Raw genomic sequence first — 144179 nt, 5'->3', positions numbered from 1 at the left:
ATAGAGGTGATGTCTCATGATCGTGAAGAGCACAGTTTTTGATTCAGGCTACCTAGGTTCAAACCCAAGCCCTTTCTTCTTCCAGTGGCACAACTTAAACTAGTTGTTTAGCCTGTTGAGGCCTCATTTTTCACATCTGTCAAATGGAAATGGTAGTAACAAATTGTGAATGTTGATGTCCATGTAGTTGGAACAAGTATTATGGACTTGAGAGCCCAAACTTCGAGGTTGACCAGGCCATTATTTTGGTTATTCAGACATGTCTCTGATGAAACATGGATATCAACAAAACATTAGATACGAGAGGCAGATTATATTTTAAGTGACTTTTTAGCGGTAAATTTTTAATATAGTAATTTATTCACTGGAGTATGTACTTAAACTGGAAAAATTAATATATTGAATTAGTTTGCAAGGGTTGCTATAACAAAAATACAAAAGACTGTGTGGTTTAAACCACAGAAATCTATGTCCTCACAGTCCTGGGGACCAGAAGTCAAGATCAAGGTGCCGGCAGGCTTGGTTTCTCTTCAGGCCTCTCTCTTTGGCTTGTAGATGGTCATCTTCTCTCTGTGTCCTCATGTCATTTCCTTCTGAGTGTATCTGTGTCTTAATCTCCTCTTCTTATAAGGACACCAGTCATACTGGATTAAGACCTATGGTAAAGATCTCATTTTGTCTTAATCACCTCTTTAAAAGCCTTATCTCCCCAGTCACATTCTGAGGTACTGGGGATAAGGGCCTCAACATATAAATTTTGGGGATGGGTAGGGTCACAATTCAGCCCACAGCATGTACCTACCTGAGGTCTTAACTGATGAAAAAAGATGAGTAGAGTTTTAAATTTGTCTTCTCTGCTCTTTCCCATGAGGTAATCTAAAATAACCTGGGGAACCTAGGTGGTTTTTAAAGCAGTTACTTTTGTGAGATTTCATCATTACCTCTCAAAGTGGAGGGAAATGAAACTCAAGCTGGCTTATTTGGTTTCTCTGACACCAACTTTGCTCACCCTTCTTGGGGGAGGGTAATTTTGAAACTACAGACTAGAAAGGCTTTTGGATTGTGTGAGTCATCCTCTCTCTGTGACCCCTCCCTTGCTTTGTGATCAGGAGGTGGCCGTAAAATTACTGCTCTGGGCAAAGACCAAATTTCCATTCTAATATCACTCCTAACACCACTATTGCTCTGATGCATAATGCATGATTGTGTGAAGCTTAAAATCAATCCACTTAATATTTTCCCTTTTGTAGGTAGAGTTTAGTTCCTTTAAGGATTAAGGATCAGGTTCATGGTCATGAGTGGGGACCCAAGGTGGGGGGAGTAGGAGGGTAGAGGGAGTCACAAGGAGTTTGCCTCTAACATGAATATGGGCTCAAGTGCCCTCTTGTGTCTGCTTTGGCTTACTTTGCAGAGGAAGAGCCCAAGTTGCATGGAATCCCATTGCCATCTAATTTCTTTCTCTCTTGATTTTCAAGCAGGTGTTAATCCCTATTAGATAACCAGGTGATAGAAAACCCATTTTCAGTAGGGTTCAGATGTCTCCATGATTCTTTGAAACCTTGAACCCCCACTGTTTGAATTGTGTCACAGCTCAGTCATCCCGGAAAGCTATTCTGAGGTCATGGTTACTGTACGGTTTATGCAAGGAGGAACTCTGGCCATCATCTGCTCCAAGTAGCAAAAACAGGTACTGTCAGAAATGAGAACAGAAATCCACCAAGTACTGGAGAAGCATTTCCTCCTGAGAAGTTCATCATTTTGTGAAGCCCAAGTGCAACTGAGTGATAAAGGAAAGAGCATCTCCCACTGGAGCCTGACAATATTTACAGAATGGAGTTAGGTTGCTCTCCTGACAGTTGAAGATGTCTGTCGACGATGCCACGCGTTGTTTTGCTGAGTGGGTATTTAGGGTTGGCTGTGGGAGGAAATGAAAACATGACAACTGGCAAGGGGGAAGGAAATCTACAGAAATTTGCCTTTTCTGTATATTTCTAAAGTCTTTATGTCAGTCTAGTGTTTTGAAACAACTTCCAGTCTACCTACAAGTATTTACATGAGTTCTTTCCTCTGTTTCTCATGTGAAGACCTAATTTAGCTTCACCCACCTGGCCAAGTTCTTTGTTTTCATTATTTGTCAGTAAGTGTTTTTGTTGAGCATTTCCTCATCTTCCTACCTCTTCTGGGTCCCTTCCACTCTGCCCACCTGCCTTTCCTGTCCCCAGTCTCAAATGGGGAGTGATGCATTTTACTCATGCTTTACACACTTCTCATTAGGGAGGATCCTTACCTTTGACAATATGGTTGACTTGTGGAATTCTCAAAGATGGTTTCAGTGGTTTGGGGACATCACCTGGTTTGATCCCCCACCCCCTCCCAATGCACACATGCAGATATCATCTACCCAGCAGTATCTTATACCTCTATTCTGTATGGAAACCTTGAGTGGAAAGGTCAATGCCCTGGGCTGATCACTTGTCAACTACAACAAGAGTCAGAAGTCCTTGCTATTGTAGTCACACCTTCTGTCTGTTGACTTGGGGTGGACACTGGGAATTCCTGCAAGGCCCTTATATAATTTTTGGAACAGGCCAGTGTGGAAGGAAGAGCTCTCACCACCAGAAGGAAAATTTAGTCCCTAGCCCTGCCCTGCTTCTGCCATGTTCTCACTGATTGTGTGGCCTCAGGTGGGTCATTTAACCTCTCTGGACTTAGTTTCCTCATCTATAAAAGAAGGACCCTGGCCTGATGGGGGAAACTGGCTCTAACATCCTTTCCAGCTATGGCTGCTCTGTGGTAAGACGTCCTTGGACAATCATTGTTTTGGTGCCATTGAGCTTTGCCTTTCATGAATTCTTTCTGCTCATTCTTTTTCTCAGACTCAAAAGTCTTAGAGGGTGACTCATCTCCTCAAGTTGGTCTAGCCAAAGAGTGACTCTCCTTTGCTGCTAATCTTCTGAAGAATAACTCATTCCAGGGACAACGGACCTCATCCCTGAGTGCACCAGTCAGCTTGCTGCTGGCTGTCTTCATGAGGCCTGGGCCCCACCACCAAGCCAAGCTTGCCAAGGATTGGGGCATAGCTCCCACAGCTATGCTTGAGGTCTGCTTCCCAGCCCCGTCTGTCTTTCCTGGATTAGGCAGCAGCATTCTAGGAACAAATGCCCTCTGCTCAGTCTGCTTTCCTGCTATCCAACTCATTTTCTGAATCACGGTTCTTTCTTCCCTGCCAGTGCTGGCAAGACTGAATTTGTCAGGCCTTGCAAGTCCCCATGGGCCTGTCCAGGTGGTCAGGACTTTGGTTGCTCTTGACTTCTTCCCCAGATATTTTTAAATGCTTTTAATTGATTTGAAAAACGTGCTAACTTTGAGTTTTAAAGTATTTGTAAGTGAACCCCATGGCCACTGGCTTAGCAGTGGAGTTGTTGAATGGCCCATAAATAAACAACTTAAAAGGAAGAGGTGGGACCATGAAGGCAGTGGCAGAACTGGAAGCTTAAAGAAGCAGTTTCTCCCTCTTAGCCCTGACTGTGTGTGTCAGTTCCACAGACTCCAAGAGTGGAGAACAAATTAACTTGCTATGAATTCCAAGAAATGGGTTGCAGTGGGGCAGATATAAACCTATGCTTCCCTGACTGCTTCAAGGCTGATCTATATAATGGGCACTCCCAGGATTGTGGAATTGTTAATTATGACTCTCTAGGTTAATGACGGTTTACCTTGTAGCAACCCAGCTCTTCTAAGATGGTACAACGATTGTTCTTTTATCCTGGGTACCTCTGATTACAGAAAACATAGACCTTGAAACAATCCTAGCTAATCTCTGGCTTATGTGTAGATTAAAATCCAAACCCCTTAAGCGATGAGATGCCCTTAGAGACGGAATGCGTATCCCAACGCAGTTGTGTTACTGCTTTGTGGTATCAGGTGTATTGGTCAGCTTAGCTGCAGTAACACACAATCTCCAAATCTCAGGGGCTCATGCCAACAAGTTTTCACTTCCCACTTGCATTATATGGTGGTAACTGTGAATCAGTTGCTGCAATTCTACTCCAAGTGTCTCCTCGTTTCAGGGGTCCGCAAAAGAGCAGCACTTAGCTGAGACATGTTGTTTTTTGCGGCAGAGGGATAACAGAGAATTGGCTAAAAAATGTGATCCGTCTAAGTGCTTCCTTGGAACAGGGCCACTGTCACCTCTGCCCACATTTCATTTGCTCAGACAAGTCATATGGCCAAACCTGATAAGTGTGGCAGAGCAGTAAACTCCACCCGTAGAAAGGCACTACAAGCAACCTGGAAATGGGCTGGGATGTGCAGTCACCTTAGGGAAGAGAGCCAATATTGGGAACAATAACATAATCTATCATTTTGGGCTGACATGCCAGACATGTAACTTCGTGAGAAAGGCAAGGCTCTCGGCAGAAGCCTCAGACCCATAAATTCCATCTTTCCTATCCCTGAGTGCTGACATGTGAAGGAGACAGGGAAGATCTCTTTGGTTTTCACACCTGGGAAGCCCTCTACCAATGTTCCTTTTATGAGATGAAGTCTGGTTTTGATCTAAGTCCCTTGAGGTTCACTGATTCCTACCTTAGACTGTATCTCCCTTCCTGTGAGTTGCTTCCATTTTTTGGCCGTCACCTTTTGATTTCATTTGGTGGCTTTGGTGTTAATAGAATTTCATTTTGCTCTTCTTCTGGCTGACTCTGAAATAGTGCTTTTGCAGCTATAACATCACTGCGATCTGAAGCCAGGCCAGAAGATGCAGGAATCAGCATGGGCAGAGACCAGGGTGTCTTAACTCCAAGACGGGTTCAAGAAGTAGAAGATGACAGAAGAGTGAGACATAGAAACAAATGCATCAGTTTCTCTATTTTTAACTGATGATTGCTTGATTGGGTAAGTATTAAAATACTAAGGGAAAGTATAAAGAAAAATGAAAAACAATTTTCATATCCCTGCATACAAAATTTGAAAAACAATAGCTACCTCTTACTGACCTTTTCCTGCACACCAGACCCTGTGCCAAGGTCTCTGCAGACACGAGAAGTGGGACCATGCTCTCCATACTGGAGACGTGGAGCTGAGGCTCAGAGAAAGTTACTGCTTGCCCAACGCCCCACAGTTGGCCAGTGGTGGTGAAACTCATATGAGGACAATGGTTATCTGATTGTGTAGCTCATGATTGAAAAAGAAGATATTGCTAAGTGAAATGGTTCTACTTAATGCACCAGAGAGATTGACTTAGCACAAAATTCCCTTTCTTAAGAATCAGTGAGTTGCCTTGCAGACCCTTGTTGGGTTGGCATTTTTACACTCAAGTTGCCTGGGGTTTGTGCCCATGCCTCCCCAGTAGCCCTGCCACCATCTACACAGTGTTTTGTTTCAAAATGAACACAGCTCTTTTAGTTTGTAATTTTTTTCTGGTGCCCTTGCCCATATATATCTCACACCCTTCATCAACCTAAGCTTTTCCAGAACGTATGGCAGGCAGGTGGAGTTTCCATCTCTAACTGCAGAATGGTGGTTATGGATAGCATTGAAACCTCCTGCTTGATTGGTCTGTCTCATCTTGATGGCCAACATTTTCCATTTTCTCAGTTTCTCTATGAATCATCACTTCCCTTAGAGTTTTCCTTCCACCTTACCAATCAAAGAGATAGTATCTTAGAATTAGAGCTATACAAAATAAATATATTGACAACGACACACTTACCATGTGGAAATTTTTCTCTAGAAAGAATTATGCTAACATACTTTACATAATTTTGATGTATTTGTTCTTCGCTGTTTATATCCTCTTTTTAAAAAGATACACTGTGCATTAGCAGTTGGCAAGATCTATTGAAAAGAAAGGACAATTTATTTTAAGTGCTGTAATTATGTCAATTATATCATGAAATCATGAATTGTGGCTCTCTGTCAAATGTGCTGTATCTCCGCAGACGTGCAGAAGACGATGCATTCCCAAGCTAACTCACTGAGGTGTCTTTGTTAGGCTGACGTGTTTGATATAATTCCCAGATAATTTACATGGTCAGAGATATTCTCATTATGCAACCCATACTTGAGCAAGAGGCACTGGGGATTTTGCTCAACCGCTAAACGTTCAGATGAGTTGATTGCTTAGGTAGCCAAATCAAGTTAATTCTCTATCTATGTATGGCATCACTTATTTAAAAATATGTATTGAATGCTTTCTATGTGCCAGACAGGTTTACAAGTGTTGGGGACTCCCAGGGAATGAAACTGATGTGTTCCCCTGCTCTTAGGGAGATTCACACTCCAGCATTAGGTATTAAAACGACACATTCTGAAAAATGTGGTTGGTAATTTTTAAGGGTTAAATAGTTCAAAAGTGTTTGATGGTAGATTCATATATCAAGCCTGTCTTAAAATAAATTTTAGGCACTTGTCTAAGCCAGCTTACATTATTCATTTACTGCATTTCTTGACAAATAACTTCTTGCTTTTGTCTTTCAGTCTCCATTCTGTAATGTATTTACAAAGTCAGGAAACACAGGATAAACTTCAATTAAAACAATGTGTTAGCTACATTTTCAGATAATAGACTCAAAATGCTTTCATGTGAGGTGGATTTGCCATTTAAAGCAATGGACCTAATTGCTAACCTGAGGGCTGGGGGGCGGGGAAAGACTCTTATAAGACACTACTGACTGTCCAAAAATTCTGGAAGTGCAGGAAACAGTATAATTATTATACTTTTTAAAAGGCCTGAAGGTTGAAGAAATACAGACTATTTTTTTTTTTTTTAATTTTTTTTTTTCAACATTTTTTATTTATTTTTGGGACAGAGAGAGACAGAGCATGAACGGGGGAGGGGCAGAGAGAGAGGGAGACACAGAATCGGAAACAGGCTCCAGGCTCCAAGCCATCAGCCCAGAGCCTGACGCGGGGCTCGAACTCACGGACCGCGAGATCGTGACCTGGCTGAAGTCGGATGCTTAACCGACTGCGCCACCCAGGCGCCCCAATACAGACTATTTTTGACATATATATGATCCATGGATGAAAATGAGTTTATCTTGTTTCTTGACTTTGTGGGACACCTTGCATTTTACTTTTATGCTCAAAGCAATAAGGAAGTAGTCCTTGATCCTCCATACATATCCCTCGTTTGACCTCCTTTTTATTCTTTCTCCATTGTGAAACAGCCGAAGATTGGGTGCTATTAGCAGAAAAGTGGAATTGATGCAGATTCTCTTCTAGAACCCTGTGAACTTAACTTGACTGAGGCGATGAAGGTCTGGTTTAATGGAAAGAGACAGGAAGTCTACCCTCGGGTTCTACAGTAGTCGCAAAGGGTTTTCTGATATGGGCCAAACTCCTCCTCTTCATGTGTCTATAAAATGAGAAGTTGGGAGGTAGATATTTTTTAAGTCCCTTCTTGTTGTAACATGAGATGGTTCCACTCCATGTGTCGTGAACTTGAGAAGGTAGAAGGGTACCATTTCTTTCCATTTTTATGATGTCTCTGCCCGTAATTACCATCTCTTTAAGGGTTTGGATTCATCATTAATGGCAACACTTCTTTCATGCTTTATTAATAAAAAAAAAGCTAGATAGTCAACTGACTCTTCTTTTAATCAATTATACATTGTATGAAAGAGTGAGAAATGCACACATTGTGGGGAGAACAAGAGCAGTATCCTGTTACTTTTCAGTTGGATTTTGTCACTTGTTGTTTTTGAATATTTTAAGTACTAAGTAAAAAGTAATTTTAGCCTTTCTAACAGGTGTCAGGTGAAATCTCATTGTAGTTTTGATTTGTATTTCCCTGATGATGAGTGATGTTGAGTGTCTTTTCATGTGTCTGTTGGCCATCTGGATGCCTTCTTCGGAAAAGTGTCTATTCATGTCTTCTCACCATTTTTTAACTGGATTATCTCGGGGGGTTTTGAGTTTTATAAGTTCTTTATATATTTTGGATTCTAACCTTTTATCAGATGCCATTTGAAAATATTGTCTCCCCTTCTGAAAGTTGACATTTTGTTTTGTTGATAGTTTTCCTTCACTTTCTAGAAGGTTTTTTTGTTTGTTTTGTTTCTATCTTGAAGAATCCTAATAGTTCATTTTTGCTGTTGTTTCCCTTGCCTCAGGAGACATGTCTCATAAGATGTTGCTATGGCTGAGGTCAAAGAGGTTTCTGTCTGTGTTCTCCTCTGGGAGTTTGATGATTTCCTGTCTCACATGTAGGTCTTTCATCATTTTGAATTTATGTTTGTGTATGGTGTAAGAAAGTGGTCAAGGATGTGGAGTAAGAGGAATGCTTTTCACTGTTGGTGGGAATGCAAACTGGTGCAGGCACTCTGGAAAACAGTATGGAAGTTCCTCAAAAAGTTAGAAATAGAACCACTCTGTGGTCCAGCAATTGTACGGCTCAGTATTTACCCAACAACAGTGATTGAAAGGGATACATGCACCCCAATGTTTATAGCAGCACTATCAACAATAACCAAATTATGGAAAGAGCCCAAATGTCCCAACAACCAATGAATGGATAAAGCAGATGTGGTATATGTGTGCAATGAGATATTATTCAGCCATCAAAAGGAATGCAATCTTGCCATTTGCAATGACATGGATGGAGCTTGAATGTATTATATGCCAAGTGAAATAAGTCAGTCAGAGAAAGGACAAATATAAGATTTCACTCATATGTGGAATTTAAGAAACAAAAGAGTTGAACATGGGGGCAAAAAAGAGAGAGAGGCAAACCATAAAACAGACTTTTAACTATAGAGAACAAACTAAGGGTTGTTGGGGTGGTGGGTGGGGATGGGTTAAGTGGATGATGGGGATCAAGGAGGGCGGTTGTTGTGATGAGCCCTGGGTGTTGTATGTGAGTGATGAATCACTACATTCTTAACCTGAAACTAATAGTACCCTTTATGTCAACTAACTGGAATTTAAATAAAAAGTTGAGGGGAAAAAACTAAGCATTTTCAGGAACCGTGGTTTCCAGAACCTACAAACACATTGAGTTCTTATATCTTCATGTTTGAAAAATATAAATCAAATAAATCAATTTTGTTGAAGATGGTGAGGTAAAGATTAGGAAGAGGAGGCCTAGGATATTTCACATATTTTGACACATTGTTCCTCATGAGCCTTCGTGTGGGTATCTTGTAAATCAAAATAAGACAAATTCGTAGCCCCCCAAAGAAGTCCATGGCCAGTCTGCACACAAACCAGAACATATGGCAAAAGGTGCTGTTCTGATGCATTCCTCTATCCAAGAGGAGGGCTGAAATGTTGTTTTCAGAGTCAAATGGTTAAAATAGTGATGGTTTATTTATTGTCCCCTACTGTGGCTGGGAAATACACAACAGATTAAACGTCAGGCAACTGAGTTTCTGTTTCTGATCTGCCGACTACCAGGGTAGGTTGGTGTCTCCATGTGATCATCTTGGCAAATGTCTCCTCAGGTCTTTACTGGAGAGACAGGAAACAATGATGACAGAGCCGGGCAAGCCCAGACCCCACACGAGTCTCCTCTGTAATTTTGGATAGTTCTGGAAACTGGACCATCGGCTCTAATTACCTATGTCGGGAAACCTATGCGCACTAGGCCACGTTTCTCAACAGCTTGCCCGAGCCATGCTCCTAAAAACAGCTCAGACCCGCTCCGCAGGAGCATTAATCCTGGCAGCCAAAGAAGGTGAACTCATCTGGGCATAGGCTGTAAACAACAGAAAGATCCACTGTTATATGCATAGACCTGACCCAACAATGTTGTGGCTGTAAATCGTTTCACTTTTGCAACTTGAGAAGCTACATACTTTCACCTTATAGCAGATCTTGGTCAGATAAATTTCAGTGAACTGCTCACTCTCTGCAGATTCAACTGCAAAAACCACAACCACCTCCACCACCATTACAGCAAAATGAATGTGGGTGGTTGAGTGCCATTCCTAAGCTATTTCTCAGAGCCATCGAGCTAACTGGAACAGATGAACCAGGCTTCTTGTGTCATCAGCACCAGCAGTTGAGTCGTTAAGCAGGAGTTGTGTGTGTTTTTTCCACTCTCCATACACAACAAACTGAGATCCGTCATAAAATGATGGCCATTTTATTTTTTTATATAGGGCACAGAGTTGATTAAAAAAATTTTTTTTGATGTTTATTTATTTTTGAGAGACAGAGAGACAGAGCATGAGCAGGGGAGGGGCAGAGAGAGAGGGACACACAGAATCCCAAGCAGGCTCCAGGCTCTGAGCTGTCAGCACAGAGCCCGACCGGGGGCTCAAACTCATGAACCATGAAATCATGACCTGAGCCCACGTTGGACGCTTAACCGACTGAGCCACCCAGGTGTCCTGATGGCCATTTTATAGGAAGAAAGCCAGGGTAAAAATCAATTGCCCGAAGGTACAGCTTAGTGATGGAGCCTTGAATTCTTTACTCTTTTATTCCATTTCATTTTTTACTTGTCATCATTACTCATTTCATTCCATTCCAGTGGCAATCAAATGTAAAAACAAGCGCAAAAAATATATTTCTATAAATTTTTATTTTCAACCTAAGATTTTGAGCTTTTTTGTGGGTATTAATGTACTTAAGTTTTATGATAAGAATATTACTTCTAATGCTTATGTTGTGTTATTACGTCTGAGCAATTGTTACAAAGATTAATAATGTGGTACTTGCAGATGATTCAGAGACATGTTCCGTGAATATGCCTAAAATTTTTTATGTCTACCTAATTAAAATTTTTTATTCATGAGAAATGGCTTAAGGAAGAGAAAGTGTAGCACACATTTTTATTTGATGTCTTTTAATAATTATGAAGGAAAAAAACTGACGAAAAGAATGTGTAGACTATACTCTTTAATATATTTCAGCAAATATTTATAAGAACTGACTGTATGCAGGACACTTTGTTGGCTACAGGGTATCCATCCTTTAGAATGTTTGCTTAGGACAGAAGTAATTATCTTACAGGTTTATTAAAGGGTATTATCTCAACTGAGCTAAAATGTTTAAATAAGCGATCTTGACAGGAGAGATCTTGAAAGGAAACATACAGCCAGGCTGTAAAGCAATCTTCACTTGAGCTTGGACTTGTAAGAATAAGTACACAATGCTGCCCAATGAGAATGATAGGGTGTTATCACCATCTGGGACCTGTTGATGTTTTACAGATGAAGCAATCGCCCTGAACTTCTAAGAGTGAACAGAGTCTGAAACTCAGGTTTTCTTGTTTCTAGCCATTTGCTGGCTGCAGCAAATCCCTGGTTCTCTTCCAAAAGAAAACAAGTTCTTCCACATGGCAGCTTTGCAAAATTTATGCAAAGATAGTAATTTGAGGTTGGCCACTCTCAAGGTTATGCTTCTGCAGAAATATTCTGCAGAATGGGCTTCTGAGAAATACTTTTTCCCATCAAGAAATAACACTGAACACCTCACCAAAGAAGACATATAGATAGCAAGTAGGCACGTGAAAAGATGCTTCAGGTTCGAGGTCGACCAGCAGGCCGAACTTCGGCGCGCATGGCCACAGCAAGTCCTCAGGTTTAGAGGTTGACTGGCACACCAGATCCCTAATAGTTGGCCACCCAAAGCTCCAGGAGTCTGCGTGCCACAAGCGTCCCAAACAACAGTGAATTACTACCACAAATACTACTACACGCTTATTAGAATGGCCAAAATCTGGAACACTGAAAACACCAGATGCTGGCGAGGTTGTGGAAGAAGAACTCTGGTTCTTGCCTGGTGGTAATGCAAAATGGTGTAGTCACTTGGAAGACAGTTTGGTGACTTCTTACAAAAGTAAACATACTCTTACCATACATTCCATCAGTTGTGTTCCTTGGTATTTACCCAAAGGAATCAAAAAATTGTCCATACGAAAACCTTCGCAAAAATGTTTATAGCAGCTTTATTCATAATTGCCAAAATCTGGAAGCAACAAAGATATCCCTTAGGAAGTGAATGGATAAGTAAACTGTGGCCCATCCAGACAATGGAATACTATTCAACATTTTTTTTAATGTTGTTTGTTTATTTATTTAAATTTTATTTTTTATTTTTTAAAATTTACATCCAAATTAGTTAGCATATAGTGAAACAATGATTTCAGGAGTAGATTCCTTAATGCCCCTTACCCATTCAGCCCATCCCCCCTTCCCACAACCCCTCTAGTAACCCCCAATTTGTTCTCCATATTTATGAGTCTCTTCTGTTTTGTCCCCCTCCCTGTTTTTATATTATTTTTGTTTCCCTTCCCTTATGTTCATCTGTTTTGTCTCTTAAAATCCTCATATGAGTGAAGTCATATGATTTTTGTCATTCTCTGACTAATTTCACTTAGGATAATACCCTCCAGTTCTATCCACATAGTTGCAAATGGCAAGATTTCATTCTTTTTGATTGCCAAGTAATACTCCATTGTATATATACCACATTTTCTTTATCCATTCATCCATCGATGGACCTTTGAGCTCTTTCCAGACTTGGGCTATTGTTGATAGTGCTGTTATAAACATGGGGGTGCATGTGTCCCTTCGAAACAGCACACCTGTATCCCGTGGATAAATGCCTAGTAGTGCAATTTCTGGGTCGTAGGGTAGTTCTATTTTTAGTTTTTTGAGGAACCTCCATACTGTTTTCCAGAGTGGCTGCACCAGCATGCATTCCCACTAGTCAACATTTTAAAAAAGTTATGAAGCCATGAAAATATATGGAAGAAACTTAAATGCCTATTACTAAATGAAAGAAGACAACCTGAAAAGCTCTGTACTATATGATTCCAGCTGTATGACATTCTGGAAAACCCAAAACTATGGAGACAATAAAAGAATCAGCAGATGCCAGGGATTGGGGAAGACAAAAAATGGAGCACAGAGGATTTTGAAGACAGTGAAACTATTCTGTATGATGCTCTGATGGTGAATACATGTCATTATATATTTGTCCAACCCCATAATATATACAACACCAAGAGTGAACCCTAATGTGAAAGATGGACTTTGAGTGATGATGTGTCAGTATCATTCATTGGTTATAACATATGTAGCCCTCTGATGGGGGATGTTGATAATGGGGGAGGTTATGCATGAGTTGGGGCAGGGACTATATGGGAAATCTCTGCACCTTCCTTTCAATTTTGCAATGAGCCTTAAAACTGTTCTAAAAAAAAGTCTATTAAAAATAATTAAAAAAAGATATAACACTGAAAATCATAGTCAAATTCATATTTTACATTTAAAAGTTACCTTTTAAATTGGATGTATAAGATGAAAAATGGGAAAGAGTTTTTCGTCTGTCTTAAGAATGTCCACGTGAGGGGCACGTGGGTGGCTCAGTTGGTTAAGCATCTGGCTTTTGATCTCTTGGCTCATGAGTTCAAGCCTCACATCGGGCTCTGCACTGACAGCACAGAGCCTGCTTAGAATTCTCTCTCTTTTGCTCTCTGCCCCTCCCCCACTCATTCTCTCTCTCTCTTTCTCTCTCTCTCTCTCTCTCTCTCTCAGAATACATAAACATTAAAATTTTTTTTAAAAAGAATGTCCACATGAAGATTTCTTATACTTTAAAATCCATACCGTAAAGAAAGTGAGGATATGTAGGCAATGAATTTTGATTTAGCCCCTGGTAGGAATGTGGTTTTACCATTTCAAAATGGAAAAACTTTGGTTTATGCCCAATCTCAATTCCTTTTAACTGTACATTTCTTGAGTTAATTAGAAATAAAAATTATTCAATGATATTTCATGCAGCCATTTCCTCTTTGCTATATAATGATTCTTGTTTACAGAGAGTAAATACTCAGCAGAAAGCATAATGCATATTATTGAATGGTTGCTTTTTGTCCAGTAGAATTTTTGTCTTTTAGTCACATGAACTTCTAATCTGAGTAGTAAGCAAATTTTGTTTGACTTCTCTTGCTTATTTTAACAGACATTAAGATCCCTATTAAACATTTTCTATTTTCATTCTATTCACTATTGGATACGGTAACACTGAGTCTTTATTCACAAGAGGAAGGGTTTATTTCCCCATTTTCTTCCTACTTCCCAAAGTGCTTTTTTTGGATGATTTCATTTCTTCTTCCAAGAAGAAAATTGGCTAACCTTCCCTTAAAAGTTATATTGTACAGCAATGTTCCAATATTTCATTTAGTTACAAATGAGAAACAGAATTTTTACAACATGACTTTCCTTCAGTGTGGTGAGCACGGTGGGTGGGAGTCAGCATCACTAACAAAAATGACAAATGCTCCTTTGTCTTTCTCCTGTTACAGATTCTGGAAATCTAGGGTTCCATCCAAGCTCTTGAAATCATAAAATTTATACCCGTTTCTCCTCTTTTGATAAGAAGGCTATGTGGAGAGATTTTTAGAATAGAATTCCCTCTTCTGTTTGAGCTAGGACTACAATTTTTATGTTTAAAGTCAACATTTCCAGCTTTCAAATTTTTCCTGTAATCTGGTTCTTTGTCCAATGAAGAACAAAACTAAGAAACCAGAACTTGGTTTAGTAAAGCGCTAATAATGTATATGTACATTAAAAAAAATTCAGTGATGACTGAACAATATCCACTTTTCTGTAGTTTTTATGTAATGAGAATGAAGATGTTTTAATATCTTATTATATTTGGGGTTCCCAAATAAACTATTTTCAACTTTAAACATTCAAAAGTCATCCAGAAAATATTTAAATGTCTTCTTTATCATTGGAAGAATTCATCTGAAAATGATTTCTACTTCTTTTAAAAGTTTGGAGCCATCACTTGAGAATATTTCCTTTTTCCATTAAAAAAAGTACCATATTCTGGGACGCTTAAGTGTCTGACTCCTGATTTAGGCTCAGGTCATGATGTCAGGGTTCATGGGATTAAGCCCCATACTGGTCTCCATGCTGACAGAGCAGAGCCTGCATGGGATTCTGCCTCTCCCTCTCTCTCTTTCCCTTCCTGGCTCATGCTCCCTTTCTCTCAAAATAAATAAATAAACATTTAAAAAAATACCAGGGCACCTGGGTGGCTCAGTCGGTTGAGAGTCTGACTTCAGCTCAGGTCATGATCTTGCAGTTTGTGAGTTCAAGCCCCACATCAGACTATGATGACAGCTCAGAGCCTGGAGCCTACTTCGGATTCTGTGTGTGTGTCTCTCTCTCTGCCCCTCCCCCACTCACACTCTATCTCTCTCTCTCTCAAAAATAAATAAACATAAAATTTAAAAAATACCATATTTTCTTTAAAAACATTTAAGAAATATGAAACAGTTAAAATATGCCAATAATTCCACCTATATGCAACGACTGATAACATCTGGTGCTTCCTTTTTTTTTCAGCTTTATCCCCAATATATGCTTTCTAAAATATTTTTAAAGTTTATTTTAGAGAGAGAGACACAGAGAGAGAGAGAGAGCGCAAGTGGAGGTGGGGGGAGGGGCGGAAAAAGAGGGAGACATAGAACTTGAAGCAGGCTCCAGGCTCTGAGCTGTCAACACAGAGCCCAATGCAGGGCTTGAGCTCATGAACTGTGAGTTCATGACCTGAGCCAAAGCCAGACATGTAACCAACTGAGCCACCTGGCTGCCTGTATTATATTTTTATAATCATATCGCATATTAGTTTTTCCATGTCTAAATATTACATCATGTGTATTTTCCATAGTATTATTGTATCTCTGGTAGAGAATATTAAAATAGTTTTTGTCAAAGTAACCTTTTAAATTATTTTTATTTTATTATAAGAGTAATATAAAATGAAAATATAAAGTCTCCTAACTGTTCCTAAAGTTTCTTAACTGGTCTTCCCACGGCCTCCCCTCCCCTTTAGAGATAACCACTTTTAAGAGTCTCAGGTATCCTTCCAGAAATTTTCAGGCATATAAAAGTGTATTCTTACATAATGTAACATTTTCTATATTACATGTTATCTAAGTATGTGTTCACTAGAAAATCATTCATACTTTATTTAACTTAATAAAATGTCTCAGTGGTTTCTTTTGCAGACTGGTCCCTATATAGTTTTCTCATTTTTTTTTTTTTTAAAGCTCGATAACATTCTATTGTATAATGTACAGTAATTTGGTCCATGGTCCTCTAGTGATGAACATTTAAATTTTCTTTTGTTTTTTTTTTAAAGCCTATTTACTTATTTTAGATAGAGAGGAGAGAAATCAGGAGAGGAACAGAGAGAGGGGGGAGAATCCCAAGCAGGCTCCACACTGTCAGTGCAGAGCCTGATGAGGGGCTCGAACTCACAAACTGGGAAATCATGACCTGAGCTAAAACCAAGAGCTGGATGCTTAACCGGCTGAGCCACCCAGGTACTCCTAAATTCTTTCTTTTTGGTGTGTAATTATAAAATATGGACACTAAGGGAGCTGCCTACTCCATGAAGCCTTTGTATGGGTTAGAAAATGACACTCTTCTATGAAGGATGTCTTCTATGAGTCCCTCCAGTGTCACCCTCCATCATTCCCCACCTTGCTCTGTTCCCTGGGAGGCTGATCTGCATACAGATCATATCAATATGCTCTTTTCCTTTTGTGGGGTTTGGCCAATGGGAGCAGCTGCAGGAGATTGGAAGGAGGAAGTAAGGAGAGGTTGGGGTATTTACTCCCTAGGCCCTTCCTGCCTGCTTGCCGAGGGCTGGTTTCCTCTCTTAAACTTTCTCTCTTGAGGTCCTACCTCACTTTTCTGAGAGCTGCTCTCTTTTTTTTGTCTTTCTAGTCCTAGGACACTGCACTATCCTCTCTGGCTTCTCTACACTGTGCTCTACCTTTGTAAGTAGGCAGAGGTCACATTGCCCAAAGTGAATGTGCCATCCATTCCTACTAGGACCCTAACCGATTCACTTTTCTCAACAGATTGAGCCCCAAACCGGGATGTTTGTTTGTTAGAGCAGGTGATTACCACCCCCACCCTCTACTCCCTGCTATTTTGTCAGGGTGCTCAGGGCAGGCACAATGTAGACAATACATGGTAGCCTAGATTGCAATCCAAATGATGGTTGTGTGTGTGTGTGTGTGTGTGTGTGTGTTATCTTTGTGTACTTTCATGAAATCCACAGGATAGATTAGGAACAGTAGAATTGGGTCAAAGGTTATACACACACTTTTTAACTTTGAAAGAATTTGTCAAAAGGTTATCCCAAAGATAGCCTGAATTTACATCCTGTCTGTACTTTTGCCAACTGTAGGTTGTAACACTTTACAATTTTTACCATTTTCTTTTTGGTAAAATGGTATCTCATTTTCTCTCTGACATCACGTTTCTTTAATTACGTTCAGGTGGGTATCTTTTCTATTGGGTTAATATTTTCCTTCCCTACTTAAAAGCACCTATTTTTCATATTAAGGAAATAGCTTCTTGTCATATGTGTAGCAAATATTTATTTAAAAAATTTTTTTTCATTTCATATGGATGTTTAAAAGTTTTTATATAGGCAAATGATACCAGATTTTTTTTTTCATATCTTCTGCATTTTGTGTTAGGTCAAAAAATGCTTTTCTTACTCTAACATATTAATTGTTAAAAAATCTGATGTCTACTTCTATCATTTATTATTCTTTTTACATGTACAATTTCAACCCATCAGGAATTAATTTTTGTATGGAAGAAGTAGGTGTGTGGTCCAGATTTTTTCCCCAGATGGCTGGCTAGTTATTTGAAAATATGATTTGGAAATGATTTGATTTGGCAAAGACATTGTAATCAATAGAGCTCTTTACCACTTACCATTAATATGGAATCCTATCTTTATTATATCTTAATATCCTATATCAAGGCCCCCCTTGATCCTGGTATTCATGCCTTTGTGTGATGCCCTCCTCTTGAGTGTGGGCCAGACCTAGTCATTTGCTGCAAAAGTGATGGGATGTCACGTCAGCAATTAGATTACAAAATCTATGACTTCCATCTTACTGGGGCCCGTTCTTCCTCTCTCTCTCCCTCTCCCTACCTCTCTTTCTCTTTTTCTCACTCTCAGTTGTTTGCTTTGATGGGCTGCCATGTTGTGAGCTGCCTTCTGTAGAGGGGATGTGGCAAGGAAATGAGGGAGATCTCTAGGTTACAGTCTGTGAGGAGTTTAATCCTTCCAACAAGCAAATGCTTGACCTTGGAACCAGGTCCTACCTGGTTGAGACTTGAGAAGACTGGAACCCTAGCTGGTACTTTGTAGCCTTGTGAGACATCCGGAGTCACAAAACCCAGCTAAACCAAACCCAGATTCATCACCCCAAAAAGCTATGAGATGAACTTCCTCTGTTGTTTAAGCCAGTGTTTTGGGAAAATTCGTTATACCACAATAGACAGCTAATATACCAGTCCTGCAAAAAAAAAAAAAAAAAAAAAAGTTCCTGTAGTTTTATGTTTTAATATTTGATTTAAAAAAGTCCTTTCTCATTTTATTTTCTCTGGATTTTATCCTCCCTGGCTATTCTGGTATATTTGATCTTTCAGATGAGCTTAATATAGCTTTGTTAAATACCTCACAAAGTCTTGTTCCATTTTTAATTAACTTTTTTGAAGGTTGACTTGATACATTTATGGTTTTAAGTTGATCTATATAGGAACATTTAGTCAATTAGCCTTTTATGTGTCCTTAGTAGAGCTGGAATATTTTATTCATATTTGTTCTACGTATTTACTATTAAGATGATTCCTAATTCTTTTTTGTTGTTGTTGTTCTGCTATTGTAAGATTTTATTTTCTCTTTTGTTATGATCTGTATGTAGGAAAATTATTCATTTTTATAAATGACATTTTTTTAACTAGCTACTTTATTTAATCCTTTTATGCAATATGTGATCTCCAAATAATGACAATTATGCATCTCCCTTTCCAACATGTAGACTCCTTGTTTATTTTTCTTATTTGATTACATTCGATTTTCCTTCCAGAACAATGGATTCTAGCAGTAGTGACAACACTTTTTTTTTTTTTTTTTGGTAAATTTGAATGGAAAATTGAACTTTCTATAATCAAATTTGATGATGGCTTTTGATACAATTAAATGTAGTAATTGATCTATTTTGCTTTGTATTAAGAATGGATGTTGGATTTTATATCATTTCTGCACTTATTGAAATGTTCACCTGAGTTTTTTCATGTGAATTATTAATACTATGAGTTATACTAACAGATTCTTTAACATTCAACAATGCAGTTAATGACTACAGAATATTCCATTAGGTGAAGGCATTGTAGTTTTCACTTCTATGCAAGCCAGTTTTTGCTTTTGTAACCACCTCTTTAACAAACATCCTCACATATATGATGATTGTTCGTCCTTTGCTAACAATAGTAATGGCTAACACATATGGAAATTCCTCTCTCAGCCTAACATCTTCATATTTATTAGCTCATTTTTTAAAACAATTACAACCACCTTATAAAATAGGCATTATTATTATACCCATTTCACACATGAGGGACCTGAGGCACAGAAAGATTAAATAACCTGGCCAAGTAAGTGATGGAGCCAAGATGCAAACCAGACCCACTAGGCCTAGACACAAACTAGGTAATAAGCACCACTACAGTCAGATACAGAACATTTCAATCACACCAAAAAGTGTCTTCCAGCTTCTGTGCAATCACCCGCTATCCCTCGTGGCCCCAGGGAACCACTGATATTCTCTTATCATGAAAGATAAGTTTTCCTGTCTACAATTTCAGGTAAATAGAATCACATCGTATGCATTTAAAAAAAAAATTTTTTTTAAACATTTATTTATTATTGAAAGACAGAGAGAGACAGAGCATGAGCAGGGGAGGGGCAGAGAGAGAGGGAGACACAGAATCTGACAGAAGCAGGCTCCAGGCTCTGAGCCATCAGCACAGAGCCTGACGCGGGGCTGAAACTCACAAACCGCGAGATCATGACCTGAGCCGAAGTCAGATGCTTAACCGACTGAGCCACCCAGGCGCCCTGTATGCATTTTTTTAAGGTCCAGCTTCTTTTGCTCAGCTTAATGTTTTTCAGAGTCACTCACATTGTTGCATATATTAGTTTGTTCTTTTTGATTATAAATAGCGTCTTATTGTATGGATTCACCATAATTTGTGTATCCATTCACCTCCTTGTGGACATTTAGGGGGTTTCTAGTGTTTGGCTGTTACAAATAAAGCTGCTGTGAGCATTTGTATACATGTATTTTTGTGGACATATGTTTTCATTTCTCTTGGGTAAATGAGGAAGCATAAAATATGTCTTTCCTCCCATGGATACCACACTGCCTTGACTAAATTACAGTAGAAGCTTGGTGTTAATGAGGTATATATCCAAAGTGATTTATTAATTTCAAAATTCACCTGTAAGAATGTATGTTATTCCTGAAATTTTTAAATGATGCTTTCAGACTCTACATTAGTGTTTTCATTTATTGATGGCCTTTCAAATTTAGTTTGAGGTCTTTTTGGTTCTTGGTATGAGTAGCAATTTTTGATTAAAACCTGGATATGTAAAATCTTAACAAAAACTTCACGGTTGCGTATTTACAGTAATTTCCTGTCTACTTCTAGCTTCAGGTAATCACTGGCCCATTTTCTGTCTCTATTGTCTTCCTTAGAAATTTCATACAAATTGAATCATACAATATGTAACTATTTGTGTCTAACTTCTTTTACTTAATATAATATTTTTGAGGGGTGCCTGAGTAGCTCAGGCAGTTAAGTGTCCGACTTGGGCTCAGGTCATGATCTCACAGTTATCGAGTTCGAACCCCGCATTGGGCTGTGTGCTGACAGTTCAGAGTCTGGAGCCTGCTTCAGATTCTGTGTCTCCCTCTCTCTCTGCCCCTCCCCCGTTCACACTGTGTCTCTTTGTCTAACTTCCAAAAAAGAATAAACATTAAAAAAATTAATATAACATTTTTGAGTTTTCTTCAAGTGTTTTCAACATATCAGTAGTTCATTCCTTTTGTTGCTGAGTAGTAGTCCATCATAATAATATACCAAATTTTGTTTATCCATTTGCTACTTGAAGAGCATTTAGGTTATTTCCAGTTTAGAGTTATTAAGAGTAATTCTGCTATGAACATTCACATAGAAGTATTCATTTCTCTTGGGTAAATACTCAGAGTGGACGTGGTAAGCGTATGTTAAGTGTATGTTTAACTTTTTAAGAAACTGCAAGACTGTTTTTCCAAAGTGGCCAAACCATGTTCTAGTCCCAGCAGCTCGTGGAAGGCCATCTTCCCCTCATCCTCCAGAAGTCTTTTAAGCTAGGGGCGGTGGGTTCTATAAGCGATGATTCCATTTCCTTCTCTTCTCTCCCATCGTTGACTCCAACCCACTATGTGCACACACCCCATGGGTATAGTTTGAACTGTCTACTTGATCCCTGACTGGGATTTTGATGTTGAAGAGGAATCTTGTCTGTGGATTGGAGTTCTGCCCATACACTTGGCCAAAGTTGATGGCCTGTTGTCTCTCTGAATCTGTGTTTTCTCATGTTCCCAAGTGCCCCCTTTGTTGCCCTGTGGCACACTGTTTTCCCTTAGCCATACCTGAACATCTCATAATCTCATTTGCAACGTTTGCCTACCTGAAAGAAAGGTTCCTGGTTTGCTTTCTAGATAATATACAGTTACAAAAACTGGCATGGTCTTTAACAGACGGATTAGCTACTATTTTTAAGTATGTGTGAACTCCTCTAAACAAAGTCCAAAGACTTTCTTTATATGTATATGGCGTGCTGTCATGAGTTGCCTATCACTTTTGTAAACTGCTAGTCCTTGAATTAGCAGTTGTGGTTTATTTAAGGATGTGTCTACTACTCACCTGTGGTTGACAGGGAACAGGTGTTCTGCTGCCAGAAAGTCCATCTGCTCCTAGGGTCTGTGGACTGTTTTCAAAGCAGGAGCTGGTATGATTCACAGTCATTATCTCTCTAGGAAAAAGAGGGTAGCAGATTGGAGCTACCAGCTGCAGGGGAGGGCACGCACTTACTTTCCCCATCTATTCTAGGTGTAAAGGACTGTTTCAAGTGTATTTTAGCAAGATGTATTATTTCAGGAAGTTTCCACTGCTCTCTAGGTAGCATCTGCCTTAGGAACCCTGGGCCATATGCTAAAATATGAGGCTTGCGTAAGTTCATTTTGTGATCTTGAGTGAGACGTTTGTTTTCCTAAAGCTCATATTTACAAATTTTTTGAGAAGGAGTAAATTATCCTAGTGCATTACAGTATATTTGGCAGAATTATGTACTAAAGAGATTTATAAAGATATTTATGAATCTAAAATTCTCACCAGATATATATTCCTTCTATTTTAACTTTGAAAAGTTCAAATATTCTTACCTACTCTGTTCAAAATATTCTTACTACATGTTTTAAAAGAAACTGAGTCTTAAGCAGGAGGGCAAGCATGTGACGATGGGTCATCTTTAAGTGATAGATTTCTTTGTCTTGGTCTTCACTTAAGTGCTCAGACTCTTGCATATGGAAAATGGTTGTAAATGTCTTCTTGGGGATTCTCAGTGTGATATGGCATGAATATAGAACTTTTGTGTCGATACCTTCTTCTTCCCCAGCTGCACTATATTAACCATCTCCTGGGTAATCCTAGGGTAAACAAGTTGGGTATCTTGTCTCTTACTGACATTTTGGCCAGAGTCTCTGACTTCCTATCATGCTAGGTATTAGGTCAGACCCAGGTAGGTATTTGAAAATTCTCTGAGACTCTTTTACCATTGAGACTTGAGCTTGTTGTTCACTCTCCTTCAATCTGGGTGAACTTGGGTCTGCTTGAATCATCAAAAAACAAAAACAAAAACAAAAACAAAAACCCAAAAACAACAAAAAAAAACAACCCACAGAAGTAATGCCATATATGATTTCCGAGGTGAGGTCATAAGATAGCAGGTGATACTGATGGTCTGGGAGGTTGAATAAGTTGCCCAATGCTATGTAGTTCATAAGTTGCAAAGTCAGGACTGTGGGCTTTGTGTCTGGTTATGGAATTGATTGCCATTTCTCTCCACCACTGCCTCTGTTCAAGAATAGCAACACTCTTGCATAGGAGTTATCGTTTTTTAAATGCCTTAATAAATTCATAATGAAAATTTTAAAAACTCCTTTTTACTTAAATTGCAATATGGACAAAAAGCAGAGTTCTCGGGATTTTCCAAAGGAACTGACCTTCATAAAATAGTTTCTATCTTGCCATTTTTGTGGGGTCAATTTCTTCTAAATTTCTCTTTAATCCTCACGATGTCCTTATAATGGATGAAAGAAGAAAATATCATTCTTTTCCCCAAGGACTTTAGACCATAGGACTTTAGAACATGATGTAGTAGGAAGTGTGGACACTTTGGACTCAGACCAAGGTTCTAAACCTGACTTTGCACCTAAAGATCTGAGTTTTGGGAATAGGGCCTTAGCTGTAAAATGGAAGTAATATCACCTCTTTTGTGAGATTTGATGATAGTAACAATAAGATGATATATGAAGACCAGCTGTCTTAGACCCTCGTGAGTTGGAGATGTTCAGTAAATGCTGGTGCACAAATTTGGTTGCAAAAATTTCTTTTTGCACATCAACACTGAGACATTCAAACAAGGCTGAGCATGGACCATAGGAAAAGTGTTAAGAGCTAATCCTGTTTTGCGGGGACTTGACTATTCATACATAAAGTGATGTTGTTCAGAGACATTCAGAAACATGGGACACCCTCCCCAACAACATGATTTAGTTGGTATTTATTTATTTCTTATTATTTTAATGTTTATTTATTTTTGACAGAAAGAGAGAGCACTAGCAGGGGAGGGGCAGAGAGAGAGAGGGAGACACAGAATCTGAAGCAGGCTCCAGGCTCTGAGCTGTCAGCACAGAACACAATGCTGTCTTGAACCCACGACTTGTGAGATCATGACCTGAGCCAAAATCAAGAGTCAGAGGCTTAACTACCTGAGCCACCCAGGCGCCCCTGATTTAGTTGGTACTTAAAATAACAATTCCAAAGTTTAAGAGAAAAGGGGCATGAAGAGACATGGGTGGTAGAGGGTGGGATGAACCTAGAACTCATGACTGATGGCAGGAACCCTGCTTTCTGTTGGAATGAGCCAAGGGAAAGTGGAAGAAAATTCGTGTAAAAGGAGGAGTTGGAATTTGGGTGCAGCCTCCTGGCACGTGTTTATCCAGTATTTCCAATTTCTGGAGGCTATGCCTACGTGATTTTGCCTGTTGCATACCTCAAATCAATCATCCCCCTTTTTTTAATTACAGCAAATTGTGCAATAGTTTCTTGTTTGTTTTGGTTAGGATTTCCTTTGCTTTATCGCTGGCAGGAAAAGCATATCCCTTGAGATTTCCTCTGGGACATGATTATTTACAGTAACTACAATTTAATGAAATCTCGAGGATTTCTTCCTGATTTATCCTCTTTTTTGTTCATTCTTAAATATAGTTCCTTTGTTTGTGGCTGTTTTTCTCTTGGGTGCTTTTGAATAATTATTTTTAAAAATATCTGCAGTGTGTGTGTGTGTGTGTGTGTGTGTGTGATGCATTTCTCATCATATATGTAGTATTTGTGCTTCACTTTTTGTGAAATGTTGCTTCATATTATAAAATAATAATCTGCAACTTTTGGCTACTTCAGTCACTGTGAGCCTGGTTCAGACAATTAAAATCTCTTGCCCCAGCAACCAGATTGGCTTCCTGTCTAGTGTCTGGGGCCCTCAATTTCTAGTCTTCTAAAACGCTGAAGCCAGAGCAATCTTTTTCTGATGAGAAAATCTGGTCATATCTGCTTAGTATCTTTCAAGGGCACTGTCAGATCTGGGTAGCACGGTTTGGCCCCTGCCTGTCCCTCCAGCCTCCTCATCTGCTGTTTCCCCCAACACCAATGTCCTGGTTGCACTACTGAGTCAAGAGTTATCTAAAAATCTTTCTGTCTCCAGCTTCTTCTGCCCTCTGCCTGTTACTCTCCCTGCCTTGGGAAGCTCCTCCCCACAACTTCTTTTTGCCTGCTTACTCCCACTAGTGATTGAGGACCCATTTAGACATCCCTTCTCGTGGTGGGAGTGGCAGTGGGGGGCTTCTTCAACGTCCTCGAGACTGGGCTGTCTCCTCCTCTATCGCTCCTGTATGTTGTGTTTGTCATGTTACCATACTCTTGCCAATTAGATGACTGTTCATCAGAGCAGGGACCCTGACTTAAGAGATGGCGCTAGATAAGTATTTGTTTAATGAGTGAGCGAAAGAAGACAGTGTGGCCCAGTGAGTAAGGAACCATTGGCCTGGGCCTGGTTCCTGCCCCCACCCTTAACTACGTGAGTAACCGTTGGCGAATTACTGCCCCTCAGTTTCTAAATCGGGGAAGTGGAGATAATAATGGAAAACATCTATTTAGATTATTATAACGATTAAATGTTAATCGACATGAACAGTTTGAATGGTGACTGCACATGATATTGTTTAATTTCATGTTAACTTTTATAATTATTATTGCCTGAACTTTCATCTGGTTCCTTGGTAGCCAAAGCAGAAGGCATAGCATTTGGTGTGGTCTATTAGCAGTTGTCTAATCAGTTCCTTAAAAATATTCTCAAGAATTGATTTATAAAATGCTGGATTTCGACAATAATGCTGTAAATGATTTTTAGCTGTAACGTATGATGTGGGTATTCTGTATTATAATTTAATATTATAATTTCATTGTGGAGTATATGTCCCATATCTTTGCTTAAGATTTACTATGTACTGGGCAAATAGGTTTTAAGGAATTAGAATCTATTGTAGGCTGAATTTTCAGCAACGGTCTTGGTGACAGAAAGGAAACTATACTAAAGGTCTTTCTCTAGCGCTTCTCAATAAATGGCCTGAGATGATCTCTGAAAATTGTTCACTATTCATTTGACCTAGAAACTCGACAAAATCATGCATATCAAGAGGTTCAAATCTTCGTGTTCACTTTAAGAACACGCATTAAACTGCTCAGGCCATCAGGGGTATGCGTATCAGAAAAACCATTAAGTATCTGGAAGATGTCACTTTGCAGAAGCAACGCGTGTCATTCTGTCGCTATAATGGTGGAGTAGGTATGTATGCCCAGGCCAAACACTGGGGCTGGACACAGGGTCAGAGGCCCAAAAAGAGTGCTGAATTTTTACTGCACATGCTTAAAATGCAGACAGTAACTCTGAACTTAAGGGTTTAGATGTAGATTCTCTGGTCATTGAGAACATCCTGGTGAACAAAACCCCTAAGATGCAGTGTAGAACTTCTAGGGCTCGGGGTTGGATGAATCCACACATGAGCTCTCCCTGCCACCTTGAGATGATGCTTACTGAAAAAGAGAAGATTGTTTCTAAACCAGAAGAGGAAGTTCCACAGAAGAAAAAGACATCCCAGAAGAAACTGAAGAAACAAAAACTTATGGCCAGGGAGTAAATTCTGCATAAAATAAATGCAAAAAAAAGTAAAAATGGAAACAAAAATAAAGGTCTTTCTCGAAAAAATTATATTTGAGATATTGATCAGAAATTGGCTAGAGAAAGGTACAGAAATTTTCAAATAGAAAACACTGATTAAGACTTTGAAGAAAGCTGTCAGGGAGCTCATAAATTGGAAGAAGATCATATTTCATTCAAGTCAACAGTGATGCTGTGGTTAATATTTCTCATTTTCCTGGGTCCAGAAACGAGAGAGAAATCAGAGAGGAGGGAGGGAGAGGAAGGATGGAGAGGAAGAATGGGGGCAGAGGGAAAGAGGGAGAGAAACTTGAAACTTGGAAGAAATATTTTTCATCATAAATCATAAGGTCTGGCTGTAAATCACACTTTTTTTTAAATGTTTATTTATTTTGAGAGAGACAGCGAGCAAGCTGGGGAGGGGCAGAGAGAGAGGGACAGAGAGAATAGCAAGCAGGCTCTGTGCTGTGAGCACAGAACCTGACGCAGGGCTTGATCCATGAACAGTGAGATTATGACCTGCCCGAAATCAAGCATCACTTAACCGACTGAGCCACCCAGGTGCCCCTATGAATCATACGTTCAAAGGACATCAAAGGTAGTTGAAAGTGTTTGTAGGGTCTTTGGCACACAAAGGCGCTGAGAAACCAGAAAATTTCTGGGAAACTTAACCTCCAAATTAGGAGTTTTAGCATGAATTGAAGTTACTTCAACCAGGGGAAAAACCAGGATTTGAGTGAGCAGCAATTCAGAAATGCTAGAGGTTAGTAACTGAGACGACTACACCCAGGTAATAATATAGATGACACCGGATGTTTGAGTGTGACCTTCGTTAAAAGGTACATTTTTGTTATTTTAAGAAAAATGTTCACTAAATAATGTAATGATAAATATGTATGTAATGATATATGTAATGATAAAATACATGTATGATAAATATATGTACGTATATGTATGTAATATATGTAATATAATGTACAATGTAAAAATATATGTAATGTAATGTATGTAATGTAAATATGTAATGTAAAAATTTATGTAATGATAAAATAATACTGTATGATATTTTCTTGGACTTAATTATTTAGGAAACAGCTTTTTGGATAGGGAGGCAGTGTTCAATGTAACACCAGTTATATGAATGAGCAAGTAGGAGATCCTGCCCTTGCTTGAGGCAGTTGGACAGGGGTTAAGTGCCCTTGAGTTGATGGCCCGGGGGGCCTGGTCCTACTGCAAGCCAATGACCTTCAAGAACACTTCCAACCTCCCTAATGCTATAGTTACAATGCTAAGCTTAGGCAATAAACACACTCAATTTTATATAATTGTGACAGATCTCTTCGTATTTAATGGAAGTTTAAAGTGCATGGGGCTATTTAGGTATGGGACTTATTTTAAAATTGTGTGATATGTTACAAGTATTGTGTAGTTTCCCAGAAGGCAGTAAGGTGGACTCTAGACCTTGCCAGGTCCTGGGAGCCTATATAAGCTTTATCTTACTTTATAATTCCATTCTTCTTTCTATCTCCTGCTAAGAAATCAAGAGTCCAAGTCCTACAAGAGGGACTAGGTTGTATTACAGTTAAACGAGGTGATACATAAAGACCACACAGCTTAGTGCTCGGCACATAGAAAATGGTAAATGGACATTATTTGTTCTGTTATCATTAGTGCAAGAGGTATTTGCCTTTGCAATATTGTTAGATGCTTTTCTGGGTTTTTTATAATTATCATCACATCTGTATCTCAGAAAGACCATGAGAATTAGGTGACATCACTTCTAGATGAAGAAACTGGGGGTCTGAAAAGTTTGGGAATGTGTAGGAGAGAGTGGGGGGTGGAGCCAGCACCTAAGCCAGGGTGAGCCCTTTCCGGCACATCTTTTCACTCCTCGCTTGCTGTGCTTCCAAAGGAGGCTGAACAAAGTTAAGTATGAGGGGCCCATTGAAAAATATTCTATCTTCCAGTTTCCAGGTTTTATATCTGGGTAAATTGATTAATAACCAGGAGTTCATACTATATGTACTTAGATGTGTACCTATATGTATGTGTTTATATATATACATCTTTTCCCCACCTGAAGACACGTATGTTTTTATTAAAGCAAATTCCTATATCTTTAAATATATCTTTCCTAGAATTTCATCATAAAATTGGAAATCTGTTCATCAAATATTCCGACCACAAGATTTAACAAACATCATATTCAAACAACAACAAAACTGTAGACAACAACTGCTTAAGAGGCATATTTAACAAATATGGATTTAATAAATTTTGAGTTGAAAGTTCATTGATGTATATCTGAGACATTTTGATTTGAAACAAACCTTAAGAGTCTATAGCTGTTTCAAACCTGGGTGCCCATTAGAATTGCCCGGGGAAGCCGTAAGACAACAATGACCACAACAGCAACAATAACTACCCCACAGGATTCCCTTCCAAGGATTGAGTGTCAACCTGTCAGAGAATTGGGATTGTTTGAGAACTCCCCAGGTTATTCTATTAGGTAGCCATGGCTGAGATTTTGGTCTAAAGAAAAGGCAGAAGCACATAACTGACCTGGACGATAAATACTTGCTGAAATGAATCGAGTACACAGGATTTAAAAAAAAAAAAATCAATGCCCGCATTTGTCCAGCTTCCACTAAAGAATCTTGCTTTGATCTTGTGCCCTCCTGAGAGGTCAACTCCTTTCCTCATAGCTACTTGTCTTAGAAGAGTAGAACCTATTTCCTCATCTCAATCCATCTCAAGTCAGGCATGGTCTCCACCCTCCTGACACTGGTCTTACTAAGACTCAATCAGTAATTCCTCGGATATATACTAATAGGTGATCAATACATAATACATTATATATAATAATGTGATAACATAGTCTAATCAATACATAATACATAAAAACCTTAATATATCAAAGATCTACATGAAGACCCTCCAACAGTGCTGTGTCATAAGCAGTGCTATTTAAGAATTCATATTTAGGAATTGATAAGATTATACAGCTGAATAAAAATTTGGAGATTACCTTGTGCTGTGCCTCTCAAGTTAGTTTTTATTTTTAAATGTTTATTTATTTGTTTTGGGAGAGAGAGAGAGAGAGAGAGGAGAGAGAGAGAGAGAGAGAGAAAGAGAGAGAGAGACCAGGGAAGGGGCAGAGAGAGTGGAAGAGACAGGATCCCAAGCAGGCTCTGCACTGTCAGCACAGAGTCAGATGTGGGGCTGGAACTCACGAACCATGAGATCATGACCTGAGTGAAACCAACAGTTGGATGCATATTAGACTGATCCACCTATGGGCTCCTCAAGTTAGATTTTTTTTAAAGCAACAACATAATCCCTTTAGTTAGGAAGACTATTTGAAATGTCAGTGTGTAATAAAAGAGAGGGTGGGGCTGCCTTGCTTGAGTGATGGTGGTGATGGAGTCAGAACCCTGATTTCTGGATTCTGTGCACCTTTTGGTCTACCCACGCCTCAGGGATAGCCTTGGAGATTACACAGACCCCTTGTTTCTCTGAGAAGCACAGTTTGAAAACCATCCATCTAGCCTTGACCTCTTCCAGATAGAATACAGGACATGCCTGCTGCTTTCAGAAGCTTCTAGGTTTCATAAATAAAAATACCTATCTATGGTAAAACATTATAGCTCATGAGCTCACATTTACATAATATTTATTGCATGCCAGGCACCTTTCTAAGTATGTCACATATAGTAACTTATTTAGTATCCCCCCTTCAACAGTGGTGTAAATGTAGCTATTATTACCCTTATTTAATGGATGAGGACAGAGAAGCAGGAGATGTTACGTCACTTGCCAGTGTCACAGAGCTAAGGAGCGCACTTATGAGCCATGCTCTTAACCATCAATACCTTGCTTGATATATACATGGTGTGTGTCCAGTAATCAACTCTGTACATATACCACGTCTTCATGCAAATACGTTATTTAACCAACAGATCTTTAGAAGCAATAGCTCATCATGTTGTAGACACTGGAGATATAGGAGAGAATGAGACCAAAAATGTCCCTGTCCTCATGGACCTGGTAGAGAGACAGACAATACTCCAAATAAGGAAATAGGATTATTCAGGTAGGTAATGATGATATTAAGAATCTATGACAAAGTTGGGACACCTGGGTGGCTCATTTGGTTAAGCGTCTTGATTTTGGCTCAGGTCATGATCTCAGGGTTCATGAGTTCAAGACCTGCATCAAGGCTCTGCACTGACAGCATGAGGTCTGCTTGGGATTCTCTCTCTCCCTTTCTCTCTGCCCCTCCCTTGCACTCTCTCTCTCAAAAAATAAACATTTTTTTTTAAAAAGGAATATACCACGGGGTAAAGCCAGAGGAGCGGCTGTGGGGAAGTGCATTCTGCTTCAGATAGACTTACTAGAACTTGCTGCTTAAAGGGAGGTCAGCAGCCTAGGAGGGTCCATGTCATTTGAGAGTTGGTTAGGAAGGCAGAACCTCAGCAACTACCCCAAACCTACCCCCTAGTCAGAACCTGCTCTTTAACAAGCTCCCCAGGTGATTTGTGTGCACATCAAAGTTTAAGAAGCACTGAGAATCAGAGTTTCAGTGTTGGAAGTTTCTGTTGCTAGTGGATAGGATTCATTCTTCTCTCTCTCTCTCTCTCTCTCTCTCTCTCTCTCTCTCTCTCTCCCCTCTCTCTCGCTCATACACACACACACACACACACACACACACACACACACACATGCTGAGTAAAATGTATGTAAGTGGAAAATAATGGAGGTTGCATTTTTGAACATCATATTATAATATAAAAACATTCCCACTTTTAATTGCAATATATTATCAGTTTCTCATCATTTAAAAACAGTATTTTCTCATAGGACTAATGATATAATTGGGGGTTATATTGCTGATTCATAAATGATTCATAACTCTGACCAAAACATTGTAAAAGAAAAGATGTAAGTAAAATTTCTATGTCCCCTTTAAAAATAGGCAATTTAATGCTTCAATGCCAATAAAATGAATAGAAATATACTATAAAGTTAATTATGTAAGGAACTTTAATTTGCTGCAAAAATATATATAGTATATAAAAATATAACTTCAATATAAATCTGCTCTAAATTAGTATGGCAGATATAAGCATTATTTAAACAAATATTTAAATTAAATAATTGTCTTTGCATTTTGAAGGGAAGATTCATAATTGTCTGTGTCACATTAATAGACCATCCAATTCTATTTAAGGTTATACAGCCTTTCTCTCCGAGGAAAGTTCCCCATGACAAGTAACATTCAGAATCATCCCAATTACCTTACAGGTTTAAAGAAATTACTGCTCAGAATACTGAGGTATTATTTCAGAAAAGGTTTACAGCATGTTTCTTACTAAAATCATTTAGAAAATGGAACACTATCCAACATTTCCCACTTCCTTCTCTGTTTCCTCAGAGCTCTCCACAGAAAAGCTCAAACGGAAGTCACTGGGCCAAAGAAGTACCAAAGTGCTCAAGTCCTTTGAAAGCCAGCTGAACAGTCATCAGTGAGGGTGACCAACTCGTCCCTGTTTGCCTGGGACTTTCCCTGACTTGGCACTAGGAGTCTTAAATGCCAGGAACTGTCACAGTCCCTGGAAAAACCGGAAGGGTTGATCACTCTAGGTCACTAAAGATGAATTAAAGAAAAAACGAGTTTCAACATAATTATCACAAAATCGTGAGCATAAAAGTGTACTTTCCTTTGCTACTTTTAATGAAAACTCTAGAATATAGTACAAACTGAATATCAAATAGCATCAGATGTTAATTCAATAGCATCAAATGAAAGGAACAGATATTTGGTGAAGAGGAAAATAGAAATTTCCGCATCCTTCTAGCCTTTCTCAATATCATGAGAGAAGGAAACGAAAAGAAAGCAGAAGAATAAACATAACTTTCATTATTCACTAGACCACTGAGCTCCAAAATAGAGGTAAATTAAGAAGATATTAGAGCCTTTATTTTTATTTAACTTTACTGAAACTGAAAAATATAAACTGAGCTTTACTGATATGAAACACACAGATTAATACTAGTGTCTTCAATGGGTCATCACGTTCGAGAATGTGTGCTCCCTGGAGGGAACAAGGGTCAACAGTGGTTCCTATCACCATTGGTCTATTTTTGAGAATCTGGGGACATATTATTAGTTACATGCAACAAGAAGTCGTTTTTGTGTTAATTTAGAAAAATAAGACCTTTGAGTATAGAATGTGTAATACTTTGTATTTGAGATGGAGTGTATTAATCAGCTTTTGTTGTGTAACAAACCACTTCAAACTTAGTGGTTTAAAACGGCAACCTTTATTCTTTCTCATGATTCTGTGGGTAGGCTGAGTGGTTCTTCTGGTCTGAGCTGACTCATACGGGGTTGGATGGTTTAGGATACCTTGGCTTACAAGCTGGCAGGCTGGGGAGTGGGGAACCTCAGCAGGGATACTCCATCTCTGCTCCACATGGTCCCGATCCTCCTGCAGATTGGTCTGGGCTTCTACATCTGGTAATTAGTGAAGAGCAAAGAGCAGAAAAGAGAGGGGAAGCCCAACGCACGACACTTTTTAAGTCTTGGCTTGCATCATCTTGGCTAATCTCCCATTGGCCAGAGCAAGTCACATGGCCAAGCCTAGCTTCAAAGGTTAAAAAAATCCTTTGCCTTTTGATGGGAAATTCTGCAAAATCACACTGCAGGGACAGGCGGAATTTGTCTACTTAGCAAGCAATCACAGGGGTGAAAGTATTAAGTCATGAAGATATTTTGTAATGCGGAGAAATTCCTGGCTTATTTGAACCAACGTAGTTAAAAGATGTATTAAAAGATGGCGTGCATAATACAAACAATACAAATTTGCTCACTCTTCTTGTAAAGATAAATGGCTATTACAGCCATGCTGTGTAGCACATATTTTTGACGAACACACTTAACTTATCCCTTCAAAGTAAATATGACATTTCAACAATAAGAAAGCACCTACTTTTCAAAAGAAACGTGCGGTATGCAAGAAGTCTTTTGCAACAGTTGCTTAAAAATACTTCCAATGTGAAATTATTTTGTTTCAAAAATGGACATTGAGACTGTGCAAGAAAATCTGAGATATACCCACCACTTGTACCTGTACCTCTTAAATTGTTCTTCTTAAAATCCACATATTTATGGATACGCTGAGAGGAACAGATTAACACAACATGGGTATGTTCTGACCAAACTTTGAGATAATAAGTGCTCATTATTGTTTTGAGCTTCTATAGTTTACAGTAATTTGTTGATTACTGTAGTATGTAGTTGATATGTAATACAAAGTTAATTGTTATTGTTCTTTAAAGTCATGCTTCCAGTGGTTATTTTCTTCATACTAAGCACCTTATTATCCACATGGTAATAATAAATTGTCTCAGAATAACCCTTTGCTTCTGTTATGTTTCACTGTTTGTATGATATAAACATTGTTCAAACATCTCAGTATGACAATGAGGTTTGCAGTTTCAGTATGCCAGATAATGGAAATGAAAGGGTTTAGATTACACATCAAACTATAACTCAAGTAGCTTTTCCTTAGGCATAGTAATACTTTTATTTTAAAACAAAATCACAAAATACTTAGAATGGCTACAAACTGTTGAACTCATATTTTCAGTGAGTACTTCTAAAGGTTTTTGTATTTCTCATTTTTTGAATTAAGTTAAAACCTCTAAATTATTCATGGCTATGCCTTACTGGAAGCCTCAGTTTCTAGTTATTTATATAATGAATAATAGCTGTCTTTTTTTTTTTTTTTTGAGCACTTACCATGGTAGACATTGTGCCAAGACCTTTCTATTCATTCCTTCATTTAATTAAAAGAATTAGGGGGTGCCTGGGTGGCTCAGTCGTTTAAGTGTCTGACTTCAGTTCAGTTTATGATCTCACAGTTTGTGGGTTCAAGCCCCATGTCAAGCTCTGTGCCGACAGCTAGGAGCCTGGAGCCTGCTTCGGATTCTGTGTCTTCCTCTCTTTCTGCCCCTCCCCCGCTCATGCTCTCTCTCTCTCTCTCTCTCTCTCTCTCTCTCTTTCAGAAATAAATAAACATTAAAAAAAATAATTTGAAGAGCTAGACCTATAGAAAGGAAGGGAATCACCACCAATAGGTTTTCTTCAGAAACCAGGACCAAAAATAAAAAGAATAAGAGAGAAAGAAATATAAAATGGCATTATTTAAGTCTTCCTTCTTTTTGGTGGTTCTTTGAAGAACATTCATACTGCTTCATTAAAATATTTCTTTTTATTTCATATTTCATTTTTCTTATTGAAACACTTAAGATATTTTGTCGTTTAGCAGCAAGCCCATTAAATTTAAAACATATTTCACCTTAATAAGGAATTTGTAGTTTAAGTTTGAAAAATTATCTTTATAGTGTTAACATTTTCAAATATACAGTGAAGGTTAAGTTTTGTTTTTTTTTAGCATAGTATATAATAAAATTGGAGTTTGGTAATTAATGCTGGCTAATGAGTGAACAAATTTATCATGAAAATAAAAAATCATAAAAGATGAATCTACCTCCTAAAATTTAAAATACCATTTTATCACTCTTAATTATTTATATTTTCTCAATTGAATGATTCTATTTTTTAGAAAGATATGTCTATATTGAATGTTATAATTGGTTTATAGTCATTATATAATTTCTAAAGGTTGAGACTGTCAATGTAACCTTAACAAAATACTCCTAATTTTTTAAAAATTTATTTTTCATGTTGGATATTCTGAGAAGCAGGTAGCACAGAGCCATTCATTTTTTTCTGGGAAGGTTGGGGAAGGTTCCAAACAGAAGACAGTTTTCGAGCTGGGTCTTAAAAGTAAGAAATAAGCAAAGAAGAGGTAAATGGATGGCTTTGGGTGTGATGCTATGGAGGGTGAGATAGTCGTGGATAGAAAAGCAAAGAGCTGATTTTCTCTGTATTATCAACAGACGACTAGAAAATAAAATTTAAAAACAATACCATTTATAATGTTATCAACTATCATAACATAGTAAGAATAAATTTAAGAAAATGTGTTCAAGACAGTTGATTTTTGTATATGAATCTTGTATTCTGTGACCTCACTAAATTCATTTACTAATTTTTATAAGTTAATTTTTTTCTTAAAATATTCTACATAAAATACAATATTACATATTGTAATATTACATAAAATACAATATTACAATATTCTACATAATATAAGGTTTTGGTTCTATCCATTTATCATTACTTTTATTTATGTTTCTTGTCCTATTGAATTGGCTTTTACCTCCAGTAATTAGTTCCCCAAATGATTGTGGAGTACACATGTGTATACATTTTTCATAATTCACAAAATTGTACACTTACAATCTGCGAAGTTAATTGTATATAAATTTTATTACTAGAAAGTTGATTAAACAAAAACAAAACCAACTGACAGATTCAAAAAGCAAGCCACAGAATGAGAGAAAACTGACAAAGACACGTATCCTGAATATGTATTTGTATCCTGAAATTTGTATATGTATCCTGAATATGTATATGTATCCTGAAAATCTTCCTAGAACTCATTAAGAAAATACAGGCAATCCAATAGAAAGTGGCAAATGACTCCAACGAGACTTCATATGACAGGTGGCTCAGTTGGATGAGCGTCTGACTTCGGCTCAGGTCATGATCTCCCAGCTCGTGAATTCGAGCCCCACGTTGGGCTCTGTGCTGACAGCTCAGAGCCTGGAGCCTGCTTCAGATTCTGCGTCTCCCTCTCTCTCTCTCTGCCTCTCCCCTGCTTGCACTCTGTCTCTCTCTCAAATATAAATAAACATTAAAAAAATTACAAAAATAAATAGCTGATAAATTTATTAAATGGGGTTTATCGTCATAGGAATGCAAATTAACACCACACATTACCAGGACGGATAAAACTTTAAAAGCCAATGGTGCCAAGTGTTTTGGTAATGAAACAATTGGAAGTCTCAAGTACCAATAGCAAGAAGGTAAACTCAATAGCCATTTTGGAAAATTGTTGGGTACTTTCTACTAATGTTGAAGCTCTACACACCCGTTGACCTAACAATCCCACTCCAAGTTTTATATCCAATACAAATGTGTGGGTAAGTTCACAAGAAAACATTTACAGGCATGTTCATGGCAACTTTATTCATAGCAGCCCCAAACTGGAAACACATGTCTACCAACAGTGAAATGGATACATACATTGTGGTACATTCTTCATACATTGCAATGCAATGTGCATATGGTTGCCACTCCTAAAAACAGAGATGCATTTTGCAAAAATAACAGAGCAAAAGAAGCCAGATACAAGATCATATACTGTATAATTCCACTTACACAGAAGTTCACGAAACAGGCAAAACTAATCTGTTGTGTGAGGTTTTAGAATAGTGGTTATCTTTTGGAGAAACAGGTAATTATTGAGAGATGATAGCAGGGAGCCATCTGGGGAATGGAAACATTCTATACATTGATTTAGATGGTGGTCAAACAGGTGTATTTTACTTTGTTAACAATTTTAAGTTGCTTATGATTTGTACATTTTTTTTTTGTTTGTATGCCTTGCTTCAATTTTTTTTTAATGTTTATTTTTGAGAGAGGTTCCAAACAGAAGAACCACCCAGGCACCCCTGTATAGTTTGGTTCAATAAAAGGTTTATATTATATTAAAATAAAAGGAATGATGAAGGCCTGAGACGGTGGGAATAGACAGAGGCAAAGAAAGCTACTTGATATTAAGGATATTTCAGAGGTAAAATCCATAGGAGTTGGTGATTGGTTTTGAGGAAGCCAGAGGAAACAGGTGAGAACAAGACTCTTGGAAGACGGTTGATACCATTAATGGAGATTGCAATATAAACAGTGGAGGAGTTAGAGGTGAGGAGTGAGATGGGGTGATGTGGGTAGTATGGTAATAAGACAGAGGTACTGAGTTAAGAAACTTTGAGAACATGAATATACCAGGAGGTCATAGCACAGACCTAAAGCTTAGAAATAGGTCAGGGACAGGGGAACCTCAGTGGCTTGGTTGGTAAAGCGTCTGACTTCGTGATCTCAGGTCGTGATCTCATGGTTCGTGGGGTCGACCCCTGCATCGGGCTCTGTGTTGACAGCCCAGAGCCTGGAGCCTGCTTTGGATTCTGTGTCTCCCTCTCTCTCTGCCCCTCCCCCACTCATACTCTGTCTCTCTCTCTCTCTCTCTCTCTCTTTCAAGAATAAATAGATACTTTAAAAAAATTTTAAAAAGAAGAAATAGGTTAGGGATAGAGATAGTTTCACCATTATCATATGAGGTATTTAAGCCATCCTTTTTAGTAGATTTCATCTTGACTTCATTCTACACTTTAATATATATAAACTTTATCTGACATTTCTACTTACTCTTTCCTTATATATAACTTCATATGTTTTTTTGATATCAAAGTAGATTTTATTTTTAATTAAAAAATTCTTTAACCTCACATGTGTTTGAATTGGTTGGATGGGGGTTTCTTACTTTATCTGACTTGCTGAATAAAAGAACTCCTAGCTGTTTTGAACATGATTTTAGGTATTATCTCCTTATCTTGGCAACATTTATGGTTGTGCAATCAGTCCATTCTAAATTTGTTTGCATTGTACACTTAAAATGCTTCTCTCTGTGCTTGAGATTTTTTGAGTTTCTTGGGTGTGTATGTTTACAGTTTTCATCAAATTTGGAAAACTTTCCAGCCATTATATCTTCAAATGTTTTCCTTCCCCTTCCTTTTCTTTGAGATTTCCAATTACATTTCTGTTAGGTTGCTGAGGCTGTCCCACAGTTAACTGGTGCTCTGTTTATTTCTTTTCCCAGTTGTTTATTCCATTTTATCTTGGATAGCGTCTTTTACTGTGTCTTCAAATTAACAACTTGTTTCTTCTATAATACCCAATCTGATGTCAATCCCGTCTAAATGATGGAATTTTCACTTACGGCATCATATTTTTTTCTCTAGAAGCTGGATTGGGGTCTTAAAAACCACATCTCTACTTAAAACGTTTAATTTTTCCTCTATGTATGGAATATAGTTGCAATAACAGTTTTAATGGCCTTGTCTACTAATTCTATCATTTGCATACCTAGCTTTTCTGGATATTTTTCTATTGATTGGCTTTTCTTTTCTTAAAAAATTTTTTAAATGTTTATTTTTGAGAGAGAGGGAGAGACAGAGCATGAGCAGGGGAGGGCAGAGAGAGAGGGAGATACAGAATCCGAAGCAGGCTCCAGGCTCCGAGCTGTCAGCACAGAGCCCAATGCAGGGCTCGAACCCACAAACCGCGAGATCACAACCTGAGCCGAAGTCAGACGCTCAGCTGACAAAGCCACCCAGTTGCCCCTGGCTTTTCTCTTCTTTATGGGTTGTCATATTTTCCTGCTTCTTTGTATACCTGGCAATATTTGATTGGATGTCGTTCATTGTGAGTTTTACCTGTTGGGGTGCTGGGTATTTCTTTATTCTCATAAATATTCTTGAGTTTTATTGAGATGCAGCTATGGCAACAGTATGATTGTTTCAAGTCTTGCTTTATGCTTTGTCAAGTGAAATTGGAGCAGCCTTGAGTTTAGGGGAAATTTTGTCTCACTACTGAAGTAATAACCTTCTGACAATTCTACCCAATACCCCATGAATGATGAGATTTTCTCCACTCTGGCTTGTAGAAACCTGAACTATTCCTAGCCTTCAGGAGTTCCAGTATTTGCTCTCTCTGCTCCTTTTGGGTGGTTCTTTCCCCATCTTCCAGCATTTTCCTCACAGACAGACACTGATCATTACTGAACTGAGGATGTAAGGGGGGCCCTCTGCAAGTTGCTGGAGTTCTCTCGTTGCGCATCTCCCTCTCTTCAGCATTCCGCTCTGTGAATTCCAGCTGCCTTTGTTTCCCTAGACTAACATCTTCCATTCCTCCTCTGTCTCCTCACCTCAGGCTGATCACCAGCCCCACCTGGGTTCCCTCACTCCAGGCAGTAGTCTGGAGCACTCACAGGACCCATCTTGTGTGTTTCCCTTCTCTCAGGGAGCACTGACCTACGTTGGCACAATCCAATGTCTAAAAACCATTGTTTCCTATCATTTCATGATTTTTTTTGGCTGTTTCTGGTGGGAGGGTAAATCTTGTCTCTGTTACCCCATCTTGGTCATAAGAAGTCCAGATGTCTTTTCTTGGAAATGTTCCTTCCCGCCCTCCCCGCCCTTTCTGCTTTCTTCTAAAAGAATGCAGGGAGTTGCTTGTCTCAACCTTTTCCCATTGGCAGTCTCATAAATCTTACCTATTTTTATTTATGAATAGGCAGTAATAAGGCCACACCTGTGTGACTTTCTTCCCTAGGGAACCAAAGGAAGCATAACTTACATTTCTATTATCTCCTATCATTGAATTCTATCTGTGTGACTGATACTATTTCTTGAAAGAAGATTTAGTTACAGCCCTGCTTTTTCTTTCTTTCTTTCTTTCTTTCTTTCTTTCTTTCTTTCTTTCTTTCTTTCTTTCTTTCTTTCTTTCTTTCAATGCCTCTTCAGCTGCTCCTCATGCTATCTGATTGAAATACTGAATTTACACGCATGACTGTTCAGTCCCGGTGGCCAAGAGTACAGACGCGAGCATTGATCAGAGTTGGACGTGAGTCCTGGCTCAACTACCAAACAATAACATTCCTCGGGCTCTTTCCTACCTGGCCAGACACTGTGTTAAGGACCTTTACATGGACTGGCCCACTAAAATCTCATGACAACCTTATCTGATACCGAAGTTGGTACTATTATTATAATTTACAGTATGGTAATCAGCACCAGAAGTCAGAATGCCTGAGTTGAATCTTGGCATTAACCCTTAATAATTTTGTATCCGTGGGGAAGTTCTTTAACTTCTCTAAGACTTGGATTCTTTGTCTGTGAAGGGGAGTGATGGTATTTCCCTCACAGGGCTGCTGTGAGAACTTCAAGAGAAAAAAGATGTGAGCTGTTTAGCACAGTGATTGCTACACATAAGTGCTCAGTGGAAGGTGAGTTGTTGCATTACTTTCCTGTGAAACACTGAGAATATTTGAGAGTGAGAAACACTGAGAATATTTGAGAACGAGAAAGGATGTTACTTTGTAACACTCAGAGACTTTTGGGAACTTGATAAAGCAGCCATGAGAATGTACCTCCTAGACTTTCTATGACAAGTAGTAATTGTAATTGACTAAAGGTCACAGCTGCTAAACTTTGAAATTCAAAGGTACCTTTGTTCAAGTCTACCCCTCTCATGGGCTGCTCCCTATCAGTGATGGAGTACAGTGAGGGATACTAAGGAGACCCTCACATGGCCATAGGACTCCTACCAGTGCCAATGTAGACTCAAAGACTTCCTGATGCTTCTGCTGACCTTTCATTAGCCTGCACACCATTTCTTTTTCCTTTTTCAAAGAGATTTTTTTTAATGTTTGTTTAGTTTTGAGAGAGAGACAGAGTGTGAGCTGGGGAGGGGCAGAGGGAGAGAGAGGGAGACACAGACTCTGAGCAGCCTCCAGACTATGAGCTGTCTGCACAGAGCCCGACGTGGGGCTCGAACCCACAAACCACGAGATCATGACCTGAGCTGAAGTCTGATGCTTACTGGACCGAGCCACCCAGGCACCCCAAGCCTGCACTCCATTTCTAGGACACTTCCATGACACCTTCTCTCCCTCTTTCCTTTACTTGAGACTTGAATTGGAGTCATGATTCTGCCAGTCTTTTCTGGCTCCCTTCCTACTTCCTTTCCTATAGGTTCTCCTCCTAATCAGATGTTTAATCCTGTCTTGGTGTCTCCTTTTTGGAGGACCTGGTTGAACATGCTTGAGTTCTTGTTTTGTTTACCCTGGTAATTATGCTAATCACAGCCTGCAGAGGTGCTTCCTGGCCCCACTCTCAGGGAAATGATGATCGCCACTGTTCCCAGAAGTCTGTCTCCATTTCTCCAATGGTTCCTTTTTTTCCTTCACTCAATTTCCCACCATATTTTAATATGGAAATCCCCCTGTCCCTTCTCTGATTTCCTTCCTGCCAGTTATATTTAGTAGACTAGTTTTCATCTGCCCCCTTTTCTCTCTCTTCCCTCAACAGCATGTTCACTAGGGTCAACTTCACATATCTTTACATACTCAACTTTCCATTGCAGTCTATGAGAATGTGCATATATATATAATATATATATATTATATATATATATTATATATATAATATATATATTAATTTATTTTTTAAATTAGGCTTCATGCTCAGCTGGGAGCCCAATGCAGGAATTGAACTCATGACCCTGAGATCAAGACCTGAGCTGGGATCAAGAGTCACCCAGGCGTTCCAATGAACTTATCTTGTACAGAACAGAATGAAGGGCATCTTTATAGAACTAAGGACATTATGCAATTTTACCTTTTCTGGTGATTCCTTCTTATAATTCTTTTTTTTTAAATGTTTTTATTTATTTTTGAGACAGAGAGAGACAGAGCATGAGCAGGGGAGGGGCAGAGAGAGAGGGAGACACAGAATCCGAAGCAGACTCCAAGCCCTGAGCTGTCAGCACAGAGCCTGACGCGGGGCTCGATCTCACAGACTCTGAGATCATGACCTGAGCTGAAGTTGGACGCTTAACCAACTGACCCACCCAGGTGGTGCCCCCCCCCCCTTTTTTTAAATGTTTTTATTTATTTTTGCCTTCTTATAATTCTACATTCTGTATTAACTTCCATGAATTTAAATACTCATTTAGCGTAATGTTGGGCAAATAACTTCTCTGACTCTCAAATTCCTCATTGTGACATAGGGATAGGCCCTACATGCCCCTTTTGTTGCGAAGATTACATGAGATAATAAGAATGATATCAAGCCCTGTGCCCAGCATTCACCACATATTGGTTTGTTCCTCTACCTAGGTGACTCGAAATCTGAGATAGTTTGTGGTTGTGTTAAGCAGAATTGAATTAATCACAGATGGGAACGAGGCACATAGAGGTTGGCACAGCTAAGTGGCAAAGAAAGATTTGAACTCACATCTTCTGTCTCCAGAGCCTGCCATAATTACCAATATTAATTGCAAAGTAAGACAAAAAGTATGTTTACTTCTGTCTTAGATTAGGCTTCACGGAAGTAGACTTTGAGACAAGGATTCATGTGCAAATGATTTACTTATTATTTAAAAAAAATGTTTATTTTATTTATTGAGAGAGAGAGAGAGAGAGAGAGAGAGCCCCAGCAGGGGAAGGGCAGAGAGAGGGAGGGAGAGAGAGAATCCCAAGCAGGCTTTGTGCTGTCAGCGCAGAGCCCGACATGGGGCTGGAACCCACGAACACGAGATCATGACCTGAGCTGAAATCAAAAGTCAGACACTTAACTGACTGAGCCACCCAGGCACCCTGATTTCTACTATTTCTTCCCAGGAAAAGTCAGGAAGGAAATGGAGGAAGAAGGATAGGGAAGGGGAAGAGCCAAACAAGAACCTGCAGAAGGTAGACTCAGCCTGATTCCCCTGGGGGAGCTTGGAGAATAGCTGAGGCTGGAACTGTACTGACTTGAGGCTAGGGAGTGGCTCTTATACTTCTGTGCCTATCTACTAACCACCACCCAGGGCAGGTAGGTTCACAGGCATTTTGGGATCTGCATGTGCGGTGAAGATGGGAGGATTAGCTTCAGTAGACTGAACAAAGCCCTTCTACAGAAGGGCTGCAGGTGCTGGCCATTGGGAACAAAAGCACATGAAAGTTAGAGAGGGGCACAAACATGGTCAAAGGGGTCTGAAGGGCCAGAGTGGATCACTGACATTGTCCACTCTAACCCCAACTTACTCCCCATCAAGCTGTTCCCATGGTTTTGTCTTCACTTCAGAAGATGCTCATTTCAAAGCACACATATATTCTCTATTCTGCAACCCAGCATCATGCACGTTAATAACTAAGATTTAAATTGAAATTTAAATTAGGGTAAAGAGCTCTTGGGTAGTTTCACACGGATAAATGATTAGTATTCCCATTACATAACTGCAAGACTACAAATTCTGCCATGTTGTTATCTTCTCAATTCATGCTCTCTATTCCCTTCGCAGAATCAGTAAGTTGGGGCTGGGCAGAACCTGATCACTGCCTTTCCATTGATTAAAATTTTTTTTTTTAATATTTATTCATTTTTGAGAGAGAGAGAGAGAGAGACAGAGCAGAAAGAGAGGGAGGGAGATACAGAACTCGAAGCAGGCTCCAGGCTCTGAGCTGTCAGCACAGAGTCCGTCACAGGGCTTGAACTCACAAACCGTGAGATCATGACCTGAGCTGAAGTCAGACGCTTAACCAACGCAGGCCACCCAGGCACCCCTCCATTGCTTTTAATTTGGCTACATGTCTAAAATATTCTTGGCTTTCATAATGACAAAGCTAATAGTTATGTAACTTATACGATGTGCCATTCTAAATAACCCTCTGTGTATGAAGTCATGTAATATTTACAACTATGCTGGTAATGAATATTAGCATAACCCCCATTTATGGTTGAAGAAACAAGCCAAAATGGTAAAGTAGTAGACCCGGGATTCAAACAGTCTGGCTTTAGGGCCCCTGCTTGTCACCACTGTGCTGAAATGCTTGTCTGAGAGGACAAAGTTCCCTCCCAAAGCAGCCTGTGTTAATTTGTGTTCCTTCCACTTTCTTATCAATGACTCCCTGTCAACTTGAATTGGACTAATAAGTACTCACGACTAATATAAACACTTAGTCCCTGGACTTGGTGATCCAGATAGCAGCTTCTATTCTAGGCCGTCCCTGGCACGCTCCGTAGTCCCTCCCAGCAGGGCTCCAGAGAGGACAAGATTTGGCCGTGTTTGACCATTATAGGTAAAAGTGATTAAAAAAAAATGCCCTACAAATTATACCACAATTAGAGAGTTGACAGACAAATTTTGTAGAAATTTGTGCTTAAGCATCACAAGTCGTACTTACTACAAAATAAAGAATATCACTGTACCTCATATAATAGGAAGCTTTCGACATGCATATAATTTAATGTCATAGGACAGTATTGAGATCCATGGATTCCAGTTTATTTATCTGTACTTATTTGTACGATTCACAGGGAAACAGTTTCAGATAGAGGAAAGGGCTTTTGGTCAGCAGTTCAAAGAGTTGTGTGGCAACCTTGGCTAGCTGTGGGCCTGAAAATTCAGCTTCCTCATTTTACTTATTTTCAATTTTTTTATTAAAAAAATTGTTTTTGATGTTTATCTATTTTTGAGAGAGAGAGAGAGAGAGAGAGAGAGCACAAGTTGGAGAGGGACAGAGAGAGGAGGAGGGACAGAGACAGAGGGAGACAAAATCTGAAGCAGGCTCCTGAAACAGCACACAAAATCTGTGCTGATAGCTCAGAGCCTAACGTGGGGCTCAAACTCATGGGCTGTGAGATCATGACCTGAGCTGAAGTTGGATGCTTAACTGAATGAGTCACTCAGGCGTCCCAGCTTCCTCATTTTAAAAATGGGATAATTTGTTTTATTTACCTTACAGCGTAGCGTATCAAATCAAAAAAATCTATGAAAATGGTTTTGTAAATGATCAAGTATTAAATACATGCATATGTTTAGCATATTGACTGATAGATAGATGTACCATGATCACAATAGATGTATCTGAATCTTTTCTGATGCTTGTATTTTGTATTTGTCCCTTATTTTTCTATTAATAGTGATGAATTTATAATTTCTGAGGCTCTTATTTTCTTTTCTTCTTTTTTTTTTTAACATTTATTTATTTTTGAGACAGGGAGAGACAGAGCATGAACAGGGGAGGGTCAGAGAGAGGGAGACACAGAATCTGAAACAGGCTCCAGGCTCTGAGCTGTCAGCACAGAGTCCGACGTGGGGCTCGAACTCATGGACTGCGAGATCATGACCTGAGCCGAAGTCGGCCGCTCAACCGACTGAGCCACCCAGGCGCCCCTGAGGCTCTTATTTTCAAAATCATGCTTAAAGATGGATTTTCAATAAAAATCTTACTTAATAGATAACACTGTTTCCAAAAGCTGTGTCAGTTCTTGGCAACAATTCTGAATTAGTCTCTATTGGGATCCTACTGTTAGCAGTCACTGCCCTTCTACTGCCCTCCCCAGACCCATCTTAAGACCCTCCAAAGGTCATGGTCCTTGGGAGTAACTTCCTAATCTAGATACTTTCTTCCATGTTCCTATTAAAATGTATTTGAACCCTATTCACCATGAGTATTTTTATCTTTATTTTTTAATTAAAAAAATTTTTTTAAGTTTATTTGAGAGAGAGAGAGAGAGAGAGAGAGAGAGAGAGAGCATGAGCAGGGAGGGGTGGAGAGAAGGAGAGAGAGAGAATCCTAAGCAGGCTCTCCACCATCAATGAGGAGCCCAATACGGGCCTTGAACTCACGAACCTTCATGACCTGTGCCAAAACTAAGAGCCGGATGCTTAACTGACTGAGCCACCCAGGCACTCCTGCCATGAGTAGTTTTATCAATTTATTCTCTCTAGAGTGATTATGAGCATCCTTGATGTGGTTTCATGTATTTGTCCTTTGAAATAACTTCAATTTTTAACAGAGAACTTGTGAACCTATAAAACTTTCATGCCCCCAAATTAATCTCCAAGGGATTTCAGGCACCAAGTAGAGAAGTAAGAAAGGCAAAGCCTGATTTGTCTGGATCTGATAACAGAGACATGGATTTTTGTCTACTAAATAGACAGACTGATGGAAAAGGTCTATGATTATTTTTGTTCCTGTCTGTGGCTCATCATGTGGTGCTTGCAAATGGCTTTATGCTTGACTTCTCATTGCTGAGGACAAAGAATCGAATTATGTTAGAGCTTGTTTTTGGAAACCCAAGGGGCACATGTAGCTAATTAGAGATATGCCCTCGGTTTCCTTTCCTTGTTTATCCTAAGGGATATAAAAAACATTCCCGATGGTATTTCTTCTGGAAATCTTATTTAGCCAGGAGGCAATTTTCTAGTGTTCTAATCAATTTGAATTGATGTTTTAGAACTCTAAGCTTAATATTAATTCTAAAGCCGACTTCTATTTAGGCAACATTTTTAAATGATTTGTACACAGAATATATTTCTTTTTACTGAATGGACTCCAACGTCTCTTCATTCCTAACGCTCCCGCTGCATAGATGTGGATTTGACGTATATTTCTTTATTTTGGCTGCTTTAAGTGGATCTGCCTCTTTTAATTCCTCTAATCTATTCATTATGATGCAGATTTTTGATTATTCAGTTATAAAATGCATAATAACAGAGGAAGAATTTAAATGATCAGAATGATTCCACGCAATTTCTTCTGCCCTCCGAGTGTTTTTGCACAGCTTAAATCCATGAAATTGTTTTGAAAGATTTTAACTTTCTTTCTTCCCCCCTTTGGCAGCTGGCCCATGTTTCAAAGAGCCATTTCCTGGAATTTTATCAGAGTATTATTACTAACGTCTCTGCATCTCTGTTTTCTTATTTGTGAGCTAGTAATATCTAAGGAGATGGCAATCCTGAAGTCAATAATAATATTTTTCATAATTTCATAATAAGATCTATTTTTTGCCTCTCTACACCCAACACTATTACACTGCTATTCACTGCCATTCATTTGCCAGCTTTCAGGGTCATATGTTTGGGTTGTGTATGCTCATAACAATCCATTTATTCCTACATAACCTAGGATGCAGGCCGGGAGGGTTCTCAGCGCATGCGTTTAAACAGAATGATTTGGGGGACCTGCCAAAGCCTTGAGATGAAGAAGGGGTATCAGTTGAGACTGTGTTTGGCTTCATGTACTAGAAACTGAACTCCTGAAGCTTAACTGAATAGGGTTTTCTTTCTCTGGCATGATTAGAAAGTGAACCCCACAACTAGGGCTGGTCAGCTGTGCAGGGAAACCATCAAGGACCCGAGCTTCTCTCTAGCTTCCTGTTCTGCTGTTCTTAGCCTGTGGTTTTCATCCTCAAGATTGAAAGAAAAGAGCTCTAGTTCCAGTCTTGGCAGGGAGGGCAGAGGGGAGAAGTGCACAGCAGCTGACTTGGTCTTTTGTTATCAGGAAAGTAAGAGCTTTCCTGGAAGTTCCATCGAGTGCATATTTGCTTATGTCTGGTTGAACAGGGCTAGGTCACACAGTGAATGGAGGCTGGGGAGGTGTTGTTAAGCATTTTTGAGCACAATTAGAATTATGTTAGAAAGGAAGAAGGGGATTAGATATTGGGTAGGAAACTAGCAGTGTCTGCCAAAAGGGGATTTAGGGACAGAAAAGTGAGTGGGAAAAAAGTGTCCCTGGGTCTGAAGATCAGTCCTGAAGCCACTAATGATAAATACACAGTGTTTCTGTGAAGTAGGTACCAGCTGGATCAAGCCACATTGGGCTTTGCCTTGTCACACTTCCCCCATTCTTAACTTCCAGATGCAAAAACCTGACAGTCGACACATCGGTGTCGATCGGTCTTTCGGATGCACACTCACCCGAAGCTGCAGAGGCAGGAAGAAAACTGCGAAGATAATTATTAGTTCACAATGAGAATATTGCCAGCAAGTGTACCAAATATTGACGCTCACTAACCAAACAGTCTCAGGCAAATGTATGTGAAGCCAAATCATTAGAAAGAAGTCAAAGAGGCATGTGAGTGGGGTGACCTTGATGGCCAGTCTAATAGAACAAGTCACAGTAGCGTGTAGCTCCTCTCTTGCTCATGAACTCAGGAGTAGAATGGTACTTAACAAGAAAATCCTTGGCCAATGCATCCTCCCCACCCCCTCCCCTCCTGGGGGCAGCAGAAGTGATGCATGCCTGGGTTTACGCCTCTTGTTCTCCCTCTTCTTGGCTTCAGATTTTGAAGAACTCCCCTTTTTGACAGTTACGTTCTCTCTTTATATGTGTTAATATATTCATTATGGCTATCCCCCAAGTCTTGGCCTGGTGAATCAGTCAGGAATCTGGTGAGAAATATATGGGACCACTTACTAGGGTGAGGACAGGTAAGTTGCCAAGCGACAGTGGTGTACCCTGGGGCTGACCAAGGTGGGAAGAATGATGTTGCTTTGGCTGTAGCTCTAGGTGAAGGCTGTCTAACAAGAGCTGAGGTCTTTGGTAGAGGAATATTATTACAGCCAACATATGGCCCAGCAAGGAAACAGCTGTGTTCCTGCTAATGCCTCCCATTGTCCAAGTACAACCAGAAGTAAGGAAGTGGAGGAACCCATGGATGCTATACTTTCCTCCTGCAGCACAGAGCATGGTGGAGAAGGCTAGGGAGGGGATCTGGAGTGGCCAATAGTGAAAATCCAGCAGCCCCAAGTGACAATTCTCTGTCTTTATGGTGACATGCCTATCTGCCGTCTAATCCAATAGGTCTCCTTTTATAGCCTTTATAACTCAGAGGTCGGGGCGCCTGGGTGGCTCTGTTGGTTAAGCGTCTGACTTCAGGTCAGGTCAGGATCTTACGGTTTGTGAGTTCAAGCTGTCAGCACAGAGCCTGTTTCAGATGCTCTGTCCCTCTCTCTCTTGTCCCTGCCCCACTTGCTTGTGTGCTCTCTCTCAAAATAAATAAATAAATATTTAAAAAAAATCTCAGAGGTCAGTCATCATTCTACTCCATTTCCAAAGTACTTCCTACATACGGCAGCCCCGCCCTGGGAACAGGTTGCTGTGATGGGCGGTGGTGTGGAGGGGGTCCCCACAGCCCGTGCTCATTTTCTCTTCTCTAGGGTGTCACTACTTCTTTCTCGCACCGTGGGTCACTTCAACCCAACACCTAGTTACCACTACTGACCGATCAGATTTCCTTTTTTTACCTGTCTGTTAGGAAGCTACAGAAAATTCGGTAGCGCATCTTTATCAAGGAAGTATACACATTTCTCGTATTGCAGCATGAGTACATCTAGGTCACGGTTTCTCAGCCTCCTCATTACTGATGCTTTGGGCCGGAGAATTCTTTGCTGTGTAGGGGGAATGAAGTGTCCTTATTCATAAAGCTTTTTTATCCATGGGGGCTGTATTGTGCATTGCAGGATGTTAACAGCATCTCTGGTCCCTATCCACTAGCTATCCCTCCCCTCCTTATCAATGTCAATATTTCCTGGGGGGTAAAATTGGCCTCTGTCAAGACCACTGCTCTAGATGAATAAAGTGGTATAGGCCAGAGGTGAGCTAAACTGTGAGTTAAACTATAGCACCTCTACCAATTATGTCACTTTTACTAAATATGTATATTATATAAATAATATAATAAAAATATATAAATTATATATATAATAAAATATATAAAATAATATAAACAAAAAAACAAATAAATATATAATTTTGAGAACACTTTTATTGAAACAAATACACTATGGGGTAGAATTTACTACTTGCATGAATTTTAAAGATAAAAGATCAACAACTGCAGGCTACACAATCCTTGATGAAAACATCAACGAATACACGCAACAAAGCTATCGGGCTGGATTTTTCTCTGTTCTGTGCAGACATGTGACCTTGGCTGAAGGCTCTGTACGTGCTGTTTCTGACTCAGCACCAAGCACAAACATCACTGCCTCCACAGGAAGTCACTTGCATCAAACATTTAGTAACTTCAGTTATTTATTTATTTAGTTAGCTATTTAGTTAGTTATTTTAAGTACAATGTCCAGCATTAGCTTCTGGGAGAATAACATTTTCTCGACTTCATTATATGAATATTTGCAAAGGAGTGAGGGGAATTTGGGGCGCCACCAACCTGTAATTGTGGGGAAAATTTAAGTGTCAGGTCAGGGAACTTGACACAGGTTTACAATTAAAGTCTCCTCTACGTATTTTGTTTTATTGATCTGAACTTTCCTCTAAGTCCTGATTGTTGGGGTTGTGCTTTTTCTTACAAATGTAACTACATTTTCAGGCCCTATGTCACCATCAGATATTTTCTTTGCCCACACCACTTGAAAACCTAGCAGCTTAAAACAATACTCATTTTATTATCTTATAATTCTATGAGTTGACGGGGTTCAGCCTCAAGGTTCTTTTGGTTGGGGTTGCTAGTCGTATAAACTAGACTACACCAGAATGTCACAATGGCTCACTCTCAGGATGCACTTAATGCTGACCACTGGTTGGTTGCCCTGCTGGGGCTATCGACTGGAGAGGTCCATACTGGGCTTTTCACTGCGTGGTGCCTCGTTTCTGAGAGGGTGTGCATCAAGAAAGATCATTTCAAGAAAGAGTAGGTGGAAGATGCCAGGCTTCTTAAAGACTAGATACAGAGCTGGCATAGCACAACTTCTGCAGCGTTCTCTTGGCTATGCAGTCACAGGGCCAGCCCAGATTTAAGGGGATGAAAAAGAAACTCCCCTTCTTGATGAGGAGAGTGACACAAATTTCACAGCTGTCTTTGGTCCACCACAGCCTTCAACTGGTTTTTGGATTTTACGTAGAGCCACGTTGGTTTTCATTAAATCTGGTTTCTGGAAAGCACTGCTTTCACCACTTTGACCCTTGTCCCATTGAGTTCTTCTCCAATACTGTCTTCTTCTGTCTTCTTTTTTCTCCTTTTCTGCCTTTTTTTTTTTTTTTTTTTTGGATCTTAGACTTTGTGCACATCTCCAACTGGAGGTTACATTCCCCTCACTTTCCCTTTCATATCAGATATCCGGTAAACACTAGGGTATGTTCGCCCATGCTGCTCCAGGAAGTCCTCATTGTTTTCTAATAAAATATGTTCATTTCCCATGAAAATCATCTAACCATGGGCAGGGGAGGTATGGCTTTAATAATAGTCCCTTTTGATGGAAGAAGTATCAACTGGTAGTTTTTCAAGTTGGTGAAATTTATGTTTATCTACCTTGGCAGTCACCCACAGTTTAAAGCCTTTTTTTTTGACACCCCAAATTTTGTTGACTGGATAGCTCATGAATTTTTAAAGATGCAAAGAGCTAAACCAACAGAAATGGCATGAATGAAGTTCTCTAGAATTAGCTTCTAAAACCAATCACATGACTTAGAGACCTCCATATGCTCCCTTCAGCCCATGGAATAAAGGTCAAACTCTAGGCACAGTGTACGAGGCCCATTCTGACTTGGTTTTATTTCATTCTCTAATTTTTACCCTATTCCTACTCTACACCATTAGCTTTTACTCAGTACTTCTCAAGTGTGGTTTCAAGACCCCCTGCATCACTATTAAAAATGCAGACCTTGGGGTACCATTCAGACCTATGAAATCAGAATTTTGGGGGCAGGACCCAGGAATTTGCATTTTAACAAGCACCCCAGAGATTCTTAGAAACACTAAAATTTGAGAGTCATTCCTAGCTGTCTTTGTATTCCCAACACCTGTATAAGACTTTTCAAATAACGAAGCATACCAGAGGTTGTGCTAGAAAATATGACCATTATCTAGAGTAAAGAAGGAAGAGTTCTTCCCAAATGGGAGGATCTGTTCTTCATCTAGAAGAAACTGTACACATGTGAGAGGAAAGAAGCATACTATAATTTCATTGGCTTAGGGTGGAAGGAGAGTGAAGCCTCAAAAACTCTCTCACGTGTGGAAGAACCCAAATCCTTTCATGGTCTATGTCCTTTCCTCATTTCTCAGTGAATATTTGTACCCCACATGAACTCTGGCGGTCTGGAATGCCATCTGCCTCTTAACTCTGGACTACTGCATATGCTGCTCCTTCCAGGGACTGCGGGGCCCCATTCTTCCCAGTTAAGACCCAATGCAAATATCACCTCCTGCCCTGATTTGAGGTCACAGTGATTCACGTCACTCCTCGCAGTTAGGTCACTTTCTCATATATCCTGCATGTAACTCAAAAGTCCCTAACCAGTGAGTGCAAACGCAGTCATGTTAGTGATAACACCTGACTTTATTATCTTGGTAACTTTGTTTGCACTGTGAGCTCCAGAGCTGCCTTGCCGTGTTCCAGAATGAGTCCGCACACCCCGATGCTGAGGCTGTTCGGCTACCAGTTTCTCTCCATCTCCTCTTTACTTAAACTCAAAGCCAACAGCAAAATCCCTTTGCACAGATCACCTAACTCCAATCGGTTTGGCTGGCTCAGACCCGGTGTGCTCAGCGTCTCTCTCTCTCTCTAGATTGGTAAGCTTGGGCTTTGACACGTGGGCATCTTTTCGCAGAGACAGTGCTTTGCACCCCAGAGGTGCTAAATGGCTGGGGGACATAATTTTAAAACTGACAATTGGATAAACACCAGGATAAGCATCAGAGGAGGAAAGCCCGAGCAGGGCTTGAGCTGAGCCGGCCGACACCACTGGGCGCTGAACCTGGCTCCAAGTTTCCTGGCAGCCACAGCCTGAAGGGAACACCTGTTAGCCAGACGCCCGTGTTTTCTTTGTCAGACAGAAGAAGTAGGGCTGCCAGATGCTTTCCACAAAATCCTGGATGCACTCGATACATCCTACCAGCAAGCTCAAACACTACTTTCCGAACCTGGACGCCCAGTCTAAGGCGTCCCTAAGGGATGGCGGAGGAGGGTCTGGGGAGGGACCTCCTGTTGTCCGCGGGACTCCGGGCTCGCGGCAGTTTTGCTGGATCCCGAGCGTCCTGGCAACACTTGGGGCCATGAGGCCGTCAGCCTTTTCCTTTCTGCCCTCACTTGGGAAGGAGGAGGTTGTCCTTGGTGGCTTTTCCGTTCATGCAGCTGGCTGTGCTCGCAAAGGGGCGCAGTGCGCGGACCCCGCGGCCTCTCGCGTGGGCCTCGGGCGGGTGGAGCCACGACAACCGCTGCAGCCGCCCGGAGCCCCGCCGGCCGGAGCGCGCCGACTGAGGCCTCGCGGGCGGCGTGGCCGGGCCTCGGGTGGGGGCGGGGTCTCCGCTGGGGGCGGAGCTTAGCGCCGCGGGGTGGGCGGGGCGGGGCCTCGCGAGGCGGGGCCTCCGGGGGGCGGGAGGGCTTTAGGCTTTGGGGGGTGGCGGCGGCCGCCGCGGCGGCGGCGGAGGGGAGGGGACAACGGGGAGGGGAAGGGAAGGGAGGGGAAGGCCGCGAAGGGAAGGGGGCGGCCGGCCGCGGGGAGGGAATGAGTCACCTGACCGCTGCCCGCGCCGCCCGCCGGGCTCGCTCGCTGCCGTCAGTCGGGCCGCGCGGCGCCTCGGCTCTGGTGAGTGGCTCGGCGTCCCGCGCGCCCTTCCCGGGAGGGTCCGCGCGGCGGCGCGCGGTCGGGGCCGCCCGCGGGCAGGTCCGGGGAGGCGGGGAGGGGGACCCGGGCGGCGGCCTTCTGGGCGGGGGGCGGCGGCGGCCCCTGTTCCTGGAAGTGGCCTCGTCCGCCGGAAGGGGCGACCTGCCTGCCTGTGCCCCGTGCTCCGAGCGCGCGGCCAGAGCTCTTGTTTACGGGCCCGCGCTGCACTTTACCCCCCGGGCGGGCGGGCGGGAGCGGCAGGGGTGGGGGGCGGGGAAGTGGCCGCGGCGGCGGGGTCCCGGGGCTCCCACCCCCCGCCCCCCGCCTCTGCGGCGCCCGGGTCCGAGCCCGGCCCTCCTAGCCGCGGCCCGCCCGGGCTGTGACACATCAGCACCGCCCGCGCGGCCGGCCCCGGCTCGGTATTGTCCTCCCGCCCGCTCCCACCGCCCTCAGCACCCGCCGCGTCCCGAGAGCCGCTTGCCTCCGGTCTGCCTGGCCTGGGTGTCTGTCGCGCGTGGAGTCTCGTTTAGAATGGCCGAGGTCGTGGCTGCAGCAAAAATACCCCCTTGCGGGGCTGGGTTTAGCCAAGATCGGTGTGGACGACCGGACATCCCAGAGCTCCCTTTGTTGGAGTTTTGCCCACACGTCGTAATTAAGACTCCCACGGTGCGGTGAGGGTGGGTGCCGCTTATAGAGACACCAGCTTTTTGTGCTGGTTTTATGGAACTCGAGTGCCATTGCTTTCTCATTCTTGCGCGGCGGTTTTATGTCACCGAGCAGCCCTGCGCGGAATGCCTTTGTGCAGTGAGCCTTCTGCGTTAAACTTGGGTTGATGAAGGTATAGTGTAGTAGTAATTGTGAAAGACGTGTGTGGGAAAAACAGGCTTCTCGGTGGTGCGTGAAGGAACAAAGGCTTGTTTTGTAGGGATGCTTCTCTATTTGGAGAAACGCATCGGTGTTGGGACTGTTAACCTATGGAGGATGCCACTGCTAGGTCTCTGTTCATCTGCTTTAACACTCCTTATATTTGGACGCTGTGCATTTAAAGCGGTTCAGAAAGATAAGGGGTGGAAACGCCGGACGTGTTGGTGACCGAGCGCTTGAGCGCTTCACATGGTCAAGCCGAGAAATGGGAAGAGGTAAGCTTGCTTCTTCCTGGTGTGGGCTAGTGGTGCAAGGGCTGGGGTGGGTTGGGCTTCAAGGCACTTGGCCACTTCTGCCTTTGGCTCAAGGAGCCTTGGGGGAAAAAGGGACTCTTGGTGAGTCAGCTTGAGTGGGATGGCTTTGGTTTGGTGACTGCATGGCCTCGTGTATATTGTTGTTGAACAGGGCCATGTCTAGTGGTTTACCGTTGTTCAGAATGTTGGTTGGATAACAAGGTAGGATGACTCCTTAAAAAAGTTGGGTTGCTGAGTCATTCACCCCAGCCTGAGAGGTAATTAAGAACAGCTGGTGCAGATACTCTCATCACATGCCTCCACCATAAAAGGCCAAGGAGCACTCGAGAGGGGTTGCTTCGGAGGGCTGACCGGGACCCAGCGGGCACCGTCTGTTTTGATACAGGTAATCAGTGGGTCAAGTGCTCCAGCAGCCCGAGGAAGTGGCCAAGTGGTGCTGAGGTTGTGTGTAAACACAGAGCGGCCGGCCTCATGACCTACTGCCTGAGAATAGATTTGCGCTGGAGAGAGCGAACACCGAGGGAGAAATCCGCAGCCAGGAGTAACCTAATGACAAGATTGTAATAAAAATATTGACTACCTTCCCTGCACTTCGTCTTTGGTTCCCCTCTTGCGGTTTTGTTGTTGTATGGTTTCTGCATGTCAAAAGCCAGCTTAATGTGTTCTTCGTAAAAACTTTATGAGAGCACAGAAGGAGACTCGCTCTTGGTTTCCATTGGCCCTTGGCTTTGCATGCATACGCTAGTAGTTTCTGTTGGCAGGGGCAAGGGTAAGGTGAATGTGAGTGGAACTGACAGGTCTCCTTGGGTCAAGCCCAGAAAGAGCTGTCTAATGAAGGGCAAACCGTATATATCTGTCTCATTCTCTTAGGTATGGTGATGGAGTGTCTTTACATCTTAGTTCATTACTTCTTGCTTTAAAAATGACCCAAGCTTACCAGCCAGCCCCCATTGTGAACAAACTTTGTGGAGGCCGGGAGGACTGGCCCTTACCTGCGGTCGAAAGAATGACTAATTCTTATTGATGACAATTCACTTCAAACATTTCATACATGGAAAAGTGGTTAATTTTGTTGCTGTAAGTTTGGGACTATAGGAGATTCGAAATCATGACTTTTTTAGGTATTAGGGTCTCTAAGTTGGGGTGCAAGATGATCCATTTGGGAGAAAATATTAAGACTCTGATTTTTAAAATGTTACTTTCATGTAAAATAAAGCTTCAAGGTACAGATTAATAGTAGCACATGCTTGTTGTATAATGTAGGGGCATATGCTCCTTTTTTTCTGTCGGGGAACAAAGAATTTGTTCACCGCTGCCAATAACGTTCTTTCAGCAACTGGAATATTTTTGTTTAAACTTCTGATTTCCTTTTAAGAACTAGCATTTTTTCAAAATGTTCTTAATATTAGTTTAATTTTTATTATGTATGTAGTTTTCTTTTTATACTGCATGATTATTATTTTTTCATGTTTATTTTATTTTTGAGAGAGAGCACAAGTGGAGGAGGGGCAGAGAGAGAGGGAAATAGAGAATCCGAAGTGGGCGCGGTGCTAACAGCAGAGAGCCTGATGGGCTCAGACTCACAGACCTCAAGATCATGACCAGAGCTGAAGTCAGACGCTTAACCAACTGAGCCACCCAGGCACCCCTATACTGTACTTTAAAATTTAGAAGCATGAGTGTAAATTTCTTATCACAGTTGTTGATATCAGGAATGGAAATACAGAAAATACAGAGTTGCCCATTACATGCGATACCATGCATTTTGAATTTGGAGACCAGCCAAGTGGTTGGTTGGTTTAATGTATATGATCCGATGAAATGTAATAATATGAAAAAATGTGCAGTGGGAGCCCCTGAAGATAATCCACACATTGGAGTGTAACTTGTATATAACAAATTTTTTTAAAAGTTACCCTTTTCTGTTACTCCTTGAAGTCATTTTTTTAATGTTTATTTTTGAGAGAGAGAGTGAGTGAGCGAGCGCGCTGGGAAGGAGTAAAGAGAGAGGGAGACACAGAATCTGAAGCAGACTCCAGGCTCCAAGCTGTCAGCACAGAGCCCGACACGGGGCTCGAACTCACAACCGTGAGACTGTGACCTGAGCTGAAGTCGGACGCTTAACTCACTGAGCCAACCAGGTGCTGTCATTTTTTTGAGCCAAGTTTACATCTCCTTTAGTAAGGATTAATAAGACTACATATTTAGCAAATCACTTGGGAAGTGGGATTTCCCCCCTTACCCTTAGGAGAATGTGTATATTCAGAAAATCAAGGCATGCTGAGGGATGGTTACTATTTACCATTCAGTTAAATCCCATTGGCCATATGCGTTTTGTACTCCTGTCTTGTGAGAAATGATGTTTAGAATAGTGATGGCAAAGCCCTTCAAAATGACCAGTTGTCATAAATTCTCTTCACAGTGCAGATTTTCTGACTAATGTTCTGTTAATGGGAGCATTGCTTTAACCCTAAAACTCTCATTTCCTGAGGGTTCTACTAAATGGAGTGTGCATTTTTTTGTGGTGGAATAGATAATTTATGAAACTTTTGATTTAAAAAAATTTGCCCAATAGTCTAACAAAGCCCCTGGCAATGGGTAAATTAAACACTATTTGCCAGAATCCAAGCCCCTTTGGAGAGTAAATATTTCAGGACTGCAGATAAAACATAGACTTATACCACCGTGAAACCTGGACTTCTGGCTTACTCCGTGTATAGTTTAACAGGACTGAAGTTGTGGGTTTGGTCAGCGTGCAATTGACAGAGAAGCAGTAAGCAAAGTGGTTCAAAGTGGGAGATCTGGAGCCGGACAGCCGATGATCAAGTTCTAGCTCTGTTACCTACCCGCTTTAAACCCTTGGGCACGTTATTTCACCTAGTTGTGCCTCCTTTTCTCATCTGTAAAATGGGGATGATAATAGTAGAACGTATATAATAGAGACTATTTGGAAATTAAAAGCATTAATATATGTTAAGTGGTTAGAACAGTATTGGCTCTGTCTTAAACATTACTATACATGTTAGGTATTATTATCTGTTCAGACTCAGGGAAGTGCTCAGTTACACAGCCACGTTTTGTAGCTCTTTGAACTGAATTGCAGCCACTGATCACAAGAGAGACCGAAGAGATTGTGTGGATATGCATCAGATTGCTGCTACTAAAAAAAAAACAGTTGCAGAGAACATTCTGATGGGAAGTCAGTAGCAGCAACTCAAACACCCAACTTCTGAGGGCAAGGAACACAGGATATGGCTTTTTACTTAAAGGATCTAACCATCTCAGCAAATGCCCCAGAGGTGGTCATTACCAGTTAATTGGAATTGGCTTTGGAAGAAATAAAAACATTTTCTATTCTGCATCTAGTCTATTCTGTATGTGAGAGTTGAGGACATTGTGGTCTGGCAGGTTTAGTAACCTGTCCACTTGCTCCTGGCATATTAACATCAAGACAGACTCATTTCTTAGTTTTCATTCCCAAGCAGTTTGTTGGGAACATTTGGAATGTAAATATACCTGCCAATTACTTCTAAGTATTGCATTTTCTTTAAATGACATGCATACTCCAAGACAGAAAAATTATCCACAATAAACAGTGGATATGTTTGTCATATGGCTTCTTACACCTGTAGGTCATTCCGAAAGGTTGTGTCAAACATTCTGACCATCCTTTGGGCTAGAGTGTGACTTTCTTTTTTTATTTACTTATGTATTTATGTATGTATGTAATCTCTGCACCCAACTGGGGCTCAAACTCACGACCCCAATATTAAGAGCTGCATGCTCTTCTGATTGAGCCAGCCAGGCTCCCCAGAGTGGGAGTTTCTTGATGATGAAGATACATATCTCCTGTTTTATCTCCCACGGAACATTGAGTGTACCTTGGCTGTGTTTGTCCTGCCAACTTCTGGTTGCTGCACTGGTGGGTATAGTATAGATTCATTTTAGTTCTGTGGTCTTCAAACTTGGGGATTTTTCAAAGAGTGAAGGAGGGAACATTATGGGCTGTACCTCTTAAGTTACGTTAAATGTGTACCAAGTTGAAGCTCTTTTGATCATTTAAAATTCTGCGTTCCGTTTTCATAATTGGTATGAGTATTGAGGAGGCAGTTGGATTTAAGTCATTCTTTTAGTTTATCTCCTGAGATAGAATATTTGTCTTGTGATTTTTTTTTTACCCTTAATTGATTTAGAATTGAACTGTGTAAAAATATAATTTGGATTATCTAGATGTTAGACTGCTCATATATCTAACACTTTCCTTTAATATCCTAAGTCCTCTAGAACAGATCTTTTGTTGTGTTTAGGATAAGGAACAGGTTAGAGAATATTAATAGGATAATAAAAATTGCCCCAAACGAACATAAGGAAGAAATAGTAGTTGCCAGGATCTTGGTTGTTAATGACTGTTGTAGGAGCACAGTGGGCATGCCGTGAAGTTGGGCGGACGCTGGTTCCTCTCTCAGTGCTGGCACAATTTAGAAAATGTTACCTTGATGCAGTTGAAGCTGTGTGTAAATCATGTTCTTTTAAAAATAAATTGAAATGGTTTTCTTAATGCCTTAGGAAACTCATTCAAAAGAATATTTTTGTAATAAAGGTATTATTCCCAGCTTCTATCCAATAAAGTCATTTCCACTTTTTTTTTTTTTCTTTCTTAGATTGGCTCAGAGTCATAGCAGACAGATGTATACTCCATTTCTCCATTCCCCATTAAAGCGGAATTACACTAAAAAGTGCTTTTATATATGGAGTCCATTTTCGATTCCTTTGTAGCCTGGAAGTTGACAATATCCTACCTGCATGGTAACGAACAAAATAGTGTGGTGAGGGAACTGTCTTGTTCCTCTCTCCTACCGTTTTTTTCTGTTGATCTTTTTACTGACTTGTCTGCCTCCAGGATTCCAAGGGGAAATATTTTGGCTTAAGGAGGTCAACTCTTAGGGTCCCGCCGAAGAAATGGAGATATGCACCCACTCAGCTTCCTGTTGCTGGTGTCTTCATATTCCTAATGCCTTATTCCTTCCTTAAAGTGCACCAGCACCTCTTGGAAGTCTGCTAAATCAGTGAAGAAAACTATCCATTAGAGAGTTTGTTGTAAAATATATCTATAAAAGATTTATTAGTCTTTGAATAAATTTATGAGGTTGTAATTATTAGGTTGTCATTTTGGAGTAAGTAAGATCAGTAATTTTAGTAAGATCAGTAATTTCATTAGTGTGTGTTTTGCACTTAAATACAATTTATTAAACATGTAAAGTGGTTATCAAATCTTGGCCCAAGACACTTTTTATTTTCAAAGAATGTAACATTTTCTTATTTACTCTGTTTTATTCCCATCGTGGCTCAGAATTGTCCTCTAGATAGGATTTATCACTTAATTAGAAGGAGAGGAAAAAAAACCCATTGGCTCTTTTAATCATTTTCCCCACATTAGTAGACTTTTGAAGTAGAAAAGCATTTTGCCCAGCTGAGTAGTGTCACCTGCCTTTAATCCCAGCTGTTATCCAGGGGAATCAAAGGAGATGATAGATAAGGCTGTCTGTAGCTCCTATACCTTGGCCTGCTTCATTGTCTCTTTGTGGTAAAGGAGTGTCGTAAGCACTGTTCAAACTCTGGATATAGTTCTTTGGGGTTTTAAAACCCGTGTTTTGCCTCTCCTGGCGTGCCTGTTGTCATCGGCCTGGTTTGTTGTCTGTTTCCCTAGCCCGGGAGGGCCGGAACACCTTTTCCTCTCGGGAATGGGTAGGTAGCAGTGCTCACCCGTGGCAGAGGGACCCTGAGACCAGCTTCCCTGCCCTTGCTTCCCAGACCCTTGCCCTGCCCCTCTGCTGAGTTAACGGTGAACAGCTATCTGGTCTCTGGAGAGTAAAGAATAATTGTGTTTTTGAGTTTCAAGGCGCTCTGGTCTCTTATCTTCTTGTGCCTGCTGCTCCTCTCCCCAAACTTAAACACAAACACATATTCAGCTTTTGGTGTGTGTAAATGGTAGGGTTGGTAAATTCATTTCAACGTTTGTGGTATGCTTTTGTATTAGGTTTTGGGTTTACGTTTGATTTATGAAGCAAGTATTTATGCCTTTGTATGCCAGGAACTTCTGTAGACATTGGGAATACAAAACATTTCAGAAGTTACTGTCTAATAGAGAAACAAGCCATTACTATAGTATGTATTAATTGCTGTAATAGCAACGTGTAAAATGTGCCTTGGAACCATAGAATGTGGGAAACCTAAGTTTTAAGAAATCAGGAAAGTCTTAGGAATGTCATTGATGAATGCATGGTCAAGCAGAGGAAACAGCTTGTTTCGACCTCTCTTTTGAGAAGCTTAGCACTGAAGAAGAGTAGAGAAGAGGGATTTTAGTAGGGGGAAGTTGGATCAGGAAGAGTGTGTGTTTGTGTATGTATGTATTTAAAAATAAGGTCAGTGGGAAAAGGTTGGATCTGTCATTCTTCTGTGCTTAGCTAGTTCCTCTTACTGTTGCAAGATGGCTGCCACAAGTTCACGTGTCATGAGTCAGTGACTAAGTTCCTTGGGAGAGGACTATTTTTTTTTTTTTTTTCCTGGCATGTCTCTTATTAAGTAAAATCTGTCCCCAAACTTCCGTAATAGATGCTGTCCTGACCCTCTCCTCTCTGTTCATGGGCCAGCATTTTGCATAAGCCCTTACCTAAATGAGTCAGTGTCAAGGGCAATGAGACCATTGTGATTAGCTTAAATGTATGGTCATTCGTCTTCATTTGGGACTGAGATCCGCTTCCCCAGAAACACAAGACCTCAGGTAGAGAGTAGGTTTGTGAGCACAATCAGAGTTTGGTTAGAAAAGTAGGGGGTGGTCAACAGTGTCATCCTAGCCTGCTACTTACACCACCACTGTATAGAGACCCACCCTTCTGACTAGAAAGTGAAAATATGGGTTTTTTTGGGTTTGGAATTTTAGGTGACTTTTTCCCCCTTTACCTTCTATTTCCTAACATGATCAGGTCTTGCTTTTACGGTCAGATTATGTAAATGTTTTATTTAAAAATATTAAAAAATTGAAAATGCCCATTTTACCGAAAAAATGACCAATGGGAGGACTGTTTCAGTATTCAACGCTTCTAAAGTTCTCTGCCATTTCTTATGTTTTGTAGCTTCTGATTGTGTCTATACCAGGAGATTCCCTGTCTTAATCTGCAGGGCATACCCACCTGCAAATGTCTGTGGCTCTCCCGAGCGGGAAGGCTAGCCTGGCTTGAATAGAATGGTTGATTCACTGACTTGGATGGGCAGGATTGTTTGGAACCCAACCTCTTAAATTACACATACAGACAGGAGCATCACATCCTCTCTACACACACATTCCCCTACTAGGAGAAAAAGTGGTCTTTTGGACTTCCAGAATAATGCCACTTTAAGTTTATGCAGTAAGTGTCTAGCCTCCCAAACTTTGTAGAGCATTTTGATATGTTAAACGATTTTTATTCTTATCATTCTTGTTGCTTTTTTTCAATCCCAGGTTTTGGTGCTGTGTATGCTATGTGAAAGGCAGACAAATAATATAAACACAAACAGTGTTGTAAATTCACAAAATAGCAGTTCATTGCTAATAATTTTTCCCATTTGATAATAACTAAGAGGCTGTGATAGACGGTTAGGGTAGGTTTTCAAAATGGTATTACTTTTTTGGATAGAATTTAGAAAGACTAGGGGCACCTGGGTGGCTCAGTGGTTAAGTGCCTGACTTCGGCTCAGGTCATGATCTCATGCCTCGTGGCTTCAAGCCCCACGTCGGGCTCTCTGCTGACAGCTCAGAGCCCGGAACCTGCTTTGGTTTCTGTGTCTCCCTCTTTCTCTATCCCTCCCTCGCTTGCACTCTGTCTCTCAAAAATAAACATTAGAAAAAAATTAAAAAAAAAAAAAAAGAATTTAGAAAGACTATACTGCCAAAAGAACTTTTGACTCAGGTAAAAAGCAATAGTATTTGTCTACTCCATGTTCCTTAAATAATATTTGCACTAAGAAATGTTTCAACTTTTTTCTTTTTTAACAGACCTCATATTTACTTATTTGACAAAATCTTGTAATAAATATATTTGGGAAAGTAGCTATGTGGGCTTAGGTGGAAAGTCTGTAGCTTGGAAATCCCCATTTAGAGATGGTAATGTTGACTGCCAAGTTAACTTAATAAATAACAAGAAAGGGATTTAAACATTTTAGTTTTAGCTATGTGTATTGAGCTGCTGTAGCACTATGGTGGCTATCAGGGATTGCTGGATTAGGTTATTTTTAAATAAAGCATTTTGATTTAATACTTAAAAAAATTTCAGATCTGTGATTCATGCAATATTCTACTTGCTGCTATATAATTGCTTCCTTATTTAAAGGTATTCCTTGACGTTTTTACTCTTAATTTTTTTTTCTCTTTTGTTTTCTTTCCTTTTTTTTTTTTTTTATCAGATTTATTATGAGTTGCAGCAAGATGATGTTTAAGGAAGGGTTGGGAATTTGAAGGCACTTTTTTGGTTGTCTTTTTTTCCTTCCAGTTACTTTGCATACTATATGTATTAACTCTTAGACCTAGAGTCAATCTGACCTTGATCTAGTTTTAGGACTTTCACTTTCTCTAGGCAATCAGAAGTAAATAATTTGGATCATGGTTATACTTTTTATAGTTGGAAAACAAAATGACATATAAAGAATCTATAATACTTCATTTAAATGTAGGACATGGACACTTAATACTTTGTATTGAAAATAACTCTCCAAAGAAGACATCCAGATGGCCAACAGGCACATGAGAAGATGCTCAATGTCACTCCTCATCAGAGAAATACAAATCAAAACCACACTGAGATATCACCTCACGCCAGTCAGAGTGTTTAAAATGAACAAATCTGGAGACTATAGATGCTGGAGAGGATGTGGAGAAACGGGAACCCTCTTGCACTGTTGGTGGGAATGCAGACTGGTGCAGCCACTCTGGAAAACTGTGGAGGTTCCTCAAAAAATTAAAAATAGATCTACCCTATGACCCAGCAATAGCACTGCTAGGAATTTACCCAAGGGATACAGGAGTGCTGATGCATAGGGGCACTTGTACCCCAATGTTTATAGCAGCCCTTTCAACAATAGCCAAATTATGGAAAGAGCCTAAATGTCCATCAACTGATGAATGGATAAAGAAATTGTGGTTTATATACACAGTGGAATACTACTTGGCAATGAAAAATGAAATCTGGCCTTTTGTAGCAACGTGGATGGAACTGGAGAGTGTTGTGCTAAGTGAAGTAAGTCATACAGAGAAAGATACCATATTTTCACTCTTATGTGGATCCTGAGAAACTTAATAGAAGACCATGGGGGAGGGGAAGGGGAAAAAAATAAAAAAGAGAGGGAGGGAGCCAAACCATAAGAGACTCTTAAAAACTGAGAATAAACTGGGGGTTGATGGAGGGGTGGGAAGGAGGGGAAAGTGGGTGATGGGCATTGGGGAGGGCACCTGTTGGGATGAGCACTGGGTGTTGTATGGAAACCAATTTGACAATAAATTTCATATTAAAAAAATAATAATAAAAAAAATAACTTTGAGTGAAATATCTCCTAGCATTCTGTCCTTGAATTGTCCATACATAGTTGAGTATAAGTATAGACTTTGACTTAAGTTCAACATAGTTTAATGTCAGATCCCTTTTAATGACATGAGATTGTTTATGTAATCCAAGAAGTGTTAATCAGATATTAATGAACCAAATGTTGAGTAATAAAGGGAAGTTTGCTCTTCCTTGAATGCCCTTTTACTCTAACATTGTTCTCATCTCACATAGGATACTTGAGGCATTTCTCTCTGTTCCTTATTCTTCCATGCCTCTTCACTTTCACCTGCCCCCCCCCCCCCAAAAAAAAAAAAAAAAACAAACCTGTGCACACCTGCCACTTAAGGTCATGCATGTGAATTGAAATGTATTATTTGGATCTGGGGGCAGAGGACCTCTTCAACCTTTAAGTTATCCTCGCAGGATTTCAGTTTCCACATCTGTAACAAGTGGGAAGTGGGTCATACTGGATGGATGTGCTCCTTTAATTAGAAATTCTTTAATTCTGTGAAACCAGCAATTATCTTGGGCGTACTTGTCCAGTTTTAATGTTTTCTCATGCTTAGTTATTTTGAGAGCTAGAGAGCAGGAGAGGGGCAGAGAGAGGGAGAGAGAGAATCCCAAGTAGGCTCCACGCTGTCAGCACAGAGCCCGACATGGGGCTTGAACTCATGAACCCTGAGATCGTGACCTGAGCCTAAATCAAGAGTTGGACGATTAACTGAGTGAGCCACCCAGTTGTCCCTTAGAGTAAAGCAGCGTTGTTTTTCTCGTGGGAAACCTGGAGCGTAAAGTCCAGTACCTCACAGATCACCTACTTCGTAATACTGGCTAAGCTCTAATTGTGTCTCAGTGCTTCTGTTCTTTCCAATGTTATCCTGCTGGTAGTTGATGAAATAACCTAAACTGGATTTTCTCTTGCATTTCATAATTCTGTGTGTTTGTTTCGCTCTTTAACCTTTTTAAAAGCCTTTGCAAGATGAAATAGATCAGGAGCTACCTACTTAAGTCAAATGGATGCACGCTTGCCCTTGTTCGGATGGTTAGACCTGACTTGATGGATCCTCCCCCCTTACGTTCCTGTAACAGAGTTCTCTTTTTCCCCATTAAACCATCATTTTTAGAGTCTTACACAGTTTCATTTCTCCTTTCGCGATTACTATGAAGATATCCGTGGAGGCTACCGTGTTTGAGAGTTGCCCATAAATTTCACACATAGTGATAAGCCAGTACCACTGATGATATTATAAAGGGGGAAAAGTACTTGACATTCTTGGAAATGGACTCCTTGGGTGCCTTCAAGGCAATTGCAATAAACGTCAACTGCATTTTTAATGAAAGCACATTGTTTTGTTTATAGTTGTCTGTTTTAACATTTTTCTGATTATAAAATAAAATGTATTTATGGTTCAGAATTTCAATGCAGAAACAAACAACAATTACCTAGATGTAACCGTTGTTAATATTTTGATATATCCTAACTAGAGGTGGGGGAACCAAGGTTTCTTCCGGACGTTTAAATGTGAGATGCCTGTTAGACATATAATTAGTAATTTGAATATGCAGTGGAGTACATGAATATGAAGTTCAAGAGAGCTGTCAGAATTAGACCAAATATAATGTTGAGAGTGTACAGTAAGTCCATGAGTGATCCTATCCTTGCCTTGAGTTTGCATGAGTTCATGAGTTTGCATGAGTTCACCTAGGGAACGTGTGCAAAGAAGAGGAGAGACCCGAAGACGAATTCCTGGACCGTCCAGCATTTAGAGACTTGGAAGAGGAGGTTGATCCACCAAAGAAAATTGACAAGTGGCTGCCAGTGAGGTGGGAAATCAGGATTGTGGTATCCTGGATACCAAGTGATGAAAGGATTTCAGGGAGAGAATGGTCAACCTGTTGAATGTTGATGAGAAGCTGTAGAAGGAGACTGAAAATCTGCCATTTAGCAGCGTGGAGGTCATTGATCCTCACAAAGTGGTTTCCATGGAGTGGAGGAGGAAAGGCCTGGTTTTAGTGGGCTCAAGTGAATTCGGGAAGAGAAGGGACTGAAGATGGTATGGATATAAATGGCTCTTTTTGGGAGTTCTGTTATAAAGGGGAGCAGAGAATTTTGTAGATGCAGGGTATGGGGAGAAGAGCCATTACAGTATTGTTTTGTGTGAAAATGGGAATGCTACGTATTCATGTTTTCTTGGTGAGATTTTGCAGAAGTTTGTCAATTTTACTGGTCTTCTGAAAGCATCACCTCGTGGTTGAATTAATTCTACCAAAAGCAAATGCAAAATTTTATGATGTGAGTGGTTTTCTTGGTTAAATACAATAGATTTCATCAGATTTTGTAAGGCAGAGAACCAATGCCCTAGTGGTTTGGCAGTTCAACAACTTCTTTCTTTAGAAGATACCCTCACTTTTTTTAAAGAATCTATTTGGAGTAGTATCGCTTTCAATATAAAATATTAAACAGTATGTATAACATTGTTCCAAGTGTTATATTGGGAATAAAGAAATCTTAACTATATTTCTTTACCCTCCCCGTTCCTGGTTTTGTCAAAATAATGTAAGATGTTAAAGGTTGTTTTTTTCTCTTTATCAAATTTCTTTTTTATTTGGAGAATCTTCAAAATATTTAAGACTCACAAAAGTTATCAACAATTTATACTTAACTAAACTTTAATATTTTTGTTTACTATTTAAATATCTTTTAATTTATGTTTATGTTTTTAGTCTAGTACATGTTTTTGCTTTAAAAAATACAGAAAGATATATCATAAAGCAACCCCATCTGTTGTGCATCATCCTACCTCTAATTTTGCTTCATAGATAATATTCATCTTTACTCATTTCTGCAGTTTACTTTTTCTGTTGGTTACCACTATATCTCTTTGATGGTTATACCTGAGTTTATGAACCTAAGACAATATCTGTTGACTTCCTTTTACCATGGACGTTGATTTTGTTGTTCCCACCATCATCCCACTTATATTTATAATCTCTTTATTTCTGTTCTTGGTCACCTCTCCAACCCCAAAATTTGTTTTAATTTGGTCTCACTAAGGAACTATTTTTTTTTTTAAGTATCTTTTGACTCCACATTATAAATTTCATGGAAATACTAGCTTTCCTTTCAGTTCTGATTCCATCTCCTAGCGTGTCAATTTTACTTGCATTTTGTCAAGATTGATAATGTCTGCATTCCATTTTAGAACTGTAGTTAAGCCTTCTGTTATCTGTCCATTCTGAAAGTTGAAGACCAATGACCAGTGTCCATATTATTATGCCCGTGTCAGTGTTGGGCACCTGAAAACTGAGGAGTGTGCTCTTGTACTTCTTTGACTAGAGTTTCAGTGTGGCCTTGTGCCCCTCAAAAAACACTTCTAGCGTCAAATTCAGGTAATGCTAACAATTACTGAGCACTCATTATGTGCCAGGCACTGTCGTGAAAACGGTTTAATATTATTATAATTAGTATAATATTATATTATTGTATACAATTAAAATTATTATGGTATATATACTTTCGTTTGATCCTCTCAACAGAAAGTACTATTCTCGTCCCCACTTTACCCCAAAACAGAGGGCGTGTCGGAGGTGTAAAGGACCTTGCTTGGCTGGCCGAGTTGTGGTCATGCTATCAGCTGCTGATCTGTGCTGCCCACCCTGGTGGTCTCTGGAGCAGCTGGGTGCTGTGCTTGTGCGGTTCCGACAGTCTTTCGGTTTGAGGTGTGCTCTCTGATAACTGCCCTCTGCCCCTGATTGGGGGATCTCTGGATGTCCTGGGTGAATACTTCCAAAGTAGTATAGGAGTGAGGGCTTCCCTTGAAGGAGGCTGAGTGAGTTTGGGAATTTCACTCTTTGGGGGCATTTTGGGGTATTTTCACTCTTTGCTTATTTTCCTCTCTTAGTTTCTTGTAGGAGCCCTAAGTTAACTGGGAGGGTAACTTCTGCACCTCCTTTTCTGCCCATCAGTTGCTCATCTTAGAAACCCTACCGTTAAGGGGCACCTGGGTGGCTCAGTCAGTTGAGCATCCGACTTCGGCTCAGGTCATGATCTCGCCGTCTGTGAGTTCAAGCCCCACGTCGGGCTCTGTGTTGACAGCTTGGAGCCCGGAGCCTGCTTCGGATTCTGTGTCTCCCTTTCTCTCTGTCATTCCCCCATTCATTCTCTCTCTCTCTCTCAAAAATAAAAATTAAAAACATCAGAACAGTGCTGAAAGAAGACTTAAGTAAGCGGGGAGACTTGTCATGTTTGTACATGAGAAAACTCAATTTATATATTGGTTCTCTCCAAATTGGTATATGGATTCACTGCGGTCCTAATCAAAATTCTGGCTTTTACAGCTCAATGATAAGAAAACAGCTCAGTTAAACATGAGCAGAAAAATTGAACAGATCTTTCACAAAAGAAGATCTACAAATGGCCAATAAAGCACATAAAAAGATGCTCAGCATCAGTAGCCATCAGGAAATGCAAATTAAAACCACAGTGAGATACTCCTGTACATTTATTAGGATAACTAAGATTAAAAAAGACTGGCATTACCAAGAATTGCTGAGAATGTGGACCAACTGGAATTGTTATACACTGCTGGTAGCAATATAAAATGATACAATTGCTTTGGAAAACTGTTTAGCAATTTCTAAGAAGTTAAACATAAACCTACCATGTCACTCAGTTCTTCCGCTTCGTATTGGTTTACCCAAGAGAAATGAAGTATATGTCCATATGGATGTTCACAGAAGCTTTACTACAATGATCCCAACCTGGAAGTTGTGTCTATCTTTGTTAGTTAAATGGATAAAGTGATATAGCCATGCAATGGAATATTATTTGGCAATAGAGAAACATCTTACGTATGCAATGTGATTGTCATTCAGCTGAATGAAAGAAACTGGAAACCAGAGGACATAATGTATGATTCCATTTATATAAAAAATCATACAAAATGCATGGTAATCTACATTGACATAAAACAAATCATTGGTTACCTGGAGCCAGGGGAAAAGGGTAGGAGAGACCTCAAAGGGGCATGTGGAAATTTTTTTTTTAAGTGTTTATTTTTGAGAGTGGGTGAGCGAGTGTGTGTGTGAGGGGCGGAGAGCAAGGTGGACAGAGGGTGGGAAGCGGGCTCTGTGCTGACACCAGTGAGCCCGATGCTGGGCTGGAACTCATAAACCGTGAGATCATCACCTGAACCAAAGTTGGACGCTTAACTAATTGAGTCACCCAGGTGCCCTGGCATGTGGAATTTGAGTGATGAAATTTCTATATCTTTTTTTTTTTTTAATTTCTTTATCTTGATTGTAGTGGTGGTTTCATGCACATATATAAGTGTTAGAACTCATTGAATTGTACTCTTCAGTGCAGTTCTATGTAAATCATACCTCAGTGTTGATATATAAATTCGTGACAAGTGCATGATAAAAAATACATACTCAGTAAACTAGCTTTATTAGTGTGGACCAATTCTAGTTTCTAGTTCGTATTTTCATAACATCTAGTTCAAGTGAGTTATAACAATCCTATTAAGGATCAGGTAGCTGCCAAATATGGTAAGCAAATAAAAGACTTCATTGTTTCTTCAATTCAGTAAGAAGGTATAATCATGGAATCCGTTATTCTTGTTTTGGTTCTGGAGCTCGGGTTTCTTGTGTTCCTTCTTTTTTTTCCCTCCTTTATTCCCTTCCAAGCTATCTTTTTTAAAGATTTTTTTTTTAATGTTTTTTACTTATTTTGAGAGAGAGAAAGAGAGAGCCTGAGCAGGGGGCGGGCAGAGAGAGAGGGAGAGAGAGAATCCTAAGCAGGCTCCATGGGTCTTGATCCTGGATCCCAGCAACTGTGAGTTATGACCTGAGCTGAAATCAAGAGTTGACCTTAAGTGAGCCACCCAGGTGCTCCTCCCTTCCAAGCTGTCTTAAACTTATTACCCGGAATTATCAAAGTTGGATTTACTGACTTGGGAAGTAAAAAACCTTTTGTTTCTGACCTCTTAGTTGGTGAATCTGTAAGGACCTTCTTCAGACTTCTCTAACCATTCAGACTTCTCCCTTCTATGTACAACTTTGGCTTCATCTTTTCAGATATGGAATTAGACCAAGTAAATAAAATATCCATGATTAAATGGATAATTTTTGATGTCAGGAAAAGTAAAAAAGTCCAACTTTCCCTGTATGGAAACAGGGAGTGAACCATGAACTGCAAAAATTGTTGTGATTCACTCACCTTCTCCATTCCCCACACCTCATTTAAAAAAAGAATGTGGCATCTTCAGTTACATAGTTTTAACATAGATTTCCAGGTCATTTTCCCATGTGTCACTGTACAAGTCCTTTACAAAACAGTGTCCTTGTTTTTGGTGCTGCTGTAAGGTCTCCTACTTAATTCAAATTTTTGTTTTTTCTGCTTTCATTCAGCTTTTTTTTCTCGATATATATTTATTCATGTACCTTATCTAGTCATACTTAGGAGTTTTTCATAAGGCTGAGGGAAATGGATTTAGAAAATGTGATTGGGGCACTTGAGTGGCTCGGTCAGTTAAACGTCCAACTTTAGCTCAAGTCATGATCTCATGGTTCACGAGTTCAAGCCCTGCATTGGGCTCTGCACTGACAGCACAGATCCTCCATCCCCATCTGTCTCTGCCCCTGCCCCGCTTGTGCATGCTCGCTCGCTCTAAAAAATAAATAAACATTAAAAAATTTTTTTAAATGTGATGATTAGATATGATGATTAAGCAAGCATGATATTTAAGATCTGTCAAAAGCTAAAGAAAATAACAAATCTTGGTCACCAAGTTATTTATTCTTCCTGGCTCTTCCTTGCAGGTGAGGTGTTATAATGTTATATGTAAAGTTATGTATGTTTACATTTTATATTGTATATAAAAAAGCCCTGAAAGGGAAGACTGAGAACTAAAGGTGCACACACACGATACTGTTGGGTCTTTGCCACCCACTTGACCAACAGAAGATAAGGTGTGCCTGATTCAGAAGAACACTCGAACTCTGGGTATCTTGGGTAAATTCTAACAGAAACTGGCTTAGGACAGTTTGAAGCTTAGGAGGGAGCCAAGAAGGCAGGCCAAGAGGAATTTGCCTGTCTTCTGAGCCTTTGAAGACCCTGACCTGAAACTGAGTGAGGCAAAGGTAATTGACAGGGTGATAGATTGGTGGCAGGCAGAGCAGTAAGGAGGAAAAGGTAGAAATTCCAGATGGCCACTAGAGCAGGGGGAGGAGGTCCTAAGGAATTCTTCCAGGCTACAGAGAGAGTATTGCTTTTATGCAAAGGACAACTCAGTTGCCCTTTGTGCTGTATTGACTGTCCAAGGTTACTAATCGCTTTGTGCCCAACCACACACACACACACACACACACACACACACACACACACACCCACACACACCCACACACACCCATAGTTCTGTTAGGTATATTTTGGATATAACAGAACTATTTTGGAAATAATTGTTCTCATTAATTGAATATTATGGTTAAATGAGACCGGAAAGTAGTTTTTGTTTGGAGACTTACTGCAAGTAAATACCGTCACGAATGTTCACACCCCTGTGTCAATTGATTACACTGATCATTGTCATCTCTTTTGCCCCAAGGCATCATTTTCATTGTGAACATTGGTAGGTTATGTTTTTGAATGTAGGGACTGCCTTTTATTTGTGTTTTGATGGCATTGAACCTGTTGGGTAGCTCAGGTGTATACTTGTAGAAATGACATTCACCGTTGTTCAGTGAAAATCACGAATGTTTGGATAATAGTCTTTTTCTTTTAAGTGAATCCTTGGTGTGAGATTATTTTGTGTGCCCTTCTATGTTGATAATTAAAGGGGCACCTGGGTGGTTCAGTTGGTTAAGCATCTGACTTCGGCTCAGGTCATAATCTCACAGTTCATGGGTTCAGGCCCTGCGTCGGGCTCTGTGCTGACAGCTCAGTCCGGAGCCTGCTTCAGAATCTCTGTCTCCCTCTCTCCCCCCCCACTAGCTTGCTCTCTCGCTCTCTCTCAAAAATAAACATTAAAAAAAAAAAAAAAACAGCAGAGTTCTGAGACTTAAGGGAAATAAAATTCCAGCTCTTGTACGTGTGGAACTTCATCCTCCTACAGTTACTTTCTGTATTTCTGTTAGGAAGCACTGCATTGTACTTGGCCCATGATCAGATATTCGTTCTCCTTAGGCTTTTAAAAGTTTGTTTTAAGTTTTTTTTTTTTTTTAAGTAAATTACCCTTAAAGTTCTTAAAATGTGATAAAGCCATAGCATTTTATTTATTTTCTTTATTGTTTTGAAAGCAAAAACATCCAGTGGTAACTGTATTAAAATGTAAATTATGATATGTATTGAGCAGAGAGCAGAAGGTATTTCCAAATCGAAGTACAGGAAGCTTTAAAATGCTTGTTCATCCTTTATCAGCATTACTGAATGAATCAGCAAATTGCTAAGGTCAGCAAGCCTTTATTTTGAATGATAGCATATATTTCCAAGAATATAGAAAAATTCAGATGTAACATAGGAATCTAAATTTGGTGTTAAACTAACAGAATTTTAGGTCTGGAAGGTTCCCTGGGGGGTGTTTATGTCTTACCTCGTAGGTTTGAGAAATGTTAGGTCACTGACAAATGTTAGAAGTATGTGTGCCACTTTTACCTGATTTAGTCATTATGTTATTGGGTGCAGATGGATTACTGACCACTTGGATGGTTTTCAGAATTAGGAAAATTGATTTTCAGAATAACTGTGTCTAGTACCCCATACTAATGAGACCAAGGTCATGGTGTCTGTGCATACAAGTCCATTGTATTGGCTGTGTTTGTAGTTGCCAAGCCTTGCTCTTCTCTGGCCAGTTGTCTTGTAGACACATTTCCGGCTCCCAGAGGTGGAGGCTCCCTTTTGCTCCTCCTGATTCTGGAAAAGCTAACCAAGGACTTTTCTCTGAGTGCTTGGCTCAGTGGCATTGTTTTCATATATACTAGTATAGCTGATTGCACTGTGTTTGGAGGAAAATGTAGATGATCTAGGTTTTGGATTTATAGTAAATACATGAAGTCATTCATTCAGAAGCAAGTTCCTGCATTGAGTCAGGTACGGTTATGTTATGTGCTTGAATTAGGGCAGAAAACAAGTCAGACGAGGTTTTGACATTTAAGCTGAGACCTAAAAGGTGAGGAGTTAGCCAGCTAAAGAGTAGGAAAAGTGCGGGGGGCGGGCACAGCGTGCTCAGAGGCCCTGAGGTTGGAAGGAGCTTAGTGCCTTATGCTGGAAGGAAGGAGGGTGAGGCTGGAGAACAGCAAAAGAGGGAGACAAAGGCTTAAGATAAGGTTGTATTAGTAGGGTAAGGTCTGGAGGACAGGCTAAGGATTTACAGTTGATTGCAAGAAACTGGGAAGACATTGTAGAGTTTTGGCAAGGAAGAAGTCACTTTGTGCGAGAGTATAAATTGAAGGGGATCTAGAGGGGCTTGAGGGGATGAAGATTTTGTTGTTGTTATTACTAAGAGCAGTTGGTACTTGACTATTTGTTTACTATGGGCCAGGTACTCTGCTAAGCCCTTTACCCTCACTGTCCATGTAAACCTCATGACAACCCAGTGCAGTGCTGCTGCTGTACGTGTTTTACAGTTGGGGAAACTAAGACCCAGCAAGGTTGAGCAGCTTGCCCAGAGGTCACATGGCTAGTAAATGCCGGAGCTGGGATTTGAACCCCGACAGTGTGTGATTTTAGACTCTGTGTGTTAGCCACTGGACATGTGTTTCCCATACGTGAGATGATGGTCCGTTAGTGGTTCTTGAAATTGAGTGGATCACGACTGGAGTTTTTCTTTTTAATAGAACAGAGTAGAAATTAGAGTACTTTGCACGAGTAAGGATAAAATGCTGAAGTATGAAACTTTATTTCGCTTTTTATTTTATATACCTGTATTTGCACATACATGCATTTGTAAGCTACTACAGAAGGCTGGGCGGCATTTGTCAAGACGAGAGCCAGTGGTGGCTTGGACTGGCATTATGGCAGCACAGATGAAGAGAAGCGGGTTTCAGTGTTCAGAGGTACCAGGTCTCGGTAAGAGATTGGATAGAGGGGCTGACGGAGGTGTCAGGGTGAGTTTCAGGGTTCTGGTGGGAGCAAGAGCAGTCGTGGCGTGCGTGTGCCCAGTCCACGCTAGTGAGACCCTTCTTAGAGGGGTCCCCCTGAGTGGCTGTTGTACTTCCTGGTTCTCTGGCTTCTCGTGGCTGCAGCTGGCGGGGCGTGGGGTTGGCCTAGCACCCAAATCCGCATCTCACGGCCAATCTGTAAGCTGGCTGTGAACTTAGGAAGTGATCTGTCACCCCACACTGCCTAAACAGGAGGGTTAAGCCAAGAATCAATTCTTCGTGGAATTTGAGGTGAGGAGTGAGGGTCACACAGACACCCATGTGGGCTGACGGCAGCTCCAGAGTGAAGGTATGGAACCTGTTTTTGCCGTAGTTTCCTTGGGAGCCAGAGAACCTTTAGGTTGCAAGGCTGCAGTGTTAAACAGTCCAGAGTCCTCTTTTTGAAGTTCAAGTCCAGTTCATTTGCTCCTGGCTTTCTGGGAAAGCCCTTTTCCCTATTCTCACGCACAGTCTTTTAGTAATACCTGGCCTGGCTCCCCACAGGACCGCAGTGACTTTCTGTACTGTGTGTTCAGCAGATACTAACTGGAGACAGATATGGAATAGTCAGGTGCTTGCTATGGATCCCCGTTCTTTATCTGATTGGTCTTTTGACCGTGGTCGAGATACTTCTCCCTGAGCCTCAGTTTCCTCATCTGTACGGTTGGGACGATACAGGAGCATCCATGTCAGAGGGCTGTGGTGAGGGATAGATGAGGTCAACTGTGTCAGCACCTCAGCCCAGTGCCTGGTGCAGAATGAGAGCGTAACAAATACTTGCCGTTAGCTGTTAACTGTTTCTAGGACAGTTTCTCAAGAGACTTAAACATATTTATGAACAAAGTCTAATGGGAAGAAGCCAGCATAGAGACAGAGTTTGGACCTAAGTGAGAGAGGGTGTTAAGAGAAGGGACTGGATTCCAGAGAGGCAAGGATGGTATGAGGTCAAGGGCAGACTGTAAAGGGGTTGTTTTCAGCAGGAGAAGGGAGCCTGTGGAGGTGGGTGGGAGGGTAATATGTTCTGAGATTGTATCCCAGCTATAGTTGTCTGCTGGGAGAGACACTAACTGAAGAGAGAAGTGGCCACTTGGGAGGTTCTTGGGGACAACGGAACCTTGGGGCACACAAAAGAATGGATAAGCCACGCTAAGACCCTGAAATTGCACACCATTAATTTATAGTGACAACAGCCTACGTGTTTTTACAGTTTTGTCTGGCTGTGCTGTGTTCGGCAGAATGACGAGATGTAAAAGTAAGATTAGTCTAGTTTTAAGGGTTTGCAAGGCAGATGCCAGGAAAGAATAAAGAGGCTGGGGACTTAGGTGCAGGGATGTGGTGAGGCAAACTGTTGAGTCCAGCTTGGCTGGGGAAGTTGTACAGAGAAGGTGGAATGGTCTGTAACACACACACACACACACACACACACACACACACACACAGTGCATAGTTCCTTTGATAGTTCTTTCTTGCTATTCTTAACAGTAATTCCCTTGTGTTGATAACTGAAATATTAAGACCAATTGCTAAAGGGAATATACTACTCTTTCAAATGGGCACAACCCAAAAGTCGAATTAGTTCTAGTACGTAATTTTGAAGTTGCCATGATTTTATGTGGTATGCCAAATCAGTAAATGATAGGTTGTGATCCGTAACCTTGGGTAGAGTTTAACCACATAATGGGACATTTCATTTTCATGGACTACTTCTGAGGAACTTCCCATTTTAGCTAAATTGAGACACATAAGTACACACATAAGTAGATAGACACATAAGTAGAATAGAATTTATAGATGGCATTTCATGTGTTTGTGACTAGAACAGCCTGTCTCTGAGGCAGAAGTCACCTGTGATCTGGGCCTGGTGTGTCTGACCTTTGGTAGTTCTCACTTGTCCTTTTGTTTTTGTTTGTGGAGTAGAGCGAATCTGGAAACAATAACGTTTATTCAGTCACTGAACTTTTGAGGACCTTGTTGTCTCAGGCAGTGAGTGAGTTCAGAAGGACAAAAAGCGAAGGACAGGGATGATGCCTGTGAGGAGCTTCTCAGCCTGGTCATGCCATAGTGGGGTCCACACACACACCTTGGGGGTACTCACCACTGGCCACTGGTGGCTGGAAGAAAATACTAGAACTGTTCTAATCTGACTTTCAGTCTCCGTGTGTTTTATAACATGTAGTATATAAGAACAGTCGTACATGACTGAAATAGGTAGACATATGTCTGTTGTGGCTCTCCTTTTTTGCTTGTAATGTGTACATGATCAAAAATTGTTTGGCGGTTATTATATGTTGGTGTGTATTTTAAATATATATACATTTTTGATAACTTATGTTTGAACATTTGGGGAAAAGAGTTTCTATGTATGGTAAACCATGTTCTTAATGACGATGTAGTTGTACTTACTGCCCGTATTTTGTAAAGTAGGACTTGTTATATAAAAAGGACTTGTTAAGATCTGGCTCGACAATTTTGTCTTTTTCTCAAGTCATTTTCTTCTTTATGTTGGAGGAACTTTACCTTATGTACCATGTGTCCCTTGTTACAAAGCACTGAAGGCTCCTACCAGCTGTCAAATGTTGGGGAACGGAGCATGGAGAATGGTGGAAGGCCACATGCCTGGTCCCGTCAGTCCCATCCCAAAGGGTGACCTCTGGTGAACTACACACACACACACGCCCATTGGCATCATAAAACAACAGGATTGGGATGCCACCCAGAAATTTCCTGGACCCGGTCTGTTTGCTCGTTGTAGGTGTTTTCTCAATGTGAAATGTCTCACTTTCAGAGAGCTATGAAATCGTTGGTTCAAAGAGTTCTTCCCTCCCTCATCCTGAGAACCCTTTTTCCTAAAATTAGAAAAACTAACTAAAAACTGCCGTGAAGAACCTATTTTAAATGCAATAAATTGAATAAATGTATCTAGGTTCTCTAGAGACTTTTGTTTTCATTTTTATTTTTGCGATGGCTTTTTAAATTTATATTTGACACTGTCATTAAAAGAAATATTTTTAGGGGCTCCTGGGTGGCCCAGTCGGTTAAGCATCCTACTCTTGATTTCGGCTCAGGTCATGATCTCACGGTTCGCGAGTTTGAGCCCCATTTCAGACTCTGCACTGACTATGTGGGGCCTGCTTGGGATTCTCTCTCCCTCTCTCTCTGCCCTCTGCCCCCACTCTCTCAAAACAAAACAAAACAAAAAAAACTTAAAAAAATATTTTTAACAAGATTTTATTTAAGTGAGGTCTTACATGTGTTTCTGCAGGTTTGATGACGACGAGAAGCATGCTTTCACTGGCCTTCCCGACCCCATTTGTTATGCAGAATGTCTCTGAGTGAGAACGCGGTGTTTGCCTATGAATCTTCGGTGCACAGCACCAACGTCCTGCTTGGCCTCAACGACCAGCGGAAGAAGGACGTGCTGTGCGACGTCACCGTCCTCGTGGAGGGCCAGCGCTACCGGGCCCACCGGTCTGTGCTGGCGGCATGCAGCAGCTACTTCCACTCGAGAATCGTCGGCCAGGCCGATGCAGAGCTTAGCATCACTCTGCCGGAAGAGGTGGGAGAGAGGTCCATGCTTCTGGAGGCTACCCTGGTTTTCATTGAATTGAACCTAATTAAATCTCTTTCCGTAGACTTTATTTTTACCTTTACCTTTATAAAAGGTAACGTGATAAAGTTAAAAATAAAACAGTCTCCCTTCTTATCCTGGGGAGCTCATTTCTGTAACTTTTTTCCTAGAAATTATGATGACATGTCATACACAGAATTGTTAGTTTTGGGCGTCAGTTAACAATATTTATTGAGCAGTTGAATAATTTGACCCACTGTTATGTGACTTTTTGAGAAAATGACCAAAGCAGGGAGGGCACAGCCAATGGGTTGGGCATTGGGAGAGGTCATGCTCCGAGCGGCCACGCTGTGTCTCATTCTCTCCTTTTGGACCTTTTCCTGTGATGAGAAACTGAGTGGGTTTAGGGTTCTAGAAATCATCCATCTTAATAAGACAGGGCCTCATGGAAAGTAGGAAAACACTCCGTAAGTGTTCTCTTTCCCCTTTTTTCTTTCTTGAGACTGTTTGTGCATTAGTAGAAAAAAATTGATTTGGTCTCACAATTACAGAGCCTGCTTTTACCTGTCTCTTTCCCTCCAGCCTGTTGCAGAGCTCAGGCATCTAAACATTTCTGTCCTTGTTATATCCTGACTCCAAGAGCCCTTTCACAAGACCGGGAGGTGCTGGTTACACTGAACTCTTATTAGAATTGTTTGCTTTTTTTTTTTTTTTTTTTTTTTAAGTTTATTCATTTTGAGAGAGAGAGAACCAGCGGGGGAGGAGCAGAGAGAGAGGAGGACAGAGGATCCGAAGTGGGCTCCACGCTGACAGCAGCTAGCCTGATGTGGGGCTTGAACTCATGAACCATGAGATCGTGACCTGAGCCTAGATTGGACGCTTAAGTGAGACACCCAGGTGCCCCTAGAATAGCTGGCTTTTAGGTAGTTAGTGACTGCAGCTAGAAGAGCGTGGAGCCTTTAAAGTTAAGAGGCGTTTGGAGAAAGTATGTAGAGCTTGTTTATGGCAGGTCGGTGTGGGCTGCTCTGTGACGGGTACTAAGTCTACAGTTTAGCTTATCCCAGCATCCATACTTCCATGAAGTTGTATCAACAGTTTGGAGCATCAACAGCTTGTCAGTTCTGTGGCAGAGGTCAGCACGAATAACACAATGCCAATGAAATGATAAGGGCCAACTATGGGTTAGCATTGGTTTTAAAAATTAGCAACACATCCCATAATGGCAGTGTTTGATGTCTTCACCTCATGTGAGTCAGACCATAATTCATGTGTCATTAAGCGTGAAATCCATGAAGTGGAGGGTGCAGGTCCAACGAATGAGGTGTGATAAGCATGCTTTTCCAGACTCCTAATTAGCGTTACATTTTCTAGAAGGATGATTTTACTTACCAAATTAAAATGCCCATTTTATAATGATCACAAGTAAGTTCTTCATGTCTCTATTCCCCTTCTACTTTTATTTATCCACTAGACCACTTTCAAGTGATGCATTTGTTTTTATTTTGTATGTTAACAGGTGACAGTTAAAGGATTTGAACCTTTAATTCAGTTTGCCTACACTGCCAAACTGATTTTAAGCAAGGACAATGTGGATGAAGTGTGCAAGTGTGTGGAATTTCTAGGTGTACGTGATATTGAGGAATCCTGCTTTCAGTTTCTCAAATTTAAGTTTTTGGACTCCACTGCAGACCAGCAAGAATGCCTAAGAAAAAAATGCATCCCATCACACTGTCAGAAAGCAGACCTTAAGTTTTCACTGTTGGACCAGAGGGATTTAGAAATTGACGACGTGGAGGAATTTTTGGAAAATAAAAATGTCCAGACTCCTCAATGGAAACTGCATAGGTATCAAGGAAATGCAAAAGTATCATCTCCTCTCCAGGACAGTGCCAGTCAAACCTGTGAATCCATGTGCTTAGAAAAGGATGCTGCTCTGGCTTTGCCATCTCTATGTCCCAAATACAGAAAATTCCAGAAAGCATTTGGAACTGACAGAGTCCGTAGTGCGGAATCCAGTGTCAAAGACGTTCATGCTTCTGCCCAGCCAAATGAGACTCCTGAAAATGAATGTCTGGGAGGAATCCAGGACTGTGCAGATCTGCAGGTGATTTTAAAATGTGAAGAAGGTAAATTAGCAATGGAACATGAAGAAACCAAGAAGAAAGATCCTGCTTCTCAGTGCCCATCAGAAAAGCCAGAAATGACTCCTTTCCCCCACAATTCTTCTGCAGCCCCTCACGGGCTCTATTCTCTGTCTCTTTTACACACCTACGACCAATACGGTGACGGTGACGTGAGTTTTGCTGGAATGCAAAACACAGCAGTGTTAACAGAAAAGCCTTTGTCAGGTACGGATGTTCGGGAAGAGAAAACGTTTGGTGAAAGTCAGGATTTACATTTGAAGTCTGACTCTGGCCCCAGGGAAGATGGTAGCCTTGCCTCCAGCGATCGGAGCAGTGTGGAACGGGAAGTGGCAGAACACCTGGCGAAAGGCTTCTGGAGTGACATTTGCAGCACGGACTCTCCTTGCCAGATGCAGTTATCACCTGCGGTGGCCAAAGATGGTTCAGAACAGATCTACTCCCAGAAACGGTCTGAGTGTCCCTGGTTAGGTATCAGGATCAGCGAGAGCCCGGAACCGGGTCAGAGGACTTTTACAACGTTAAGTTCTGTCAGCTGCCCTTTTATAAGTACTCTGAGTACCGAGGGCTGTTCTAGCAGCTTGGAAATTGGAAACGATGAGTATGTTTCCGAACCCCAGCAGGAACCTTGCCCGTATGCTTGCGTGATTAGCCTGGGAGATGACTCTGAGACGGATACCGAAGGTGACAGCGAACCCTGTTCGGCCAGAGAACAAGAATGTGAGGTGAGGGGAAAACGTGTGTGTTGCTAAGTCCTTGTTTGACCACTTAATCGGGATTTACTCTGGGTCGGCTCCTGTCGCACCTTTAGAGATGATATGCGCAGGCTCAGGGAGGGAGGGAGGGGGAAATCCGGAGACAGTTCTAAAACTGTGATCAGTACCAAAAGAGTGTGACGGTGTTTGAAGGACTTCTGTGTTCAAATGTTTCAAGCGGGTGTATTTATTTTTGTCATGGAGTATATTCACACATTGGCTGTTTAAATCAAATGCCCTGTCCCAAAAGGTAAAAAAAAAAAAAAAGAATCTGTGATCGTTACATGGTAACTCCTGGAAAAATGCAACATACGTTCCAATCTTAGTTATTGATGTAGGATCTCTGGATTTGGGATTAGTTACTTGGCAATGATTTAGCAGTGACTAGGTATAGGAATGTGGGAGAGTTTTCTTTGCCCTAGTTTTTCATAGCCATTAATTTTTTTCTTAGTTTCCCTTAGCCATTTCAGCCATTAATTTAATGTCTTAATAATTTGGCATGAGTTAGCTGGTATTGGATTAACTTTACCAAGCTTGATTTGTGTACTTTGTGTACAAATGTTTGTATTTGATAGATGGTTTTTTGTAAAACATTACCATAATTCCAGTGATAATAAAGCCTTGTTGGTTCTTTATCATTTTCTTTGGTTTTCTAGCTGTTGGATGAGATGGGTTTGAAAGAGTGACAGGTTTTCTTTCCTCCTTAGCTTTGGAAGGAGATTATTGGTGATTTAATTTAAGAAGTAATATATGTGCGTGAGTTACATCTACAGATTTTTATATGACATTTATAAATCCATATAATGGATTTTAATTTTAATTTAATGGAACTGTGAAAAGAATGTTAAAAATAGGGGCGCCTGGGTGGCGTAGTCGGTTAAGCGTCCGACTTCAGCCAGGTCACGATCTCGCGGTCCGTGAGTTCGAGCCCCGCGTCAGGCTCTGGGCTGATGGCTCGGAGCCTGGAGCCTGTTTTGGATTCTGTGTCTCCCTCTCTCTCTGCCCCTCCCCCGTTCATGCTCTGTCTCTCTCTGTCCCAAAAATAAATAAAAAACGTTGAAAAAAAAAATTAAAAAAAAAAAAAAAAAAAAAAAAGAATGTTAAAAATAAAACTTTTAAGAAATTGTAAGACATTTTGTGTAACTAATTTCTGTAAGTTTGAAAGACAAAGTAAGTAGGTTGCCAGAGAAACTGTTCAGTGTTTTATATGAATAATTAATATAATTAAGTTGTCCCACAATTTTGTCATTAAAAAAAATTATCCTAAATTTTTCCAATTTAAGTATGTTGAAGATGACATTAAAATATTCATTAGGTTTTTCTAACCATTTCTATACTGACAAGTGAAAAACTGAAACATGTAGATTTTTAAGTTGAGTTATGTGACACTACTATTTCTTGACAGAAAAATTAATTTTCTAAAATGCTCGAGAAATTACTAGGTAGTTATACCAGTGTTAGATCAGTATCAATCAAAGTATAAAATAGATTTTTTTTTTGTTTGGTTAAACACATTAAAAACACTTTAGAAAGAGGCTTAAAGATATGCGTGTTAATTAACATGTCTGAGTAAAACAAGTTCTGTTTTTTAATTTTAGATACATGAATATTTGTGTTCATATTTTTTATTTTGCAAAAAATCTGTTTCTCAATGTACTTGTCTTCTGAACCCTCTAAAATAGGCTAGAAATATCAAATTATCAGTCTTTATTTTAAGGGATTATATAGAAACTGGGAATAGAGGTCTGCTTTTTTTTTTGTTTTTTGTTTTTTGTTTTTTAAAGTCTAAATGAAGTTCTCTGGAAAATGTAGATGTAGCTCTTCCTCTTCCGTGATGGGAGTCTAACTACTCAGCAGCAATTACTAATGTTTATTTTACATTCTAGGTAAAACTGCCATTTAATGCACAACGAATAATCTCACTCTCCAGAAATGATTTTCAATCCTTGTTGAAAATGCACAAGCTGACCCCGGAACAACTGGACTGCATCCATGACATTCGAAGGAGAAGTAAAAACAGAATTGCTGCGCAGCGCTGTCGCAAGAGAAAACTGGACTGTATACAGAATCTGGAATCAGAAATTGAGAAGCTGGTAAGTTTGCAGGTTTCTTGTTACTCAAATTCCACCACATCCATTCAGTTATTCTTTTTTTTTTTTTTTTGTAGAGGAAATAGCAATTTCAATTCCTGAGTCGATGCTCAGTTACATGTTAATTTCAAAATTCACCAATTACCATCTTAAGAAAATAAGTTACATGATGTTTTTAGAAAGCTTGGGAGAGGAAAAGAGTTTTCATAGACTATTTTGCTGATGCTAGTATTCTACATCTTTAGTGTGATATGCTATAATATGTAAACTGAGAACTATTTTTGGGTGTGTGTGTGTGTTTTTTTTTTTAACTGTCTACCTAATTCTTAGTGGTTGAGTAGAGATTGAAGAAACTCGGAAACACTTTAATCTCTTTTAAGTATCTATAAAAGCTAATGTTACAATTGTTCATTTAAATTGACGGTAGACTTGAATAACTTGTTTTGATCGATACTGGAACCAATAAACGAACTTGGATCTTTCGTCTAAGAGAAAGAACTCATTTGCTGATATGAATAGAAAATTCAAGATTTATTGAGACTCTAGAGGGAGAGGAATGCTTACGTTATTGAATCTTGTTATTTATTCCAGCATCAAGACGCAAATTAATTGAAAAATGGATTAATTTGCACCCAGGTTTCTCTGTTCCCCTAGTGGTTGGTGGAAGAAAGCATTGTATGAAAGAGACAACTATGGGAGTGCAGCTGTAGAGACAGCAGGGAACCAGCACCGAGAAATAGCAAAAACATTCTTGGAATATTTAGTTTGGAGTCTTTGTTAATTATTGGTGAAAGTTTGAAATTGTGATTGTAGCAAGTTCTCAAGCACAAACATTCTAGCTATGAACAGCAATCAATCAGCAACGTTTTATTTTATTTATTTATTTATTTTTTTAAATTTTTTTAATGTTTATTTATTTTTAAGAGAGAGAGTGAGACAGAGTGTGAGCAGGGGAGGGCCAGAGAGAGAGGGAGACACAGAATCCGAAGCAGGCTCCAGGCTCTGGGCTGTCAGCCCAGAGCCCGATGCGGGGCTCGAACTCACGGAGAGATCGTGACCTGAGCCAAAGTCGGACGCTTAACCGACTGAGCCACCCAGGCGCCCCAATCAGCAACATTTTAGAAAAAAGAACCTGTCTGGGGAAATGCATTCTTATTTTGTGCTGTACTGGGTTGTTATGAATGACAATGTTGTGTTTTCCTCCATTCAGTTCATCTTTGCCCTCATCAGAAAAAAAGAAAAGAATAAAAAACCAGTCTGTGCCTTTATATACAGAAAAATGGAAAAATAAAAATTTATTATTCATCTATTGTGGTCAGTACCCTATTTACCTGTTGTATTAATTTGGACACTGGCTGTAAGAAATCGAAACCATCTAAAGCATGAATGAATGAATGAATGAATGAAGGAAGGAATGAATTTGTTGTGAGGATACAGGCGTGTCTCATTTAGAAGCCCAAGAGTGAAGCAGGCATCGTAAACAGTATAGAATAAGAAAGTGGAAAACTGCCACCAGAAACCCAGAGAGTCTTCTGTGTCACCCCATCTTCATGCACCTGCTCACTCTGCACTGTGCTGCTAGATGCGGATGGGAAGGGTAGCTGCAGTGTGGCTTCTGAATAGTCTCTCTCTCTCTTCCAGGATCTAGTCCAGATGGACGCTACAGTTTTAGTTCTAAATTCCCAAGGAGGTGAGCATCTAATTGGCTTACTTCAGCTCAGGTGTCCTTTTCTGTGACAAGAGAGAAGGGACAGATAGTTACAGCCCAGCTGCCAGGAGCCCACCTCTGGGCAGGCAGAGCAGATCGCCTGCCAGGGATCTGCTCATCCAGATGTGCACCAGGCTGACTGAGCTCAGCTCAGTCTCTTTCCACTTCCCAATATCTCCAGAGAAAACATGCTAGCTTTTTTTTCTTTTTCTTTTTCTTTTTCTTTTTCTTTTTCTTTTTTGCAGAGTGTCTTGCATTATGTTTTAGCTTCCTTGAACTCACTGTCCCGTCCTTCATACTACTCTCCGTTCTAGTGATTTGTACAGGCGCACTCTAGCTGCAAAGTGTAAGGGGCACTTGTAAAGTTCAGACCTGCCACAGATGTCTCTCTCAGGTGAAAATAAGCAGAGAATGTTTTACTTCTTAGCTAACAGGAATAAGAAAGCTGCCCCTTTTCCTAGATGTAAAAGAGTTTGAGCCTTAAGTTATTTTATTACATTAAGAAATTTACTTGGAATTTAGACCCTGGTTATTGGGTGATGTTTTGGGTCTTGTTGTCTTTTGTAAAGAGAGAAGGACCAACAGTAGAGTGGAGAATATGGAGGAGTGCGACAGATTTGTATTTTTTAAATTGAGAGGGTACTTTCTGGAGACATGGTCAGTAGACAAGCAGGATTTCCCAGTATTTATATTCTGGGTGGTATTTTAGTGAACCTACTTAAGGGAAATTACTTGTTTCGTAATGAAACAGCCATGGTGATGTAGCCAGTAACTGGTTAGGTTAACATATAAATGAATTCACAGTATATGTTGCCCTGATCTGGTGATTAGGTGAAGGGCCCATATTTTAGTAAACTTTAGTCTGTGGCTATTGGCTGCAAACTTTTTGCAGTTTGTCGTAAGAGTAATGGCATAATAGACTGGATGGAAAAACACATGAAGAACAGTGTTTTGATCACGGTAAGAATAGTGATTCTAAAATGTCTTCACGGTAGATTTGTAGAATAATTATTATGTATAAAGGACACTTTAATAGTCTCAATGCGCTATGAAAGACAATGGTGATGTTAGTTCAAATTCAATAAATAAATGAGTTGTATTTTTCAACAAGAAGTCCTGTCAGAATCTAATAGAACCTTTGAAGAAAAAGAAAGAGGTGTATTTATTTGGTGGGTAAATTGATGGTAATTACGTTTAACATTTATGGTGTATTAGAGGTTAGGCATTGATTTGTCATTGCATTTACTATAAGGACTTTGAATATGAATAATCTATAGACCAATAACATGACTTTTTTTTTAACCAATAAAGTTCAAGAATCATTCAATTTTTGTTATGTTTGGCTTACAAAGCTCTTGTCTTTAAGGATTCTTTACAAGGTCCATGTTTCTTCTTGAACATTTCTTGAGAAATTAAGAACTAGTATGTTTCTCATACTATTTTTGCCTCAAGGAAAGGTAACCCTGAAATGAAGAGAACTTAGCTTTTTTAAAAATTTAATTTAATTTAATTTGAACTAATTAATTTATTTATCAGAGAGCACAAGTGGGAGAAAGGGGCAGAGGGAGAGAGGGCGAGAATCTTAAGCAGGCTCTCTGCTTAGTGTGGAACCTCATGTGGGGCTGGATCTCACGACTCTGGGATCATGACCTGAGTTGAAATCAAGAGTCAGACACTCAAATTGACTGAGCCACCCAGGCACTCTGGGAATTTAGCTTTTTAAAGAAAAAAATTACCAAAGTGTATTTCTCTTAGATGTTATCCAATATTTATTGGTATCAACGTGTAAGTGATCAGAAGTATTCACAAAAGCACTTGGTTCAGACTTGAGGTATATAGACATCATTTTGTTTCATTGCTTTTATCTATTGTGATGGTATAGGAGTACAAAGACCTCATCTGTCCTTAGTATTTTACATCTTGTGGTGAAGATTGTATTATTTTCTTGAAAATAAACTTGTTTTGGGGCGCCTGGGTGCATGGTTCAGTCAGTACTCTTGATCTTGGCTTAGGTCCTGATCTCACGGTTCATGAGTTTGAGCCCTGTGTTGGGCTGTATGCTGACAGCAGATCCTCTGACGCAGCAGATTCTCTGTTTGGGATTCTCTGTCTCCCTCTCTCTCTCTGCCCCTCCTCTTCTCTCTCTCTCTGTCTCTCTCTCAAAAATAAATAAATATTAAAAAGATAAATCTGTTCTAGCCACGTGCTGCTGGCTGCTCTGCGCACACGCACACTGCCGTCTCCAAACACACCCAGTGAGCCCTTCTGGAACTTGCCCGTTGCCACTCTGTGATATCGTTGAGCAGCACACCTTGAAATGTGGTCTGTGGGCAGTTGGCATCAGAGTTATCTGGGAGGCTCCCTTTGAAAATACACGTTCCTAAAAAATACTAGAAAAACTAAAAAAAATAAAAGCACATTCCTTAATCCTACCCTACACCTGTGGGAGGGTCCCAGAAGCATGTGTTTCATAAATATTTCCGGGGTAAATCTTCATTCACATTAAAATTTGAGAGCCTGTTGCACTAGGGCACAGAGGTCAGATGGAGGCTTTGGAGTCAAACATCTGGAAATGGTCCCTGGCTACTTGGTAGCTTTGTGGCTTGGGGAAATTATTTTACCTCTAATCCCCACCCACATTCCCTTATTGGTGATACGGAGATAAGGATAGTATCTCCCTCAGGACTGGTGCAAAGATCACATGCCATTATACTGCTCAGCACGTGCCCTGGGCCCAATAAATATTAGTAGTTGTATTTTAAATTCCTCTTCTTTCTGTGAACGTCTGCTGAGCATACTTGATGTTGTACGAGTTACCAGGAAATCAAAGATGACTGAGATACAGTCCTTGCCAATAAAATGCTTATATTCTCACAGGGAGAGATTTACGTGTTCTCATGTTTTCCTGAGATTCATCTTCCTCCCCTGCATTCTGAAAGCTTCAAGCTTTTAGAAGAGTTAAGAGTGCAATGAACAACCTCATGTTGGCTCAACAATTATTTACATTTTTCACATCTGCTTTACTTCTCTGTTGGTCTTTCCAGCCACGTGTGTGTCCCTGCTCTCATTGTTTGGTCTGTCCGTCTTTGTCTCTCTCCTTGTCGGTCAGTTTTGGTCTCTTTCTAACCACAGTTGGTCGATCTCGGTCCCACTGTCTTTTCTCAGTCGGTCTCTATTGCTCTGCTTTTATTTTCTGATTCATTTAAAAGCTACCACATTATGACATTTTACCCCTAAATACTAAAACATGCATCTCCTAAAAATAGACATTCTTACATGTATTTATCTCATATCTTTACCAATAGTTTTATCATACCCAAGAAAGTTAATAGATCCTCAGTATTATATATACTCCCTATTGGATTACCCTAATAGTTTCCCAAATATATTTCATCTATATGCTTTTTTCCCCCTCCAAACTAGGGTCCTTTTCATCACAGAACATTTGGTTGTGCCTTTTTAGTCTTTCAACCCGAGACCCCCACAACCCTTTTTAAAATCATGATAACTTTTTGAAGAGTCCAGGCCAGATTTCTCATAAAATGTCCTACTTTTAATGTTTACCTGACTGTTTCCACTTGGTTTTAACTCACTCCTCCATTCTTTGTATTTCGCACAAACTGTGAAAGTGCAAGTTGTTGAATCGAGACGAAACCTGAACTGGTGTTGTGTCCTTCATGGTACGCCGTGTGGTAGAGGGCACACTGCCAGGTGTCCTACCTGAGCAGATGGGAATTGCCACATCATTTTCGAGATTCTGGTTTTTGGCTCTGTAATTGCTCAGTAATCTGTGACGTGTTACTTAGGCACTTTAGGAATAGCCTCTTCCCCACGACTCCTACATGTTTTGTTTTCCAGCACATGTTGGTGGCCTTCACAATGGGTGTTGCAAAATAGTGACCTAATTCTGTTGTTCCACTTACACACATGCTTGTTACTCCTCTTTTATTTGCATCCGTTTGTTTGTTTGGTATTCCTCTTTTAAAGGGGACTTTTCTTCCCTCCTGTTTGCCTCCCTCCCGCCATGCCATGCCTTCAGTAGCACTGTGGACTTAGGGATTGATTTTTTTCCTCATTTAATTTCTCACAACCACAATAGTCCTTAGCCTTTTTGATGTTGGTATTTTTTCAAAGTTGGCCAGAGAGAGGTCCCTCAGGCTAGCTGCTGAGTCCTTTTGACATGACCCCATTAGTGCTTCTGTGCTGCCTAGAATAATCTGTCACAGGCTCGCCCTGTACTTTGCTTGTCCCAAGATTTGGAATCATCTTTATCCAAAATTCCCTGGTTTCTTTTAGCATGCTTGCTGCTGGTGTTAACTCCTTCTGGGCTCTTTGAGGGCACAGAGTGGGAAATGTATGTGTGTTTGTGTAACTCACGAGTGCATTCAGTATATACATCACCTTGGATAAATAAAAGTAAAAAAGTATAATGGAACTCATGAGCCAGGTAGATATTTTCAATCAAACTTCAGCAGTATAGAGCTCTTGTCTTTGCTTCTATGTGTGTTTTTTATCTCTTTACAGGGAAAATCTTAGCTCTCAGTTATAGTAATATATTTACTATTTGCTTTGTGTGAATATATATTTGTAATGTAATGATTACTTCTATATAAGTATAAAGCAAACAGTAAATATGATATTAAAGTAATAGTAAATATAATTATATATGCTGATATAAAGCAAATAGTAAATATATTTATTATGGTTATAATAATTATGTTAAAATATGTAATCATATATATAATAGTTATAAAATTACAATGTCAGTACTAGTAACAAGAAACAGATTAAGTAAAATTTAAGATTTCTTTGCCTTTTTTTGTCCTTGAATATATTCCATAGTGGGGCGCCTGGGTGGCTCAGTCGGTTAAGCTCAGTTAAGTCCAACTTCGACTCGGGTCATGATCTCATGGTTTATGGGTTTGAGCCCCGCATCGGGCTCTGTGCTGACAGCTCAGAGCCTGGAGCCTGCTTTGGATTCTGTGTCTCCCTCTCTCTCTCTCTGCACCTCCCCCACTCACGCTCTGTTTCTCCCTCTCTCTCAAAAGGTAAATAAACATTAAAAAAGACTTAAGAAATATATATTCCAGAGTATTGAAGTTTAAAGTTTAAAAGTTATTTGAAGTGATTTTTTTTCTCTATGCTAGCAATTTAATATACAGTGAAATTAATGTTTATTTATTACTACGATTTACTCTTCACCTTTTTTTTGTAATTTCTGAATATACAAAACATTGATATGGCTCAAAAGTTAGAACTGTTTAGAGAAAGCTGTACTCCAGAAGCCTTGATCTCAGACTCTCCCTGTACCCTATTTGTAACTCTGCCCTATGGGTAACTCTTTTCATTAGTCTCTAATTTTTTTCTTGTGTTTCTTTTCTGAAAACAGGTAGTATTTTATGTTTATTCTTCTGATCCTTTCTGCTATGTAAACAAATTATGCGCTTTTCCGTATTTCACTCTTTTCACTTAAGAAGTGATTTACAGCAAATATTTTTCTTAGTTCAAAGAGGCTGTCATTCCTTTCACAGCTCTGTATATTCGGCCATGACTGCAGAGCAGTATCATACCAGGTTCTTATTGGTGGACATTTGGGACCTTGCAGTGGATAACTGTGCACATTGTTTTTTCTTGCTGAAGGAGGTGTCTCTTTAGGATGGGTCCCTGGAAGAGGGTAAATAGCTATGTCATTTTGTTAGATATTAATGAATTCTGCTCTGCTGGGGTCGTAGCATTTTGCCTTCCTGCCAGCTGTGTGGGTGTCTGCCCCCAGCCTCAGCAAGAAGTTTATTGTCTGCTTTGGGTTCTTCACAGGCTGATAGGGAGAATTGGTATCTCGGGGTGGCTTTTGCTTTTGTTTCTCTTATGAGTGAAATTGAGCATTTGTATTCATATTTTTAAGGGCCACTTGCATAGTTCCCTGACCTGTGTGTTCAGAGATTTTACATCATAAGGAACCACTGATCACCATTTTCTAGTAGTGAGTACTCTTTGACCTAAAACATTGTCACTGTCAGCTAGCCCTTTGGGTGCCAAATTCTTTCACTCGTTACCTTTATTGGGTGAGTTCTATTTAAAATATTTTTAAGTTCTTACATTTGAGTGAATGTTGTACACTAACTGTTGAAAGTGTGGATTTGGATGTAAACTTGTTGTCATAAAATGCAGAATGGTACTAGAACACCAATTTTATTTTTCTTATAAATCTGTGGTTAAAGCCACAGAACCTCAGACTTGTGCTTTATACAATTGCATTCCAAGAAAATGAAAATACATTGTAGAGATAGGTAGCTGGATGCTGGTAGTGAGTATGTTTAGGAGGTGTCTTTAATTAAAGATGTCACGAAGTGATTAAGTTGAATTACTTTTATTTAATGACCAGTTATTTTTTTAAATATTGATTTATTTATTTATTTATTTATTTATTTATTTATTTAGAGAGTGGGGGAGGGGCAGAGAGTGAGGGAGAGAGAGAGAATCCCAAGTAGGCTCCGTGCCGTCAGAGCAGAGCCCAACAACAGGGCCTAAACTCACGAACCGTGAGATCGTGACCTGAGCCGAAGACTCTTGATTGAGTCGGACACTTAACTGCCTGAGCCACCCAGCTGCCCCTTAATAATCAGTTATTAAACTGAATTCTACTGAAGTCAATTTGTGTTTTAAAATTAGAGTGGCCTGGAAAAATCAGCCGACTGCCTAGAAACTTACCTGTGTAGGAGTTAAAAGTGCAGAGGCACAGCTGGGGGCATTTAATTTATAGAACTAATCATGGTGGCATTGCAGGGTTGTACCTGTTGGTTTTAGTTGTTGTAAAGAAAGAAGCAAGACATCTTGTATGGGATGTACTTGAGGAGTATAGTTATGTCACCCTTTGTTTAGTGGGGTGGAAGTCGGGAGAATGTTTAAGATTATCGGTGTTTATTTTATTTTTTTTTATTTTTAAATTTTTTTTTTAATGTTTATTTTATTTTTGAGACAGGGAGAGACAGCATGAACGGGGGAGGGTCAGACAGAGAGGGAGACACAGAATCTAAAACAGGCTCCAGGCTCTGAGCTGTCAGCACAGAGCCTGACACGGGGCTTGAACTCACGGACCACGAGATCATGACCTGAGCCGAAGTCGGACGCTTAACCGACTGAGCCACCCAGGCGCCCCAAGATGATCGGTGTTTAAAGAGATAGAAGTTATAAAATATTTGTCATCTTCGTAGTATCTGTAGATTAAGTGGCAGTTCTCATTTCTGGAAAAAAGTTCAGATTTTCATTAATTTGCTTAACCACGTTTAATTTAAAAGACCAGTCAGCAGTTAAAATTTCGTCTGTCGCTATTTAGAACGGAAACTCATCCCAATTTTGATAGAGGAGTCTATGGCTGAGTATTGTTGTGACTGAGGGAAAATACTTATTTTCTTCTGGAAGCTTTGTTTACGTCCTCATTTGGATTGGCTTCTAGGAGGTCATAAAAAAAAGTGGGTGCCGATTCCAGTAAATGTGTTCCTTCTTGGATAGGTAGTAGTAAGCACAGGTCGTGTCCTCTAGGCACCTGCAGACTCATTTTATCAGAAGCCTACAACTGACAAACTTTCTGTTACCAAAAGTATATTTCTCTTCTGTTACCAAGAACATTGGTCTTGGTTTTACTTATTTATTCATTTGTATATAAAACTGTATATATTTTTGACCTATACCTGTATTTTCAAAACAGAACAGTTGTATAAAGATGTGAACAGATTGGAGAATATTTGATAAGGTAAAATTTACTATAGGACTCTGTATTCACCACACATTTTCTCAAAATAGTAGATGGCCTTGAGATATTTAAACACCTGACTCTCAGTAACTGGGTTCACATACAATTTTTTAAGAAAAGCTTTTACGTAAAACAGTAGCAGCACTTTTATATAAAGCAAATTTCCTTTTACCCTTTTAGCTGTTTTTGTTCCAGAAAAGAATCTATTTAAAGGATGGCCATTGTGCATTATCATTCTGAGACAACCTGTCTCAATGTTAGCTTGCAACCTCTTCTCCAGAGCCTGTCAGTGGGCAGAAAGCCAAGAGAGTTGTCATAAATTTCACGGGAGAAACCTGTGACCGTCTACCAACATTTATTTACTCTTTGTTTATAAATAGCTTGATTATTTGGTTTCCTAGCTCATCCTAGGTAAGCAGCACTGCAGCGGTAGAATAGGAAGGATAAGGTGGGACACTGGTGCAGAAAGCCGCAGCAGCAGCAAGTGACAGTGGACAGAAATGTAGGAACCAGGAAAAGTTTGAAAACATCCTGCGGCGGGCGTTCCTACAGGGATAAAAACTTTAAATAGTAATCATAACAGGAACAAAAATAATAAATAAGAGACACAAAATTCATCCCCAGGTTCTTCACACCTTAGTAACTCACTCCCTAGTAGCTTTCTAACTCTGGGCATATTAAGCTCTCAGTCCCATCTATAAAATGGGTGTAATACTACTTAAATCAACAGAGTCATGGTGTGAATGATGTGGTTGAGACTGCATATTTGAAAGCATTTAGCACAATATCTGGGACAAAGCAAATGCTCAGTAAATGTTGGTCATGGTTAGAATCCTGCAGGGAGCGGAGCTGCTGTACTTGTGCCCGGTGTACTCGTACTTTTTTTTGGTTGTTTTCCATCGCAAATGTATGGTCCACTTTCGTTTACAATCTGTAAATCCAAAAAGCTCTGAAAACATGGCAAGTTTGTCATAAACTGTTTTGACCGGGAAAAAAAAAAAAAAAAAAAACTGACGCCAGGCTGTTGTCAAGTCTTTCTTTCTCCTACTATGTGCGTTATTTGGTATTTTAATGTGTTTTATTTCGAAACGTGAAGATGTCTGACCGTGGGGTACTGCCCCAGGCCCTGCTGGAGGGAGTACATGTGCATCCGTATTGTCTTTGTAAAATCTGAAAAATTCTGAACCCCAAGATACATCAGAGTTTTGGATGAGGGATTATGGGCCTCTGGGTTATTTAAAAAAATTTTGAATTGAGTTGGAAGTAGAAATCCCTGGTGGTCTCATTTAATGAGAAGACCCAGGAGATACGAATGTTTGGTTACTTCAGAAATGTCGACTGAGCTACTAAACACAAGTCCTTGTATTCTCTTTCCCATCTCACAGCAAAATGAAAAGGAGAGCTTGCTGAAAGAAAGAGATCACATTTTGTCAACTCTGGGTGAGACGAAGCAGAACCTAACAGGACTTTGCCAGCAAGTCTGTAAAGAAGCAGCTCTAAGTCAAGAACAAATACAGATACTCGCCAAGTACTCTGCTTCAGATTGCCCACTTTCATTTTTAATTTCCGAAAAAGAAAAAAGTACTCCTGATGGCGAACTTGCGTTACCATCGATTTTGAGTTTACCTGAGGGGCCCCCCGCGGCACTACCTGCCGGGGAGCCAAGCCCTCGCCATCCCCATCCCGGCCCGAAGGGCGGGGGCTCTGCGGGCTGTGCCCCCGGCGAGTCCCGGCTTCCTGCCGCCCCTGAGCAGGCCGGGCCTTCGGAACCGTGCCGGCAGGGGGGCGGCATCTCGGACTTCTGCCAGCAGATGACTGATAAATGTACTACTGATGAGTAAACTCGCATTCACTTCCGGCACACCGTCTCGTTTTCCGCTGCAGTTTTGACGTCTTAAGAGCAAAATACAGCCTCTGACTCTTAACAGTATTGGTTATTGGCCCCCGCTAGCTCTGCTGTTAAGGGAATTCCTCTGAAGGCAACCCTGACTTTCCCCTGATTTCCACGAGATGCACAAATTACATGCCTCCCGGATCCTGAAAACTCACATGTGAAAATGTCGTAAGGCTTTAAAAACTCCGTTTGAAAGAACAATCACTATTGGTAGTAACGCTTCCCATATGCAAAGTGAATTGGACAGTGAAAACTGCAGCGTGTCAAGAGTTTAACAGCTTGAAGCGTCTGCAGAGAGTTCCTGCTAAGGAAGTGGCCTGCACAAGTTTCAGAACCTGACCTTTCGCACGACGGCGGTTTCAAAGAAAATGCCTCCCCGAGTGAGGCCGGTAGAGCCCCGCCGTGTGTTGAAGTGGGATGTCAGCCGTCTGAAGACTTGTGCAGAATTGCACGGTGAGGAAGACAGTGTCTCGCCCGAATCCCGGCGCTTTGCTCTTCTCCCACCGACGCCAGGGCTGGCGTGGCCTGCACCGCGACTCCTCAGCTACGTCGGGAATACGCAGGACACAGAGGCACGCGGTCGGCCGGGGCAGAGGCTTCTGCTCCTCCCTCCTCAGGGTCGACCTCAGAAACGCTGGCGGCATCAACAGTAGACAAGTGTCATTCTCCCCCCTTCCTTTCTTTCTCTGCAGTCTCTACCACATCTGGGTCCACCATGATCTTTCTGGTTCCTGACATTCTTTCCCTTCTGGAAGAAGTACGACTTGGGACACAGGCATGAGGGGGCACCCCGCAGCCCTGTCGTGGCCTCCCTGGACTCCCGCAGGGCTGCCCCAGACAGCAGGCGCTCTGCCTTCCCGCCCCGGGTCACGACCCCTGCAAGAAAAGCAGACCTCGTGGGGAAAGAAAACTGCTTACGTTTATCAGGAGCGGCAGTTCATTTTTCATCCTATTTCCGAAGTCCTGTGGTTTACTTGTAAACAGCATTATTGTAGAGGAAAATGTATCTACACACAGCCGTGCAGGTTTGTGAAACAGGACGAAGTTCAGTCTCGTTCCATTGTGGGTTTGGATCTGGAAACCAGACTTAGTCTCTTTCCCTTCCCCGGATCTGGTGTATAAGGGCACACGAATCACTTTGACTTGGGCATTTCGTGATCGGTCTTTGTGTTCATTCAGTCCCGTTTTAAAATAAAGCTTTTATAGTCCCAGCACTTACCCCCCCAACATTGTGCAGTGGCTCTCAGCCATTCTGGTGTTTGAGAGTCCAGTAAACCTACAGAGTATGAACCTTGTCAACAGTGTTTTAAAAAAATTGCATATATTCACATTGGTAGAACCTAGTTTTAAAGGGTGCGCAGGAGTAATTTGTCATGTTTGGGTTGGAAAAGTACTTAATTTTACCAAGATCAGATACCTGAGAGAGAGGCTTAGCAACTGCATCCCGAGTCTGGTGAAGGGCCTGTGTAGCTACCGTGGGACTCCAGCATCCACAGCAGCAAGTCTAGCAAGTAGACCTTAGTCGTGACAGCATATGGGGACCAGAGTTCATATTTCAGAGTAATTTATCAAATGTTACCCTTTCCGATGGGTGGGCGGGGGAGATATTGCTAGTATGTTTTCAGTGATTTGTACGTTATCTCTGTTATTGACTTAGTTGTAAGACAAAACTAGTTGGGCTTGTTTATTTTCTAGAAGCTTTTATAAGAGTACTTAAGGACTTGTCAGGGAGAATAATTCTATGATAGTGCATCCCATACTACAGAAGAACCGCGTGTGCATACCTATGTATATATATAGATAGATAGATAGATAGATAGATAGATAGATAGGTAGATAGATAATATCCCCATGTAGCTAGCTCTTTGATACTTGTAATTTAAAATTTTAACTCCAAAATATAATATAAAAACTTTTCTGGTTTACAAAATGTAAAATCTTATACAAAACCAATGGAATCCTTGATTTCCTACCTCAGTGTCCACTCAACTGTCATATCAGTTTGTGTATGTGCAAATGTCACATAACCTTTTGCTTTAACTGCTACTGTAAATAACTGCTTTGAAAGGTTACTTAATATTTTATGATACATCCTAGTTGTCTCAGAACTTAAATATGATTTTTAGGACACTTGGTTTAGATTTCTCTCTACATATAAATAGTTTAGCATTAAGGGTTTATTTTGATGATGTTCTGATTATTGGCCAAGTGTGATATTTTGGAAAATACAGCATTACTTTTAATAGCCAGCATGTAATACAAGTAACTACACTACCTCATACCTACATGATTTTCAAATTGTAATACAGAGGGACAGAGAGATAAAGGATTTTATCTTTGTTTTTCAGCCATAAGGTAGGGAAATTTTCTATATATTGCATAGCATTACACATTTATGCCTATTTTAACATTAACTTCTAAAGAAGTTTTTTTCTAAGAAAGTTTGTTATGTTTTGTTTTTTTTTTTTGGCTGCCGAAGACAAGTGACAGGATTATGTATATACAGTGTATATCTTTTCCTTCATGCAGAATTCTGGAAAGGTTTTTTTCAGTTTGTATATTGCATATTTACATGATCATTGTTCCTTATTTTATGAATTGGCCTTCTCAATGATTGGTGATTTTTAAAAAACTGTTATGTCTAACTCCATAAAATAATATTACCTTAAAATTGTTTTCGTTATTTGAATGCTACAACTATAGCAAATAATTTGTTGTTAAATTATTACATTCAAAACAAATATGGTTATAAATTAAACCTTGGTTCTCCATCTGTAAATTTTATAACCTAACGTAGCTTAATGCTTAACCAATTTTAAATAAGGAATTAAATATATTTGTTGCAGTAGACGATACAGGTTGCATGTGGACACTTTGCCACATTAACAACTTGGGGAAAAAAGTCAAACAAATAAATGGCAATGCTATATTGAATTCTCAGGTCAACTTTTTTCAGTTTTGAAACATCTATTTTGAATCTGTAAATATTTTAAGTGTTTTATTAGGCATGTAATAAACTATTCTTTGAAATCTATTGGGCAGATTGAAAATACAAAGCCATAATGGTAAAAGATGGCATACTGATGGTGAAATAAACAGAAATAATAACATCTATTGATTTTTTTTTGTATCTTTCATAACATAATTTTCTAATAATGCAATAAAACCACTAAATTTATATATCCTGATCCTGTTAAGATTATGTTTCATTAAAAGGCAACTTTCATAGTATTTAATTTACATTCTTTCTAATGTGCTTATCCAAATGTAGCAAAACCATAAATGTTAGATATTGGTGATAAATTGACAGATAAATAAAATTATTTAAAATTGCTTCTAATTGAATAGAGTTGTACACTCCATATCCGTTTTCTCACCTCTCATGTGAATTTACTAATTTTAGTCTTTTGATCAAAATCAGTATGACTTATGAGAAAATCTCTCCTATTTTATCATGCCTGAAGAAAAATATTCCCATCACTCAGATGGTTAAGGAGGCACAGATTTTAGCCTTGCTACTGTTTTACTTAATCTCAGTCTTTGGATAGAGGTATAGGGCTTTTTTTTTTCCTTTTTTTTTAAGTTTTTATTTTACGTTTTTATTTTTTTTTTTTTGAGAGACACAGAGTGCGAGCAGGGGAGGGGCAAAGCGAGGGGAGACAGAATCCGAAGCAGGCTCCAGGCTCTGAGCTGTCAGCATAGAGCCCCACGCAGGGCTTGAACTCACGAGCCTTGAGATCATGACCTGAGCCGAAGCCGGATGCTCAACCGATTGAGCCACGCAGGCGCCCCATGTAGGGCTTTTTTTAAAGGGGGGGTTACCATCGTTATTAGTTCTTATGTTTTAAAGACTTATCTACTGAGTCACGTCTACCAGATTCCATCCAACTTCCAACCAGACCTTGTAATCAAGCTTTGAGCAGCTGCTCAGAGCTACCGGCGATCCAGAGCATGGTCTGGACCATGTGAGAAAGAAACAGGTGGTAGGTGAAGTCCACACTGCCGATGGAGGCCGGGTTGTGGGACACAGCTTTATAGCTGCTTTGCCCAGGGAATTTTCTACAAGCGAACTCTGAAGTGAGGCAGACTTGGCAATTTTTAGGCCTGAGAAAGCTACCTCTGAGGGGTGGCTCCTTACTTACACGGACTTAAACTATCCAGCGCCAACTGTAGACAAGTGCACCTGAGGCTGGCCCCGCCACCATTTCCTCCCTGGGCCCCAATGCAGAATGGCATCTGGGGCAACGCATGTAGCGCCCGTGACGTTGGCCAGGCACTACTGGTGAAGAGCTGGAACCTGGCTAGCATTCTGTAGCGCATTGGGATCTAGCTGCCTTGAAAGAGCTGGCAAGCAACACGTACTACTCTTCCCAGGTATGCCTGCAAGCTCTGTGAAGAGTCCTTTCCCCTGGAAATGCCCAGTGGTGCCCGGAGGTTGCCCACTGGGCTGAGGGCCTGCTGCTGGTGTTAGGGCATCCACAGGCCTGCTGTGGGCAACTTCATTTAATTTATGCCACCTTGCTGCCGCTTTCTCGTGCTCCTTGTGGTCCACCAAAGGGGTCCTTCTTGGGGATGTTCCTGCCAGTTGAATTTAAGTTCACAAGTGGTAGATTCTAGAAAGTGGGCAGTGACGGACAGGCATTGCGGGGGAACTGATACAAGGATTCTCTCCATCTGCTGTGCTTATCTCAGATATCACTGAGTGTGGACTCCAGCCTTTGGGCATGCTGGGTACTGTGTCCTGGGAATAGAACTTTGAGATACTTGCTCCAATGGCTGGGGATTGGCTGGCTTTCAAAACAGGTGACGCAAATGCGGTGATGGTCTTGTGTGTCTCGTTATGAACTCTGAGTCATCAGAGTTAGACTCTTGGCATCGGGCCAGTACCACTTCTGAGTCCCTGAAGGAATGACACTGTCTGTGAGGAGTGACCCACACCTCTGCTGAGGTTTCGTGCCTTTTCCTTAAGGGCTCACTCAGCCTTTCCAAAGGCCCAACGAGGGCAGTTGGGATTCCACAGAAAGTCACATTCTGTGAATAAAGCACCATAAGGTCCACGACCCTCCGGATTCAAAATACTCACAGGCTGGTCTAAAACCCCTCACCCAGGCCACCTTCTCAACTGTGAACACTCACCTGGCCCAATATAAGCCTCCACACGCCATCAAAAATTCCCCGGCCTCCACTATACATCGTGGGTCCACAAGTTCCAGATCACACGTGTTTTACCACCCACATTCTATTCTGAGTTTGATTTCTCTGTCTCTCTAACATTGCTGCCCACAGGTTTCCAGAGGAGCATTTCAATATTCTTTTCCTGAATTAGGGACAATGAGAGCAATGAAATGAGGAATGGTGGATGGAAAACCAGAATAAAGCCTCAATTTGCCGATCAAGAATAGTTAGTTGAAGGAACAGCTTAGAGTGAGAGCCTAGCGGGATGTCCAGCAGGAGGTAAGTTTGCCACGTTTTGTTTCCTGCTATTAGCAGGAAGTAGCTGCCCCCACCCCCACAGCTCCTGGTTCCCGTGAGAGAGAGACTTTTCCCTGAGCAGCACTGGACGACCCACCTGTACCACCTCTGCTCATCAGTAGGAGGGTATGGGGGGCAGAGGGCAACCACTGCTGTTCTGAGATGGGCATATCCCAAGAGGAAGAATGACCAGGCTGAGCAGATGACAACCAGTTATTCTTCCCAAACTGGTCACCCAGCTAGGTCACCACCTCTCCAGGGATGGAATGAGTAAAAAGGTTAAGATCCATCTCCCAGAAGCAGAAGGTTAGAGGAAGGGGGGAGGGTGGGTAGGGCGGGGAAATCATGTAGAAGCAGTGAGTTTGGGGCCTTTGAAAGGTTTACAAGAGAAGCAGCAAGAAACCCAAACAGAGAAGCCATCCCCACTGAATATCACGGACCCTCCACCCATCGCCCCCTACCTTCCCTTCAGCGCCTGTGGGAACACAGGTTCAAGTTTACAAAGTGTGACCTTGTGCTTAACCACAAACATTTTTTTTTTCTTCCCCTCACCTCTATTTTCTACCTTGTCCTGGAAGTATAAATGAAAAGATAATGGAGAAGATTTTAAGAATTGAGCACAGCACATTTCTTTCTCCTTTGAACACAGCCATCTTTTCAGCAGACATTGTCTTCCCCCTCCCCTCTGGGCTCATACTTCATCACTTGTCTAGAAAGCCAGCTGTTTTCCTAAACAGCCAATTTCCTTCTTTCAGGAGACTGCATCTAAAGAACTTTCTAGCTACCATCTTGATATGCAGGTGTCTGATGTGATATTAATCTCGTGCAAGGAGATCCCATTAATACTCAGAGTACTTATATTAAATATAGAAGTATCTATCCACTATACTGTAATCTTTCTAAAGCAATACTTCTTTGCACACTTTAGAAACTTGCTGTCTTTTTGCTTTGCACTGTAAATCTCAAATAGCTGTCCTTTGTAAAATAACTATACTTACGTTTGCTTGCTTTTGGTTGCATATAATTGATAACCTTCAGGGAATAGAACCACTACCGGTACCTTTGAAATCATTTTTTTTTTCTGAAGAAAATATTTTTAAACGCCCTGTTTTGGCCTTCTTCGAGCTTCTTCTCTGGTTTCTAGAAGACCCCACCTACTCTGCTTGGCATCTGGCATTTGAGGGGTCTGTTGTGGAAAATCCAATCTGCCATAAAGTCTTCCATACTGTTCCTAGAACTCTGGGTATCTGCTCAAACAGCTGTCTTTCAGCTGAACAGATAAATGAATTAGCATCTGGACAGGGAGCTTAATGTGGAATCAAGGATGGGGTTTGGAATTTATAAGAATGAGGAGTGGAGCACATATAAATTAAGGAGATCCAGTTGCTAAGATAAGGTAGGAGAATTTGGCTAGGATAAGCACTTAATAGACTGGCCTTGTGTTCGGACAGCTGCAAACATACTTTAAATAGGGTGAAGACGAAGTATGCACTTAAAGACTAAAGGAATTGCACAAATGTAGGCAATGACTCAGGGCACAAATCCAGGTCCTTTCAGAAAGTGCTGTGGGGGCAAACAGAAAGAGCATGGGCCTGGAGTTCAGACAGAAGACAGACCTAGTTTTGAAGGCTGGTTTTGACGCGTAAACACTGTAGAGCCATAGGAATTTAATTTCTCCTAGACACAGTTTCTTATCTGTACATCGTCCATATTGGGTCTTCTGGCCCTTGAGATCAAAGTAAGATTGACTCAAATGTCCATTCACCCTCTGTGAAAATCCAGATCGATTCTTCAACATGTATTTCTTAAATACTGTCCTTCAACTGGTGAGGGAGTTGGATTTCTGGAGTGTCAGTGAGGTTCTCGTGGTAGGACTGGCTTAGAGTCGGTCTCATGGTTACCCTCTCTGAGGTGCCTGCTTCCATCAGATTAGTTCAGTTGATCCGTTATTGTGTGCTGGGTTTTACACATTGTCAATGGAGCCATTAAACTCAATGACTTCCTTTAGTTCCACCAAAATAAATAGTTAATTAATATACCTACAGCTCTAGACTTTTATGAGTAGAGTCGGCTTTAATTAAATATTGTATTTATATAACAGCAATGCAGGTGGCTGCAAAGAAAACACTATTAGCCCTGTCTTAAGATCCTCCCCCCACCCCCCACAGTGGGGAATTTTCACAGGCTGTCCAAACTCGTGCTGTGTCTCAGCCTCATGCCATACCGCTGGCTCCTTCTTCTCTTCCCTTCTACTCCTTGATTGCCCGAGGGACCCACATTCTTCTCTCTGGAACACGTGGAACAGTTCATTTCTGCCCAGTCTCAGCCTCTGAGGATGGCTTTTGACTATCTTCACTTGCAAACCCACACAAGGGCTCCACAGAACAGAGGGCGTTCATGGAGCAGGACCTGGTCTGTCTAGACAGCAACTCATCCATTCATTCAGCAAAAACCTAGTAAGCCCCAGGAGGAACCACCAAACACTGTTCTGGGTTCCAGGCATCCGTTAGAGAAAGAGGGGGACAAAAAATCTATGCCTTCGCTGAATTTATGTTCTAGTTAGGGTAAGTGGACAATTAACAAAACTATAAAGCATATAGTATGTTAGATGGTGAAAAGAGACCTGAGAAAAATGGCATGGAAGGACAAGGGTGGCAGTTTTAACTAGAATGGCAATGGTAAGCCATCTGAGAAAATGACATTTGACAAAAGAGCTGGAGGAGGTGCAGTGAGTTGCAAATTATTCCTGGCTTACATTGTAAGCAGAAATGGAGAAAATGTCCATCTTGTATAGTTGTAGGATCAAATGAAACAATGTTTGGAAAAGTTCCTATCAGAAGACCGGTTATTAATTAGTACATAGCTAGCATCAAGTAAATTTTAGCCATCTTATTCTATAGAATGGTGCCATTCAATTCAGTACCTTCTAGCTACAAGAGGCTATTTTAACTTATATTACTTAAAATAATATTAAAAATTCAACTTCTCAGTCTCACTAGCCCTAGTTCAAGTTCTCCGTAGCCATATGTGGCTAGTGGCTGCCATTTTGCACAGTGCAGACATAGAACGTCTCCATCATTGTAGAAAATTCTACCGGATAGTGCTAAATAGAATGTCTAACACTGATAAATCAAGAAAAATATCAAGCCTCTAAGTTGAGGACAACAGGAGACAAATGCTCCCACATACTAGAGAAATGACAGCATGGACACTTCCATGCAGGGCATACCGAAGGTTGCCAAACTTGCCCTTCAACCAGACCACCTTTGGTTTCCAGCTTAGATAAGAGAAAGTTTATGATTCATTGAGAGATTAGATTCTTCCAAGTGACTTCATGAAAGTAGAAAGTGCTGTGGGGAGCAGAGGCGGGGGACTTCTCCTCCTAAAGTCCAGAGAAGGGACGCCAAGGGCACCTTGCACAGAGATGGAGTTGTCTGCTGGAAGCGGAAGCTGACCTCTCACTCTTGGCTGGGTGTGGCTGAGCTGCAGAAACTTCTATGTCCCCCCTCTGCTGCTCAGAGAGGCGAGTTAAGAAAAGGTTCTTGGGTGAATCTGATGTGCATTCTTAGGAATTTGCAAGAGGGTGTGTGTGTGTGAAGGGAGATGCACCTGCTTCTCAATGCCGAAGTCTAGTGGTGGGAAGGCTGGGGAGAGACAGCCACACGGCAAGAGCCTGTGCCCTGTTCCTTTTGGCCACCACACAGGGGCCCACCATGGTGCCGGGTGTGTGTCATAGCAGGTGGGTAGGCTAAAGCCATATGCGGACCTGCCTTTATGACAAGGGACAAAGTCTGTGTGTGTGGTGAAGAGCAATGTCTGGGCGGAGCTTGTGAGATGTCAGTTGGAAGGAGCCTCACCCACGTCCCGGTGGTGGGTGAGGAGCCCAGAGATAGGTCCCCGGTTGGTTATCTGCCTTGACGAAAGGTCAACAGCAAAGCAAGAACTCTAAATGGGAGCAGATGACGAGGGGAAATGCAGAGCCTGGCCGCGAAGGGGGAAGCCGTGTGCCATCCACCCAGGGCCCATCCCAGCGCCGGAGACTAAGCAGGTGAGGCCAGTTCACGAAACAGGAGGAGCCGGGCTGCAGGCCACAGGCTGCTCGCCTTTTTCACAAGCGTCAGGTGCTCCTGGGCTCCCGACAGTTGCTGCAATGCAGGGCCCAGGACCTGAAACCGCGAGGTTTCAAGAGGCCTGACTGCTGGGTGTTTGTGCGAAACTACCTGAGTTTCAAAAGCAAAATACGCTTCACACAGATCCTGTTCTGGGCTTGTGAATACCTGAAAATAAAACCATTCTTAGAGTCAGAAAAGATGGTAAAGTTTTGGGATTTGCCCAGGCTACCACCGGCGGGTAGGGAAGAGACATGGACAGAGGATCAGAAGTGGTGAAAGGAAAACCAGACCATTACTGGATCACATCTCCTGACTTTGGCCCATTGAACACAACAGCCGCATCTGTAACTACCAGGCTTAGTTTTCTCTCAGGCTCCAGGATATCCCGCGGCACTGAGGCCCTTGCTAGGAAAACATGGACATTTTCTTCTCTTTTTCCTATTTCAGGTCTTGTCGTCTGAGCTTTCTGTCCGTCTTTCAGGAAACTGACTTCTAAAATTCACTTTACTGGGGCGCCTGGGTGGCTCGGTCAGTTAAGCATCCAACTTCGGTTCAGGTCATTATCTCATGGCTCGTGAGTTCGAGCCCCATGTCGGGCTCTGTGCTGACAGCTCGGAGCCTGGAGCCTACTTTGCATTCTGTGTCTCCCTCTCTTTCTGGCCCTCCCCAGCTCATGCTCGCTTGCACTCTCTCTCTCAAAAATAAATAAATATTAGAAAAGTAATAAAAATACAATTCACTTTACAATGAAGTGCCTTTCTGTGCTCTTCTTGTGGGTCCCCACCATCGAGCAGGGCATCTGGGGATATCCTAGGTATGGCCACAGATTCTTCTGGCACTCCTCCCATTATAAGGTGGGATCTGGGTCTCCTCTCTTTGTGGAGACTTGTGACTATGTTGACCAATAGATGACCAATAGATACAACACCATGGAAGGGATTCTTTGCGACTTTTGGGCCTAGGCCACAAAAGGCCATGCGGTTCGCACTTAAAGAAGAAAAAGCAAATTTCCAGAACACTTGCTCTTGGAGCCGTCAGTCATCGTTAAGAAGCCCCACAACTCGGAGGCCATCAGGCTGTAAGAAAGCCCAAGTCACAGAGAAAGGCCATGTGTAGGCACTCCCATTAACAGTACCAGCTGAGCCCAGCCCTCCAGTCATTTCAGGCTCAGTGCCAGATTATATGACTAAAGAAGACTTCACATCATTTAAGCCATGCCCAGCTGGTTGAGTCTGTCCAGCTGAGGCCTCAGATATTGTAGAACAGAGATAAACCATCCATGTCCCCGATTCACGGAATCCATGAGTATGAAGAAAAATTATAGTTATGCCACTAAATTTTGGGGGTGGTTTATTACATAGCAATAGACAACCAGGACACTAGAGCATGTGGACTCCAGACTCCAAATGCCTTCTTCTCTCCATGTGCACGTCTAACAATCACTGCAAACTTCACATACCCCCAAGAGACTTGGGAGTACTCTTTCCTGACCCTAACCCTGTTCTCCTTCTGGCCGTTTCCATCTCAGCAAATTACAGCATCGCTCCAGGCAAAATCCTTGGAGTCATCTCTCATTTCTCCCTTAACTTTTTTTTTATACCCAATCCACCAGCAACGCCTGTTGGTTTGACCACAAAACACAGCTTTAATTTAACAGAGAGGCAAAACAGAGCTTCAATCCCACTGAGTGGTCTCCTTGCCTGACGCCAACACCTCATCTGAGCCATTTCCATCTCTCCACTGAGCCGCTAAGATGCCTTCATACTGTTCTCCTGGTTTTCCTCTTGGCCCTTTGAATTCCATTCTACACAAAGGAAAGGGAGTGACTTTTAGGACACGGGAACAGGTCATGTCTCTCTTCTGCTCAAACCACTTCAGTGGCTTCCCTTCTGTAAAAAAATAAAAAGCCACAAACTCCTCTCTGTGGTTCTCCGTCATTTCCTAGCCCACCAATTACATTTCTCATCACTCCTCTCCTCTGTTATTCTCTTCCAGTCAGACCCCTTCCCTGTCCCTTTGATGTGCCAAAGTTTTCCTTTGTCCCCTGTGCAGCACTTGAAAAGGAGTTGACCAAGAGCTGGTTTCAGAATCCTCAGGTGACCCCCCCAACTCCCACCAGCAAAGCTGGTTGAAAAGGCTGAGAGGAGCTTTTTAAGGAAGATAGAGAATCACTTTAGAAAAAAGCGGTTATGGTATTAAGACTCAAATCTTAAGCTTAGGGAGGGCGCTCTGAGAAGCTCCTTAGAGAAGCCTTGACGTGAATCACCTAGAGTTTGGGGGACACAAGGGACTGCTGCCTAGCTCCTGAAAATAAAAACCCAAAACAAGACGAAGGGTGGATGGAACACCTATGGTAGCAGAATAGAGAGTCGCATTTGAGAAGAAGAGGAATTAGGAGTGGTGTAGGAGTCCAACCACTCAGCGTGGAATCCAAAGGGATCCTATACAAGAGGCCTTCTGCCAGGCAGTGAGGCAGCTTTGGGAAGAGGAAACTGAGATTTGCTGTCCTGTACAGAGGATGAGGAGGAATCGCAAGTAGCCAAGCAGTGGCCATTTCAGTGATGAGGCAGGAAGCTGAGAAAGAGGCTTGGGGAAGAGCGTTCTACGCCGAGGCGATTGCAGGTGCAAAAGCTGAGGGACAAGAGAGGGCCCCACGTATCCGTATAGCTGAAAGGTGGTTAGCATGATTGAATGCGAGGTGTATGCGGACAGGTGACGACAGCTCCAGGTTGGCGGAGTGGTATGAGATAAGCCGGGAGAAGTGACGAGAGAGTCCAGATTTTCTTAGGTATATTGTGAAGTTTGGGATACACCTTAAAGACGGTGGGAAATTTTGAAAGTCGTGACATGACCAGTCTTGTGTTTTAGGAAGTTTGCTTTGGCTATGGTGAGGAGAATGGCTTGTGGCGTGAAAGAGTGGTGTTGGGGAGGTCAGTTAATAGACTGTGGTGACTGTCGGACAAGAGACCAGCCTGGGTGGCAGTGCTAGGAGGAAAGTAAAAGAGTGGCTAGGTTCACGAAGCATTTAGGAAAGAGGTGACTGATTTCAGGTAAGGAGACGGACTGGTAAAAAAGAAGAATCATGGACAACAATGACCAGATTTCTTTCTTGAATAGTGGTGTAGGAGATGTTGGGATTCAGTGAGGTAGGGAACACAAGAGCAAAGCAGGTTTGAGTATGAGATGCAGCTTTCAATGGTGAGTGTAGTGTATACATCACATGAAGGACGAAGCGTGCCTGTGTGTGGAGATGTCCGTTGGGTAGTCGCTATATAAGACTGGGCTCAGGAGGAAGATTTGTGTCAAAGCTTCCCGCTGATGCCATTTAACATAGGGTCCACTTTTTTTTAAGCTTTGTTTTTTACAGTATTTATTTATTTATTTATTTATTTATTTATTTGGAGAGTGGGGAAGGGGCAGAAAAAGAAGGTGAGAGAGATCCCAAGAAGACTCTGCACTGTCAGTGCAGAGCCCAACACGGGGCTCGAACTCAACGAACAGTGAGATCGTGACCTGAGCCGAAATCAAGAGTCAGATGTGTAGCCGACCAAGCCACCCAGGGGCCCCAACCTATGGTCCATTTTTGAGGTCATGCGTGTGCAGTGTGTACAGGGAGCAGAGCAGATAGTCGAGGGCAGACCCCCAAGGGAATATTGATGGTTAGGAAAGAAGAACTCACAAAGGAGATTAGAAGGAGCACCAGAGGAGAGGGAAAATCAGAAGACAAGAAAAATATGGAAGAGGGGTATTAGGAAGGACTGGACATTTCACTGGTCATGAGTTGTTCAGGGTGAGCTTGACCATGGCCAAATCTAGGGGGAGGAAGGGACTTGATAAGTGGGAGGCAGAAAAGCAAAAACAGTGTGTGTAGGGAACACTTGCTCTGCTATCACCAACAAATGTGTGAAAAGATCTTCAAACACAACTAATTAACAGAAGAAGCTGAAATGAAACTAGAGTTTGGCAGTCAAGGATTTAAAAGATTATCAGAAATCAGTGGCAACAAGTATGTGAAGAATGAACACTATCAGTTGAGAGGTGATTTGACAACATGTAAAGATTTATTCACAAGATTGTTCAAGATCTTATGATCTAGTTGGAGAAATATGGCTGAACCTGAATTTGATGGTGGTGTTATGATAGAAAGGCATCTTGTAGGTAGGAGACTCTCTATATATTATAATAGGTTTGTTTTTCTTAATTTATTATTTTTATGGTAAAATATGAATAACACAAAGTTTTGAATATTAATTATTTTCAGATGTACAATTCAGTGGCATTAAGTGCATTTAAAATGTTGTGCAACCATCACTGCTCCCCATTTCCAGAACTTTTTCTTCATCCCAACTGAAACTTTCCGCCCAATAAATAATAACTCACAATTCTCCACTCATCCCAGCCACCATAACCACCATTAGACTTTCTGTTTCTGTGATTTGACCACTCCAGGAATCTCATAGAAGTGGTACATTACAATATTTGTCTTTTTGTGTATCGTTCATTTCACGGAGCATGATGTTTTTATAGTTCATCCGTGTGGTAGCATGTCTCACAACTCCGTTCCTTTTTAAGGCTGAGTAATATTCCATTGTATCTGTATACTACCTTGTGTTTACCCATTCATCTGTTTCAAGACCGTTCGTTTGTTTGTTTTTAGTGCCGCTGAGACACAATGTTACATTAGTTTCAGGCGTACAACTTAGGGATTTGACAAGGTTGTACCTTATGTTGTGTTCACCACAAGTATACCTACCGTCTGTGCCTTTACATGGCTATTCCAGTATCATTGACTGTATTCTCAATGCCGTTTTAAAATAATGGCGGTTCTAGTATTCATTACTTGAAAAAGCACAGAATGCTGTATTGACCATTACAAGTAAAAAGAACAAACCTAAACATCCGTGTGTCTTTACTAGAAATTATAAATAAAATAAAAATCAATTTGGTTTTAGGTGGGGAAATGTGGGATGCAGATGAATTAAATGAATATATGTTAAATATATAATATAAATACATATTTTATAATATAATATATATTAAATATAATGAATATATAAGGTGAGTTATTGTGTTCAAATAAGGAGAAAAAGTTATGCATGTTTCTCCGTTGACTTTTTTTTTTTTTTTTAACGTTTATTTATTTTTAAGACAGAGAGAGACAGAGCACGAACGAGGGAGGGTCAGAGCGAGAGGGAAACACAGGATCCGAAACAGGCTCCAGGCTCTGCGCGGTCAGCACAGAGCCCGATGCGGGGCTCGAACTCACAAACAGTGAGATCATGACCTGAGCCGAAGTCGGCCGCCCAACCGACTGAGCCACCCAGGCGCCCCTCTCCTTGACTTTTGTATTGCTATGTATTGTTACCTACCGACACCTGCATACTTTCAGGAGAGGGATTAATGTCTACTTTTAGGCACCACAACTGATGAAAGCTTAGAGAAATCTCTGTGGAAGACTGTTATACTGATGGGCTTCCCCGTCTCCATGGAAACACCTCCTCGGTTGAAATCATGACCTTGGAGGGAAGAAGATGGCTGAATGATTCCAGGCAATGACTATGATGTACATAGGATTGGATTTTCCATTTTTCGGGACTGAGGGTGCGTGGTTTTGGGGTGTGTTTTTGGTGTGTGGTTTTGGGGAGTTGATGGTATATCTCCTAATTGATCATCTCAGGAGAAAGAACTGAAAAATGAACTATTTGGCCTGGTGTAGTAATTAGCTGAACTTTCTAGAAGCTTCCCTATGTAGGAGTGAAGTAAGTTGAATATTTGTGAGTCCCAGTCACGGAAGAACCTGTTATTGTGGAAAAACTGGGTGGTGTGTGCATAGACCATGACTGCCTTTTGAAATAAGAGTCTGAATCTAGTTTTTTGTCTGGAGCTCCATGTAGAAATTTCAAAGACACTAGAGTCCTTTCTTTTGGAGAGTAACCTGTTTAAAGCATAGCCTGTTAAAAAACATAGTAATTTCTTTTATGAGGAAGCTGTGTCCTCTATTAGGAGGCTTTATGAAAGAGGTTGCATTGCAGTCATACCGAAGTAGACTTCAGTAAAGTCTAAGGTAGACTTTAGAAATAGGAAAAGTGAATACTAACTAGTTATAGTAACTTAGAACTTTTTTTTTTTTTTTTTTTTGCTTGGAAGACAGAGAAAATTTGAAGCCCACTCTGACTACATAGAACTTTATCGAACAATGTGGGTTTTGTTTTTTTGTTTGCTTTTTTATTTGAGAGAGAGAGAGAGAGAGAGAGAGAGAGAGAGAGAGAGAGAGATTCTTAAGCAGGTTCTACACTCAGCATGAAGCCGCAAAGGTCACCCTGGGATCATGACCTGAGCTGAAATCAAGCATCAGACACTCAGCCAACTGAGCCACCCGGGTGCCCCTATAGCAGTGTGTTTTTAACATAATTTCTGTTAAATAATTTATTTTGTAATTCCTCTTTAGCTTTTATGTGAATTTATCTTATATAATTGTTCAACAAAATAGCTAGATATAAGTGGTGAAATGAGCAGTTCTTCTATTTATCAGCAATAATTAGCTAGACAATATCCAGATAAAAAGTTTCCCATATATAATAATAAAAACAAAACAGCCATTTCTAGCAATAATTCTAGTGAGGAATTGCTGAAACTTACTTAAAATAAATTGGAAAGCTCTTTTTGAGAGATGTGATGGAAAACTGAAATAAATGGAGAGTTATATCACATTTCCGAGTGGGGAGGGGATGTATTAATCAGCCGGGGCTTCCATAAGAAAACACCACAGACTGGGTGGCTTAAACAACAGAAATTTATTTTCTTGAAGTTCTGAAGGCTGGAGGCCATGTTACAGGGTTGGCTTCCGGGGAAACCTCTCTGCTTGGCTTATAGTCAGCTACTTTCTAGCTGTCCCCTCACATGGACTTTCCTGTATGCTCGCAGAGAGAGATTTCTCCTGTGTTCTTTTTTTTCTTTTTCTTAGATGATGCCGATTGCAGCCCTATGGGATTAGAGCCCCCCCCTCTTAGGACCTCATTTAACCTTAATCACCTCCCTTAAGGCCCAGTGTCCAAATACAGTCCCATTGGAAGTTAGAGTTTCAACATATGAATTTTGAGGGGACACGATTCAGTCCAGGCAAAGGAAGAATGTGAAGATGGTGGCCAAATATAGGAATTTGCAATTAAAATACTAATAAGATTTTTGGGTGTTTGGCAAGGTCAGAGAACTTCAGAAAAATTAGTCTTTCCTTCAACTGGAAGGCTAAATACTTTAACATAGTACAGGATATTCTGAATTAAAAAAATAAGGATAGGGTGAGGTTGGGAAGATTATTCACACCATGTATTGAAAAATGTCATAAAGTTTCATGAATTAAAACTGTAGAGATGGTGGGACGCCCGGGTGGCTCAGTTGGTTAAGCGTCTGACTATTGGTGTCAGCTCAGGTCATGATCCTCTGGTTCGTGAATTCAAGCCCCACACATCAGGCTCCATGCTGACAGTGTGGAGCCTGCTTGGGATTCTCTCTCTCCCTCTGTCTCTGCCCCTCCCCAGCTCACTCTCTCTGTGTCTCTCTTAAAAATAAATAAATAAATAAATAAATAAACTTTAAAAAACCTTAAAAAAACCTGTAGAGATGGGCTGAGGTTAGAATCTCAATGGAACAGAATAGCCATCCTTGAATATTCTATTTTAAATTTATTTATTTATTTATTTATTTATTTATTTATTTATTTTAATATGAAATTTATTGTAAATTGGTTTCCATACAACACCCAGTGCTCATCCCAACAGGTACCCTCCTCAATGCCCATCACCCACCCTCCCCTCCCTCCCACCCCCCATCAACCCTCAGTTTATTCTCAGTTTTTAAAAGTCTCTTGTGGTTTGGCTCCCTCCCTCTCTAACTTTTTTTTTTCCTTCCCCTCCCCCATGGTCTTCTGTTAAGTTTCTCAGGATCCACGTAAGAGTGAAATCATATGGTACCTGTCTTTCTCTGTATGACTTATTTCACTTAGCACAACACTCTCCAGTTCCATCCACGTTGCTACAAAAGACCAGATTTCATTCTTTCTCATTGCCAAGTAGTATTCCATTGTGTATATAAACCACAATTTCTTTATCCAATCAGTTGATGGACATTTAGGCTCTTTCCATAATTTGGCTATTGTTGAAAGAGCTGCTATGAACATTGGGGTACAAGTGCCCCTATGCATCAGCACTCCTGTAGCCCTTGGGTAGATTCCTAGCAATGCTATTGCTGGGTCATAGGGTAGATCTAGTTTTAATTTTTTGAGGAATCTCCACACTGTTTTCCAGAGTGGCTGCACCAGTTTGCATTCTCACCAACAGTGCAAGAGGGTTCCCGTTTCTCCACATCCTCACCAACATCTATAGTCTCCTGATTTGTTCATTTTAGGCACTATGATTAAATATATATTTAAGTATATTTATATATTATATTATATATATTGCACATTAATGATATGTAATTATGTTTGTAATATTTATAATACAATATAATACATAAAATATATATTACATATATTTATAAATATATATAAACATATACATTATACACATGAATTATATATTTCACTGTTTACATAGTATAAAATATATATGTAATTCTTCAGGGAAGAAGAATTTCACATTTTGTGAATATATGTGTGTCATAAATGGTGCTATAAACTGAGGAAAAATTCATTACTTCACATTATAATCAAAAACAAATTCCAGATATATTGTACTTAAATAATAAATCAAATCACGGAAAGATAAACTGTAAGTGAATCTTTATCAAACCTTTGGCCAGGCCAGTACTTTGTAAACTGAGAAGTAATGGAGGTAAAAGATTATGGAAGATACATTTTAGCAGATAAAAGTAAAAACTTCTGTATATTTAAGAATGAGAAATAAAAAATAATAAAAAGTGCTTGCTGCCTTGTATGAAAGATGTCATGGGTGCGTATGAGGAAACATCTTGATTCATAGTCCGGGCACTCCCTTTTCATGCACTGGATGCTGTGTGATTACTTACTGTCTTTCTGAATTATGTAAAATACATGTGAATCCAAATGTATGTGTGTGTATGTGTGTGTGCGCATATATGTATAGAGGTGTCTGCGTGAGTACGTAGTGTGAATGATTTGCTTTTGAAAGTCTGAATCACATATATTATTTTCTCCTGCAAAACTTTTTTTTTTAATTTTTTTTTAACGTTTATTTATTTTTGAGACAGAGAGAGACAGAGCTTGAACGGGGGAGGGTCAGAGAGAGGGAGACAACAGAATCTGAAACAGGCTCCAGGCTCTGAGCTGTCAGCACAGAGCCCGACGCGGGGCTCGAACTCACGGACCGCGAGATCATGACCTGAGCTGAAGTCGGACGCTTAACCGACTGAACCACCCAGGTGCCCCTAAAACTTTTTTTTTAAAGTAGGGTTCACACCTAGCATGGAACCCGATGTGGGGCTTGAACTCACGACCCTGAGATCAAGACCTGGGCTCAGATCCAGAGTCAGATGCTTAACCGACTGAGCCACCCGGGCGCCCCTTTCCTACAAAACTGTTTTGAGGACCACCATGTCTAACCTAAATTGCAGAGTGTCAGGCTAGGAAGATCAGGACCTGGAGGGGCGGGGGTGAGGAGGTGTGCGTGAGCCGAGTACCGGAAGTCTAGATCCATTTTCTCCTATGACATCTGTTGTTGCTAGAATTCCTCTCCTTCTCATCTTCTCACTTCCACTGCCTCCACTAGCCTTTTGATCTTTGCCCTCTCCCTTTGGCTCTTTTCTTACCTTTTCTGCTGGCGTCACTGCTCCCGGGAGATGAGCTGATGCTCTATCCCGGACCCAGGGGTGGGGAGGGAAGACGCACCACTGTGGCCATGCCACCTTTTCTGTCCTTTTTCCCCACAAATGGAGGCAGGAAAGGAGCTTCACTAGTACAAGTGAAAACTAACTTGGCAGCAAGATTTATAACAGTCTCCCAAGTAAAAGCTAAAGGGCTAATATCCTTCCTATGTAAACATTTGACAAAACTCAATAAAAAGAACACCGAACTTTGAAAAATGAACAAACAATAAACACGAACAGGCAGTGTACAAAAGAAAACAGGGGTACCCAGCAAGCATAAGTTCAAGGACTCTGGGGCCAGGCAGCATGGGTTAAAAATCTGCCTCCTCATCTTGTTACCTATGTATCTTTGGGCAAGTTAATCTTTCTGTATCTCAGTTTCCTCATCTGTAAAGTGGGGATGATGATGATGGTAATAAAAAAAATAATAACAATATTAATAATAGCATCTACCTCACACGATTGTTTTAGGTACCAAATGATTTTATGAGTGTAAAGCTTTTAGACCGTCCCTGGCATATATCCTATTTATGTGATATAGAGGATGAAGATTATTGTTATCTCATTTGAAATGTAAAAAATGCTAAGTAGAAAAACAATAGATTGAAATTTTCTGTTAAATTAGAAAACATGGAAACAGTGAGGGGTGGTAAAATTGACACTCTCACACAGAGGGTGGGATTTAAACTATTAACATATATATTAAAATATATATTTGTATGTACGAACATATATGAAACACACAATGAAATAATACGCAGCTATAAAAAAGATGAGATATTGCCATTTGTAACAACATTGGACCTAGAGGGTGTTAGGTTAAGTGAAACAAGCCGCACTGAAAAAGACAAATACCATATAATTTCACTCGTGTGCAGAATCTAAAAAACAAAATAATTGAATAAACGAACAAGCAGGTCAGACCTATAAATACAGAGAACAATCTGATGTCTGGTGATTGCCAGAGGGAGGTGGGGCGTAGAAGGGTGGGAAAATTCGGTGAAGGGCCAAAGGAGTTACAGGCTTCCAGTTATGGGATGAATAAATCACAGGAACGAAAGGTACAGCACAAGGAACATAGCCAGTGACATTGTACTAGCATTGTATGGTGACAGATGGTAGCTACACTTGTGAGGACACAGCATAATGTACAGAGAAGTCTCATCACTATGTTGTCCACCTGAAACTAATGCAACATTGTGTGTTAACCATACGCCAATAAAAAAAATTAAATAAAAATAAATAAAGTTTTCATGCTTTGGGAGAGCGATTTGTTATTTAAAACTTTGACCCGGTAATCGTACTCCTAGGAATCCATTTCGAGGAACAATCCTAAAACTTAATTTATGTACCAAGACATTCACTGTAACGTTATTTATCCCAGTAAATAGTCGTGAATCAACCTTTAGAAATGGAAAAAGGGAAATCCCTATACATAGACTCAAAGCTAAGATTTATTGAGAGAGTACGCTGTGTCAAACACTATGTTCAGTGCCTTTCATGCATTTTTTCGCTTAATGTTCACAATAACTTCAAAAGGCAGATGCTACTTTTATCCTGTTTTAGGAGTTTTGCTCAGCTAATAAACTATTTATGATAAACGTGGAATAATATGAGAAATGTTCTTGGCAAATTTGTGCAGTATTATTATACCGTGCAGTATTATTATAACCAAGCATATTAAAATCTCCCTGTGAATAGAAAAATATTGAAAACAAGCCCATCAAAGGTGAGGATTTGTTCTTATTTATTCAAAGTTGCTTTTGTCAGTACACATGAATCTTTTTTTTTTTTTAAGTTTATTTTTCAGAGAGAGAGCGCCAAGCAGGGGAGGGGCAGAGAGAGAGGGAGACGGAGCTTTGACAGCAGTGAGCCCGACTTGGGGCTCGAACTCATGACTCCGAGATCATGACTGGAGCCAAAGTCGATGCTCAAACGATTGAGGCACCCAGGCGCCCCAGTATGCATGAATCTAAAGACAATAGCCACCACCACAATAAAACTATCAAACATTTTATTTTTTAATTTTTTCAAATTAAAAAAATTTTTAAGCTTATTTATTTATTTTGAGAGAGAGCAAGCAAGCATGAGGGGGGAAGGGGCAGAGAGAGAGAGGGAGAGAGAGAATCCCAAGCAGGCTCCACACTGTTAGTGCAGAGTCTGACATGGGGCTCGAATTCATGAACTGTGAGATCATGCTCTGAGCCGATTATCCAGAGTCCGATGGTTAACCAACTGAGCCACCCAGGCACCTGTCAAACACGATTTTAAAGAACAAAACCTGGAAGAGAAAACACGTAAGGGTATGTCAGCCAGAAATCTAAAAGCAAGAAGTTAAGTTTCAGCTGAAACCCAAAATCCTGACAGTGGCCTCCCAGGCCTGCCACGATGGACTTTATTCCCTTCTCTCTGGTCTCATCCTCTAGCGCTCGTCCTCTCCTGGCTCCCCTGTTCCATAAGACTCTTCTTTCTCAACACACCAGGTGCTGTTACTTTACGGGGCTTTGGCTCAAGTGGTCCTTCCTCCTGGAACTCTCTTCTTGTAGATACTCTTAACCCCTTCCTGACAACATTTGTCCAATGCCACCTTTTCAGGAGGGTCCCCTAGCTAAGACTGCATCCCACCTTTATCCTCTCATCCTATCTCTAGCCCCCTTAACCTTCTCTTAATTTTCTCTTTCCAGAATACCTGTCCCCTTCCAACATACCAGAGATTTGGCTTGTTTCTTTTGTCTAGTGTTCATTATCTGTCTCACTCTACGAGAATGTGAGCTTTCAAGGGCAGGAGATTTGAGTGATCCGCACTGTGCCTCAGGTACCCAGGACAACGTCTGGAACATAGGAGGATCTCCAAAAATGTTTGTTGAGTGTTACTGATGGTGGTGTCCTGGAGGAGAGAAAGGAAGGAGAGTGGATAAAAAGATTCCTCAGATGAGCTCTAGGCAATGTGAGCAGTGGCTTGCTTCGAAAGTGGTTAGAGTAGCTCTTATGCCATTTGACTTATCAGTATTGCTGATCTTATGGCACCTGCCACGCCAAGAATTGGGTTAAGGTTCTGCCGCTGTGATATTGCACGGCTTGCTTCGTCTAGGTTTCATTTTGCTTATAAGTCCATCAGTGTCTTACAGTGACGTTGGCATGAGGAAAGGTCCATACCAGCCTACTTTGGAATGTATTTTGTTCTAGCCTTCCTCCCCTCCCACCCCCCCACTGTAACTCTTTTTGATTTTTCTGGCTTTGTCAGAACTTGCTGCGCATTCTCTTTCTCCCAACTACAGATGGCAGCACACTACTAGCTACGATCAGATAGGCTGACTTTGTAAGTCAGAGCTGTTGGTCAGGAGAGAGCAGCTAATGAGTAATCAGTCCAAGCTGAATGGCAAATTAATGTCTTCATTAAGTGAACTAACCGGCTTCCTTTATAAACAAGGTCAGAGTATTTATAACCTGGTGCATTTCATAAAGCAAAATCCATCTATGCTAATGTAAGCTCGCCATGGAACCCACGATTTATCTGCAGGAAGCATATGCAGAAACTCACTTGGAAGCCGTCTTTAGTAAGGGCTGGTACCATTCCGATGCAATCATTAGTAAAAGTCACCTTTGCTACGTAGCCTCGTTTTTCTCACCCAAGGTAAATGAGAAAGTGATTGCTTTAAACGGAAGCCACTCACACGAGATGATATTGGGTGGCCTGTTCCAAACTGAGTTCTGACTAATAAAAATGAAGTGTGACCCTTATCAATCAAAGATGTCTACCGCTTAGGCTAGATGAGAACTTAATGAACATTTAGGGTACACAGGTATGAAGTTTGATGTTTGTTGTAAGCATTTGACATGCTTAATTTTGCAATCATCATCAGGGAACTATGTGAAAAGGTCAGAAACTCTTGTCACAAAGTGACCAGGTGGCAGGGACCTGGGGAATTACTGCTTTCGGATCCATGCTATTCAAAGAAATATAAAGCAAAATACAGGTGTGAGTTGCCTGTGAAATTGCCTTGTGCGTTTTAGGTTTTCTAGAAACCACACTGAAAAACAAAAGTAAAAAGGAAGAGGTGACATTAGTCTTAATTCTGCCTTATATTTTATTTAACCCAATACATCAAAAAATACTTAGCAGGTAATCAATAAAGGATTGTTGAGTTATTGTACATTCTCTTTTTCTGCACGGAGTATTTGAAATCTGGTGTCCACAGCTCATCTCAGTGCAGACCAGCCACATTTCAAGTGCTCAGTTTCCAGGTGTGGCCAGGGGTCACTGACATGTACCCCTCCCTTCTGAAGAGTTAAGTACATCTTATGGTTTGAAATGTATTTCTCCAAAATTCGTATGTTGAAGGCCCAGTTTCCAGTACCTCAGAATGTGACCTTATCTGAAGACAGGGTCTTTATTTTTAATAAAGTTTATTTATTTACTTTGAAGAGAGCATGTAAGAGTGAGAGGAGAAGGGGCAGAGAGAGAGGGAGAGAGAATCCCAAGCAGATGCCGTGCTGTCAGTGCAAAGCCTGATGTGAGGCTCGATCCCATTGATCGTGAGATCTTGACCTGAGCTGAAATCAAGAGTCAGATGTTCAACAGACTGAGCCGCCCAGGTGCCCCTGGAGATACGGTCTCAACCAAGTTACAGTAGGTCATGGGAGTGGACTCTAATCTAATATGACTAATATCCTTGTCAAATGTGGAGACAGACACAGGGAGGACAGAGATAGGGGTGAGGTACCCACAGGCCAAGGATTGCCTGAGACTGAGCAAACCTCCAGAGGCTGGAGGAGAGGCTGGGAGCAGATTCTCTCGCAGCCCTCAGAAGGAACGCACCCTTGTGGCCCCTTGATTTTGGACGTCTAGCCTCCAGAATTGGGAAGAACGAATTTCTGGGTTTGAAGCCATCCACTTTATGGTACTTGGTTATGTCAGCACAAGGAAACAAACCCAGTTCCTTCCCTTGCTGTTGCGACGTTATTCCATAACTCTGTGGCTTTCCTTTCTTGCCTTGAATCTTTTCTCCTCCTCATTCTGTACTTTGTTCTGTGCTGTCTCTCAGCAGACTCTCCGGGAGCCTTCCTCCATGGCCGACATGCAGGTGGGGCGTTTCCATTGCAGAAGCACGAGAAGGCTGATTCCCTTCGGGCCCCTGACGGGGGTAATATTGTCCGCTGTGCTGTCGTCTGCAACTGCTGTTGTGTGGGCAAGTGCCGACCGACTGAGAAAGTGATTTGAAGCCATAAATAACTGCATAGATGAGAACCTGTATTTTGTGTATCTTGCTTGCACGTAGTAAGCACTCAAAGATGGGATTGTTATCAGACAGAACCGGTTATGAACTCAGGTTCAGCTGCTCGTGGCTTGCAAATCAACACTTGAGAGACAAGTGATGTGGAAAAACAGAGGTTGTTTTATTCAGGAAGCCAGCAACCTGGGAAGATGGTGGACTAATGTCTCAAAGACCATCTTCCCTGGCCAAAGCTGGCGGGTTTTAGAGGGAGGGCATGGGAAAGAGCGAGGGGGGCTGTGTGCCAGAGAGACAGGTGGCCAGGTGGTTCTTCATGGGTCGGCATAAACTTGAACAGGCTCGCTGTCATCTGCTGCGGCCGTTTTCGAATGCAGTCAGGCCTTATCTGCTGGGAGAGTTTGGCTCTTCAACTCCTCAAGGGCAGTGGTCTGCAAATCTCCTAGGAAGTAAGTTGAGATCAGCTACTGGGACTTAGATCAGCAAGCAGGGGGTGCATAAGCTTGAAGCAAGTTCACCCGTAAGGCTGGTTGGATGGGCTGTTATAGGATGAAGGGTTCCCCAAATTACTTTGGTTTCTTCCTCCTGTAATTATCTGGGGTTCCCACTTCACAGAAGGGAAGGATGACAGTGGATAAGGCCCTGACCTTTTTTTTTCTTCTGCCATCTGGCAGTAGTGGGCTTCTCCTATTGGTCAGCTCTCCAGTGTGTAAGGTTCACATCTCCAGCCAGTGCAGAAGCCATGCCCACTCCCACCCACAAGCCATATGTTATGGGTGATGTGCATCCCACCCCCATCTCTAGAAATGGGTCCTAATGTGTACACACACATACACGCACACACACACACCACACTTATTGGTTCTTTTTCTCTGGAGAACCCTTATAACCCTTTGTGCTTATTAACTCATGGCAAGGGAAAAGTCTATACTTTATAGATGTCATAAATGCTTAAAAAGATGTAAGGCAAGGGAAAAGGCCTCCAGCACTTAACCCAATTTCCTACTCAAATATCAAAAGTTGGATCAACGTATGCCCAGAGTTATAAACACGTAACATAATCCTTTAAGTCTTTAGCAGCAGAACCCTAAAGGGCCCCAAACTCCAGCCTTTGCCCTGCTCTGGCCCCATCCCAGCTGTTTCTACTAAGTACTCAATTATCTGCAGGCTGTTTTCAATTCATCCTGGGTCCAAGGAAAGGCCACTGGGGCAGTATATCAATAGAACTGTCCTTGGAAATAATGAAATTTAGAAATAGTTTTTGGCTGCTTCATAAATGAAAGCAATTGATCCTCCAAAGGCCTTTCTCAGGGAGGCCAGGCTGCAGGTCTAGCTTCTTTCTGCCCGACTCTCTTAGGTGCTTGGGTTTCAGATGCTATTGTATCCTTTCCCTAGACAGGAGCTGGCATCTCCTTCCCTCCTGCAAATTTTATTCCCGTGGATCCTGCTCTCATTCTTCCTGCTTCCATTTTGGATGGATTCCTTTGGAAGCAGCCGTTGATGTCCTAGGGTTCTCTGCTCTGTTGTATTCTGCCTTGCTCACCAGGGATTACCCGCTGGGGATCTAGCCCCTTGGGATCAGAATACGCGTGAAACTCTCGCCTCTCTGTACTTTCTCTGGCTGTGAGTATAAATTCCTGATCTGAGCCTATCGTTTCTTTCTCCTCTGCCTCCCATCTCTAGCTAGCTTCTTTCTCCCTGCTCTGTCTTCTCCCATTAATTCATTTCTTTCCAACGCTCTGCATTTGGCACCAAATAGGAGTTTGTTCTAGTCCCTTGCTGGGTGCTGGTGCTAGTAGCCAGATGGCAATAAGATGTTCAAAGCAGCTTTTTAAACCTGTGAATTGGGAGACAGTACTCTTCCCTGGGAATACAGTCCTTATTTTCGCAGTTGGGGTAAAATGATATTTTTAAAAATTCTATTTTTTTCTTTCTTAGATTTTAAGCAATGTTTATTACCAAATACACTTTTTAATATTCTTTAAAGAAATATTGCTGTTTCTCAGAGTTTTGGGGAATATTACTTGTTTTTTCTTTTCCTTCTTTCTCTTTAGTTTCTGGTGATGATGGAGATTTCAATGACACATGGTTTTATTGTTTACTATGTTAGCCATACTTGCTTTTTATGTTAGTTTAAAAAGATGGATGACTGGAACATTTAACATTTGACTCTGAGTAGAAAGTTACCATTTTTGTCCGACAACCAGCACCAGTCCCCTGTTCTTAATGTATCTGACTGCCTGGTGACAGATGTGGGCCTTTGAAGTAAGCAGAGTCAAAGCATTCTTCCCTGGGACTTTTCAGACTAGAGCCAGCAGAGAGAAGACATCTGTATCAGTTAGCTATTGCTGCATAACAAAGAACCATAAAAGCAAAGTGGCTTAAAACAGCATTTAAAACAGTGAGCTCATACAATTGCAGGTCTACAGGGCAGGCTCTGTTAATCTCAGGTGGGCTTCCGTGTCTTCAGGTTGGAAGTGGGTTGACTGATTCAGGCTGTGGTAGCTGGGGTATCTTTAGTCCACACTGCAGGTTTGCATGTCTGTTGCATATGTCTCTCACCTTCCAGCAGACTAGCTAGGGAATGTCCCACAAGAAAGCGAGCGAGAACATGCAAAGTCTTGTAGATCAAGGCTTAGAAGTGGCACATTGTCACTTCTGCCCAAATGATCTTGGCCAAAGCAAGTGTTATGGAGAAGCCCAAAGCCAGAGCAGAAGTATGCAATGTATCCAAGTATACATTGTCACTTCTGCCCATATGATATTGGCCAAAGCAAGTCCTATGGAGAAGCCCAAAGCCAGGGAGGAAGTATGCACCACCCCCCCCCCACCATGAGGAGACCACAGCTAGTGTGTGGATACATGGAGGGGTGAAGAATTGCAACCTATCCTCCAATATACCCCAGCTCCTTTACTTTATGGTTGTGGAGAGGTTGGGAATGAGCTCCATGTGAAGACATCTGTCTACAGCAGGAGAAGACAAAGCCAAATTCTAGATGGAAGAAGATGGGAAGAGATGGTGGAGAGTTCTGATAACATTCTTGTTCTTAACAAGGTCTCTGGTGATGTCCGAGTTTTTTTTTTTTTTTATGACGTGGGTTACTTCATGGCTCTCCAAACTTTCCTTTCTTGCAGAACTTAGTGTAAACTTGTTTTTTGTGACTTGCAGACAAAGGGTTATGATCCTTATGTAATGTTTTCCTGTATTAGAGGGACTTTATATCAAAAAGAAGCTTTCTTTATTCCAATGCAAAGTTTTAAGGTTTATTTTGGGGGATGATAAATTTTTTTTCATGTTAGAAGTTAACATTAATATCTGTTTTTACAGGAGATTACTATTTTATCAGATTAAACTGGACTACACAAGTTCCAAATTAGACTGTTACCTAATATTTTGGTAAACATTATTTATAATCACTGCCAGTTGAGAAAGAAATGGAAAAACAGTTAGTGCGGGTAACAATATTCATACTTCTAACTCAGGAAATTTATCCCTAGAAACTTACCTCAATAAAATAACAGAAGTAAAGATCAAAAGAAAAAAGAAAAAAAGTGAAGATACATCTGTATGAAGCCGTTTACGAGAACTTCTTTTGTAATACTATAAATAAAGGAAAGAAAATTGAGAGAATGCTTTAATAAATTATGTCAGTTTGTCAAAATGGAATATTATAAACTCTTTAGATTAATTAAGACAATTATATAAAATACTGAAATATATTTAAGGCATAAGTAAAAAATCAGAATATAAAATAGTACTTACATGAATATTTATACTATGTATATGATCACCCCAGAAGTATCTGCTATATACAGACACACATACCCACAACACACACAAGTTAGTTAACATATAGTGTAATAATGATTTCAGGAATAGAATTTAGTGATTCATCATTTGCATATAAATGTAAATACTCATTCCAACAAGTGCCCTCCTTAATGCCCCTTGCCCACTTAGCCCATCCCCTGACCCAACACCCTACCAGCAACGTTCAGTGTGTTTTCTGTATTTAAGAGTCTCTTATGGTTTATCTCCCTCTCTGTTTTTATATTATTTTTGCTACCTTTCCCTATGTTCATCTGTTTTGTATCTTAAATTCCACATATGAATGAAATCATATATTTGTCTTTCTCTGACTTATTTCACTTAGCATAATAATCTCTAGTTACATCCACGTTGTTGCAAATGGCAATATTTCATTAAGACCACCGAGTAATATTCATTGTATATATATATGCACAACATCTTCTTTATCCATTCATCAATTGGTGGACATTTGGGCTCTTTCCAAACTTTGGCTATTGGCAATAGTGCTGGTATAAACATTGGGGTTCATGTGCCCCTTCGAAACAGCATACCTGTATCATTTGGATAAATACCTAGTATTGTAATTGCTGGGTCATAAGGTAGTTCCATTTTTAATTTTTTGAGGAGCCTGAACATTGTTTTCCAGAGTTACTGCACGAGTTTGCATTCCTACCAGCAGTGCAAAAGTGTTCTTTCTCCGCATCCTCGCCAACACCTGTTGCTGCCTGTTGTTAATTTTAGCAATTCTGACAGGTGTAAGGGGTATCTCATTGTAGTTTTGATTTGCATTTCCCTGATGATGAGTGATGTTGAGGATTTTTTTCACATTTTTTTTTAGCCATCTGGGTGTCTACTCATATCTTTTGCCCATTTCTTCACTGGATTATTTGTTTTTTTGGGTGTTGAGTTTGATAAATTCTTTATAGATTTTTGGATACTAACCCTTTATATGATATGCCATTTGTAAATATCTTCTCCCAGTCCATTGGCTGACTTTTAGTTTTGCTGATTGTTTCCTTCACTGTGCAGAAGGTTTTTACCTTAATGAGGTCCCAATAGTTCATTTTTGCTTTTGTTTCCCTTGCCTCTGGAGACATATCTGGTAAGAAGTTGCTGTGGCCGAGGTCAAAGAGGTTTTGTATGTTTTCTCTTCTAGGATTTTGATGGCTTCCTGTCTTATGTTTAGGTCTTTCATCCATTTTGAGTTTATTTTTGTATATTGTGTAAGAAATTGGTCCAGGTTCGTTCTTCTGCTTGTCGCTTTCCTTTTTTCTCAACATCATTTGCTGAAGAGCCTGTCTTTTTTTCATTGGGTATTCTTTCCTACTTTGTCAAAGATTAGTTGGCCATACATTTGTGGGTCCATTTCTGGATTCTCTATTCTGTTCCATTGACCTATGTGTCTGTTTTTGTGCAAGTACCATACTGTCTTGGTGATTACAGCTTTGTAATACAGCTTGCAGTCTGGAACTGTGATGCCTCCAGCTTTCGTTTTCTTTTTCAGGATTGCTTTGGCTATTTGGGGTCTTTTCTGGTTCCATACAAATTTTAGAATTGTTTGTTCCAGCTCTGTGAAGCGTGCTGGTATTATTTTGATAGGGACTGCATTGAATATGTAGATTTCTTTGGGTAGTATTGACATTTTAACAATATTTGTTCTTCCAATCCATGAACATGGAATATTTTTCTTTTGTGTGTGTCTTCTTCAATCTCTGTCATAAGCTTTCTATAGTTTTCAGTGTATAGATTTTTCTCCTCTTTGGTTAGGTTTATATGTAGATATTTTATGGTTTTTGGTGAAATTGTAAATGGGATGGATTCCTTGATTTCTCTTTCTGCTGCTTCATTATGGGTGTATAGAAATGCAACCAATTTCTGTACATTGATTTCATACCCTGCAACATGGCTGAATAAATGTATCAGTTCTAGCACTTGTTTTTGGTGGAGTCTTTTAGGTTTTCCACATAGAGTATCATGTCCTCTGTGAAGAGTGAAAGTTTGACTTCCTCCTAGGTGATTTGGATGCCTTTTAGTTCTTTGTGTTGTCTGATTGCTGAGGCTAAGACTTCTAATACTATGTCGAAAAACAGTGGTGAGAGTGGACATCCTTGTGTTCCTGACCTGAGGGGGAAAGCTCTCAGTTTTTCCCCATTGAGGATGATATTGACAGTGGGTCTTTTGTATATGGCTTTTATGATCTTGAGGTATGATCCTTCTATCCTTACCTTCTTGAGGGTTTTTACCAAGAAAGGATGCTGTATTTTGTCAAATGCTTTTTCTGCATGTATTGAGAGGATCATGTGGTTCTTCTCCTTTCTCTTATTAATGTTATGTATCACATTGATTGGTTTGCAGATATTGAACCAGACTTGCATCCCAGAAATAAATCCCACTTGATCATGGTGAATAATTCTTTTAATGTATTGTTGGATCTAGTTTGCTAGTATCTTGTTGAAAATTTTTGCATATATGTTCATCAGGGAAAGTGGTCTTAGTTCTCCGTTTTAGTGGGGTCTTTGTCTGGTTTTGGAATGCTGGCCTCGTAGAATGAGTTTGGAAGTTTTCCTTCCACTTCTATTTTTTGGAACTGCTTCAAGAGAATAGGTGTTAACTCTTCTTTAAATGTTTGGTAGAATTCCCTTGGGAAGCCATCTGGTCCTGGACTCTCATTTGTTGGGAGATTTTTGATTACTGATTCAAATTTTTCTATTTCTTCCTGTTTCAGTTTTGATAGTTTATATGTTTCTAGGAATTTGTCCATTTCTTCCAGATTGCCCATTTTATTGGCATATAATTGCTTATAATATTCTCTTATTATTGTTTATATTTCTGTGATGTTGGTTGTGATCTCTCCTCTTTCATTTGTGATTTTATTTGGTCCTTTCCTTTTTCTTTTTGATCAATCTGGTTAGGGGTTTCTCAATTTTGTTACTTGTTTCAAAGAACAAGCTTCTGGTTTCATTGATCTGTTCTACTGTTTTTTTGATTTCAATATCACTGATTTTTGCTCTAATCTTTCTTATTTCCCTTCTTCTTCTGGTTTTGGGCTTTGTTTGCTGTTCTTTTTACAGCTCTTTTAGGTGTAAGTTTAGGTTGTGTATTTGAGACCTTTCTTCCTTGTTTAGGAAGGCCTGGATTGCTATATACTTCCCTCTTATGACTGCCTTTGCTGCATCTCAGAGGTTTTAGGCTGTCATGTTTTCATTTCATTGGCTTCCATGTGCTTTTAAATTTCCTCTTTAATTTCTTGGCTTACCCATCCATTCTTTAGTAGGATGTTCTTTAATCCCAAGTACTCATGGTCTTTGCAAATTTTTTCTTGTGGGTGATTTAGAGTTTCACAGCATTGTGGTCTGAAAATATGCAAGGTATGACCTCAATCTTTTTGTACTTGTTGAGGGTTGATTTGTGACCCAGTATGTGATCTATTTTGGAGAATGTTCCATGTGAACCCCAAAAGAATGTTTGTTCTGCTGATTTAGGATGAAATGTCCTGAATATATTTGTTAAGTCCATCCAGTCCAGTGTGTCATTCAAATCCATTGTTTCCTTGTTGGTTTTCTGCTTACATGATCTGTCCATTGTTGTAAGTGGGGTGTTGAAGTCCCCTACTCTTATGGTATTATTATCATCAATGAGTTTCTTTATGTTTGTGTTTAATTGATTTATATATTTGGGTGATTTATGTTGGGGACATAAATATTTACAGTTGTTAGATATTCTTGATGGATAGACCCCTTAATTATGATATAATGCTTTTCTTCATCTCTTGTTACAGTCTTTATTTTAAAATCTAGTTTGTCTTGTATAAGTATGGCTACTCCAGCTTTCTTTTGATGGCCATTAGCATTATAGATCATTCTTCATCCCCTTACTTTCAATCTGCAGGTGTCTTTAGGTCTAATATGAGTCTCTTGTAAGCAGCATATACATCGGTCTTGTTTTCTTATCCATTATGATACCCTGTGTCTTTTGATTGGAGCGTTTAGTTTGTTGACATTTAGAGTGAGTACTGAAAGTTATGAATTTAGTGCCATTGTGTAGAGTTGTGTACAGTGCCAAACGTAGAGTTGGTGTTTCTGGTAATGTTCTCTAGTACTTTCTAGTCTTTGTTGCTTTTGGTCTTTTTTGTTTCGTTTAATCTTTTCTCCACTTAAAGAGTCCCCATTAAAATTTCTTGGAGGGCTGGTTTAGTTGTCACAAACTCCTTTAGATTTTGCTTGTCTGGGAAACACTTTATCTCTCCTATTTTGAACAACAGCCTTGCTGGATAAAGCTTGACTTTATCTTGGCTGCATATTTTTCCAGTTCAGCACATTGAATATATCCTGCCAATCCTTTCTGGCCTGCCAAGTTTCTGTGGATAGGTCTGCTATGAACCTGATCTGTCTTCCCTTATAGGTTAAGGAATTTTTTTCCCTTGCTGCTTTCATAATACTTTCCTTGTCTGTGTATTTTGTGAATTTGACTCTGATATGCTTTGGCGATGGTAGGTTTTTGTTGAATCTAATGAGAGTTCTCTGTGCTTCTTGGATTTTGATGTCTGTGTCCTTCCTCAAAGTAGGAAAGTTTTCTGCTATAATTTGCCAATGTAAACCTTCTGCCCCTTTTTCTTTCTCTTCATCTTCTGGGACTCCCATGATTCAGATGTTATTCCTTTTTAATACGTCACCGAATTCATTAAGTCTTGTATCATGATCATTTGACTTTGTTTCCCTCTTTTTTTTTCTGCTTCATTATTCTCCATAATTTTATCTTCTACATTGCTGATTCTCTACTCTCCTTCGTTCATCCTTTGCCATTGAAATTGCATCTCGGTTATTGCATTTTTAATTTTGTCCTGACTAGATTTTACTTTTTTTATCTCTGCAGAAAGGGATTCTGTGCTTTCTTCAACCCCAGCTAGTATTCTTATTGTTGTGGTTCTAAATTCTAGTTCAGACATCTTGCTTATATCGGTGTTGATTAGGCCCCTGGCTGTCATTTATTCCTGTTCTTTCTTTTGGGGTGAATTCCTTTGTTTTGTCATTTTTGAAGAAGAAAAAATTAGTAAAATGAAAATTAAAAATTAAAAATTAAAAAAAACGCAAAAATCAAATAAAGGAAGATAGATCCTGGTTGTGTTTTGGTCTGCTTGTTGAAAGAAGCTTAATAGGATAGAGAAAAAAAGGTAAGAAAAAAGGTAGGAAGAAATTTAAAAATTAAAAAACATCATATAATAAAATAGAATAATATGAAATAAATAAAATTAAATAGAGTGAAAATTTTTAAAAATAAAAAATAAAGTAAGAAAAAAGGAAAATAAAAACACAATTTTCTCTTTCTGTATCCAAGAAAGAGGAAGAAAAGAAAGAAAAAAAAATAGTTTAAGCAAAAACAGAAACAAAGAAGTTGAACAAATGAACCAGCAAACAGAATGAAACCCGTATGAAGTTACATCCAGTTTTCCCTAGAACTGAAACTATGAAGCTCTCTGTAGTCTGTACACTAAACAGATGGAGTGACTGTGGCTGATCTTCTAGGATATGTGCTTGGAGGGCGCAGTTGGGCGGGGCTTGGTGTAACAGCTCCATTCTCCACTAGGTGGTGCTACTTAGCTTTCTGGGGTGGATCAGTGTGGCTCACCTGTGGGTGCATAGGAGAGGTCAAAATGGCTTCACCCAGCTCCCTAGTCTCTGGCACAGGAACTTCACACTCTCATTGATCTGCAATCAAGCACCGCTCCTTTGTCTTAGGCCTCTGTCCACTCCCCTCCTCTACCCTGTCCGCGTCCAAGCTGTCCACCTGCCAGGCAGCACCTCCTTCCAGTGTTTTATTTCAGGTGGGGTTGTGATTCAAAACCCCAGGCTTCAGACACCCTTGTAGCTTGGTGCCCTGCTGACTCTCTTGGGGAGAGTCTCACTGAGCAATGGCCAGATGCTGGCTTGTGCCAGAAAACATTAGTGTGATTGTGCAAGGGCAGAGGTTCAGAGATTATGGCAAATCATGACACACGGCTGATGCCAGGTTTCACCGCACTCTGGTGTCTTTGTCCCAGTACTGGCAAACGTGGCTGCTCTCCAGGGTCCTCTGGGACTTTGCTTGTGGGGAGGCTGTATGGTCTCTACCAAATGTTCTCCAAGTAGGGGAACTGCTTCTTCCAGTGTGGCCCATGGACCCCTCAGACCCTGCTGCCTGCTTCTGGGGATTCACCTTACTTCCTCACCAGAACACCACCAGGCACTGAGCTCTGGAACTTTGGACTCTGTGCTCCACTGTTTATAGCATCCTGGTGGTATTGAAACCCACTCCTTTCTTCCCATCAATGGTTTCTGGGAACAGATTTCTCGTTCAGTCCCCTGCGAGTGTTTTCACTCTTTCTTTCTCTTTCTCTCCAGCTACTTTCAGGAGAGTGCTTCTCTTGCATGATCCTGATGCACCACACTCTCCCACTTCTCTCTCCTCTCTCTGCAAAAATAGCTCCCTACCCTCCATGGCTTTTCTCTCCCCCAGTTTGCCTCTCTGCACCACGTACCTACAGAGTTTGTGGCTCAAGTTTTGCAGATTGTTGTGTTATTCCTCAGATCAATTTCCTAGGTGTTCCAAATGGTTTGGTACCGATCTAGCTGCATTTCAGGGATGAGACCATCTTAGGGTCTCCATGCTGCTCCATCATCTTTTTTTTTTAATGTTTGTTTATTTTTGAGAGAGAGAGCTGGGGAGGGTCAGAGAGAAAGGGAGACACAGAACTTGAAGCAGGCTCCAGGCTCCAAGCTGTCAGCACAGAGCCTGATATGGGGCTTGAACCCACGAACCGTGAGATTATGACCTGAGCTGAAGTCAGATGCTTAACCTACTGCGCCACCCAGGTGTCCCTGCTTCACCATCTTTAATTGGACTTTTTGCAAATTGTATTTTGAATCTACCTGTAATTTTCTCTTGCTCAGATAGTAGATACTTACCATATTTGAGTAAAATTATTCTTCAGTGGGCCTTTGTTTATGCAGAATCAAAATCCTGTCCTAGAATCAAAAAGCTAAAAACCACACATACTAAACAACTCTGAATAAAATTATCAGGGGCTGAATTCATTGTGAGCAGCATTGAATCTCTGTGGGATTATGATGGTATTGCCTGTGAGTGAGGATGTGGTTGATTATGTCCTTCTTTCAGTGAGGAAAAGGAGGGTTGGGGAATATATTCTGGGGATGGGGAGCTCCCGGTGATAGGTGGGCCAGAGGAGGCCAAGAAAAAAAGAAAGCTAGTGGTATGGCTAATGGACTCAACTAAAGAAGCAGTGATATTTCCTATCCAGTACTGTTGTTTTATTTTTCTCCAATATAATTTCCTTCTTGTTCTCAAGACTTCAGTAAATTGTCTTAAATTTTCATCCAGGTATTTGCCATACTTTTAGGAATTAAGGGAGTGGCTTGCAACTCTCCTTAGATGCAGGAGGAACTTGGCTTGCATGGAAAAGTGATAAGAAATGCAGTGCTGGTCTGAGAAAAAGTCTCTGAAGCATGGTCTAGAATGAGACCATGGGCCACATAAATTCGTGGGCCACATAAAAATTTCATTGGTACGGTAGATTGTGTTTCTGTTTGCCAAATATTTATTTTTCATCCATCTTTTTTTTTAAATTTTTTTTAACATTTATTTATTTTTGAGAGACAGAGCATGAGCAGGGGAGGAGGAGAGAGAGGGAGACACAGAATCCGAAGCAGGCTCCAGGCTCTGAGCTGTCTGTTAGCACAGAGCCCGATGCGGGGCTCGAACTCACAAACTGAGAGATCGTGACCTGAGCTGAAGTCGGACGCTCAACCGACTGAGCCACCCAGTCACCCCTTCATCCATCTTTTTGATGTGGAAGGATTTTACTTTCCTGCTCTGCTGAATTCAGGAAAGACCCTTTCAGGGCAGAAGCATTAGATGTCTCCTTTCCCTCAGCCCTGGGCTTGACAACATTCCAGCTGGTGCTGCTCCATCACCCTGGGTCCCAGAATGAAGGTGAAGTGAAGAAAGTCACAACCAACATTCATTTGACATGTGTGGGTGTGAAAGTTAAGCGTACGTGTCAACTTGAGTGGATCATAAGGTGCACAGATATTTGGCTACACATTATTTCTGGGTATGTCTCCTACTCTCCACATGAGATTAGCATTTAAATTGGGAGACTCCGTAAAGTAAATATCCCTCCTCACTCTGGGTGGGTATTATCCAACCTATTGAGGGCCTGGATGGAACAAAAGGAAGAGGAATGAAGATTTCCTCTCTTTTGTGTCAGTACTTGAGTTGGGTCATCTCATCTCATCTCATCCTCTCCTTGGGCTGGGATTTGTACCATCAGCTGTCCTGGTTCTTAGGTCTTTAGACTCAGACTGTACTACACCATCAGTTTTCTTGGGTCTCCAGCTCATAGATCATGGAACTTCTCAGACTTCATAATCACATGATCACATGAGCCAATTTATCATTATCTATCTATCTATTATCTATCTATCTATCTATCTATCTATCTATCTATCTACCTACCTATAAGTTATTCTGTTTCCCTGGAGAACTCTAATACAGTGGGCAAAAAAGTAAACATTTGTAGCTATAAACCAGTGAGACTTTGGGATTATTTGTTACTTCAGCAAAACCTGCCCTGTCCTGACTCACATAATGAGATTTTTTTCATAAACACAAAGGAAGGAGAATATGGAAGACTGCACCTCTTGTTGCCATCAAGTAGAGAGTGTTGATCTGTATTATTTGGTATTTTCACACTGAAGTCCTATGAGTCTTTTGGTTTACTCTTTGATTTGTATGTGGACTTTCATGTTCAGGCCAAGGAGTATATTTTTACTCCTCCAAAATGTATCTTCTCCTACCTAAGAGGATTGGTTAACTTTCTTACCCGTCCCAATCTCAACTTGTCCTCTAATTTTTTCCCGTTATATAATGTCCAGGGACTTTAGCGATAGCTGTTTGGTGAGCACTGTACTCAAACTAATTCAGAGAGTGTTTGATGAACTTTGGCTTGGTTTGCACAGAATTGTCAAAAACTATATTTGAGAAAGCATTTGTACGCTTGACATAACCTGAGAGCTTTTGTCTTAACTATTCTCCAAATTCATATATCAGGAAGTCAGTCTGAGTGTTATGTTTTTAAACCAAATGATTTGATTTTAAGCTGATAGTTTCAAATACATTAAAAGCAACCATTCCATTCCAGAAAAGTAGGGACTTAGATTAATTAGAAAGGCCTCATTAGTTCCGGTGCAGGGAGAGTTGACAGGAACATCCCATTGGCAGCCAAGGAGCTGCTGCACCAGGAATGAGCAGCCTGAAGCCTACTCAACAGGCGGCCCTAAAAACACTCACTCTTCTGTCCAGGTATCTCTTGGTGAGGGCAAATAGCGGGACTAAAGCAATTACGCGGGTAATTAAGGAAAAACAAACCTGTGTGGCAGGTAACTTGGGGAACTTCCACTAAATTTTCTAGGCAACCATTTTAATTCTTTGCCTCCCTGTTGTCAGCAGGAATGCGATCGGGCTCACAAGAGCAACTCTGACAATTATAGTGCTCTCAGTTGGTAAATATTGCTTCCCAAGAACTCTAGTACTCATCAATCTAGAGTTTGAAATAGCGTTGTGAGATCTCAGGGCTGTGCTGTTCCCACTGGTTCATGGCAAAACCCCAATAACTGCTGTGACAGTGTTAGGCTACTTGTGAAACTTTGGAAAGCAGCTTCTAGCAACTCTTACTTGTTTTGCGATTCTGGAGTAAGATGAGAAATGCACCCTCCTGGGTGGGGGGGTGGGGTGGCAAATGGGATTCTAGCTGTTATGGCAGCCCAGGAGGAAGGGTTAGGGTCAATCTATGTATTGAGGCATTTGCTGCCTCTCATTCCCAACACCTTCCTTAGGGAGGTCCTCATACCCTCATGTTAGAGATAAGAAAATTGAATTACAACCAGGTACACAACAGGTGAGTGACAAAACTAAATTTGGTGGGTTTTTTTATTTTTTATTTTTTATTTTTTTTTAATACGAAATTTATTGTCAAATTGGTTTCCATACAACACCCAGTGCTCATCCCAACAGGTGCCCTCCTCAATACCCATCACCCACTTTCCCTTCCCTCCCACCCCCCCATCAACCCTCAGTTTATTCTCAGTTTTTAAGAGTCTCTAATGGTTTGGCTCCCTCCCTCTCTAACTTTTTTTCCCTCTTCCTCTCCCCCATGGTCTTCTGTTAAGTTTCTCAGGATGCACATAAGAGTGAAAACGTATGGTACCTGTCTTTCTCTGTATGACTTATTTCACTTAGCATCACACTCTCCAGTTCCATCTATGTTGCTACAAAGGGCCATGTTTCATTCTTTCTCATTGCCACGTAGTATTCCATTGTGTATATAAACCACAATTTCTTTATCCATTCATCAGTTGATGGACATTTAGGCTCTTTCCATAATTTGGCTATTGTTGAAAGGGCTGCTATCAACATGGGGGTACAAGTGCCCCTATGCATCAGCACTCCTGTATCCAAAACTAAATTTGAACCCATATCCTTTTGATTCCAACGTTCTTTCCACTTTGCCAGTGACTCTGGAAGAATCCAGGGCACCTATGTTTTTAAAAGCTCCATGGTTGTTTCTAGTGTCAGTGGGGTTGAAAACTGAACAATAGGTTCTGGCCCTCAAAGTTTTGCATACATTAGAATCTCCTATTAGTCTTGTAAACACATAGATGTCTGGCAGCACAACTACAGGGTCGTATTTGGGTCTGGGTCGGGGCCCGAGAATTTGCACTTCTAACAAGTTCCTGGGTGATGATGAGGGGACCTGGGAACCACACTGGAGAAACTCCCCTGCTTTCAGGTGAACTCAGAGAGCTGAGTTTTATGTGAAAAACAACATTAATGGGATAAAATCAGAGATCTGCTGAGTCACCACAGAGAGAAGTTTGAGAGTTAGTCCTGACTAATGATAAAACGCTTTCTAAGAAGAATATGTCAATCGCGGGTGGATGGTCAGAATAAGAACATGAAATAATGGGGTGTATCTGACAGTTTCCATCTGGAAGGAAGAAGTGACTGAAGGGTCACTTTCCTTTCCTTCTGATTCCCTTGGACACCAAGCAAACTTACGAACATGACTTTGGTGAACTTAATTTATCTGATTAATTTGTTTTGTTGTCCCAGGTATCTGATATCTGAAGGATGGTTTGCAACTATGGCTATTTTTCGGGACTACCACTTTGCGTAGTCTCTGTGAATGCCATTCGTATTGAATTCTATGTAAATGGTGCCCCCTGGAGGAGTGAAAAAGAATATCATCCATCCCAAATGAATGATCTAGCATTGTTATTTATACAGGATTTGCGTGCCCCTAGAGACTACTCCTCTCATAATAAACCAGCAAACCTGAGGACCAGCCCAAGACCTATGAGAATACTATCTCTGAGAGACCTGCCCTTGAGAGAGGTTTTCCTAGGTAGTACTCCAAGTCACCCCAGACCTAAAATTCTTGAAAGAGGTGAAAATGGTAGGAGAACATGATTAACAAATCCAAATGCTAACACGATGTGTACCCTCCTTCTCTGTTTTGTGGTAATGAAATTATTTTAAAATTTCCCTTTCAAAGTAGGAATCGTGACTGAAACCTCCAGACAGGTATTTAGGCTCTTATTAAGTGATCCCTCTTGTCTAGAGGACGAGGCAGCCAGGAATGCCAGATGTTTTCCAGTCTCTCCTCTGCTCCTGTATCTAGAAACAAGAGGCCCTCAAAAGTCTTTCATCTATCAGGGTCTACAGGAATCCCAGTCACTCAATGGGAAAATTCAATGAATAAATGTGTGTCTGGGGCGCCTGGGTGGCTCAGTCGGTTAAGTGTCCAACTTCAGCTCAGGTCATGGTCTCACAGTTCGCGAGTTCGAGCCCCCACGTCAGGCTCTGTGCTGACAATTCAGAGGCGGGAGCCTGCTTTGGATTCTGTGTCTCCCTCTCTCTCTCTGCCCTTCCCCCATTCATGCTCTGTCTCTCTCCCAAAAATAAATAAACGTTAAAAAAATTGAAAAACATAAACGTGTGTCTTTGTGAGACACCAGGCAGTCTCTTGATTTGAACCCTCTGGTCCAGCAGAGAACCCTGAGGAGGCTCTGCCTATGACCCATGAGTGTTCCATATGTCATGACCTTCTTCCCCCACACTGGAAGGTCATACTTAGCCTTTGTGTTTATGCTTCTCTGTGACCTGCAAGTTTTCCAAGAGCACCTGTATTCAAAGGATACGTCTACCACCTAACAGTTTTGTGACCTTACTTAACCTTTCTGGGCCTTTGTTTCCTTATTTATGGTTGGTTATAAGGATTACAGATAGAGAGATATAGGTAGATAAAGCTGAGAGCAGCGATGGAAACATCCCTGCATCATACAAATGTGGCTTGTTATTATTATTGCTTAGACTTGCTTGTCAAGAAGGCCCTGGGGATTTTGTTGGTAATGGGTAGTGAAGGGCTTGGAAAGTATTTAACCAGTGGACACAGTATTGAGAAGTCCAATCCACGTGCAATGGGTAGAGCTAGAAAGGCATCAGAGAGTGAGATAAGAGAAGCAATAGAGACATAAGAACTCCAGAGGAGAGGAGTCTTCGGGTGGGGTTATCAGGGATACACGATTCCAGTCTAACGGTAAAGAATGGGCTTTGGAAATGGGAGGTGCATTTCAGAGAGAAGAAACAATGTTGCCCATGCTGTGGGCCCTTAACTCCCACTCCCTTACCCCTCAAGGGTCCTCTCCCTCTGCTGAGAGTTGTTTATGGTTCTGGTTATAGACTAGGAGGGTCCAGAAATCAATTTATATGGGCTGTGACCAGCGTTAAAACAACAAAACAGCACAGAATATAAAATATCAGTGTCCACGGCACATGGCGTGTGGATATTGTTTCATACTTTAATCAGTAATGCATGTACACGTGTACACGGTCGTGATGTAAAATGTATTTTTTTCTGTGGGTCTTGGTACCAGGGGTCTGAAAGTCACTGCTCTGCTGTGTTCACTGAGGTGGGGAGTTTTCTCACGTCTGCTCTGGCAGGATCCTCTTGACTGCTTATTCCTCAGGCTGCCTTTTCTTCCCCAGCCATTTTTTCCCAGCCAAAGCAGGTAGATCTGGTAACTGCCCTTCTAGCGGGGGCAGGGCTCAGACCCCCCTCGGATACAATGTTGGCACCTGCAGGTGATGATGGAGACCCAAGGCAATCTTGTGGCTCTTCTTCCAATTTTAAATCTGCAAATATTTACTCATTTTCTGGGGAAAATTCTATCTGGTACTCACAGAGTAACAGAAATTCTTATTTACTTCTGACTACTTAAAAAAGGCCAGTTAAGTTTAAAAGACCCGTTGTAGAGGCACTTGGGTGGCTCAGTCGGTTAAGCGTCCGACTTCGGCTCAGGTCATGATCTCATGGTTCGTGGGTTCTAGCCCCGTGTTGGGCTCTGGGCTGATGGCTCAGAGCCTGGAGCCTGCTTCCGATTCTGTGTCTCCCTCTCTCTCTGCCCCTCCCCTGCTCCCACTCTGTCTCTTTCTCTCTCAAAAATAAAGATTAAAAAAAAAATTTTTTTAAATACCCATTGTAGATCCAGTCTGATGCCATCCATGTCCTCCCCTCCTCCCAGCGCTGGCCATGCTTCCCTATTGGTGACTCAGAGGAGGGAGAAGGCTTGGTATGCTTTTTCAGTCCTTATTCCCTCCCTCTGTTGGAACCTTTCTTCTTACCTGGGGAGCAGAGATGGAAAGGGATGCTTCTGTCATTCTGGGATGCATTGGCCATCTCTTGGCTGTTGCTTCTCAGGCTGAGCTGGACCAAGCACAGATGCCCTGAGTGTGGGCATCACAGTCTGCTTTTTTCCTTGAGGTACACGTGTGAATTCTTCACAGGCCATTCAGGATCTGGCTGAGCTCCCCTGAAAGCTTCTGTCCACTCCCTTAACATGAGAGATCAGCTCTAACCCAACCTCCTGGAAGCCCCAGCTTTTGCTATGAGTAACACACCCTCCTGTTTCCCATTCCTGGGGCCCCCACCCTGCCAGTGACCCTCTTATTTGAGGTACCACACGATGGCTCAAGCCATTGTGCAGTGTCCACGTGAGCCATGCAAGACTTAATTTTCCTGGAACATTAAATGGCAGGAAGGCTGGCTTCCCACCGTTGGCCTCTCTCTCTGTCATCTTAGGTCTGCTCTCTCTGGCTCAGAGAGGGTCAGAGAGTGAGCAGATCAGCAATGTTTGTTCCATAAGCCGATGTACCCCTGTGGATCAAGATGCCCATCTCTGTTGTTTCTGACACCCCCACTATTTGTGATCACTCCCCTGTCTTTTTTTCCTCTATGGAAAACACCAGAACTTTCTACTTGCTACTGATGTCTCACAACTAGCAATCTCTCCTTCCTCTCCTCTTGGTGGGGGTGGAGGAAGGACTGGGGCCTGGGGATGGCTGGGAACAGCAAAGTTGGTTAGGTCTGGCCTATTAAAACATTCTGGAGGGGTTCACAGCCTCCATCGGTGGGCCTCTCTCTTTAGAATGTGAGTTCTTGATGTGTCTTTCCCTTCTGCCCCTGGTCTTGGTCACCAGTTTTGAGACAACAGAAATACCATCAACGCCCCACTGCACGTGGCACAAGAGATCCATATCATCTACCCTGTCCATGCTTTGAAGAGTGAGGTTGGAAGGCTCTGAGACTAAAGTTTTGAAATGCCTGTGAAGATGCCTGTGCTTACCACCAAGAGATAGTGACTCAGGAAAAGCCTGTCCAATTGGACAAAGGCTTGTGGACTGAAGGCTAGACCTGGTCCATATTAGAGCTGCAACGCTGTCCCCCAGCAGATGTTTTTAATAATTAAAATGGGAAATTAAAAAGGCACAAAAGGAGAGGAGGAGTCCTCCTTTTCCAGAATGAGCAAAGGTATCTTGGTTTATAATGCGTTTCCGTTAAAGGGAAGTAACTAGGAAAAAATTCATGTCACATTTACTCTCAGTGAAATTTTATTTTCGGAAACTACAGAATGTATGGGATTTCTAAACTTGGCCAGAATAAAAGACATTTTAAAACTGCCTTTATATTATTTGGTCATTTTACTAAATAGTTTGCCATTTTTGTGGAGTGGCAAATGTGATTTTTTTTGGTATTTTTTTACCCCCTAATAGCATCTTAATTTACCATCACAGAAGTAGGCTTAGGTATCGTAAAAAATTCAAGTGGTAAAAAAAAAAAAAGTACATTGGATGCCACATTTAGCTGGAAGTAGATGTTGCCTTGGAAGGCTGCAGAGGCAAATTAACATAGGAAGAGGTAAGGACTGTCTCTGCTCTGAGCACCCCCCAGAAATGCCCCTGGAACCCCCCATCACCATGACCTCTTGGCTGAGTCATGGGAGTAACTCTCACGTTGACAGTTCTCTTGCTGAAGCTACCAGAATTAATGTTCTTTTTTATCCTGTCCATCATCTGCCCTGTCCTGGGCTTTCATTCCTGAAGCTCCTGGAGTGGCTTCAACAGCCACGTTGACATAATTCCTGCCATGGCTGCAGGACCCGGCGATATGCCCTCCAGTCTGCCCAGGTGACATAAATGTGTGATTGCAAAATTCACAGCTTCCATGTGGCTCTCACTAATCGAGGGAAGAGTACCCTCTTCTCATCACGGTTATTTTTTGTTGATTTCTTCTTTCAGATTCTCATGCCTTCCCAACTCAGATAAAACTTGACACACGTTACCCAGCACCTAGACTGGAAGAACACAGCATACCTGCAGAACTATGTCCCAAACTATTTGTTCTTGGCAACCACCAGTTGAGGGCAGACCCCAACTTTCTCGCTTCAGAGTGGGATCATATTCAAAGTGCATATTTAATGACCAGTTCGTTTGGGTACCATGATGGAATTGGTCACTGATCAGTTAATATGGCCAACCCAGTGCATACTGGTTGAGTATCAGATTGGGCAAGGGTCCCAGACAGGCAGGCCCCTGGGCCACATTGCCAGTACATTAGCTTTATTCAATATGCAGAGTGATTTTGAAATCTGTTTCTGAGCCTTTAGGCTAGGCACACACTCTCCTATTCCCAGTTTCCCTTCTTGTCTCATGTCTTGGAGCTTGCTGGTTTTGTTAATTTAGGGTACTCTGGCTCCCTGAAAAGCATCTGCTGGCCAGACTCTTCTCAAACCTTTCTTTGGGGTCCAGTCTCTGTCCAGGGGCTATTAGCTCCAATTTGTCTCTTAACGTGTCCTCCCAGGTTGTCTCTGCTTAGATGGGCCCCCATACAAGTGTAATCATACAAAGCCTCCTCTACTTGCTCGGCCTAGATTTCCACAGGGGCAGGCATGCCAACTCTGGATCTGAATCACGCTGATATTTCAGCTGCGCATTAAATTATAATTGACTTGGAAATGAGAGACTAAATACACAAAAAGACAATGACCAAACCGTACACAAAAATAGAACTCCGACCCACAGTCTACAGCAACCTTTCCCCCAGGAAACCAACTCCTTTATCTACAATAAATAAACAGCCTAGGAAGCCAACCTGCTATAAGTCAGACTGTTGTCTCTAATAACAATCCTGGGAAGCTGAACAATAATTTCTGTAACGATCGGCCACAAATGGCCAGGACTGGATTAATAACTGACAGTTCCCTGAGTTTTTGTTCCCGCTTCCAACTGAGGACTAAACAGAGAAAGCCAAATATGCAGCCCTCATCAATCACATAGATACTTTGCTACTAATTCACCTTCCTCCAGCTTCCTCACACCCACAGCCTCCGACCAGGGCACACCTGAAGTCTTCTCTCTTTGTATTCTAAATAATTCTCACTCCCCTGCCGGCTTTTGAGTCTTTGCCAAAATGCAAGTGACCGGAGCTGACTCGCTTCTTATCCTGGCTCTGAATATATAGCCTTTGCTTGCTCTCATTTGGTTGTTTTTCACTTCTATCCACAGAAGTCAATTCAATTCTAACTAATTAGATAATCAAAATATTTATAAGGCCTTCATTAAATGACAAAACAGAGCAGAGAGGAAAAATAAGAATACTTTTGTATTCTGTAAAAGTTTAAGGGGGTGGTGGTGGGGAATTTTCCCTTTAGAACGTTTTGAATCCCCTCCTGATTAAATTTTCTGATTTTTCTTGCCACCACAGAAATTTATAACAAACCCCCCCATTTAAAAATGTTGAACTTTGCTACTGTTAAGCTGAAAACTTTTTTGAAGCTTAAGGCAGTTATTTCTGCCAGAAGATGGCTTCTGGGTTTATTAATTAAAAAGATTGCAGGGAGTATGTGAAATATTATCATCTGGGTGACTTTATTCTACATTGATAAATACGGTCTCACCATAATTAAGATAAAATGAAAAGAGTTTGAAATATGGTGATAGCTTAAAATGTGCAAATAATTCTTTTTAACATGAATAATTACCCCACCAGTTTTATAACCTAATAAAAATCAAAGTAAAAGAAAATCCCTGGGCATTTTCATTATGAGAAATCATACGCATTCTGGGAAATTAGACACGTTACCAACATATTTGCACCTCAGAATTCTCAGTGTGGAAATTCTTTCCCTGGAGATTTTCCAAACAAGTGGAGCCCATGGGTTTCTTTCTCTCTAGGACCTAGCAAACATAAAGCTCAAGGTGAGGCATACCTGGTTTTGAATCCAAATTTAGCAGCAATTTACTTTGCATTTGAACTGAGATGCAGAGCACACATTCATAGTCTTTGGATTTTGCTTCCCTTATATTTGTTCCTCTAAAACTGTAGATTTTTCTTCTCTATTCTAGACAGAGAGAGACAGAGGAGTACCTACTCTGAAAGCTCTGTAGTGTTTTCTAGCTTTCTAGGAATCGCTGTAGAGTTTACTGAAGTATGACGTGCACACGTCACTCATAAGATGGTTTTAAAATTGTAAATCCTTCAGAGAATTCCCCAGCTACTGCCCTCTGGGTATCTAGATTGTTTGGTTGGTGCATGTGGAAGAAATGGATATCAAAGGTGTTCGCTTCACACTCGTTGATTAATTGATTCAATGCAAACCAATTTTAAATTAACCTTAATTTGGAAGATGTGCCGGAACACTGAGAGCTGTTTAGCACTTATTTTGTGAACACTGGATTTGTATTAACTGGCCTACTTCGTCCCTCCCATATTTTCTGTAATTAATTCACATGGGCTATGTATCTTTTGATTTCTTAATTATAATCTTCTCCTCCCGTGTAAAATGAGAGTGCCTTGTATTCCCTTAGCCCTAGGCTTTCAAGACTTAGAATAGGAGCTTTCGTGTTTCTCCAACCCACCCTGACTCTACTCTACTTCTCCCATACTTTAGGCACATAGGAATCCCCTGAAAAACATATTAAAAACTTGGGGTGCTGGGTCCACTCCAGAGATCCTGATTCGATAGGTCTGGAGTGTGGCCCAAGAGTTTATACATCTAATAAATTCACAGGGAAGGCTGGCACTGCAGGTCTCAGGCCCACACCCTGCAATCTGCTGCTATGGTGCCATGTGCGTTAAATAGGAATCCCTGTGTGTGCGTGTGTGCCCAATGGCGGTGGTGGCAACAGTGGTGGTGGTGGAAGCCGTGGTAGGTGTCACCAGGATGAGACCTGGACAGAGAAAAGCTTGCGGGTCGAGTTCATGGTGAGATAGCTGCAGAGGTTCTGGAATGAGCCCAGGTCCCCAGCGTGTAAGTGAGAGGGGGAGCAAAAAAAAGAAAACCTGATGTTTTCCTGATAGCTGGACGCTTCTCCCATTTGGATTTCACTGAAATGAAACTCCAGATGGTTTCAGCACCTGAGAGGGGCTGCTAAATTGTCACGTCTCAGACTCACATACAGTACTGGTATCTGCATTTTATGCTCTCAGACTACATATTCAAACTCTGTGCAGTGGCAGAGAAAGCTAGATAAATATTTGTACATTTGACTGCACGTAGCTACTACTTATGTTTCCTTGTTCTTCTCTGTCTCAAGAAATCTCGGAGTCAGTTAAATTGCCGGCTATGAGGTAATTGGCTGTGAATCTTAATCCCATCTTCATAGTCATTCACCTGCTTCAAGATGGGGTGGGTGGGTGCTTTAGTGAGTCTATGACCTGTTTCCTTCTCTGCCAAATGATAAAGACAAGAAGATCTTCACAGGTTGCTGGATGGCTCCAGTTATCATACATTCTTATAAAGACACTGCAAACAGGCAAATGTCAGTTCAGCAGAATAACAATACTCATTGATATTTGGATCATTCTTGCGTAATATGAAATTGCAGGTGATTTCAGGTTCTCAGAGGGCTTTATAAGGCTCAACACTCTCTTAGATTTTAATGGTGCATTGTCTTTTCCATTTCAACTTTGTTTTAAATATTTTATTATGAAATTTCAAATATAACCAGAATCAGAGAGTAATACAGTGAACATTGACAATACTATCGTCCAGCCCCCATAATTATCAATATTTTGCCAATCGTGTTTCATTGGTCTGCATTCCTGGGCCACATTAACTTTAGTGGTAAATAATTCAATATTGATTTCTAACAGCCAGGGGTCTTAAAACAGCATAACCACAATAGTATTATTACAGCTAACGAAATTATTATTTGAAATATTATCCCAGGCCATGTTCAAATTTCTTTGGTTGTCTCAAACATTTTTTAAAAATGTCAAAAAAATGTTTAATGTTTATTTATATCTGAGAGAGAGAGAGAGCAACAGAGTGATAGTGGCAGAGGGGCAGAGAGAGAGGGAGACACAGAATCCAAAGCAGGCTCCAGGCTCCGAGCTGTCAGCACAGAGCCTGATGCGGGGCTCTAACTCACCAACCACAAGATCATGACCTGAGCCAAAGTCCTGAGCCAAAGTTGGACGCTTAAACGGCCACCCAGTCACCTGAAAAATATTTTTAATGTTTACTTATTTATTTTGAAAGAGAGTGAGAGCATGAGCAGGGGGAGGGGCAGAGAGAGAGAGAAGGAGAGAGAGAACCCCAGCAGGCTCTGTGCTGCCAGTGTGGAGCCCGATGGGGGACTCGATCTCACGATCATGACATGAGCTAAAATCAAGAGTCAGACACTTAACTGACTGAACCACCCAGGCGCCCCTCAAACATTTTTTTAGTAGTCCTGTTTGTTCAATCAGGACCCACACGAAGTCCTTTATAGGATTTGATTGATATATCTCCTATGCGTCTATTAATGTTTAACAGTTTCCTCTCCCTTTTTTCCCCCCAGCCATTTATTGAGTCATTTTCCTGTTGAATTTCCCGCATCGGGGCCTAGTTTGGTTGCATCTTTGTGGTATTGTTTCACTTGTTTCTATAGGCCCCATATTTCTCAACTGGGAGCAAAGTCTAAAAACGTGATTAAATTTACGTTTAATTATTTTTTGGGAGGGGGAGAGCAAGAACATTTCATAAGCAGTGTTGAGCACTTGCTTTCACCACATCAGGAGGAATGTAATGACTTTTTGCCCCACTCTGGTGATGAAGATTGATCAATGAGTTAACAGGTGTTGTCAACATTTTACTCAATGGTCTTAGCAGCAAATGATGATTAGTGCATAAGTTCATTATTTCACCAGGGGTTGGGAAATGACATTTTTCTAGGTCAGTCGTTCTTTCTGAATTAGTTTGGCTTCTATTTGGTTAAAGTGAGACACAGGTTATAAAGCAGAAGCAAGATAAATGTTTGATTCTGTACCGTTACCGAATTCAGGACGATGAGCCCAACAACTCCAAATGTGACTAGTGAGGTTTTCATTGTTCAGTATATCATTAGGAACTTAAAAAAGTGTTATTATATATATATATATATATATATATATATATATATATTCATATATTATATATTTTATATATTATATATATTACATATATACGTTCATATATTAAATGTTTTATATATTTATATTTATGTATTTAAAGTATTTATTTTTTCTTTTATATACTTCAACCCATTACAGTGGATTGCAGTGGCTGTTCAACTTGTTTCTGTCCTAATTTTAAGAAGACTGCTCTTAAACTCAGTGTACAACTACTTCTATATCATTTTGGTTAATGTTTATAATTGTACTTGGAACTAAAATATGCTTATTGTAGAAAATTTAGGGAATAAAGACACACATAGGATGAACATGAAAAATCACCTCTATTCTTCCTGTTCAGAAATATCCCCTTGAAAACTTTGTTGAATTTCTTTCCCTTCTTCTGCATTTATGCATCTCTTTCAATAACATCATTATAATTACTCCCTCAGATACTGTCAGGGTCTCTACCCCTCACCTTACCCACACGCGTCTAGCAAAATCTCTGCCCTCCAACTTCTGACACCTGTGTCTAAGCAGCAGAATGTTATCAGAGAATATCTAACTGAATGGATGT

The 144179-nt window shown here is 40.9% G+C and overlaps 1 protein-coding gene across 5 annotated transcripts; it reads left to right on the top strand.

The window, feature by feature from the left end:
* The first annotated feature begins 53382 nt into the window (after positions 1–53382).
* Positions 53383–97675, top strand: BACH1 (BTB domain and CNC homolog 1). Of its 5 annotated transcripts, none has more exons than XM_060640361.2 (6): positions 53384–53516; positions 54583–54673; positions 77687–77980; positions 79509–80858; positions 82775–82981; positions 93822–97675. In XM_060640361.2, the coding sequence occupies exons 3-6, from the start codon at positions 77747–77749 to the stop codon at positions 94275–94277; spliced, it is 2247 nt and encodes a 748-aa protein (XP_060496344.2). In that variant the 5' UTR covers positions 53384–53516; positions 54583–54673; positions 77687–77746; the 3' UTR covers positions 94278–97675. The 5 variants fall into 5 exon arrangements, with proteins under 5 accessions (XP_060496346.2, XP_060496344.2, XP_060496343.2 ...); XM_060640360.2 differs by having other exon boundaries at positions 54460–54673; XM_060640364.2 differs by lacking the exon at positions 54583–54673 and adding an exon at positions 90589–90666 and having other exon boundaries at positions 93822–93926.
* Positions 97676–144179: the final 46504 nt, after the last annotated feature.

The sequence above is a fragment of the Panthera onca genome, chromosome C2, assembly GCF_046562875.1.
Source record: "Panthera onca isolate mPanOnc1 chromosome C2, mPanOnc1 haplotype 2, whole genome shotgun sequence".
Classification (NCBI taxonomy): Eukaryota; Metazoa; Chordata; class Mammalia; order Carnivora; family Felidae; genus Panthera; species Panthera onca.
This window is presented reverse-complemented; position numbering and strand designations above follow the sequence as displayed.

Excerpts from the sequence above, each read along its gene's own strand:
- BACH1 (XM_060640359.2), top strand. The coding sequence starts at position 77,747 with ATGTCTCTGAGTGAGAACGCGGTGTTTGCCTATGAATCTTCGGTGCAC. Across the intron at positions 80,859-82,774 it reads CCAGAGAACAAGAATGTGAG|GTAAAACTGCCATTTAATGC; the intron begins GTGAGGGGAAAA and ends TTTACATTCTAG. Across the intron at positions 82,982-93,821 it reads AATCAGAAATTGAGAAGCTG|CAAAATGAAAAGGAGAGCTT; the intron begins GTAAGTTTGCAG and ends CCCATCTCACAG.